Here is a 144,179-nt window from a genome sequence, read left to right on the forward strand (position 1 = left end):
TTACCGCTGTCTCCTTCCCCCACCTAAGTCCTTCCTGAGTGCTCCAGTCTCTGCACGTCCTCCATCTCCTTCTCTGTCCTGCACAAAGGTCCCCAGTGCCAAGGTTCCTTGGTCTCACCTGTCCCCTATGCTCAAGCTCTGCATACTCCCCTCAGCAGACAAGTGGCACTGGGGAGGAGAGCAGGAGCAAAACAAAGTTAACTATTACGATGCCAGAGTAGGAACTGGCACAAGCCAACTCCTTCCTTCGCAGGCAAGTGTATGTCGACTTATACGTTAGGGGGCCTGAATCCTGAGGAGACTGTAAAACAACAAAGTGAAGGAAGGTGTAAGAGAGCCTTTCAGTTTGGATGGTTTTGCCGCAAGCACTGAGATAACATAGTTGGCCAAACTTTTAAATCATGAGGTAAAAGTGGAGTCTTACAAAAATTACTGCTACTTCTCTGGTGGGAAACTTGCTTATTCTAGTTTTTACCATATCACTTTAATACGTTTTCCTGCTAATTATATATATTTCATTCAGTTTTGGCTTTCCTGAAAAGAGGAATCAGAGACTTGGCATCTTTAACAATATGGAGTCATCACCCTGTATGTGCTGTACTGTACAAACCCCAGTGTTTACTTCCTGCTTTTAATTTTACTGTATAGTCTACATATGACTAAACCACGGTAACAAGATGAACCTTGGTCCTTTTCTGCTATCAGGTGCTTTGCTGCTTATATTAACATTCTTTACTTCAAAAAGCTACCACTGATGTAGTTCCAGTGGAAAAGCTAGTGTAGATACCAGGGTGGCATTTAGAAATTAGAGCAGATCCAGATGATTCTGATTAAAATATGAGTGACTGGTGGTAAGTTATCTCTGCTAGCCTTGTCCCTGAAAACACTTTAGAACAACATACACAAGGCTTTCTCATTTTCCCCAAAGGAATAGGAAGTATGCGTTCACTTAAGAGATACTTAGTTAAAAGCTTTGTGTTACCTTTAACTGGCAACTCGTCACTTGTTTGACAGATTTTGCATCTGGTTTTGTACTACTTGCAAAGTCCTTGCAGGCTCTGGAGGCACTGTGCCAGAGGAGTTTTCCTGTTGATGGGTGAACAACTACTCTCAGGCTTGAGGCTGAAGGAGAGTGGTTTGCTGCTGTTACATCTATGAAAAGGAGGTTTGTCTTGCAGGAAGTCTACCTTCAAGACAGAGCTGCAATTCAGCAGGAGTGTATCCTCTCTCTGTCTCATTTCATGAAATGAATGCCCAGTGATGGCCCGGGGCTAAAGCAACATTAGAGCCTTGTTTGGGCTACCCATAGTTTTTATTAAACTTTTAAAAAAATATTAGTGCTAGTCAATACTGGTTAAGTATTAAGGTAAAAATCTCATTTTTATAATGTCTTGTACAAGGAGCTTCAGAAGAGTGTTTTGTAACATTTTGGAGTACGGCTAATGTCTAACCCATGTCTAGTTTGTCACATCTGCAAAATCTATCAAAAGGTAATGATGGATTTCATAACTGGCTGTATATATTTATACAGTTGGACTGATGAGAAGGGGCTTGTTCTTGAGCAATACTGTGCTACTAAACACTGGCATACTGTTCATGTATTGAGCAGTGATTTAGAAACATCCAGCCTGAAATTCACCAGTGTGCTTAGGAAAGGAAAAAGAAGACTCACTCTGACAGGTGACAGAGCTTTTTATCTTCTTGCTTTTAACAACAGACGTGAGGCTTGCAGTTCAAGGGAATTCAGAGATAAGGTCTTAATGTCCCTCAAATCACCTTTCATAATAAGATTTTTCTCCTAAGATGTCTGTTTTGCTCCCAGTTACACAGTTGGTGTCTTACCTGGATTTTAAAAAAAGCAGAGTTTGGATTGCAGACTTGCAGGTGTTTGCTGGTGTTATGGGGTTTTTCCTCTTAAAATTTTATGTTAGCCATTCACAACCCAACTTCCCTGTTTATTGAGAAAACAAAAAGGAATGTTGAATAAATGAAAGGTAGACTGGATATATAGTGAAGATATGTTTTGTTTTGCACAAGAATTTCACTCTTCTAACTGTAAGGATGTAGCCCTTTCTGTTTGTTTCTCTCCTGTTACAAGCAGGTAGATGCACAAAAGCACCAGCTTTCTGCTCCATACAAATTCACTCTCTTCCTGCTGGTGCTCTCTCTCTGATCGCAGTCGCAGCCCTCAGTTTGACACCTCAGTTGCTGCAAAGATGATTGGGATGTCATTGGGAAGGTTAAGAACATGAAGCAAAAAAACTAGCAGCAGGAGCTGATACAATCTTTGGTAATAAGAAATCCTATTCTAAGACACAGAGACATCTTGCCAAAAAGCCCTGTGCTGAGCAGCGGGGAGAGACATGGGTTTATCTCCAGGCAGGTATTGCAAAGAATGCAAGAGCTGAATTGTATGAATTCTTGCTATGCTGCAGTAGTTGACAAATTTAGTTTAAACTAGCTTTTAATAATATAAAAAATGAAAATATAAAGGCCATGCAAAAAAATAAATAGCTGGATTCAGACAGTATAAAATCTTTGCCAGGCTCCTCCCACAGCAATAGTTAACCTTCCTGAGAGAAAGGAGCTATTGTTCCACCTCCCTTGTGCCCAGTGATGCTGGGCTTAGTGAAGGAGGGTTTGTGTTCCTGAAAGCTGGTCTGCTTTTTTTCAACCGTATCAGTTGGTCCAATGAAAACATACCAGCTCTCCCAACAGAGCTCGTCTCGCTGAAGTTACTGTTTCTGCTTTCGTCTAACTGACTTGGATCGTGCTCCTAGCTTCCTCCAGTAGCTGAAAGGTCTAATGAACCTCGGGGAGCAGAACATACTCCATCACCTTGTGTAACTGCAGTGTCCAGTCAGCCCTGCTGTAGGGGATCCAACCCAGCCCAAAGGGTCATAGTTACAATCTGCAGTAAAACAAGAACTAAAGAAAGGGGAAATGTGATCCCTTTTCATTGTTTTAGTTGCAAGGCAGTTGCTAATCCTTTCAAATTTTAGTCTTTGTCATTTCCCTTTAGTAGGTGCATAAGAAAGCTCCCTTTCCTGTTTCCGTCTGCCCTTTCTGTATAAAGTACAATTATGCCATATTTTAGGGAATTCTGGAATTGAGACAGAAATTGTATTCACTGCTCACATAAATATATTGACCTCACCCAGTGTTGCTTTTTTTTACCTAGGGACCCTTCACTGCCTGCCAATCCAGAAAAAAAAATAATTGCTTAAAATACAGGAGGTGTCAGGTTAACCTGAATTAAGAGGTAATTTGCCAGCTCAGGAGCTGCACATGCCTTCCCAGCTGCGCTAGCTCAGTACCTAATAGGCACAATATGCTGCCTTTACAATGGAGAGGCAGGAACAGACATGGACAGATTAAACATAATGTAATGAAAGTAAATTATGTATTTAGAAGCAAGTAGTGGGGATGATCCAAAGGTTGCCTGAGGATTAGCGTTGCAAAGATATATTCTGATTTGTTAGTGGCTTCACTGGAATATGAACACAGCCTTTCATCTGAAGGCACATGTTTATATTTAAGGAGCTCCAAGAAGTCCAGCACGGCTGTGTGGGTAACTTGCACATGCAGGATGCACATTCAGGCTAGCAGTGTGTCAGAAAACAGCAGCATTATTTTTAGAGCCATAGACGGCTGTGCCACATCCAGGAAGTGCAGGGAGGAGATCTCTGGTTGAAGCACGCTTAAGAATGTAATTTTTAACGACCTTGGCACAGAAAACAGTTGTATTTTTACTGTCTTACAATGCAGAGGCTGAGAAGCAAACTTGTTTAAAGGAGCTGCGTTCTAATTGGGCAAAGCACATGGAGTGATCATGGCTACCGGGACCACAGAACAGAGGTGGCTGTGATTAAAAAAAAAGAAAAAGTGAGACAGTGGATTAGGAGACAACTGAAAGGAGTATACAGCACATATACAGTTTTTAAATATAAGGTCTAAGTTTAGATGCTTAACTCCACGATTAGGCATCTGAATAGCAGGGCCAGATTTGTCAGCATGAACTTATTCCCCTTCCATTGTACTTAACGGAGAATGGCATGTGCTCAACATTTCCAGAAATGAAGCTGCATAGTTGACAAGTTTGACATTTTTTTTGGTCTCCAACTAAATTATGTACGCTGTTTAACAAACTGAGTCCCTGTTCTGCTTCCTTACTCTGCCTGTAATGTTTTTAATCCTACTTACTCTTTGGGGAAAAAGAAACCATTTGCTCACTTTTATTTTCTATTGCGTAACTAACTAGAGTGACTGGATAGGTTTTGTTTTACCACACACTGGCGTTGCATATTAAAAACTTTGATTAAGATCTTGTAATTTAGCTACATGTGCGAATGTTGATTCCACTCAGGTTTCTGTCTGTGAGCTGAATGGAAAAAGCCACTAGTATTATACAGCATCAGCTGTTGGGAAATAAAGCGCTTCTCTCCAAGGAGTGGAAAGGCAATGTTAAGGTCTTCTGGGACCCAAAGTGGTTTACTTGTTAAATGCATTTCTTGTGGTTAGTCAAAAACTGGTTTCCTATTTGTTGATCCAGTTGAGAGGAGAAACCAACAATGGTGGTCATACGTCCTCAGGCAATTATGATTTCTGAAAACACTTGATCTCACTTTTCTGAGTGGTAAGATGATTCTTCTGATGAGGATTAACAATGTACCAATTTTTTTTTGCTAGTATCTTTCCCCAGAGACCCACTTCTTCAGCTTTTCTTCAGGTGCAGTTTGCATAAGACTTTGGTCTACAGGTAGAAAAAAGAGAGAGAGATGTAGTAGATTTGTTTCCCAAACAAAGCCCAAGCAAAACTTTCCCATAAAGGCTATTTTGATGCATGGATAGCTTTGCCTTTTTCAGGGGTGGACGTGTAAACCTTAATTCTGTACTCCTAAACTTACAGTCTCAATGAGGTCCAGCCAACAGCAGAGTGGATGGACACATGGGAAGTTGGCACTGAGCTGGGGTTGCTCAGTAAGTTATTTTTATAGAACTAGATGCAAGATTACAGAACCAGCAGTACTTGGTCATCATTCGAACCTCATCTTGGGTGCCGAAGAGAGAAATTTAAATACAAGTAGTGTGAAAATCAGAAACTCTGGGAACCTAGCAGATTTAGTGAAAGACATGCTCTTAGCACACATTATATGAGATGGCAGTCAGTGGAATGGCATGTTACTGCTTAAAGGCACATGTCCTGCTCCTCCCCATGAACACAGCTTGGGCACTTGCTTCTGCCCCTTGATCTGTCTGAACTGGGAGATTCATCTGATCCTCTGCTAGGCAGAATAGCCGTGACTGGTTCAGACAGCAAGGTGATGCCTTACTGTGCAGGCAGGCAAGTTTCAGTGCTGGGACAAGGGAGGAGAGTGATACCACATGGCTAGAAACAGGATTGAGGTGGTGGGGTGAGAGGCACCTCTTTTGGTCGTCCAGATGTAATGTCCACATGCCCAGCCTCAGAAGGCAGGTTTTGAAGGAGAAGGTTTTGCATGTAAATGAAACGGCATGAAAGCCCTATTTTCACGTACAGCTACCAACCTCTCAGCCAGAAGCCCTCGAAGAGTTTCTCAAGCACTCCTCAACGTATTTATGTGCCTACAAGTGGTCTTGAAGTCTTTGGGAGTCTATCTGGCTCTAAGCCTCAGTGGCTCATTGCCTGCCTCTGCAGCCTCCCTTGGACTGGCAACTCTCTGTTCTCCTTGTCCCCTGCATAAAGGGAAAATCTTTGGAAGGTTTGTATGTTGGTCCTGTTTTTCAGTGTGCTCTATTTAGCTGAAGCAGTCTGTGCTACATCAGCTGTTTCTACTTCCTTTAAGACAGATTTACTCCTTTGAGAGCCTATAATCGTTCACAGGGTGTCACACAAATCAGAAATCATAGGGATATTATTTTTAAAGGCTGATTAACTTTCTAATCAGTTACTTGTCCCTAAGCAAGCCAGGATTTAAATATCTTGTAGTTAAGTATTCTCAGTGTTTTCATTGAGTGTAACAATAAGATAAGCAGTCCCCTGACCTCCAGAGTTTCCTTTTAAAAATGGATGTAAATCAGTGCATACAAAGATATCTAAAGAAATTGTTTTAGGATGTGACATCCTTATTGACTAACAAGATTTAACATTTTGGGGCTAGGAATGACTGAAATGAAACAAACTTCTGGAAAGACTTTTCTGCAAAAGTGACTTGACAAGATTGGGTTGTAGCAGAAGAAAAAGCCAGAGACATTGGGCTCTAAAGAGGTATTGCTTGCATTGAAAACTGGAACCAAAACCTAGTAAAAAAGGAGAACTGATATCCATATATAAAGCCTAGAAAACACCATGAAGTTTCCTTAGTTTTACTGCAGTCATCTTTTTGGTCTTGCATATAATAATTGTATGGCTGCATGGACCAAAAGGACTCTTATCTCTTATTCCATGTGCACACGCTGACAGTGATGTGAGAGGCAGTACTGTTCCCCAGCTACTTGTGGCTTCTCTTCTAGAGACAATTGTCCTTTCCCGCCTGTGTCAGCAAAGAGGAATGTGTGCCCATGCCGTGGTCTCCCTTGGATGCAATCATTTGAGTAACAGTTTAACGTGCCAGACTGTGAACTGAACCCACTCAGATGTGGGTAGTGATCCCTCCAACTTACTGTGTTGCAAGGGCAGTAACTTTTGCTAAGAAAGTACCGTCAACAGCAGAGGGAAGCGATGTCTTGAGCTGGAGCAACTTTATTTGCTAGAGCTGCTTGATCAAAGCTGTAATAACAACAGCAAATCATGCCTACTAGTAGGCAAAGAAATATCAAGATCATGATGGAAAGATTACCAGCAAGATGAAAGAGGGTCTCACTTCTAGGACTTTTATCAAAAAGCTGCCACGGTAAAATGGGTGTATTTGCTATCTCAAAGGAAATTCCCTTAATACCTGCACAAGTGGAATGCAAAATACACAGCTGACATATGCTCTCTACAGATGTCAAGATGTAGATTTCCAAAGAAGCTTTCACAGAACAGGTTCAGCTTGAAATACAGAGCAAATGAGCTATAAAACAGAACTGCCTGCAAATTACCATCAGAAGTGCCTTCACCAGTACAATCAACTCAACTCATCTTGCAAAGAAAGTTTTCAGTTCCTTTGCAACACAGGAGAAGCTGGCTAGGGCTAGCTAAAGTAATTATCAGTGCTAACGTACTCTTTACTTCTCTCTAAGTAACACCCGAGGGAGACTTCTGGGAATTTGGACCCAGTTCTATCACAGGAGACACCGCAGCGGGTTATCAACCCAGGTGACTGCTACCACAGGTAAAGGCAGGACATTCAAGGTGTGGTTAGATGATAAGGGAAAGACCTACTGGCTCCCTGCCTTCAGAAGGGGTTATTTCCCCATTTCCATCTCCAATTCTCTGCTTCCAGCTGTGTGTTCCTGCTGCTTTCCTTGTGATGTCTTATGTGCTCATGGGACTGCATGGTAAAGCAAGCTGACATACTAGCAGCAAATAAAGGTAAATATCCTGCTGTTGAATCAGCTAAATCTGTGGTCAAATGAGCCAAAGCCAGCTCAAAGAAATACTCGGCTGGGAATGCACAGCTCCTGGCAAGGCCATTGTTTCAACAGAGCATTCTATGGGCTCAGGACATTCTTTTCATGAGACATTTGACGGGCTCAGCTGCATCACCTAACCGTGCAAGGTGGCTGAGTCAATCCAACACCACATTGCTTCCAAAAAAGGTCTCACCATCAGAGCTTGCAGCCAGCAGTGAGGAGACACGGGACACCTCTTTTGCAGCGTGTACTCTGAAATCAGCCAAGCTTTCTGTAAGCTTCACCTTCAGTAGTGCTGCTGCATAAGCCAGCTGAAGCAGATCCTGCCTTTCCCCCTGCCTACCTATCTCCTACCATTGCAGTGATGTCCTGGCCCAGCTGCTGTGTAGCTACTCAGGACTACCTCAGGGAACTGAGCTGCAGAAAAAAATGCGTTATTTCTCAGGTGTGCCAGATCACTTTACCCACTTTATGCCATAGATGCACAAATATCTGTGCCAGTATAACGGAAGGGGCAGCAAGAGGATGAAAGAGGCGGATGGGAACAGACCTCTGTGAAGTAGCGTGCCAACCAAAGCAATGCATGCTGAATATTCACTATCTCACCATTAAACACAACCATCTTAGTGTGGCTGTGCAGCTGAGTTAGCCCCACAACTGATACGTTCCTTTGAGCAGAGCAGGTATAGTAGATCCTGATTAGGGATCAGGAAGGGGGTCAGACAGGCCCAATTCAATGATTCTCTGCAGCTTTACCTACATCACCTCCAGTAAGAAAGAAGAAATTAGGTATTGTGGCATCTCCTGCATTGAATGAGTTAATGATCAGGGTAGGCAATTATCTGCCAAAAGGAATGGTCTGTATTCTATCAGACCTTCTTTCAGCTGATATTGGGGAAAACAAGTGTTCCCATGAATCTTCTTGAAACTCTGTATTTTAGTACTGAAAGCCAGAAGACCTGTGCTCTCAAATATCTCACTACAGTGCATTTCTGGATATGTGTGAGGCTTGTTTTACTTATATGAGGAAACTGCAGCCTGTCTCCTGACAGTCAAGTCACTATGCAGCAATATCTTACAGGCCCACAACAGTGGATTTGGGATTTTTCCCTTGTGAGTAACACGACCGTGGTGTCTTTCTCTCAGTGTTCAACCATGCTGTGTCCTTTCTGGCCTTGGCTCATATCTGAACAATATGGTGTTAAGATAAGTAAGGTGGGTCAGAAGTCAAAGCCCAGGGCCTGCATATCCCTCCAGGTACACAAAGAAAGGCAGAAGAAACTGCCAAGAAAAATGCACAGACTTAAAGCTACCACAGCTAAAAAGATTATTTTTAAATGACAGGGGTGATCTAAACGAAGATGCTAAGATGGACTCTGTGAAACCAGCTGAATGAAGGAATGCCAAAAAGTCCATCCATTTGCTTTCTCTGGAGGCAAGAGATAACTGAAGGTATTAATGCTTCAATAGGACCAAACAAAGCACAGAACAGTATTTTGCATGGCTCCTTCATCTGCACTCAGAGTTTAGTTTTCGTCCTGCTTTTTCAGTGGCGTCAATGGGTTTGTGCAAGTTTTCTCCGTTTATTCCCAAGAGCCTCGTTGCCTGCTGTAGGTGGAAAAAAAAAAAACTTTTTCCACCAGATGGCACAAACGGCCACTGACAAACCTCCTCCCCAAGCCAGCACGGGCTGAGGCTGAAGGCTTGTACACAGAGTTAATGGCTGTCAGACCAGCTGATGGAGCTAGGGGAGGTGGCAGGAAAACAAGCTTAATGGCACACACATCCTTCAAAAATTCATGTACAATTTGGATTAATACTTCCTCCCTCTCTCTCCAAACCTTGCCTTCCTGATAGACTGTGGATGTTGTCCTGGTCTGTATTGCCCCCCCGGTACTTAGAAAGAGGTTTCAATTTGTAGGGCAGCTGGGGTGGGGGATTCCCCTTGCTTTTCCTGTTTCATATTTAGTAAAAAAAAAAAATTATTCTGGTAACAAAAACAAGGCACAGACAAGAACTACCTATCTTGTTCCAGTTTCTCTAGTGTAGCTGAACCCATCAGAGTCCTTCTCAAGCTAAAACATGCCACATACTGGAAACCAGTACCAGGTGGCTTTCAGGTAGAAGCTATGAAGAACTAAAACTCTACAATAAAAGAAGAAAGGCAGGGTATGAAATATATAGATATTAAAACACTTTAAAAAAGGAGCAAACCCTCTTGCTATATGCTTCTTTATTGATCCAATTCTACAAACATTTTCACATGTAATTACCAAAAAAATATGTACACATGAGAGTATTTGCAGAATAGTTTGCTGCTCTTTGTATGAAACTATTTTTTACATGTCTAAAGAGTATATTTATTAAATATATTGTGGAAATATTAAGAAAATCTGAAAATCAGCAATGACATGGAGGGGAGAAGGAGACAAAGAATATGCAAATACTGGGAGAAAAACACCATAGGGGGCAAAGAGGAGAAATTCAGAGCTGAATGTAAAAAAAGAAGCTCAAGACAGTGCTGGTCATCCCAACCACTGCATGGCACCTGAACTCCAGAATGCCAAAACCCCACCTCCTTAGTGTAGTTTTCACTCTACTGCAGCTGTGAGAGTGGAAAACACGTATGAGAGCTGTCCCCTTGATTTCTGTGACTGTCATGTTCCAGGGCCTCAGCAGCCAGCTTCGCACAAGCATATTAATCACCAAGGCTGTTGCAGAAGAACTGCCCGCTGCATCTCTGTGGGTCACAGAACTCCTCCCAGGAACACCCAGATATCTTCTTAGCCAGATCAGTTCCCTGAAGTTGCCCAGGCCTTTGGAAGAGTCTGGGTGCCTATGCCTAACCCCTTCCACCTGGTCTTATAATCTTCCACAGAAGGAGGGTTTTCTCTATGGTAGATTGCCATTGAAGGGCAAATCATTTTTGCAGAGATCTTTAGATCTCCAAGATCCTTAGGGACATTTGCCTGTTCTGTTACATCACAGAAATATTTCCTGCTTTGGTCTCCCTTGACAGTAGTAGTCCATTAATTGTGGGAGATGAGGTTTAGTCCCTGCTTTCCCAGCTCTGTCTTACCGGACATTTGAATAGGAAAAAGGAGCTGTAAGACGAACTGTGAGTAGCTGCGGATGGGAAATTGATACTATTGATGCACAGATGGAGCCTGAATGCTGAGGCTAAACATCTGCTTTCCGTGTTTTAGGTAGCCTTTGTAAGAGCAAGGGACAAACCTTGCTCAATGGAAGGAACAGGTCAAACAGGGCCATCAAGAACATCAGTGAATAAACTGCTTTTATCACATCCTTAACATTCATTAATATGATTGTGTCATACTGATAAGGTACTTTGACAATCCTGTCAGGTTATTGCCAATGGAGAGCAAGATGACTAGTTGTGTTCTTTGTGGAGACGCAAGTACCGAAGAGCTATACATGTGGACTGGAGGAAATAAATCACACGATCAGCCATAAATAAAAATGAAGGATGCGAGTTCTGAGATATTTCAGAAATCTAAACCCTCCAATTCCACCTACTGCTAGAAGAAGAAATCTGGGAAAAGATCACTCAAGATGAAGGTATAATGTGTGGCCCACTACAACTATATCATAATTAGGCTGTCTTGATGTTAGGGCAGTTAAAGAAGAACCTCTGTATGTGTTATGTGTAGGTCTCCTTCCCTTTGGATCTTTTTTAAATCAAAACACTAATATACCACTGGAAACATAATAAATAATTTAAAAAAAACAACTTTACTGCAAAGTTAAAAGATCACAAGACCACACGCTTCAAGATTACTGCCTCTCCAGTGTAGGCTGTTTTCTGTGTAAAGCTCAATATGCTTGAGATGTAAAGCACTGTCTCGCAGACTATTTTGCCAGATAGGTAAGAGGAAAACCTGGTACAATTTTGTAGCTGTCTGGGATTCATCAGGGAATTTATTTTCTACTCTGCCAGCTTGTCATTCTTGTACTGGTTCTTAATCTAGAAAACCTGCCTTTTCTTTTTCTTTCCCATACGAGAGTCTTCCGGTCAGACCAAATACAGCCATGATTTTGAAGTGGAAAGGGCAAGCGGATTGAATAACCACTGTCTGGACATAAAGTTACGCAGTAATTTGGGTTTGCTTGTTTCCAAAGAAAGCAATGCAGTGCATACAAACTCACTGTTAGGAGCCCATGGATTCAGTCCTCTTCTTGGCTTGGGTCTCAAGTGGAGTTTGGGTTGATTTGCTGACTGTGACCCCAGGCTCTCTGGGAACATCAGAATTTACGTGTTTCACCAGATGGACAAGACGTCAGTTTTGTGTACCGGTCAGAAAAGTCCGTATCACTATAGTCACTGAAAGATGACAGAACTAGCACAGATACAGCTCCCCTCCTAGTAAAACTGCACCAGTTCCCTCCCATATGTTGTGCTGATGTTACTATTCCCTCAGTCCACAGAAAGAACCTCTCTGTTTCGGTGGCATGAATGTGTTCCTTACTTAGATGCTGTTGTTTCATGTTTGTGTTTAAACAAGTACTAATTCACGGGCAGGCAATTGGACACTATAAAAAACTTCTCTTCTTGCTTGGCAACAAGTATTTGCACGCCAGCAATTAGGTGGCGAGGTGAAATTTCATCAGGATCCACCTGAATCAAGAGGGCACAGAGATACAGAAAAATGCAGACTGGGTAGCCAGAAAAGCAACACGGCTCTTCAAAAGGATGACTTAGCAAAGTACAATAATTTCAGGAGGTATATGCATCCATGCCCAATTTGGGGGAGATTTAATCTCAAGGAAACTCTGAAGAAACTCCTCTCCTCAGCAAATCCACTTCCAAAGTAGGCTTTGGAATACACATCCAAATTGATAACATAGCCCTGCCTATGATGGCAAGGGACTCTTGGAGGGAAATAACTCAAATTAATCTTCAAAGTTTCAAGTTGAGGCTACTGTAGGCACTAGTAATACCTCTAGTAAACACTCCAACCTAGTTGTCTAGCTACTAGCATTGCTGTTTAACTGTATGTCCTGGTTTGGCCTAAACCAGGCCGATTTTCCTTTCAGTGATTTTTACTTGCAGCTAAGTCTCCTCTAAGTAACTGCACTTTCTGAAACTAACTGCATGTTTTTGCGGACAGTGTCTGCTTCCAGGACTGATAACGCTCGAAGTTTGTAGTTATCACTGAGGCACCGGTAGGGATGTTGTGCAGAAAGGGTCTTGCTGTACTTGTTCTTGAGAGAAACCAAGGTCACTGCTGAATTCCTCACTGCTTATAAGTGAAGAGCCAAAGGGGGGTCGCAGCTGCAGGGGGGAGCGGACAGGACAGGTGACCCAAAATTGACCAACGAGGGTATTCCATCCCATACACGTCATTCTCAGTATAAAGTGGGGGGATCACGAGGGTCTCACTCTCTTTCTGCTATGGCCGGTGTCCAAGGAGGACTCTGTCTGTTTTCCTGCTGCCCCCGATCCCGATCCGTGCATCCCTGAATCCAGCTCTCGACCGTCACTGGGCCCAGCCTGGGCCTTCCCGGAGCCTGCCCTGCAGTGCCGGTGGTGACGCGGCTGACTTCAAGGGAGCTCAATCTTGGTTTTGTATATATATTTGTATATATTTGATTATTTCTATTATTGTTATTATACTCTTTTTCATTATTATAGTTTATTAAAACTGTTTTAACTTTCCAACACAGAAGTCTCTCTCCCTTTTCCCTTTCCCTCTGGGGGGAGGGGGGGGGATAACAGAGAGCATCTGCCGCAGGTTTAATAGCCGGCCCAGCTTTAAACCGTGACACTGTACATGCTGCAAGCTGTACGTTAAGAGCTGTATTGACAAAGCTATGCTCTCAAAAGTAGAGAGACATTTGATACCAGCGGAAAGGTGACTTTGTAATTCACAAGCAAGAGCAATCGTATTAGGAAAACCAGAGTACTGAGGCTTTTCTCAGGAATGGATAGCTCTTTCTGCATCAAGTAAAATCATACACCAGCCAGTAAGGCTGCATCAACCAAACACTGAATTGTGGAGCAGACCGCAAGAAGGTCTGCAAAGGAGGACGGTACAGCAACTCTGTGGTCCAAAAATAAAGATATATTCCTTGTATAACAGGCAGCTAGAAAGCAAGCATGGAAGCATGCAGGGGAGATGTGGACAAATGGGTTAGAAAGGCTGGGACAATTCTAGGAGATAAGTGATCAGATGCATAGAATGGGTCTGAGTTAAGAAGCTGCTTGTGTAATATTAACACCCTGCTGGGTTTTGTTGTTAGTAACAAACAGTTCCAGTAACAGCCAGACAGATAAAATCAATTGCCTTCCCCTCCTCTAACCCAAACTGCAGCCTGACTTTAATAGTACTTCAGGCCTGACCTCCCCATCAGCGGTAGTTCTATCCATACATGGCATCCCAAACAGGCTGGATTTGGATTGCATGCTACATGTGCTCTCAGCCTCTCCTAGATCTAGGTTGTCTCTGAATACATTTCAGAGTGTTTCCTCAAGAGCCTCTGAAAGACATCTGAGTCTTCCAGCCAGTCCTATTAGCCTGTGCACACCCCACACACCCTTCTGGGCCACTCCCTTGAACAGAACTGTGTTTTGTGCTAGACTGAATCATACATTTGAATGACAAATGAACACTGAATTAATAGAACAGTTCTAAACTGTACTGGGGGTCATCCTAGTTTGCTTAAACAAGGCAGATGACCATTGTTAAACTGAGGCTTTCTCTGATCTAATTACACGCAATAAAGTACTCCTACAGAAGGAGAGACCACTGGATTATTTAATTTTCACAGCTACAGATTAGTAAAGCAGGAAATTGTCACAATCTAGCCACATACTTCACCCTTGCTCAACAAGAGTAGAAGAAAAACATTTTGTCACTCAATGATGTTCCTAAACAAAATTACTGAGAGTAAGAGCCTTTTTGTGAGATTTTTCCCTTTCAGTTCTTTAGAATTGCTCCATGATCTCCAAAAGCAAGGACTAAACAGAAAACTAGAAGGGAAAAAACCACCCAAACTTTTCATTCTGTGTTACATACTGAGCACTTCTCAGCAGAAGTTCGAGATAATTGGTTTATATTTTTGCCAGTTGGCCTCCCTTCAGAAGGCATATGCTATTGTTTTGTTTCATTTTGCTTGTGGCTGATTGAGCTGCTACCAAATAGGAATCACATTTTGGCAGACAGACTACCAATGTCTCCCAGATGCACAAAGGAATGTGTACACCAACTAAACAAAAGCAGAACTGCTGTCTTCTGATGTGGGATTGTTCCAGCTCCAGGTGTTTTTTGAAGCAGTTTGTAGTTAAGGCTTGCAAGAGCAGGGCGCAACTGAACTGAGTGCCTGTGGGAGGGAGGTAAGAGCTCGTGAACAGCTGCTAGAAAAACATTTTGTTTGAGACCATCTTTGCCAGTCCACCTGAAGTAATTTTACATTTTCCGAAAGGAACAAGGTTGAATCTGGAGTTATGGAAATGTAGGAAACTGCCGATCTCTTATCCAAATCACCCATAAAGTCCTGCAGGTAGTTGAGCCCAGGGTGCACACACAGGTGAAACTGCAGAACGCCTGCTGTGCCACCCAGTCCGCAGAGCAGCTGGGGTTGTTGGGAAGGGCAGTGCAACCCTGGGCACCTCCTCAAAAACACAGCTCCTGCACACCATAAAAGCACAAGTTTAACAGCCAAGTACAGCTTAGTGTTCCCTGTTAAATATCTGCACCAGCATCGTGTGTGGTCTTTGGGTTCCCACTGCTGCTACAAGTCTTGCTCTTGATTCCTGCTTGTCATTACCGTCTGTTCAAAATTGCTGCCAGGAAGGCTGTGTCCCCTTTTCATTTAGTAGAATATGGGTGTCATTTATAGTACGAAGTTTCTGGTGGTGGTACTGACAGACCCCTCTCCATTGGGATAGGCCTTAGCGTATGAAGCGTAAGTTCTCTGAACCAAATATGCTATTACTGCCATCAGGATTTCTTATCAGTGTGCTTTTTCTTACACAACAGAACAGGAATGTCAAGAAAACACCAAAATTCTTTCTCTTCTATTTGTACAGAAGTGTACTGACCCACTGTCTGGCATGCGGAGTCACGGCTGCAGCAGACAAGCCTGGCAGAAAGCCCCCTTAAGCCACCCATGCCCCAGCTACATTTCAGGATCCTTTTTCCTCTGTCCTTTCTTCTTGCCCTGCCTGACAATCTGCAGCACATGACTGGCCACAGTTTTGTGTCACACTGATGGAGATGCAGTCTAAGTCTTTGGAAAGGACACACGAACATGACGTAAGGCCCAAGAGGCTTTTTTTGATTTTTTTTTTTTTTTTTTTGTCTGTGAGCAGTTGATAGACAGCACGTGAGGTTAACCCATCTGATAGCCAAGAAGCAGCAAACGGATTGGAGATGAGACCTGACAAACCCTGGCCACCCATGCCTCTGATCAGCATCTGGGCACGTCGGACACTTTCATCTATATGTGCTGGATGCTGACTAGGCAGCAGCCAGTAATGGGTAAGTAGGACATGTCGTGAAAAAATCAAAGAATTATGGTGAGGAACAAAAATCAGAAATTGAAGTCTTTAACAGTCCATCTGTTCACTCAAGTTAGGCACCTCTGCAGCACAGCAACCCATCTTTCCTCTGGCTTATGCGCCTATAGGTAGGCCACATCCGTCTCAGAAAAGAATTTAGCTTGCAAGCATTAAACAATGAAATGTCTACAGTTAGAATCTGAATTTGTATTAAAAAGGGGCTCATACCATGTTAGTTAACCACAATGTAAAGTGAGTGTATCTCCAGTTAAGGCAGTTGGGCTACATCTGCTCCAGATAGTTTCTGTAGCGTTCTAAATAAAATACACACGTGGGGTCTTGCCGTAGCGATGTCTCCTTTTCTTTTTACGACCTTGAAATAGTGGGGCAGTCAGCTCTCATAACTATACAAGGTTATTACCCTTCGAGTAAAACTTTTTAATTATACTTGTCCAGATTATCAAGCATAAGAAAATAATTATGCATGTTGATGACATAGCATGTGCTGTATTAGTGACAAACTAGTGACAAACAGGACAGAAGTGGTGCAGCACCGCATGTCAGAAGATATCCCCCTATCTCCCTGAGCAAGCACAGACAGCATGTTTTACCTACTCGCAGCCTCGCCTTGCCTGAGATTAATCTGTCTGAGAAAAGATTGTCCTTGAAGAATGATAAAAAGTCTAGACAGAAACTGTTTGGGATTTTTTATGCTTAGCAGTTAATGAGTCGGTAAAGGGAGTTATTATTTAAAGAATGCCCATTTAATCTCAAAGTCATTGGTCACAAGATGTTTATTGGTTGAGAAGTGGAAAAAGAAAGTCATAGTTACCAGTTTGGTAAGTCTTGAACTGTAGAAAATTTATTGCTAATTTAAAAAGCACCTTAATTTCCACACAGCCTTAACAATATTATACTGTGCTTAAGACAAGGTTCAATAATGTGATATATTTTTGAGAGAACTACATAAACACTCTATTCTTTTTTTGCTTCAGTTCAGTAAAATGCATTTTCTATAGGAATTAAATAGTTTTCATGCCATATCAGGATGAGATTGAGCATCGGTAATACCACTGTTCAGTGTCACATCAACTGAACGTAGCCATTCGGTTCTATCCTCTTGCATTTTTGTGTAGATGTAATTTTCTCCTAGTGATGAAGCTTGCTAGCTAAGGATCTCAGGAATTGGGGTGCTGGGTGGAAATGAGCAGATATCTGACTCTGCCGGTGGCAGGACATCCCACTTAAACCAGATTTCTGTTTGCCTTAAAACTCCAGTGCTAACAGGAGGTGAGCACGCTTTGCAAAATTCTGGCAGCTTCTCAGCTGTCCCTCAATAGACCTTGAGCTTTATGCTCTAGAGGGATAACAAGCTCGTCTTGAAAATCCGTCATCACACAAATACCTAGATTTAAACCATTGCTGGAATTTTTACAAGGTGCTATGGTTGCTGAGAATCTATATTTGGCCAACGGACAAGTCCAGGCAGTTACCCACTGCTTGTTTGGACAAGTTAGCTGTCATGGAAAATTAGCATAATGCTCACTCTGCTCTAGCGTATCTTTGAACGCTGTCTATCTGCAGCGCTCATGTTCTCTAACAAATCTTTTCACTATTCAAATATAATTTTAAAATGTCACCATGGGAAAAAAAAAAACCCTGAGAATTAGATAAGAGAGTCAGACTGAAAACTAACCAGTTCACGTTGAACTGTAGCAATTAATAAGTACTTATCAAAATAACATACTTCCAAATACCCTACACTTAATGGATACTCAAAATTATAGAATGGGAGATGACAGGAATATAGGACAATATGATGGCATCCTAGTGTCTTTGGATGTAAAGTTTTCTCTTAGTTTCCTGTCCTAAATATCAGTGAAGAAACAACTTAAAAGGCACAAATGATCATTGCAAATCAAACTAGTATCCAAAGGTGCCATTACCTATTAGCCAGGCAAGCAACACTTTTGTTATTATGTCCCTGAATTTATGTGGACTATAAGCAAGAGTCTCTCCCTTTGTTAACCTCAAAATCATATAGAATCATAGAATGGTTTGGGTTGGAAGGGACCTTAAAGATCATCTAGTTCCAACCTTCCTGCCACGGGCAGGGACACCTTCCACTAGACCAGGTTGCTCAGAGCCCCATCCAATCTGGCCTTAAACACTGCCAGGGAGGGGGCAGCCACAACTTCTCTGGGCAACCTGTTCCAGTGTCTCACCACCCTCACAGTAAAGAATTTCGTCCTAATATCTAATCTAAATCTATCCTCTTTCAGTTTAAAACCATTCCCCCTCGTCCTGTCACTACTCGCCCTTGTAAAAAGCCCCTCTCCCGCTTTCTTCTGGCCCCCTTCAGGTACAGGAAGGCTGCTATAAGGTCTCCCCAAAGCCTTCATAATGAAGTTTTCTATCATTAACATATACTGCAGCTGGATTTACGGAAGTACGAGGCTGCCATCAGAAGTCTTAAGGCTGTTTATCCCCAAACAAGGTCTGACTTTTCAAAACGGTGTTCACGAAGCAAGGGGGACCACGGGGCTGCCACGGGCAGGGGCTATGCGGCCTCGGCCGACACGGGCAGGACTGCGCCTCAGAAGTGCCAGATGTGTCTGAGGGGAAGTCAGAGATGTTCAATGTCTGCCTGCAAACGAGATTTTAAAAAATTTTTAGTAGAAGTGAGGCTCTGATGGGAACATTCATACTCCTTCAGGCTCGCTGTTAGCAACAAGCCCTGCTCTCCCAGCTCTGTCTCAATGCTTCACGTCTACAAACCACAACACATTTTGTTTACCACAACCAGGCGGTTTTCGTGGAGTGGCCGTAAACACAGTCCAGAGGGGATAAAAGGGACGATGGACAAGAAGAGCACGGATGCAGACGACAAAAGAAAAACCCTCCGGCAAAGTACAGGCCGAGCCTCCCGCCGCCTCTCGGCGCGGGTCTCACAGCGCCAGCTGCTGCCAGGCCTCAGCCCTGTTTGTCCCTCAGCCCGGGCACCGCTCTGCTGCTCCGCCCGACGCCGCGGGCCCGGGCTCTGTCCCTGCACTCCGTGACGCCCCGGGGACGGGCGGGCACCCAGCACGGCCCGCTGCCGCTCCTGCCACATCCGCCGCCCCAGCCCCGCGCCCGCCGCCACCCCTGCCCCGAGCCCGTTAGGGGGCGCTGGGGAGACCATGGGCCCGCGCGGCGCGGCGGCCAAAATGGCGGCGTTGGGCGCGGACGGCGCTGCGGCGTGGTAGGCCCCCACCACGGGTCGTCCGCCCGCCGCGGGCCGGGCAGCGGAGCGGGCGCGGCTGGTGGTGCGTGGGGATGCCGGCTGGCTCGGGCTCGGGGGCTCGGGGGTGGCTCGGGGCCCGCTTTTCGCGCGCGGCGGCCTCGGTGCTGGGGGAGGGGCGGCCGAAGCGCGGCGGGGGCGCTCGCTCGGCGCGGCGCTGAGGCGAGCGCAGCGGCTTCACCCCCGCGGGGGGAGCGACGCCGGGGGATGCGGGGAGGGGGTACGGAGACAGGGCTGTTTCGCCACGCCGCCGCCTCCCCCCCCCGCTTCTGGCGGGCGCGGTGAGTCAGCGTCAGCGTCGGCCCCCTCCCGCCCCCCGCGGTGGCTCGGCAGCGCCGCCGCTCCCGGTCATGCTCAGGCATGTCGGGCCGCGGCCGGCGGAGGAGCTAAGCCCCGACTTGCCTCCTCTTGGCAGCGCTATATAAGGCCCAGCCCAGCCCGGTCCGACTCGGCCCACATACCCGCCGTCGGAGCCCGGCGTGTGGGTCGGACGAGGGCACCGAGGTGAGTGGGCACCGCCGGGGTGGCGGCTGCACCCCCGGGGTGTCTCTGTGCGGGGGGAACCCGGGCTGTGTGGCTGCGTTACGCGTTTTGAGGTTGTGCTCCCCTTAATTGCAGGCAAATGTGCAATACCAAGATGTCCTCTCTTACGGATGCCTCTCCTGTCACCGCTTCGGAGCAAGAGGCGCTGGTCAGTAGCTCTGTTGGACGCGCGAGTTGTTCGTGCTTTTTGCAGAGTTTTTATCTGCTAATTCAGAAGGGCCGCTTTGCTCAGCGAGCGATGCTTAAAGCCAGGAAATCCGGTGAAGGTGGTCTCTCTTTGTTCCTGTAATTGTGAAGCAAATCTTTCTCATTCATGGTTGAGAGTTGAGGGTGATGGTTTAGGTCTAGACTGTTGCCTGGAGACTTTTGATGGTCAGGTTGCTTTCTTTTAATAAAAAGGATCTTATGGTCCGATTTGATCATGGTTTTGAGTATTTTGTGATGGAAATTGTTAACAGTTCATAACTGAAGAGTGGTGGAAGATCTCTGTTGTGCAAAACGTAGACTGTGAAATAATCTTGTCATCACAACTTAAGGTTTTCGAATTTGTCATTCACACTTTCTATATTGGAATTCATAAACAAGTTGTAATAGGAGTCTTTGTGTTTATGGCTTTGCCTGTCCAGGCTTTCCATGATACAGTGACAGTTCTGCTGTCCTGGCTTTCTACGTAAGTTTTCCTGAGGATGGAAGGCTGTGTGATACCTGAGATGTGAGTTAAAAGCGCCATGTGTACAATGACAGGGGAACTGGATTGCTTTTTGTAGAAGGGTAAAGCTTAAAAGTGTAGACTGATAGCAGAACTTCAAAAAGGTGAAGTAACAGAACAGCAGACTGTTCAAAGTTGATTTTTTTTTTCATTTGTTTCTTCTTTTTTTTAAGTCGTCATAATGTGATGCTACCATCTGCTGTCAGATCTGCGTGGCAGAACGTCACTCTTGGAGGAGTCAGGGAGAGAGGACTGGGGAGTAAAAGGATCTGAACCCATGAGTCTAGTTGTGGATTCAGAGATCTGAAGCTGTGCTTTGCCTTCCTATGCTCAGCTGTCAGTAGTAGTTTAATAAGTTATTGTTTGCTTCCTTTATGAAACTGTAATATATGCCGCATGCTCTAAATAATTAAGCACTTAGGAAGGGGTGAATAAACATCCAACGTTGTCCACAAGCTTGTTTATTGTTTTCATTATGTGTGATTCTTGCAACTAATCTCTTGTTAATGCACTAAAACTTAACTTTGGTTTTAGCAGATATTGAAATGGACTGTAGGGAATTCCCCCCCCGCCCCTTCCCTTAAGCATCTATTCCTTGTCTCATGATCTTTTATTCACACTTTCCTATAAAATGTTTATTTTCTCTGATATTTTTTCTTATTTTAGGGAATATATTAGCATAGCTAAATATTAGCCTGTTCTTAGAATGGTTATGGTATTGTCAAAGTGGCAATACTAGAATATACTGCACTGGGAACTGTCAGTGGCTCCACAGGCATTTTCTTTGCAGTTGTGGCAGCCCCTGCAGCTTGTTCTCATCTCCTGCACTGGTACAGGCACAGCTGTTTGTGGAACAGTGTAGTGAACAGGATCAGGACACTGCTCTGGCCAGAAGGAGAAAAAAAAAAAAAAGAGGGGGGGAAGTGATTTTTTTTTAAAAAACTTTTCCCTCCTTTACCTCAGAAATTGTCATAGGCTGGCTGCAGATGTAACTCTGCTTGCACAGGGGCGGGATGGGAGGCCATTGCGGGGGTAGGAGTGATTGCAATACGATGGAAAGGACAGGGTGTGCTTATCCCAGCTAAGAAAAGTCTTCAGAGGCAAAGCAGCCCAGCTGGCAAATACAAAACCGCAGCCCCAGAAACTGTCACAGGAAGAGACTAGGGAAGAGGTGGACCAGTGTTTTGCTTGTGACTTGCACTCTGGACCTGATAAACAGTCATAAAGGTCCGTTTGCCTTCCTCCCTCCCTTGTGGGAGTCACTGTAATGACTAAAGGAGCGAAGCTGAATTCCCCAGGACGCAGCCCTGTGCTTGGAACTACCACATGAATCCTGTAGCTCAAATCCAGGAATCTGTATGTACCAATGAAAGATTGGGGTACGAGATAAGATGTACAGTGTATGAGAAGTTTAGTATGATTGGGTTTGTGTTATTTTCTTTTCAGTTTAACTTTTCAAAGTAAAAAATTTGGATGTGGATAGGGTTTAATGTAGTTGTGTATTTGTATATCAGATTAATACAGAAGGAGGAAGCCAACCTGTATAAATAGTGTTTTGTTCAGTGAATAATTGATGCATACTGTTTTTCTTCTTCCCCACACAGGTTAAACCAAAGCCACTATTGTTGAAGTTGTTGAAGTTAGCTGGTGCAGAAAAGGACACTTTTACTATGAAGGAGGTGAGAACTTTTAATCTCTAAGGGAAGATTACAGTGAATACAGATAGGTTGTTCTTTTGTTGGGGGACAGTGTAGTTCACAGCTTATCTACAAGTTACTGAGACAAGGTATTGTTTTTATTCTCCTGCTGACTTGTTAGGTGGTGTTTAGCAGGTTTCGAAAAATCTGAATAAAAGTATTTGGGGAATGATAGATGAAAATTGTGGCTCAAAGGGAGTTTCAGGCAATCAAAGTGAGAAGAGCAAATCCCAATGAATTTAATGTGGGTTTGCTTACTTAAACTCTTAATTCGTCTTACTTAAACATTTAAGGTGTTTTCTCTTACTTACTTAAACTTGAAACAACAGAACCTGGGTATTTAATGTCTGTGTATGTCATTTATTTTACAGGTAATATTCTATCTTGGACAATACATTATGTCTAAACAATTATATGATGAAAAACAGCAACATATTGTACACTGTGCAAATGATCTCCTGGGGGATTTGTTTGGAGTAACAAGCTTTTCAGTAAAAGAACACAGGTAAAATGGGATTCTTTTCTGAGAGTCTGGTTGTGAGATAATGGAGAACGTAATGCGTATGGCCTTTTTTAACTCTTTGCGTCTTCAGAGATGGTAAGCTCTCTTTTATAATTACATGTAGCTAACTTGCAACATCTCTTTCTTTATCCCCATCTAAGGAGGCTATATTCAATGATTTCCAGAAATCTGATAGCAGTCAACCAACAAGGTAAGCTAGTTTGGGAGGACCTTTTCTTTTGGGAAATAGTAGTAGGAAAATATAACTTACATTAGTGCATCTTGCATGTAGTCATCAGATAACATCAGTCTCTCCATAATTAGCTGTTTGGCTTTACACACTACTGTCCAGAGCGATCACAAATAGTGGATCAAAGCAAACACTGTTTTTTCTGGGGGAGGAGAAAAAAAAGAAAATCTGAACAGCATTTGGGTAATTTTGTCGGACTAAAACCAGAACAAGCACAATCAGAGCTGAACACAAAGAGGACTAAATTGAAAAATTAGTCGTTTGCTTGTATTTCTTAGAGATAAAGCCCTCAACAACATGAAAAGTTTTAATATAAAAAATTAGCTTCTTGAAGTTATGCAAGCAATGAATTCAGGGCAAATGCTTTTTTATTCTTTCTATTAGTGTTCCTTTTTAATTTTCAAAACTGAATGTGGAGTACATTTAGAACTGATCACCCTCATCTACACTGAGTCCTGTTTTAAAAGGTCTGTGTACTTAAAAAAGTACATCTGTGGTGACTTTGTGAATAGCCACTCCATAAATGGAGAATTGTTACATACAGTCATCTTCCCTGCAGTATAAAAATGCTCAATATAGCTGTAATTTTTGGCTAATACAAGGTGTGAACCTGAAGTTAAACAATGGAAGCCATTTTGTAAATTGCCTTCTAGATCCATATTAAGACACCCTTTGTTTCTGATTCTTACTAAAGGCAATTGTTCAACTGCTGAAGATGGGAAACATGGTCTCTTTGTTATCCCTTATTGTTGATACCAGACGGTTCAGTTCAGCAACGGTTTAGCAAGAGTAGGCCTGCTCTGTGTTACCTTTACACAGAACTAGCTTTCCTGTCAGTAATTTTCCTTTTAGCTAGAATAATAGAGAATAACAATAGGTTCTGAAGCAAACTACATGTTTTGTAGATAGAGACTGCTTATGGGATTGATAACAAGGTTCTAGTATACAATGATTCATGCTGTTTACGCTTAGTCTTAGAAAAACAAAGGTCTCTGCTAATTATAAAAGGGCCAAAAGACAAAACAAAACTGTGAAGAACAACTTTGTGATGTCTAAATTAACTTGATTCATAAACTCTTGTGTCAGAGGAGAGATAAGTTCAAAATGATATCTTCTTCTTGAGAACACATGTACTTGTAAAGAAGGCAGCCTCGACCACGCTTGCGCAGAAGCGCAATTAAGGGGGATTGCGACCACCAGAGACCCCCAGAGACCACCCAAGACCCCGTCCTCCAGTTTAGTACGCATGTGTAAAGACATTACGTAACGCATTACATAATGTATTAGCATATGCATAAGTTTCTTGGAATAGGTGGGCTTTTCTTGGAATTATATGAATATTCATATTTGTGATGTATATAATGAGCAAGCTTCTGTTCCTAGGTGTGCATGCTAGGAGGAGAGATTCCCCCATGCACCCAGCGCTACAATAAACCAGTGTCGGCTTTCTAAACTATCATTTGGTTTAGAGAGTTTTCTTGGTTACTATTTTCCGGTAACATTGTTATGCTTGCAACTTAAATTACCTTTCAATTTCTTTTCTTGAAAGATAATGTATTAATTTAGGGTCTGTCTGCTAATAAGTGTATGTAATTAACAACAGTTAATTTTTGTTCTATTTAATGTCTTTTAAATTCAGTGTTGCCATAAGATGGTAGTAAAATATGCTTTGGAGAGGAAGAAGTGTAAAATATTTCCTGCCTATATTCTTTCCTATCTGCAGAATCCTAGCTAATGCCTTCATTTGAAGGCATTTGTAATAAAATTCTGAGCTACTTTGCACTCGAGATTTCTTCTTTGTCCCCACCTTCCTGCTTCAGTAATCTTACAGGGAAAGTGCTGCACACACCTGAAAAGCAATGGAACGGGGTGGTTTTTCCATTGTTGCAAAATGTCTGGATTGTAAGTTCTCTTTAGAATTTACTTTGTAAACGCTATAGGCAGTTAACTTCTCTCCCTTGCCTTTACTCTAATGTTTTTGAGCCTGAAATTGACTTTTTCTGCTGTGCTGTATTACACTTTTTTTTGTTTTGGTTTCAGATTCTACGCTTGCTGACACACCTGAGAATGATGCCAGATTTCAGCTTGAAGAAGAAAATGTTCTAAAGGTGGTGTTTTGTTTTTTAAATAAATGTTCTGGCATGTAAATTGTGTTCGGTTTTGCATGATAGTGTCAATGGTTTAGAAGCAATTAGTTGATTCTAGCGTTTTACTTCATATTCATGCTTAGGCTTACTGAGTATTTCTGTTAACTAGGAATCTGTGCAAGAATTAGAGGAGAAGCAGACTTCATCAAACGTGAGTTCCCGACCAACTGTATCTTCTAGGAGGAGAACACACAGTGAATCTGGTATGTGCAGATTTATGATGCAGGGCTTTCGGTAGCATGGCCACTTAGGAAAAAAAAAAGTACATTCTGTTGCCTTACTGACTTTGAAAGATGCTGACAAATACTGTTCATGTTTGTCTGCTTATTTAAAACAAAATGTTCAGTCTGGAAGAAATACACGGATTCGTTGCATTACTCCAGTGTCATGTTACAGTTTGGATCTCTAGAACTGATGATGGAATAACTTGTTCCACAGACCTGTTAAACTTGTTCCCATCGGCAGGACTTAATCAGCTGTGTTACAACATATGATGCTGTGTGATAACATGATGAGAACACTTCTGTTTGTAATAGACTGATGTAGTCAAATTGATTTCAGTTCCCTCTGTAGACAGCCACAAAATTTTACATTTTGTTTGCTCTCTAAAAACAGTTTTTGTTGGATTTCAGTTGGTGGCAAAGACGCCAAAGGTCTGGTAGTAACATGGGATGATTTTGAATATATTTAGGTACTTGACCATTCCTTAAGCACTTCTTAAAAAGTCTGGTGACTTAAGCATCGCATTTATCTCCTCTTTCTCTTTACTGTGGTTATTCAATAATCACTGGCAAATAAATTTTCAAAATGTGGAATGTTTCTTCCGATAATTAGCAAATAACAAGCTGGTCAGCATAAACTGGAGTAACTTTAAATTTCTCAGTTGAAGTGTTCTCTGCAGTTCTACTTAAATACTATTCTGTGGAATTTCTCGCAGTAGTTTGTTCCATCACTTACTTCTGTTACCTCATGACTTGGTGGTTGTAACTACCTGGGCAGTGATAACCTTCTGTCGCTGCATAGAACTTCCTTTTCTTCAGTTGCTGAGGAACATTTTTCAGTTCCTCAGCTTTTGTGTAGTATTTTTTTGTGCTCATCATAGGCCACTGTTATGTTAGTCAGCCCAAAAACTGTGCTGCATTGCTGAGCGGTTTGCACTAAATTAAAAGAACGCTTTAATGTTGTAACAGAAACTGGTGAAAGGATGGAAAGTCTCAGTTAAACATCACAACCTGTAATATTTAGGCATGACCCAGAGCACATAAGGTCCTGTGTTGTGCTTACTTATTGTAGGTTTGATTATTAACTCTTGTCTTTGCATCCATTTATTAGTTTGTTACAACCTTAAAAGTTCTTTTAATATAGTGTTTTTATATACACTTTTTTTCTAATTTATAGGAAATCTTCCTTTTAAACCACTATTCTTGTTAAATTGGGATGGTAGCGGCTCCTTTGGAGCCGTTTATATAGTGTATAGAAACCTTGTGGTGATACAGTATCAGTACAGCATGGAGCCATGACAACTAAATGAGGACAACGATGGACAGGAGCAACCCTTGGGCCTGGGGGCACCAAATTTGGTGGGGCTCTCAGGGCGGAAAAAGAAAAGAGAGGGGCTGAGCCAAGAAGCACCAAGGGAAAGTAAGAGAAGTCTCAAAGTATGTACAAGTGTTTTGTTCTCTTTTCTTTTACAATGCAAGATTCAAGACTTGAAGACTCGTGGATTGTCAGGGTGTGTTTTGCAAGGCAAGGGAGGAGCTGGGCAATAGAGGGTGGGTGCAGAAGGCACCTGTAGGGGGGCAGCAGGCTCTCACCAAGGTCTGTTGAACCAATTTGTCAGGCCTCTTGGGGGTTTTCACTCCACTGCACTTACATACTGACTTTGCAACACCTTTTTAAATAAAATTGTTTCTTACTAAACACTAAAAGTCAGCGGAGCTGAATTTTGACTTACCTGCCCCTAAAATGCTGTTCCCCCTACTCCTTATGCTGCTGTAGGTGGTTGTTTCAAAACATGATGTATTTAAAAAGCATTGTCTTTTTGCCTTCAAACCAAGCATATTTAATAAGCACAGCTTAAAGCAATGCTTTTAGAGTTCATACGTAGTATGCCTTGAAGATTTTCTTCCTAGTGTGTGATGAAAGTCAAAATGGTTTTTGTAACAAACGTGTTGAGTAAATACAATTACATATAGTGCAACTATTAACTGATAAATTTATTGAGGTGTCTGAAACTTGAACCTGAACTTACCTTGCTTAGCATGAGGTCCTTCATATGCGTGTGACCTGGGAGCTACTTGCTTCGTCTCCCTGCAAATTCTGGGATGGACTCAGAAGCCCTCTGAAAGTGCCTTTCTGTCTACTGACTGTAGAGGGAGCCAGGACAATTAAGATCCTAACTGTATTTCTTAAAATTAGGAGGGGTTTAGCGTGTCATGTGTGAAGTGGAGTAAAAATGCTTCCAAATTTGCAATTATTATTTCCTGCATGTGGAGACTGCCATTTGCAAGCTGTACCAATGGGACAAGTGGGGAAAGCCAGCCCCTGCAATACTGGTTTCAGGAATATTTCATATTTTTCATGTTTCTCAGTGTTACTGTGTCTTTTTTAAATAAGTTTTTGGTGCCTTTACTTTTTTCCCTATAAAATAATCCTGAGTGACTTTATTTTTCTTAAATTCCTATATAAGTAAATTACATTTTAAGCTTCTGTTAAGAATATTCAAAACTGTACATTGCATAGATGTTTTTTGAGTAATAAAAATTCTTGAATGTGCCCAGAAGAAAATTCTTCAGATGATCTCCATAGTGACAGAAGAAAACGACACAAGTCAGACAGCATTTCGTTGACATTTGATGAAAGTCTCTCATGGTGTGTAGTCAGTGGTCTGTGCCGTGAAAGAAGCAATAGCAGTGATTCAACAGATTCTCTTTCCATTCCTGTAAGTCAAAATACCTATTTTTGTGCTAGAAATTTTGCAGATGCCACAAGTGCAAATATATGTCTTAAAACATCATGTTCTTAATTAAAAGCAGCAGTGCCTTCAGTGGTGTCTGGGGAAAGAAAAGCGTCTGAAAGAAAAGTCAGTGTGTGGGTGGAGTGGGGTCTTTCATAGATCTGCTGACAAAGCTGAAGTGAAATTTTTTTAAATATTAACTTTGAATATCCTTTTAAAAACAGATTCTTACTGCTTGGCACAGTATTGAAAAAATGCCAGATATATTTTTGTATTTTAAAATAAGTGTTTCTAAGAATGCTAAGAGAAGAAAAGTAGTCACAGACATTCCATAATTCAGAATAGTTCTGGTACAACTTCGGTAACTGTACATAGTAGTGCCCTGGTGATACGCTGTATTCATTTTCCAAGGTGTTACTGGTTTTTATTGTTGTTTTCAGCAAAGACTGAAGTAAATTATCTGTGGTTAGGTTGAGTCATGAAGAGCTAAACTAACAGTATTCCTATTCATATACTGTATTCTGAATTGACAGAACTAATACTGTATCTTCACTCTTGCTATTTTATTGTTGTTCAGCCACTGTCTCAAATTAAGGTTGACAAAGTTGATGAGAATAGAGAATTTAATGATACGCAGCCAAAAGGCAGCATCTTCTTGCATCTGTTCTTTCACTTTTTAGGAGAGCCTTTGTGAAATAGTAGCTGCAGTCTTCAAGCTGGCTGTAGGTTGACTGCAGCCTCTTATTACAGATCTGTCAAAAGGCTTTCAGATCTAGCTTTATTTCTACCTACCTATAATTTGTTTGTCTGATGAAAGATGTTCTAACAGCAGCTGGTCTCATTTCTTCAATAGCTAATGAAACTGAGTAGTTCGCTTTTATCTTACAAGCTATCTTAACAGTAAAGGTTATGGATATGGACTGGTGAGGTTGAATGTGTACTTTCTTTCTCTTGTTTTCAGGATCTTGATGCCAGTTCATTAAGCGAAAACTCCGATTGGTTTGACCACAGTTCTGTTTCAGACCAGTTCAGTGTAGAGTTTGAAGTTGAGTCTATTTATTCAGAAGATTATAGCCATAATGAAGAAGGACAGGAGCTCACAGATGAAGATGATGAGGTACATATTTGTTTTGTTTGGGTTTTTTTTGACTGGGTGGGGTGAGAGGGAGGTGGAAACTTACAGGAATACTTCATGTTGAGATGCCAACAAGAAGTAGTAACTGTTCAGGTTTATTTCAGGACTGCATGTGCTATGTCAAACTGCACCCAGTCATTCATTAAATCAAATTACATGCCTGTGCAGTTGGATCACCGTTATACACCCACCAGGCAGTAACTGGAACGGTGCTAAGGCTTTCCGCAGGCTCTGAAACAGACTCTTGACAGTGTAGAAAAGTCTATCTGCTTAACTTCACTTACTAGCTGTTGGGAGTCGATGGCAGCACGTGTACTTGAGTGGATCTCTACATTTTTAATTATAAAGTATGCGTTGAGCTTTGACAACACTTTTGATACTGAATGAAAACTTTCCTAGTAACTCTTTGCAAAGGGCTGTTTTTGAATCACTTGCCTCCATGCATATAAATGTTTCATAGAGATTCTGAAACAATTTTAGACATTTTCATTAGGAGGCAAGAAGACAGTAAGATTGTAATTACCATAACTTTCAAGCGATGTAGGTATCTGGAACGTCAGGAATGAAGTGGGAAATTATTTTTTTTTTCTGGGTTAGTTTTCTGTTACTTCAAAGAGGTGAATCAGCTCATGGCAAGATTGGGTAAGTACAAGAGGCAGAATTCACCAGGGACATACGTGATTGTGATACTTGAGAGGCTGAATGAGACTGACTGTACTGATGCACACTGGGTTATAGTGCTGCAGAGCTGCACCTGGAGGTAAGATGGTGATTTGGATGAAGAAAGGACTGAGGTGTGCCCCTGCTCCCAACATCAGTGTTGAGAATTGCAGAACGGTTGAGGTTGGAAGGGGCCTCTGGAGGTTACCTACTCATTACATTTGATGAAAAGTCTATCAGAAAAAGTATCAGATTAAAAATCTGTCAGATTTTTAATTGAATGCCAAAAGCCAGTTACATCAATACTTATTTTTATTGAAACCAGGTATATCAGCTGACTATTTACCAGGATGAAGATAGTGATGCTGATTCATTTGATGAAGATCCAGAAATTTCTCTAGCTGTGAGTAAAACTTGGCAAAGCATCGTAAATTGGGTGAACTGACAGAGTAGATCAAGGAGTATAGATGAGTTCTATTGCTACCAGTGATTTTTTTAAGAATTAAATTGACTTTTTCTTGTATGCTTAAAGATGCCAAGACTATTTTTTATTATTAAGGATTATATTAATTTTTTATTTTATTTATTAAGGATTGTTCAGGAGCCTTGTTTTTTTGTTTGTTTGTTTTTTTAACATTTGTTGGCTTCCTAATCCATTAAAAAAACCCAGACAATCACTAACTTAGGGTTTTGCTGACTTAATGGAAGGAAATTATTTGGAGCCTATATCTAACTTTTTGCACAAAATGCAAAAAAAACCCTTTTAAGGCATGTATATTTAAAAAGCTTTTCCTATAAATCATAATATCTAGTTTTATTATCCATCCTGAATGCTGGAATCTGTGGCATACAGATGTGAAGGCAAACCTGTTTTCAGAACAGTACTGTAAAATTAAAAGATTTTGAGGCTTTTTCTAAATTCTGTGAAACCATTCTTGAAGTGTGGGAAGAAATTCAGGGGTTTGAGGCAAAGTATGTGGACATACGTGAAAAAAAGTACACACTTGAATGAAAAAGCAGTGTATCTTTTTATTTATATTTGCTTTTCACAGTTGAAGCTTGAATAAACCTGTAGTCCAAAACTGTCTGAAGTGTTCCAGTCCCTTGGTGGTCTGTAGGACTGAGGGACTTTACTATGTGTAAAACACAGGGCTAGCCACCATCTAAAAACATAGCACTGCTTATGTGTGGAAAAATATGTCTGTACGTTATTTTTAGGAATTAAAATTGGTCTTTTAAGCTTTTGATGTCACCGATGTTATTCAGGACTCAAACAAAAAGTGCTTTGAATCTTCTAAATAAGTTCTGGTTTGTTTTTTGTTTTGTTCCCCCTATGGCATATATTATTTCCAAGAAAAGTATTTCTCCTTAAAAATGAAGAGTATTTTTAATGAGATAGCAGCTCATTTTCAGCATAGCTACGGAGTAACCTCTGAGACAGTGGTGCAGCCCCCCTTTTTTTTTTTTTTTTTAAATGGCCGATGTTCTCTACTCTGTAATACTCCTGTGTCAGAGTGCCCTCAGCCGGCCGTTTTGCACACCAACAGCTTGGCATCCCACAGGTTAAATGTCCCTTCAGTCTTGAATCGTTTCCATTTCAGAAGTCTGTTGTGGAAAATAATGGGAACTGTGACCATTTTATCAGAAAGAAGGTTTTCATGAGGTTCTGTGAAGATTTTTGTGGTCTGGTTTCTTCAGTTCTGCATAAGAAATAATAAATCATTCTGCCTCTATTTCACAAATCTACTGCAAAAAGAAAGAAAATCAGAGAGTTGTTTTAGAATCAATACTATTTTAATCTAGAACCATAAAATGTGGCCAAACACTGAACGGAATTTTTAAATTATAAACAAGTAGATAGCTCAAGAGAACTGTTATTTTGGCAGTAATAAATAATTTATAATCTTGGATACTTTGGTTGTAAGGATTCCAAGTAGCTTAAGCTGTTCAAACCTTTAATTCACTAAAGGATTATTGGAAGTGTCCCGAATGTAGCGAAATGAATCCTCCGCTTCCACGACATTGCCACAGATGCTGGGCCCTTCGTGAGGACTGGCTTCCAGATGAAAAGAGTGATAAATTGGAAAAGAGCAAAGTAGAAAGTTCCTTCCCTGTAGAGTCTGAAGAAGGTTTTGATGTTCCCGACTGCAAGAAAGTGAAAATGACTGAAGATAAAGAACCAGCTGCAGAGGAGAATGAGGATAAAGCAGTACAAATTTCAGAGTCCCAGGAAAGTGAAGATTATTCCCAGCCATCAACATCGAGCAGCGTGTTTTGTAGCAGTCAGGAGGACTATAAGGAACCTGAGAAGAGAGAAATGCAAGAGAAAGAGGAAAGCGTGGAATCCAGTCTGCCTGTTACCAGCATAGAGCCCTGTGTCATATGTCAGAGCAGACCTAAAAATGGCTGCATAGTACATGGCAAAACGGGACACCTCATGTCATGTTTTACGTGCGCAAGAAAACTTAAGAAGAGGAACAAGCCCTGTCCGGTGTGCAGACAGCCCATACAAATGATTGTACTAACTTACTTTAGTTAGATGGATATTGGCTGGAAAGCAGCAGAAGGAACTTCATAAACTGCTTAAGAGAGTAAGAAATTATTTTTGTATGCGTCTGGGAAAATGAATATTTTGGGTCTCTTTACATTTGGTATGAAAAGTAATTGCTAAAATAAATGCCCTGGAGTTAAGAGGTTAGCCTAATACTCGTAAGTCAACTTGAAGATTTTAAATCCCTCTCAATAGAAATAAGCAATTCCTGTAAACTACCTGCCTCTCCAAGTGCTTTTTGTTCCATACAAGTTAGTGACATTTGTTTTACTGGATTAAATACACAGATTAAAAACCCAAATTCAGTGATGATGAGAGGAGAGGCAGGTTGAAGAGTTTGTTCGTGTGAGTTCCTCCTCTTAAAGAAGCTAGAAGATTCTCCAGATTCCAGTATCTGTTGCCCGGTGAAGATACCAGGCTCAATCAGAACCCTCTGAAAAGTCAATAAAATAAATAAATAGAATCTTGTCTCCCTCATTCCCAAAGCTTAAATTCCTCCAAGTAATCAAATTATGGGGGAGATCTTACCTGGAAGTGGGGGAAGATGAAACAAACTCATTTAAGGTTTTGGAAATAGAAAAAGGTATTTTGTGTCTTTTATTTTTATAGTGTGCGTTGTAACCTTCAGGGCTGTATGTGTCCTGAGAAGTCAGTAGTCCAAGTTCAGTCTTACAGGTATCTCTTAAAGGTCCTGAGAAACTGGCTTTGAAAATGCTTTGTGGGTTGGGAGGTCTGTACTACACTGATCATTGTTTTAGCAGCGTGAGAAAAGACGTGAACAAGCAAGATAAATGAAGGAGATGCTGTGTAGTGTCAGGTCAGGCAATATCAGGGGACAATTGTATTCTTTTTCTGCACTTGTTTTTGACTTCAGCAGTATAGCATGCAGCTTGATCACTGCATTCGCTTGAATAAAAATAGTAAGAAAAAAAAGTCCACCTCCATCTGCAGAAACAAACAAGCTTTGTAGTTCTAGTTTGCGTAGACATTCTTTAAGTTCAGTAGTCTTTCCACCTTACCCTGTTTGTATCACAAGAATTCTGAAAATCTGTTGCAGTGTGTTTGGCCAACTGAAAATTGGTCTTGTTGAACCTGTCTTTTACTGCTTGTAGCTCTTGTCTCCTCGCTGTACTTTGTCAAAAACTTTGTGAAACTTACCAGTTCCTTTATTCAAGAGTCTACTAACTGACCAGCTCTGTGGTGTGTTCAGAGTAGGTAGCGTGAGTATATTTTTGCAAGCTCAGATATCTTCAGGGTATAGTTAGGTTACTCATCTGAGCTGTTTTTCAGATGGAGAGTTTCTGTACCAGTGAGTTGTATTTATTCCTTTGGAAAAATAGGTTACAAGAGGAAATGTATGTTTTTAGCACCTTTTAATTTTACAGGTAGTTGCTGATCATCTGCCCAATAGAGAATGGCAAATAAGTAGTTTCAGCATCAGGGGAGCGCCAAGAATGGAGATGAACCCTAAATGCAGGAATTGTGCTGTGTTACCATCCCAAGGCTGAACAGCTTCCTTAACACCACCAGTACAAAACTGGTGATGCCTGTGTGCTAGTGCAGAGACTGTTACTGCTATAATTACCTTCATGTCGGAGCTGAAATAGTTACTCTAATATAAAGTGTCTTGTAAACCAGGGCTGCAAATGCCTGGAAGGCAAGGAAGTACCCAGGAAAAGGACACAAAGCTGTCCAGGAGAGACTTGGTAAAGCCTTGGTTGTTACTTGCCTGCAAAGAAATATCTTTATGGGTAACGACTGAGTTACTGGGATCAGTCATGTTTTGTTCATACATTTGAGCTGATTTTTGACAAAAAGCTATGAAAAGATACTGGTCTATCTGAAGTTTTATCATAATTTATTTTAACTCAACAAAGTGCAACCCCCAGTTGTATATGTTCCTTCAAATTCTTACTTGAAAATTTCTTCCCTCTTGCAGTTTGTAAAGCAACAGCAGGTAGCTCGAAGTTCTTGAAGTTCTTTGGTCCGCAGAAACCTTTAATGGGTTTCATGGGATTTAATAGTCCTTCAGCCCAAGATAGAGAAGTCCTTTGGGCAGATATTTAAATTTTCCAAGTAGGGATGCTTGTAATCGATGGCTGCCTGCCTTAACTCACACTGCTTCCTATTTAGTTTTCTTTAATTTCATAACCTTGAGTGCAGTGAAGCTTGCAGAAGCTCTTCCATTGCACCTGCAGGTCAGAACCAAACCATGGTCGTATCGCGGTCGGGAATCTGCAGCTTAGAGAGGGCTGTAGACGTGTATATTCAGGAGAAGCATTGATAACATGGGGACTGTACTTAAGAAGCTTCCCCCATTACGTTGTGCCCTGTGCCTTACACATTCTCAGTGTGATCCCTTCCCTGCAGTCACTGTGATGGCTGGGTAACTGCAGTTCTTGGGGAGCAGCTGTTCTTACCTAATTCCTGCTGGGACAGATTGCACCATCCCGCTCTTGGCGTTCCCTTCCAATCTGTCCCCTTAAGTGATCTCCATATTTAAAAAAAAAAATACTTCAGCTCTCAAAAAGGCAGATATGGTCAGAGTGATGATCCTCGCTCTCCACACTCACTCAGCTTTAGGATTTTCCTTCAAAAACAATTTCAGCTCCCACTAATGCTTTCTGCTTTGGCAAAAGATAAACTGCAAGCGTAGAGCATAATGAATTTTCCTTTTTGTGATCTAAGATTATACTTCCCTGGCATGTCTTCTGCTGTGGAGGACAGCCCTGGAAATACCCTCTGCTCCGTACAGTGTGAGGAAATGAGTAATTTTGATTTCTCAATCTATGGCCAAACTACTGTGTCAGAGTGAATCTTTGTTTTGAATTGTATTTTCTGGCTTCATAGTGTTCTTAATAACTTCTAGTAAAGCTTTAAGGTTTGGTTGGTTTGGGGCTTTTTCCCCCCTAAAGCATGCCTTACACATAAGGGAGCGGTGAGTATTGGTGTCTATTCCAGTCCCTCTAGGATTCGCCGGCAGGCAAGTGGTGCCTGGGGCTTGGGGGGGGCTGTGCTGATGCTGTGACCACAGCGCTGCAGCCCAGCCCTGGGCCGGGCCGGGTCTTCAGTGCAAAAGGCTTAAATCTTCAGCTCTGCCTTGGCACCGTGACCCTGACCCACGCTCAGTGCGTGTGGGGTGAGCGGTGACCAGCCTGGTGTGTATCACCCTCTGCGTTCCGGCCTGTAAACATGTTTCTGGCCTCGGGTAGAGGCACAAAAGTCAGCAAAATTTTGGCACAAAAGTTGACAATTGTTCTTACTTGGGGAGGTCTTTGAGATCCTTATTTAATATCGTACACATTTTTATTTATTGCAGTTTGTAAATATTATTGTGCTTACAGTTAGTGTTTTGAGCTTTAATTTATTGAATTAGTATGTTGGTACGTGTGTAGATACATAAATATGCATACTTAGTAAATCACAGTCACAAGAAAAATATTTAAGAAATTGTAGCATTAAAATAAAGAGAAACATGAGATTATATTCAGATTAAGAGGGGCATCGGAAGAATTACAGCTTTGTTCTCTTTTTTTCCTTCCCTTCAAACAACTTCTGCGTTGAACCTGAACAACACTTATTAGGTAGAGATGGAGGCTGGTGCAACATTAGCAGAGTGAAAATGTTTTGGTGGTGTTTGTTTTCCTTTGGAATACTGTTGCATCTCCGAGTACAGCCCAGAAGCTGCCTGCCTGCTTAGTTGTGCTGGTAACATCGGAGGTGGTGGGCTGGACGATGCGGTGAGGTGGTGCGAGTGAATTTGCAACGGGTGGTAATTGCCTTTGCCTTTGAACATGTGACAGAAAAGTTGAAGGGATGGCCAGATGCTGACAGAATGTGACAGTTCACCGTTTTCAGTAATTGTCTTTAGTCTGTTCCTTTGTGCACTTCAGGTAGACAATAGTTATGTACAAATGATACAAGAACTCACTTTTATTATTTTTTTTATAAAGTACAATAAACCCACTTTTTGATTAAATACGACTTCTTCACTCTGTAACTGTTTATTACTATTGAAATTCAACTCTTGACCCAAGGAGGCGAAGTGCAAAGTGAAGTACTTAAGGCAGATGGCAGAATTGCTTTGTTGGAGTGTCTGACCCGTCTCAAAAAGGCTAGAAATGTTGTATGAAGTTTGCTGCTTTTGTCCTTCAAAAAACTTGCACAGCTGAAACAGAAGGAGCTGGATTGCTGATTATATTGAGCATCCACGCTGCGAAGATGATGCTTTTTGTTGAGCAGCACCCCTTGAATGCTGTTTTAGTGTTACTAATGAGCACACTGGAAGAAATGCGTGCTGTGCCGCACTGTGCAGGGAGCTCTGGCTGCCACTTCAGTTCCCAGGTTGATTGGGAAAGGGTAAAAGTGCTACAGAATTTTAATTGATGGGAAGCGTTACATTTATTCTAACAGTGTGGTACAGTTTTATCACTGATTTCTGTTAGCTCTAAATTTCTTTAAATGTCGCTGTCTCGGGAGTGTCTGTCTGTGTGGATATGAAGACAAGGGCAAGGCTTAATGACCAACACGAGGGAAAAACAATTCCTCATTCTTAGACAAACTGTCAACAAGAATAATGGTTTCAGAAAATTGTGTTCTTACAAAAGAGAGATTAGAAAATTATTATAAGTGTAATGAAACTGAATAATCTGAAATGAATAAATAGGATTAATATAGGGGTGAAGAACTTTTCTTCCCCATCTTAATCTAAAGCTGCTGATGTGTTAGGGTGTAACTTCAGAAGTAAGAGCTTCTCATTTTGAAGCAGTTGAATTTTTTCAGCCTCTTGACTTGCCACATGTACGGTGGGGCAGCAGTTATCCCAGGAAGATGTGACATGTTCTTGTGCAACACTCAGCCTGAAAAGGGACTTTTGCTGTTGTGGTGCTTCCCTGTGGGACAGAGCGTTGAACGTGTGCACACGTAGGGGACTCGGGGCAGGGCAGGGAGGGCAGCGCTCATACCCGGTCACAGTGCCAGTGGGTGGGTGCAGGCTCCGCGTGTCCGTAGGGTCACCCATGTACTTACTGAAATGTATTATGTAGCATGTTTGTACTCTCAGTGCGCCCCCCTGCATTATTGTACGTCCAGGTCCCGTAGGCCAGCACTTGGTTAGAGCATCACCTCTCCTGGCTGGCAGGCGAGTGTCAGTTCTGGGGCATCCACCTGCCCGACTGACTGACCTTTTCCAGCTTATCCATACCTGAGCCTTGGGTTACTTGTCATTTGAAGGTTGCACAAGTGATGTAAAGCAAAAACCAAAAAATCCCCCCAAACCTGGGCTTAAGGTGTCTTTTAACAATGGATTGTGCTCACTGAACGTGAAAAATTGTTGCTTTTAACTAATGGGTGCTTTTTTTTATTTAGCACAGCTGTGCTGAAAGCTTGAAGTGATGCCTCTATTCTGTGTGTGTGTGTGTGTATATATACGTATATATTCTACATGTAAATCTTGTTGGTGATACTTAAAAAGGTGTTGTCTCCCCTTTTGAGTAGATGTTGCTTTACCTTAACTGCCTGACTTTTGAAGGACAGTTCTTTTTGCCCTAAATGAATGGCCATCAACATGATGACTACATTAACACCTGAAGTCCCAAATCGCTTTTCCCAAAGCAGAGCCTGTCTTTGATGTCTGACTAGGCGTAGCTGAACGACTATTACACGGACTGGTTTGTAGTGAATTTAAATGACTATGCAATTTTGCCACTACGTCTAGAGGATCACGCGTTCAAGAACTTGCCGTGGCGCGTACCTTCTAGATACTCGCTGCACGTACTACCACAGTCAGTAACCATTAAAATACAACTATCCACTCAAATTGCACAGAGCATAGATCCATTTATGAGAATAATTTTCACGTGTATTGCGTTTGCCTTTTGGTTTTTCAGTTTTTCCTTTTCTGAGGAAGCTTAAGTAGTATGTTCCATTTAAAAGCTTTAAATAAAGATTTGTTTATTTACTCCCTTGCTGCTCCTTTTTCGTCAATGACTTGATTGTTAGAAGTTCTGCTACTTCATACAGATTTTTTTAATTCTGCGAAGGGGTGTGCAGGCTGTTTCTGCCCTCACTCAGCTGCTGGGCCACTGGCTTCTCACAGATTTCATGCTTGGAGGGAATTTAAAACTCAAGGGGTCTCTAGTTCTCATTGCTGTAAGTGACAGAATCAGAACCAAGTATCACTGCAGGGATTAGCAGATAATTATTTACTCCTGATGGGTAAACAATCCACAGCTGTTCAGAGGGGGAGAAAAGGTAGAAGATTCAAATGGATACAATGAAAACACTGAAAAAAACAGTATCTTGCACACCCAGCCCTCATTCCACATCAGCACTGCTGTTTCTGAAGTTGTTTACAACTTCGTACACTGCACAGAATCTAACTGCCTGGCACACCAGCACCTGATGCCCAAGCTCCACAGCCCAGCTGGGAGGGCTTGGTGTGACAGGCAGGAGCACCCTTTCAGTAAAGGTGATATGTTTAAAAAGGCATCAAAAGATTAACTGCATTCCTGCATTTTTTATTTACTTTATACAGGAAAAGATGGATGTTTCCAAAGATAAAATGGTTACTTTTGAAATTGCTTAAGAAAATTACTGGCAGCTGAAGTTTTAAAATAAACACAGGAGATGGCACTACCTGGCTTTTTCTTAATAAATTTTGTGTTTATTGGACAGCTTCAAAGGGCCTGGCCACTGACTTGCAACTGGCCAGGCAAAAGGCCAACAAATGCGATGCAACCCAGCTGGGGAGCAGGTAGTTCAGCTGTCACTGAAACCAGCCTCGGTGACAGGATGTGGTTTGTGCCTTGCAGAAGGCACCTGCCAGCTTCCAGCACGCCTGGTTAGATCATCATCAGGCTTCCACCAACCCGGCCCCATGGCCCATACCTACGCTTCATTTCCATCTTGTCTTACAAGGTGTCTGTGTTACTTGTCTTTACCTTATTTCAGCCCTGAGCACTCTCATCCCTCCAGGTAAGAAAGAGCATACGTACAAATGCCATCCTCAGTTGTAGCAGGGGCTTTATTATGACAAATTAGGACTGAGCTAATTGCTTACAGTTGTGTGGCATGTTAGCTCTTGGTTTAACGAGGAACCTTGAGTTTGTGTGAAACTTTTGCAGTACTATCCTAGGTTTTTTTCAACTCAGGCAAATTCTTCAGAATTTTGGTGCAGAAAAGTACAAACAAACACATTCTGTAGTTCTCTCTGTAGCTGTACAGATTTTCTTTAGAGTAAAATACTTATGTAGAAAAATATGATAGTCTGTTACAATTAAAGTAAAACATTTGATTGTCGAGCCAGTATTTTACAAAATACAATAAACATGATTGTAAATTTGAGAATTTGGTTTATAAAACATTAATTCTTTTGCATATACAACTCCTTGTCTGAAAAGCCGCATTTGTGCAGGAAGACAAACCTTGCCCTCTCATGTCATTCCTGACTTCATTTTAAAATGAGAAGCATAAAGGTCATTAAAACCAAGCTATGTAGAGTTGGTTTTACTGCAGCTGAAGCCTGTTCGAGCTCCAGGTAGAGGGGAGTTTTGGGACATGAAGCAGCTCTTGATCTGATGACAGAGACTTCTGAGAAAGAGAAGTCATGTTTCAAAGCACTGAAGTTACCGGTATTGTTGGGTATTTCCACTGTCTTCAGTATGGATTTAAATCCCGGTACAGTAGCCTAGGAGCAAACATGAAAGATTTCTTACTTGGTTTGAAACATTGAGTTCAGCTGTGAAACAATCATTATCTAATGTGCTTATTTACACTTTCAGTGTATAGGAAAAGTGTTCTAAACATAAGTTTGAGAACACTGAATGAGAAAAGAGTAAAGTTTTTCACATTATTGCAGTAAGACTAAAGCCCAAAAAACCCCAAGATGAAAACAGGATATTTATAAGGGGGGACACTGCACGCTGTACAAGAGAGGGAATCCTGCCATTATGTTTAAGCATAAGCCCTTGGCTGGCAGCAGGCAGAGCCTACGCTGCACAGATGTTCTGTAATACAAACTTCTGACAGCCTCTGCAGAGAAGCCATTTCGACCCAAGGAAATAACTGTCACTGATGGCAGAGGCAGCCTGCGCTGCCTGGGGCTACATGGATGCCAGCCTCCACCTCCTCACCCTTCAAGAGCTCTGCAGTTTGTTTCAAACACCTCAGGCTGGTGTCACCATGGTCCAGATGCTCATCCCAGCTGGCTCCACCATCCAAGTCAGATGAGTGCTTATCTCTAGACTTTCTGGGGACTCAAGATCTTACTGTATCAAAAAATTACACTTCAGCTGACTCATGTTTTAAAATACTGTTTTCTTTTAAATCTGCTCAAGAGTCTTTACAGCTGCTGTATATGACTTGAGCAAGTTCAGCTCATTGGTCTGTAAGGATGCAGTCTCACTGTGCTCAGGAACTTCATGCAATTAGAAACACTAATTAATTAATAAGGCTGCACACTTACATTGATCACATACGTCCCAGGCAAAAGGAGAAGGAAGTACTCCCCTTGTTCATTTGTCGTGTAGGGGCAGATGTGAGGCCTTCCTTTGGCTTCCACGATGGCATTGGGAATAGGATTCCCATTCGTATCGGTAACTTGACCCTTGATACCTATGGAAAAGGGAGAGAAAGATCACAACCCATAACTGCAGTGAGCCTCCTTCTCCCAGAAAGTCAGACTATTTGCTGCTGGATGCACTCGAAGGATATTTCAGTGATTTCGAGCACATCTAATAATACCACTAGTCACTTCTGTCTTGCTGAAGGGAATTAAAATAGAAAATCCTTTGTTGTTGTTGTTAGTAGTTTACCCTCACATTAAGTTAGATGATAGCAGCATTGTAAGCTCTGCTTCTGAATCTCATTTGTTGCAAGCATCACAGAATCATAAAATCGTTTTGGTTGGAAAGGACCTTTAAGATCATTGAGTCCAACCAATCATATATACTTACTGTATGCGTCTTTTACTGAAGAGCTTCAATCTTCAGTACTCGTTGGGGCAGGTTTTTTTTCCTTTTTTTTTTTTTTTTTTTTTTTTTTTTTTAAATGTAAAATAATTCAGCCTCTTATCTAGTATTCCCAATGGCAGAACTCCAACAGTGTCTGCTTAGGAAGTAAGTTTCCCTGAATTCTCACACACCACCTTCAAGGCAGCACTGGCACTCAGCAAAGATAAAGCAGCAGTCAGACATTCTGGGCAACAAAATGCAAGATAAGCAACAGATTTATGCAAACCCTTCAGCTCATTGTAAAGTACCACTGCTTCGCTAAGCAGCAGCTCTTTCAACTTTGAAGTCAAGATCACACCTAGAAAGGCCTTAAAAAAAAAAATAAATCCAAGCAGCAAAGACCCATGAAACATTGCACATGTGCACAGGCACACACACATTTAGAGACCACTGAAATCAGACTCCCTGAGCAGGGTGTATGAAAGGACAGCCCCAGGGGCCTGTCCCTTGCTCCTGCCATAGCACATTGTAAGCCCCTTGCACCACTGTAGTGCCCATCGCCCCACGCTTGACATTCCTGTAAGCTCTCCTCCCTTACCCACCCCGGCCTTGGAGCACTTGCTGTTCAGAAGCGATAGCTCCCAAGTTCATGCCAGAGCTCCTCACCTGTGAGGTCTGAGGCTGCCCCAGGCTGCTGAAGAGTTCCCACTTTGCCCACCGGTGTGCCCTCAGCTTTAGCTCCCTTCCCTGTTCGCATACCCACCTAGATGTACTTGCTTTATATACTCGATCAGAGCAACTTTGTTGTCTCTCCAGAACTCTTCCAGCTGGTCTGCTGGAGGATATTTACAGCATGACAGCTCCAATGTAATTTCAAAACATTGTCCCCAGACATAGTTGTAATCTTGCATTCCACCTTAAAAGTGAAATAAGACAAACAGTGTTCAGCTGCAAAGAAGCACCAAGTTCAAGCTAGAAGAAAAATAGGAGAGTTAAAATGTTGGTACTTACATCCCACCTGTAAGAAAAGTAAATCAGATAAATTATTCCTTAATGCCACACTTGTATTTACTGCCTCCTGTGGAAAACTAAATTACTCCAGTTACATGTAGAGTGCTGTTTTCTAAAGCACAATGGCATTTTGGGAATGATGATGATGATGGCTGAGGAAGGGTGGGTCTTTGACTTAAACTCATTCAAGCACTCCCAACTAAACAGAGGCAGATAAATTCAGAGGCTGGCATAGAGTTTGCCACTGCCAAAATCATCCTAAGAGCCTTTTAAGGCTTTGAATTGAGACTGGGAAAGCAACACACAGTGCCACAGTACACAGGACCCATATTCTATTTGGCTACGCATAAACAGTAATGAAAACATTTATTTCAGTAATCCTACATTAAAAAAAAAAATGACCTATGAACAGAAGATTGTTTTTTTTTCTGAAAGGACAAGACCTTGGTGCCACACCAGTGCGTGCACGTGCGTGTAGTTTATACAGCTATGCAGGCCTTAAGAAAGGGCATAGAAGCAAGCCAGGCAGCAGAGACGGCCTCATTCACTTGTGTAACTGCTGACTGGGAGAGTGCAAGCACCCAGGTCCTGCTCAGAGAATCCGCGTGAATGCATTGTTTTACTCCCTTCATCAACCCTCTAGTCCAGGCAAAATCACAGCCCTTTCATCACGAAAGATGGCAGGAGAAAGTGAGAACATCCTACCTGAAGCAGCTGGAAAAAATATCACTGACATTCTTACCTTCCAGCTGGTACCAAGAATACCCGTTGGTAATGCCTTCTGGAAAGGTTTGTCTGTTGTCACACCCAGTCCCTTTGTGCATGCTGGCGTGGTTGAAAGAATAGGTTTTTGCCAGATGAATAAAGACGTCATCATCTGGAGACCTGCTATAGCCTTTCAAAGAGCCGGTAACTGCAGAATAAAGACAGCCATCATGTAACTCTCATTACTGGTAAAACATGCAGTGCTGGCTTACATATAGGATAAACATCTCCCAAATAGCCACATCAGGCAGTGAATTTTGATGGGGTTTATCAAAGTCTGCCCCTCCCAGCTCAAAAGCTGGAAAAGCCTTGCAGAAATCCTTACAAATTTTGCTTTGGTACAGCTAATGTTCCTAAACCAAATCAACTGTGGAGAAGAGAGTTTGTTACTGGCTTACCTGAGTTACCATTATCAAAGGTGTAACTGGCAACCAGGGCACCCCCATGCAAGTTTGCTGAAAGAACAAACGTTTCATTTTTTATCCAGTTCATTACTGCTCGAGTCTCTGGCTGAATGTCCGCAGTGTTATTTTCAAAGGCATCAGGAAAATTTCTGTTCAGATCTTCTCCGTTCTTATTGTACCTTAGAAAGAGAGAAGACACACCCATTACTGTTTTGCCTATAGACACCTCCACATCGCCAGCCTCCTGGTACTTGAGATCTTGGCATGCTAGTGGCTGCAGGAAACAGGCAAGATAACCATTGCAAATCTTCTCAAGCATTCAGAAGATGAACTTTAGTTTGCTTTCTGGCAGCACTGGAATTTTCATAGGACATAATAAAACAATTCTTCTATGGTATTTCAGGTGGCAACAGTGAATAATATTTAATATGCATATAGCATGCACACACCTACACATACATGAATTAGAAAAACTGAAGCCAGATAAGGAGAATGTTGTCCTTCTGTGTGTGTTTTTCCCACTTGTATAGAAGACCAAGGTGACTACTGGATGGCTGTGTCCCTTGTACTGCTGGACACAGAACAAAAAATTTCACTGAAACACAGGATATATTCTCTTCTCCCTGTACCTGAAGGTCCAGCCTGTACAAATGCTTTCTTCCTTTTTCACTCAGACAGGTCAGCACAAGAGTAAAGAGGGTATTTAGCATCAGCTGTCTTGATTTTTAAACTCAGTTAAACTCTATTTGACAGTGAGGGGATAAAAAAGTCCTATCTACTTGCTGAGGAATAAATTTCTTCCCTAATAAAAAGGAGGGCCTACACCGGTCACCTAGAGAACTAAACTACCTAAACTACCTTTTCACTTGCTTCCGATGTTGCCATGGCCAGTGATCCAAGAGAACTTCTAGCTCATGAGTTTGTTTTTTCTGCACATTCCAACTTTGTCCCTTTGGCATTTCTTCCCATTCTCTCACTCTCTCCTTTTCTTCCTTCTTCTAGCTTGTTAAACTTTTCCTCCCCTTTTTGGTCTCTGCAATAGTTACATTAAAGAATGCAAAAGGAGCACAAGATGCAATGCTTGGCTACATTTTCTTCTGTGTAAGTTTTTTTTCCGAGCACTACTATTAGCACAGCACCTATTACAGCTAGCTCTGCTTGCATAACTCCTCCCTCTTACCAGATCTGCATTCAACATCATCTTTAAACACATTTCTAGAAGTCCATTCAACAAGCTTAGACACTTTTTCTCATTAAGAAGGGTTACAGAGTTCTCCAATTGAAATAGATCCCCGTGGGTGGAGTTTTCCTTCTTTTTTTTGTAGCACCCTGCAGGTCTAAATAGGTAATTGTGCTTCTATTCACAATCTGGGTCTCCTGCCTAAAAGGTTAGGTCATTACACCATTCTGACTAATTTTCTCTAGCCGCACCACATTTAAACACCAGTCTGACTCAGTCTTCCAAAAACTCCATGCCGTAACAGCATGCCTTCAGAACAGCACAGCCCAAAATTAGCCCTAACACATCCTCTAGGCTATCCTCTCCACCAAGTATGATTCAGTCTCTTGGCTATCTCTGATTATTACTCCCCACCCATTTCCTTTACCTGCTCCCACCCTCCTAAGCCACCCTTACCTTCCTCGGGTGTAATAACAATCAGGCACTTTTGTAGCTTCAAATCCATCAGGATTCATTGTTGGCATGATATGAATCCGGGTATTATTGAGTAACCGGGTAATAACTGGGTCACGTCTATAGCTGGTCACCAGGAAGTCTATCAAATGGAGCAGCATTTCTCTCCCAACAGTCTGTATAAAGAAGCATAGATTTTAAGTCTGCTACAGAAGAAGACAAAAAAAGACCCACCACTTTGCACTTACAGGTTTTTCTTACTGGATTGCACAGACATACAAGAGCATTCTGGTCAACACTGTTTTGTTTTATGCTCTCCCCTAAATATACTTAAAGCAATTTAATGGATGAAAGGAGTCACTAGAGGGTTTTCACAAGGTTTATAAACCCAGATCAACCAAAGCTTTTTCTGTAATGGGAAACTGACTGTGTCTGCTGCACTGCTTGAATCCTGCATTGATAAGGGCATAGCCTTATCAAAAACTAAAGCTGCACAGGCTGCCTGTTAAAGATCACGTGGGCTTGGAAACACACCCCTGCATTATCTCTGTTGCACTGCAGAGTCAGCTCTGTGCTGATGCCCGAGGGACCCTGGGCCCTGCACATAAGTGTCAGTGCTGTGCATCACCACTTGGCAGGGGTGGTTCAGAAGAAAGGAAGGAGACAACTTCCATGTTTTCCAGGGTGCCACAGAGTAGGATTTTTTCTTGTTGATTGCCTTTTATGGGAAGTCAACTTTAGTACAGGATCAAGAGAGGCCTCATAGACACTTCTATAATAGTCTCTGTTACATTGCTTTATTTTAATGCCATGAACACAGGCATCAGAGAAACCAAACAGGTATATATAAACCCTTAGAGAAAGATGGAAGTACATTTAGGTGCAGACTTTGGATCAAGGAAAGGCAGTGGCAGAGAAAAAGCTAAATACATATTTTTGTTTGTGTAAGTTTGTATAGGTTGTGAAAGCTGGCAGGACTTTAGTCCGTTAGTCTACTCTGTCAGATTGCAGGCAAAATAATGCCAAGTTCCAGCTCCAGTAAGTTAAGAACAATCCTATTCTACCCTAGAAACCCCTAGTACAGTGTTCACTGGATCATACTTTCCAGGAGAACTTTCTATAGCAATGTGACCCACGCCTCAAGGGCACTGTAGGGTTCCTAAGCCCTGGCGTGGATGGGAACAAATCAAGCCTTGCAACTGCACGTGCTCTGGAGATAGTTTATCTCTACTTTGTCTCCAAGAACAAAGCCTGGTAAATCACTGCAGGCTCTAACCCAGCGCTACACCATCTCACTATCTTTTAGAATGAGTCTTGCACCACTAAAGTGCAAACATTGCAAAGATTTTTTTTCTTTTTCCTGAAGTGAGGAACATGGAGTGGCATTACTGGATGAACCTGGTGTTGCAGGCAAACATCTTGCTTTCAGATCAGTACAGGCTAAGGTAAAAGGTAGGTGAAATCAGGCAGGGGAAAAGGAATATTTCTCTACAGCTGTTTGCTGCAGTAATATCTTGTTGAATTTTCACATTGGTGCATTTTCGGTGGCAAATCCTGCTCTGAGTGTTAAGGTAAACAGGAACACAGACGTCATCCAGCAGGAGCTCTGCCTGCAGGAGCTGGGTTGGTACATGCTGTTTATTGCATGAGAAACAAACAAACAATGTAGTGCCAAACATGACTCCGCTCAGTTGCAGATCACACCATTGTAAGTGTCATACTTAAAGGCAGCCACGGTCTCTGTGTTGGTACTCAAGCAATTCCGCCATGCTGTTTGTACAGGGAAAAAGAAGGATCTCTTCCCACCCTGCCCCCCAGCAGATTTGTTCCTAAGTTTTCTAACCCTGCCTGTCAGCTCCTGCTGGCCTCCTGCAAGCCACCATCCAGTAATCTGCTAGGGGAAGCTGCGTTGCACAGATGCATATACTGTGCCAGTAACCAAGTGGTTCTTTTCCTAGACACTACAGCAAATGGGCTTTGACAAGAAGGGAAAAGTTACCTCATCTCCTCCATTGCCAGTAGCTTTCAAAACAGCACCCAGGTACATGAAAGCAGACTGCTCTGCAGGTTTGATAAATTTACTCCGTGAAATTTAAGGAGGGATGCAACAGAACCTGTCTTGTACAGAGAGCTCAGTTCCAGCTCTGGGTGATAGACATCTTGGGAAGCACATGGAGCAGGGGGAAAGAAAGGAGGGGAGAGAAGTCAGCCAAATCATGGCCCTGGGCATGAGAGATAAAGCTAGCAGACTCAGAAGCAGCAAGAATGGCCCTACCACAGAGATACCTAAACTACAGACAAGACTGGACTGCTCTCTGGAGGAACTGGTAAAGTGCCTCTGCTCCTACCATACTTCTCTTCAGTGCCCGACAAAGAGACATCCCAAAAAGAAATGGCAGAGAAGCAGGAACAGGAAGGGGAAAAAAGATAAAGAAAAGCAACACAAGAAGGTGGTGGAAAAGGACAATGTTTATGAAGAATGGAAGATGACTGGTTTTTCATAGATTACATTCTTTGCACTTAAACCCAGACTTACTTACATATACAGTATTTTAAAAACTGACCCTATTTTATAGGATTCCTTGTATAGCTATTGTTGTACTGAGTACTTGGTACATTAAACAATTCAGCTAATCTCTGTCACAGATAGTTGGTACTTTGATCATTCCCCAGTGGGGGAAGAGTGTATTTATTACCGCTCTGTTTTGGTGGGGTGACAGAGGGGTGGTTTTGTTTTGGTCCAGAGTACCCTGCATTTCTTGAGAAAGCACATCTGGAGGTGAGGGGGGGGGAAAGTTTTTGTTTCTGGGGAAGTATAGCTCAAGTTTTGATCTAGCCCTTGGAAGGCATCTGCTGCCCAGCCAAGCTTTACCCTGTTACTAGAGAGGTCAGCTGTACCTGTGGAGAAAAGTTATGAGACATTTACTTTTACTTTAGCGCTTCAAATAAAGGATCTAGACACAGTGGAGATAGGTTGCTGACAGTAAAAGTCAAGGACGGACACCTTAACCTGCCTCTAGTCTAATATGAAGATTTAGAGAGCAGGGGACAGCCTGTATGTGCTCTGAGGCCTTGAGAAGACATCATGAACATTTGGTTTTAATTGCAGTACCCCAAGGGCAATGCCCAAGTGTATTGTTTTGTGCGACGCCCAGGTGCATTGTTTTGGTGTAGCTCAGATGAGGGGTGACACAAAAGCAAAGGAAAACCCTTTCTCCCACCTCTAGGGATACAGTTAGACATTAGGTTTCTCTGTGCACTTTCAGCTGTCAGTTTCCTTGTGTGCCCCAAAGGGAGAGAGTCAGCAGGAAAGGCTTTCAGTGATCCTCAGGGGAAGTTCTGAACGAAGAAGCATGCATGTGTCAGGGCATGGATCAACACTGTAGAAAAGGGTGTGACTGCTGTTTCTGTAGCCATACCCCTTAAACTTGCTGACTATCGCTTCTAGCATGCCTGGGTCAGCACCCTGCTCACCTACTGAAGGGCTTACTCAAGAAGCCCTAGCAGCAGCCAGTTAAAAGATTAAGGTTAGCTCCAATTGCACCTGCACTGTAACACTTTACTGCAGCACCCCAGTTTTTAAAACATTTTTGTTACCCTGTGATAGAAACCTAATACCAGGGGACTATGGGTGGATAGACTCTGCCCATTTTTATGACTAAAATTATTTCCTTAAATGTGTCCTGGTTTTTAAGCTGAACTATGTTGAAAGAAAGATCCAAACCATCAGGTAGGACCTGTTTCAGATCAACACAGTCTTGCCAGTCTCCTTCCTCTAGCCCTGACTGCTCTACAGACCTAGGGCAGCATACCAGGCACAACCCCGCCCAAGGAAGCAGAGTTACAGCAGAGAAACCAACAGCCCATCCAGGTTTACCACGTAAATGCCACACATAAAAGATGCTCTTTCTTAACACTTGCACAGCACTAATTATTATGGACAGCTGCAACACACCCCTGTGTTGGTCGTTCTTTACTAAAATACACCAGTGTTAAAGCGACTGTTTGTGCAAATACAGTTTGGCACATAGCCATTTATTTCTATAGCAGCAATCACTATGGGAATATGAGAACTACCACATGTATGACAGGGAATTGCAGTTCCTTGGTTTATCACTGAAGGAAATGGCAACATAATGCCTGCTGTTGAACTAGTAACTGGCATAAGATGTTACCACCTGGACAAATTCCACAGGGTTCAGGCTTCTCAGCACAGGCTTCACCTGGCTGAGAAATGGATCACTTTTTCTTTTCCCACTCTGAAGACTGGGAGTAAAGATAAGCAAAAAGGTAACTGGGGTGAGGCAGCAGCTCTACCTGTGTTGAAAGATATCTCAGCAGCATCCAGCTTTTTTTAAAAGTGTGTTGTTAGCAATAGATTTGGTTGCTTTGAATTTTGAAATCTCTGGCGCTTCTAACCTTCTTTACATCACATCAGCTGATACTGAAGCCAGGTGGAAAATAGGTCACTATACAATAAATATTTCTTCTTTTTATTTTCTTTTCTAGAGCATATATTTGTTTCCCTGCCACACCACTTCCATACTATATTGCACAGTACAAAGGACATAGGAATATGTGCTGAAAATTCCTTACAGCAGATTGTGTAGTATGTGGACATAACTCTTTTTGCTCAACCTGGTGATAAAAAAGCACCTTTTTCTATAGTGGCATTTGGAAAGTGCAAATGCAGCTTCCATTCATTTTTTGGAAATGAGAGTGAGAAATTCTACACAAGACTCATTAGTTTGTTGTTTGCTTTTTTTTTTAAGTTGCAATTATACTGATCACAAATAAACCTACCCCAGTCCTCAGTCACCCAAGCCCTAATAAGTCACCGGAAACCATTCTGTGGATATGACTATGTCTATGATGACATGGAAAATAGGGTCTAGTTGCTTTAACTTAAATCACAAGGTAAGCTAAACACATCCTTCCATGTAGGCTAGCTCAGGCCTATCAGTACAGGCTCAGCTTCACATAATGAAAGAGGCAAAATACTATTACACTAAGAAAGTAAAGTGATCAGAACTGGATGATTTAGGAGAAAAGGATCAGTATCATCATTTACCATTCTGGGAAAGAGTTTATCTTGTGACGTCCCAGTTACATTATACCTGCAGAAAGTTAAGGAAGCCATATACTCAATACATTAAACGGAACAAGCAGATACATACAGGTAGTTTACACTTTGTTCAGACATGCTTTTCCTTAAAGCGTTTCCCTGCCAAGATACGCATGGTTTAGGAACAGCCTTCTAATTAGATCCTACAGTTCAGTTGTGTAGATCAGACTTAAGTCACTGGTACAGCTGGTCGAAAGGTGATAGTTCTGCTCCGTTTATGACTTAGGAGTGTTTGGTGGTTTGGTTGTGGTCGATGTTAAGTGGAATGAGTTCTCCCCAGAGAGGAATGTATGAGTGTACACACTGAGGAAGAAAAGATCTTTTAAGTAAGAGTACAAGCCTGGGATAAGAAAGGCTGCTGCCTAATTCAGAATGAGAGCTGCCCCAGAACATCAGGCAACCTCTCACTCATCTTCCTCAGTGCAGACTTTATTAACATTTCATAGGCTTATATATTTTGTGCAGCCTATTAGTGCCATTTTGATTAAAGTCTCACATAGCTGCAAGTGACTGAACTACCCCTAATTATCAGTTTTAATCTGGCTTGGGTTAAACAAAAAGTACTGCTAAAAATGGTGCCCAAGTTCATACAGGCACACAAATAATGTAAAAAGTCTTTTGTTGCATCTCTGGGAATCTGGGGCAAAAGTTCACTCTATTTGGCAACAGTGATCACAAAATAATTTAAACCTTGGCTGGTCATGTCTTACAGTATTAAGAAAAATTAACCTAGTTAAAAAAAGAAATCTTTCCAGTTCTGAAAAAAAAATACTCTCTTCCTAGTATTGTGTACTCACATTATTTTATTAGAACTTCCCTGTTCGGCAGCTCTCCAAATAACCTATGTTTTCTTCCAGCAGCATGTGTGAACAGCCTGCACACATGCAATTCAGGCTCCTCCCCAACTTTTAGGTTTTAGGAGCAGCTGGCCAGCTGAGTCAAAAAGAAAAATAGCATTTGTGTGATCATGACAGGTTAGAAGGGCAGCATCACCAAACAACACTTAAGAACAGAACTTTTCTCACTTTGTACCATTTATGGAAAGCATCACTGAAGCACAAAAGACCTAACTAGATCAATGAAGCCATAATCCTGCAATTTTAAGTTATGAAAGACTGTGGAACACAAGTTGAAGCTTGTCATACAGTTAGTGCAAAACTTATCTGCTTAATATATTATAGGGATAGTTGTATCTTTCCCCAGTGACTAGTCCAGCAGAATCTTAGATTATGGGAAAAAATATTCAAGTTCTCTAATGCTTCTTTATATGAGGAATTCATTTCCTGCCATCTGAAATACATTTATGGTCAGATAGGAGAAAACAAACACGAAGTGTGTGTTATACACATACACAAACAAACCATAAGGCAAAGATCATCATGAGGGCCTGAAAAGGAGGAATAGCTCTATTTACAGAATCTTCCCTAGGTGCAAGCTTGGTCTAATGAACAAGCTAGAATGTAGTATGGCACATAGTGCTATCTGGTACCTAGGCAGCTCAAGGATCAACCCTGCTCAAACTCAGACACAGAGCTAGATACTTAAAAATAAAAAAAGTCTTGCCTCCTTTCCTCACAAAGTCAATATAAAAATTTAGATCCTAGGCAGTGATCCAGGTTGCCTGCTCTCCAGCAATGCCTGCCCCTGTGGATATGCAAACAGTGTGTGTCTCCATGGTCAAAGCTCCTTGTGCATATCCAGCTGGGCAGTGATAGTGGCAGGAGTGCTTCACTGTGGAGGTTTCAGTAGGAGGAGTGGCCTTCTGCAGTCCAGCAATATTGGATTTGACAGCCAGGCCATTCTGGATGAGATCATATCCCGCCCTCCATCTCTTTCCCACCAAAGCTGGGTCATCTGTAGCCATAGGTTTGCAATTCCCTTCAGCAGTCTGCAGGGATTGTCACATGAAGTCTCAGTTCCTAGACACCCTGGCCTACCCTGATGACACACACCAGGTTTTAGGAGTTGCAAACCCTATCTTGGGCATCCAGTAACACATGTACCCATTTGAAACCATGAATCAGCTTCCTCCCGCACAGAGTTAAACTCCAAAGCAGTCAGACTCCCAGAAGCACTTTGAGCATAGCCACTGTCAAACAAGGTGAAACTAGTCTAAAACTTGGGGAAAATTCTTGGCACGTAATGTCACAGGTGCCTGTAGGTGTGCAAGTGCTCACACACACTATTGGTAATAGCAATAGCTTGTGATATGTTATGCTTTACATAGGATATGCTTCCTACTACGTCTATTTTACTTAGTTTTGGGAATTCACAGTCTAGCATATCTATAAATATATATAAATTTTTCCATTTCTGTTGAATTATTTATCCTTCACATTAAAGACTGCACAGAAATATATTGTGTAGTTTAAACTTATACTGAACATGACTAATATAAGCAGGTAAATCTAAAGAATAAGGGAAATAAATAGAAAGCAAGAAAAGATTATAGATTGAAGCTTTGAGTCTTTCTGTTCCAGATTCGCATACTACACCAGGAAGGCTCATAATAACCATTTTCTCCTTTATTGTTAATACAGGGGCATTCTTTCCAGAGCAAGTTAACCCTGAAATTGCTTTTTGTTTTGTACTCACTGTGTTATCTCAGGTGAATCTAGGTATTCCTAGCTCAAGTTTCCCAAGAGAAATTTTCTTTCTAAATAAGTCATTTGGCACTTCACAGCAATTATTATGCAATCTTAGGATGTATTTGAAGAGTTCTATCAGTCATACTTCATGCCTAGGCAATAATAATATACCAAACTATTGCATCTGACTCATTGCCAGAAAAGTTAAAGCCTCTGGGTTTATTCATATGGAGAAGACAAAGCACTCTACTTAAGAGAGGTCTTAGGTATAGGATACTTCATCGTGATGTAAGGTCTCCTAAAGCCCTTCCACCAAAACAAGGGAACTTTATTCTTGAAATTCCTCAAGAAATACACACATATTAGGTCCTCTTTGAGGTATGACATACCTCAATAATAAGTAGCACACACCTGAGACAAATTCACTCTGAATTTCTGGTAAGCGTATACAGTATAAATGACATTGCAAAAGTTGAAACATACCTCATCCCCATGCATATTAGCAACATACTTGAACTCTGGAATGCCAATCTTATGATGGGTTGGAAACCTTCCCAGAACAAGAACCCACAGGTCTCTACCTTTAAGAGGGGAAGGGGAAAAGACATTTTTTTTAAACAAGTGTAAAATCATAACAACTTTAGAGAAAAAAAAAGAAAAGTTGGTCATTAAGACTACCATACAAATTCTCATATTTCATTGCTGCCCAGTCAGTCCTATATATATCGTATCAAAGTAGACTGTGGGTTTTATATCCCATGAGTACTTGCTAGATTAGTTATAAGAATAAATATATTCTGCCTTCTGACCAAAAGTGTGTAGTGAATCCTGCAATTTCAAAAGCATTTAACCAGTGCTAGAAAATAGTTTGGTTTTTTTTTTTTTGTAATAAACATTCTTCAAGTTTAGCAAGCAAGATCTTGTCAAGCAAAGTCACCAAGCAACTAAACAGTATTTAAAGACACTCTTCCCCCCAAAATACTAAATCATAAGGGTTTTCTGAAGTACATAAAGAAGTTTTCATTATCACAAAGAAAGAACATCTTTTTAGTGTTAAAGACAACACAGAAAAGCTAAAAACATTCATGAGTTACTGCTTAGAAAACAGGAGATACAGCTCTGCCCAGTATCAGAGACATATTCCAAAAAAAAAAAAAAAAAAAAAAAAAATCAGCAGGGAAAGAATTAATAGCTACAGAAAGAATATTAGTTAGGACCACTAAAGCTGCATAGGAAGCTGAACTTTAAATAACAAAATAAACAAACAAACATACATTTTGGAAGTCCTCATTTAAGGGGGGGGGGGGCATTTTTAATTATTATTTTTAGTGACATTGTGGCATTTCAGATCTCATTTGCAAAACTATGCTTCCCACTAGTTTGCTCAATGAGGTGGAAAGCTCTACTTTCAGTAGATGGCAGCAACGAAACTGGACCAGTTCCTTGATAATAGCAGTCAGCCTATAGGTTGCTAATGCCCAGACCTTGCATGCATGCTGCCTGTCCCCAGCTCTCACACAGGGCTTGTTGGGACCTGTGAGCTGTCTCAGAGGAGTCCAGCCATCATTGTTACTTACAGGAAAGAAGAATGTATAGTACTGCATATAGCAGCACCTAAAAAGCATTATTTCCTAAATCTTTGTGGATCATCAAATCTGCAGTAAAACTCTGGACCACAACAGTTTCCAAGAGGTGGAAGCCATGACCCTCATGGTATAGCTGCAGTGAGCCAGTCACATAGCTAGAAACAAAAACAAAAATGCTGTGGCAACTTCAGTACCTTCAGGAATGGGAGAAAAAGGTTGAAGAGGACAGAAGGAACACTACAAGATGCACTGAAACAACTGCAAGACAGGTAAAACTGAAGACAGTGGTTGGAAGTAAATTCTCACTTAACAAGTTGAATCAGTCTCAGGCTTAGGATCAAGAAGCAACCAGACAGCACTGAGAGCAGACAGATTCAAGACGGAGCAGTCTCAGGATTCCCTAGTTTTACATAGTCACTCTAGAAGACATCGGTGTTCGCCCTTCTATCCATATGCTACACACAAAGCTGTGAGATGCTGCTACTGACTCTTTCATTCAATGACATCTGAGCAAGCAATCCATACTTTTAAGTTAGTTCACGGTAAGTGCTTTGGTGAGGAAGCTAGTTGTTTGGCTTTGTTGTATGCAGCGCCACTGTTTCATTAAAAACAGAAACTAGTTTGACTTCTGTAAGTCTAGACAAGTTACAGAGTGGAGAGACCAGAGATGCTAGATTTTAAGCATATCCTTCTTCAAAAAGAAAAGGAAAAGAACCACCAGTCCCCACCACCCTAGCCCTTCTCCCCTCTAAAGCCTCCAGAGGTCCCTTCCAACCTCAACCACCCTGAAATTCTGTGAAAATAGATGACAAGTCTTGCTGCAGTAGTGTATATTTGGAACCGAAAAAAATCCTAGTCATAAAAAAACATGCTACTTTTATTCATAATCAAGCGTGGACAACAATCTCAACTTAATTTCCATCTCTCCAATGTGTTATCCTCTCTATGGTTGTATCCAGGGGCAACCTGCAATGAAGTACCAAGGAAGTCTTTCCAGAGTGCTCCTATGATTCTTCTGCCCAAAGCCATTCTGCCTAGCTCTCCTTCCCTCTACTGGAAGGAAATTTCAGACATCCCTCCTTGGTGCCCAACTTGTCACTTGCCAGATGGACTGCTGCACCAAGAGGAAGAGACCTGCTTACAATTATGATTGCAGCCTTTCCACCACAGCCCAAACTTAAGATGACTACTGTGAACCTACAATGTGCAGCTTCCCTAGCTAGGGATTCATCAGACCAAGTTGCAGCACCAAAGAGCATATCCAACATCTAAAAGACAGTGGTGAAGTTATAAGATTAAGGTAGCAAAGGACCTATACTGGTGACTTGATGGTGTCCCAGCTCTCTCCTAGATGGAGGTAGATATAGCTAAACTGTAAAACACATTGTTTCCTACAGAGGAGATGTATGCCTTCTATAAGGTTATAAATTCATTCACCCTTGGACTAACCGTTATCAGCGTGAGTACAAAGCAAACAGACAGGGCTTCAAAATATCTTAGAGCCAAGAGGTTCAGTGAATTACATGTAAAAAGCACTCTTGGAGCAGGTGAAATTAAGTGTCAGTTAAAAACATTAGTTTCCTCAAATCCTTGATGATTTCCTATACAGGCACAAAGCAGTGACCTAGAAGGTGAAATAGCTGAGAGCAGGATCAGGACATTAAACAATCAATATATATACTACATTTATATTATCCTTCTGTACATTATTATTATCTAATATGTAAAATATCCAACCAATCACAGCAGCCAAACAATACTGTAGTCCCTAGAACACAAAGCATCTTATCTCACAGATAACCAGACATCAAGATTAGCCCCTGGTTTTATCTGAATGGAGGCAGATCACACGGGCTATTTCAAATCCAACACTAGCAATGACAACATCCACATCCATTGCACAGAGACTTTTTGGAGCATCTCGTGAGCCGATGTAGAGCAGTGCCAGATTCTTTCACCACTTCCCCATAGCAGCACTAGCACTAATTCAGTACTATAAAGTACTATATATACTAAAACAACAAGAGTCCAAGTACAGCTAAAATGCTATAGTTATTCCTGTCATTTAAGACTTTCTACAAATAATATTGTATTCTGATTTCAAATTTTAAAAAGAGTTTTCCAGTGCCTTGCCATCAGCAGTGCTCATTCCTGCTGCTATCACTGTGAAATTGCACTCATGGGAAACACAAGGAAGAGCTAAGTATAGACTAGCATTAAGTACCGATTTAAATTGGTCTTTCCAGCATTAGTGTTTAGACTGTTTATAGTTTGTGCGAGGGCCATCTCAATGATAAACACTCCCATGAACTGAGACACCAATTATTTCCTGGCATTTCCAGCTTGTGAGAAGTATTAAACCTACCATTAACAATTAAAATAAATTCCTGGGTCTGCTCAGCCTGCAGTACTGGGTAGCGTACCTATGAGGGATGATGCAAGATTTCTTTCCATACAGCAGTAAGTTACTGCATATAAAAAGATTCAGCATATAGATAAAGTTTCCTTTAATCAGTAAAGCCTAGATAACCCTATTTTTGCACCTGAAGTGAACAGCTAAGTTACCTCCCATGATTTGAATCAACTGAATGTATATCAAAAAGCCATTTCTCACTGCCAAAACAGAACTGAATTCAACTAATTAGTGAACTATATTTCAAGTAATCAAAACAAATGTGTGTTTCTAACCATGTGTCTCAGGACAAGTAACAAGACTTGTATTGGAACAGAGCCAGACCACACAGCTCCTAGTAGAATAAGCAGTCTTTTTTTAAATTTTCTAGCATTGCCACAGTTCACAGCATAGTATCAGTATTCTAAACTGATCTATGAAAACTGGGAATTAAGATGGAGAATTGAATTTGATCTCCAGATCTAGTGGGAAAGAAACCCCATCACTTGTTGCATCTGGATTGCACTCCCTGGTTTGTTTTGTTCTGAAATTTATTTCTGCTTTTCTTCACTTTGTTCTTTACAGCTTCATTTCTGAAAAAGAACTGTTGTAACTTCAAAGAAGTTGTGGCTAGGAAATGAAGTGAAGTGACTGGGCAATGCACCAGACCCACTGTCAGTACCACTCAGGCTAGGCTACTGATTCAAAAGTTTGCATGGAGGTCCACTTCAACCCAGAAAAAGCAATATGCTGACTACAGTCCTCCTGGGCTGGCCATGTGTTGCACACTAACTTCATGGGGAGGAACTGCAGTTATGTTGATCCAGTGTTGAGGCAGTCCCTACCTAGAAAGGCACAGGACAAAGAGAAGAGGAAGAAAGATTGTCTCTCATTAAGTTGTTCTTGGACCTTGCATTCTAATCACAGAAACAATCACAGAATCATAGAACAGCTCAGGTTGGAAGGGACCTCAAAAGATCATCTGGTCCAGCCTTCCATGGGAAAGCGAGCCTAGATGAGATTATCGAGCACCGTGTCCAATTGGATCTTGAAAATCTCCAGTGACAGGGACTCTACCACATCTCTGGAGAAGTTGTTCCAGTGAATGATTGTTCTCACTGTAAAAAGTTTTTCTTACATTGAGATGAAACCTTCCCCGGTGCAACTTGTATCCATTGCCTCTTGTCTTTTTCCACCTGACTCCTTGTGAAGAGAGCACCTCTGTTCTCTTTGTAGCCACCCTTTAAGTACTAGAATCCTATGATGAAGTTCCCCCCTGAGCATTCTCTTCTCCAGGGAGAAGAGCCTGAAATCCTTCAGTCTTTCCTCACAGGGCAGGTTCTCCAGCCCTGTTTCTGCCCCCAACCCTCCAACCTCTCTCCCCCCTGCACCCCCCCCGCCACACACACACACACTTGGACCCTCTCCAGTCTGTCTGCATCATTCTTGAATTGTGGGTACCAGAACTGGACACAGTACTTCAGATGCAGCCTGAGTGCACTGAGTGGGATGATCACATCTTTATTTCAGCTAGTAACGTCCCTGTGTATGCAGCCCAGGATCCAATTTGCCTTCGTTGCTGCAGCATCACACGGCTGACTCATGTTTAGCTTTGTATTTCCACCAGGACCCCCAGGTCCCTTTCCGCAAGGCTGCTTCTCAACCACTCAGATCCTAGCCTGCACTGGGCTGTTTGGTTATTCCATCCCAGGTGCAGGACTTTGCATTTGTCTTTGTTAAACTTCATACTGTTCTTGCTAGCCCACTCTTCCAGCCTGTTCAGGTCTCTCTAAGATGGCTCACCCTTCTGACTTGTCCACCTCACCACCCGGGTTTGGTGTCATCAGCAAACATGGTGACAGTGCTTTCAATCCCATCACCTAGATCATTTATGAATATGTTGAACCATGTAGGGTCCAGTATCGATCCCTGGGGGACCACACTTGTGATAGGCTGCCAGCCTGAGTAAAAGACACTGATCACCACCCTCTGAGTGTGGCCTGATAGCCAGTTTCCTACTTATCTCACAGGCCACCTATCCAATCTGTATCTTGCCAGTTTGTCCAGGAGAAGGCTGTGGAAGACAGTGTCGAAAATAGTTTACTCTAGCTCCAGATCTCACTGAATACCTATTTGAACAGTACAGCACTGAACATAGCTCATACAAAACTTGCTCTGACACTGGCTAGAAAAATTCAGTTTTTAGATGTCTAAATCCAAGCCTCAGATACGAATCTACCTGGATCCATCTATGTTACCTATGAAACTCATAAAGTTAGATGATAAAAAAAAAAAAAAACAAAATGACATTACACCAAATCAAAGTAATGACCTCAAAAAAAAACCAACTTTTGAGCTTTGATACCAGCCGCAACAATTTACTTTGTATTTCATTTCCTCTTCCTTAAAACTTACTAATTTCTACTCTTACTTATCCCATGTTTGGCAACACAGTCTACAGGCCAAGTAGCATATTATCAGGGTGGTTTGCTTATTACTCAGAAAGATGTGGCCCTAAACTCTAGGGAAGGCCACCTTACTAGTAAGAAAAGACGACAGAGAAGTTAAGTTAAACAGAAAGCACAAACAACTTAAAAGCTTTATCAGTATTCTTCAGATTGTTATTGACTACTGATATTTCAGCAGTCTTGAGAACTCGCCCTATCAGGGCTTCATTCTGTTGTGCTCCACACAAACTTTTAAAATATGTTCCTGACCCCCAAAGCATACAATCAAAGCAATGCAAAATAAGAAGGGGGACCAGACATACAAGGTTTTGTTCAATAAGAACATAAGAGGGTGGTGGCTATGCCTTAGGTGTAGCTTGTATCAATCCTGCTCAATTCCAATATAAACAGAAGAGCTTCAGCCTAGATTCTATGATGAGAACACCAAGTAACAGTAGTGAAATAAACATACCAGCTGATTTTTAGAACAGCTTCCACTGCAAGAGCAACCACTACATAATTATGGTTTGACAGAAGAAAGAGAAACGATGCAAATAACTAGCATCTGCATTACTTGTACAAAATACGGGGAGACAGGATGGCATGAGAGTCACTCCTTGATAAATTCTTCTGTAGATATACCACAATTCCCACATAATCTCTCATACGCTCTTTAATCCACTTTAACTATGCATACTAGTATTGGAAACATTTCCCTAATTGCATTTGGCAACATACTCTGCAATGTCTCTGGATTCTCCATCCTTACTGGCTACCTGTAATAGTAGTGTAAATCTAGGTTAATTGTTACCATGCAAGATGCTAAGGCATCTTTACAGTTTTCTTTTCATTGCAGAACTATCAGGGTATCTTCCCAGCTGCATATGACACCTATTTTCTGAGACTATGTCAAACTATGCTTATTACTACATAAAGTTCCTTATCTTGCAGGAAGAGAGAGATCAAGAGATCAATCCTGGCTTTACCACTTCTAACTTTTAAATCACATTCACGGTAAATCTGTTTCCGTGCTAACATAAAACATTCTTGGCTTTTAAGTCTTCTGATCTGTACTTGTATTCCCTGCAAAGCTCAGTACTGTTGGTGTGTAACACATAAGTACAATTGCTGCCTATGTGCACACACATAGGCAAGAAGATGGAAATACAAAGACATTAAATGCCTGTGTAACTTAGTGTACTTCCAAGCTTCACTACAAAGACAAAGGGTTAGTTTCTCCGTGATTACAGTGGGCAACGCTGTCTTCCAGCAAAACACTACCACAGCTAATGAAGGACTTCAGGAGCAATTCCCTTTTGCTAAGCAAGCACCAGCAGCATCCTTGCCCTGTGGTACTCTGATTTGCCATCACCAATTCAAGCTGGAAAATCTAAAGCTACTATGAAACTTGTCTTCTGCAAGGGGACTGCCCAACAGCACACATGGCTTGATTCAGATTCTAACAGAATTTCAGTTACCAACACATTATTTATATAACCAGAAATGTTTAATCTGAATGACTGATGTAGTAGCATTGCAGAAGTAACCTTACAAACATGAACAAATGTGAATTTAATCTAGCCAGACTGTTGAGTAAAGCACCCTCCAGGTTACGGTAAGTAGTATAAACCTGGCATTTGGGGATATAAGTTTTGTAAGTTATCAGCCAAAGAAGGCAGTTGTCTCTTTTCAAAAAACAGACACTCTAAATGTCTAGTTTATTCTCAGAATAACCTACATACCTGAAGCTGGGATAAGATAGACATCTGTATGAACAACTGCAGTACGTCAGATTCTTTTGTGAGAGTTTATCCTCGCTTTCAACATGCCATGTTCTCATGGTCCACTGAGGCAGAAAGGATTATCTAAAGACTTGGCCTGGATTAGCATTAATAATGAACAAAGTCGGTATCCCAAGAAGAGCTAGGACACTTTAAATATAAGAAAGTCTTCAAGATATTTTGAAGGATTAACAGATACAGATCAATGCCTATGTTAACCAGGCATGTCTGGCAATATTCAGCATGGTGCATAGGTAAGCAGAACAAATCCAAAATAGCCCAAGGCAACATTAGACTGCAGGTCTACCATGGCCACCCTTCTTCCCCCCACCCTAAACTGATGGCATTTCTTATTTGAGGAGAGGGCATAGGTTTTACTACTTGTTTTGTTTCCCCAAGTACCCTGCTTAATGGAGAGTCTGTAAAAGAGACCACACTTAGCAAGAACTACTCTAACCACACTGGTCTTAAGTCATTGGAAGGAGTGAAAAATCACTGATAAGGAAGCAAATCCTTGTTTGAGGATATCAACAATAGAGACCAATTGGTACAGTACCTGTGCAGCATTTTTTAATTTTATTTCAAAGTGTTAGGATATCTTGTGCTCTGTATTTCCACTTGTCAACTTTCTGAGTGCTCATACAAGACAGTTCCACCTCAGTCAGTTCGTGGTATTTCTTGAGATATGAAGGACCAGAATGTTTCAGCAACAGATGCACTATCACTGACATAGTTACTATGCTGGGGCAGCTGCTTAACTTCATACTTCTGGTCTCTTCCCATGTATCCCTTCTTACAGGCATAAGGCCACCTCTTTCTCTCTAAAGGCAAAAAAATAAATAAAAGTAATAATTTACCACTATTTAATAAGCACCTATCTATTTCCAAAGACTACACCAGCCAACCCCTTGTAGATGCCCCATCCCTGGAAATATTCTATGGTTCAATCCAATTTAGAGTCAGTACCTGATAAGCAGAACTGTAGGAATGACCAATGACTAAAAGAAAAAAAAAACAAAACCCAAAAAACCCACAAACAAATAAACAGCATCTAGTTTTATTAACGAAAGCATTTGGGAAAGGGAGTCAAAACAGTTCATGGTTCATGTCCTTGCTTATCTTCACAAAGGTTTTCAAATCTTTGGCTCATTGGGACATCCATAGCTGCTTTAGAGACTTTCACAGGACTTGTATCCGAGGAACGGCTGGGGAAGCTGGGGTTGTTTAGCCTGAAGAAGAGGAGGCTCAGAGGTGACCTTATTGCAGTCTACAACTACCTGAAGGGAGGTTGTAGTGAAGTGGGAGTTGGCCTCTTCTCCCGGGCAACTAGCGATAGAACAAGAGGACACAGCCTCAAGCTTCGCCAGGGGAGGTTCAGGTTGGACATTAGGAAGAATTTCTTTACAGAAGGGGTTATTAGACATTGGAATGGGCTGCCCAGGGAGGTGGTGGAGTCACCATCTCTGGACGTGTTTAAGAAAAGACTGGACATGGCACTTAGTGCCATGGTCTAGTTGACAGGGTGGTGGTCAGGGCAACGGTTGGACTCGATGATCCCTGAGGTCTCTTCCAACCTGATTGATTCTGTGATTCTGTATCTTATGAGAATGACAACCTTTTCTTTCCTATGTATACGTAACTCATCATACAGTACCATTTCCAGTTCTCATAATCAAGCTGAGCACACACTTTATACACAAAACCATGAAAAATTGCCAATCCAGAGCAGTCTTTACAACAGCACCTTATAGTTTATTTGAACACAAATCAAGAAATAAAAATAAACTTAAAAAAATCCGAAACAAAAAACACAGAGGGGAATAACATTTTAAAATTAATACACACTATCCTTATTCAATATTGGCCACTGAGAGGAAGAGAACACCACAGACACATAGAATTAGCCTGAACAGGCTTTCCCCACTATTCACACCAACTGGTTTCATATTCGCTCCCAGAAACCAAACAGACTATTTTTCCCTTTTACCAACTTTTGCTTTTTCACTAACCTCGCTTTCAGTATACCACATGGTTTTTAAACCTAGTTCTAAAAAATCTGTGCTTTATTTTCTGAGAAAGGTATGAAACTGATATGCATCTAGTAATTTTCAGAAAAGCTATCGTATACATAAAAGAAAGAAATATTACCCATTCACAGTAGTGCCATTGGATCATCATGAGCAGAGTGATTGCTTATAATGCAAGCCAGGCACAAGGAGGGAGATGATTTGGTTTAAAGTGCAATTTATCCAGATTCAACAGTTTTATTTGGCCTACTCTTTTACCACAAGAGGCAGAGGAGGCCAAAACTATTCCTGCCACTTGAAGGCAAGAGAAGGAGTAGAAAACCAAGAGGACACTACAAGTTGTTGCTCCTACATGGCTGAGAAGTTACTGGTGCACTTTGAGGGTTTCAGTGCCTTGAAGTGCCTAATCAAGAGACGTGCTATGTGTATCTTATAAACAGCCGTGGCAGATCCCAGAGATTATGTTTGCTCCAAGAATAGGAAGCTCCAAACAATACACATCTCAACACTGGCAAGCAGAGTCCTACAACATCAGACAGTGAACAGCCTTTTTTTTTTTTTTTTTTTTAACTGGCTAAATGGGAAAAAATACAAGATGAATTAACTTTTTTAAAAAAGAATCCAATCCTTATCATTATTTGTTTCTGGTTTAATTAATAACCTACATTAGTTTGACCAGTTGCTTCCCGATTCTCTCTCAAAATGGGTTACGATGTCTCCTTGGAAACATTACTGACTGCCCTTTAAGAAAGGAAACATTTTAGGAAAGGCAACAAATACTACAAGGAACTAAAATTCAGGCAGTGTTACTACCTACAAACAGAGTAACTAGTCCTTTGTCTCTTTGCAAAACATGTTCTGGTGGCCTTTGTTTCCTCTTGGATTTTGAGATCAGCCTAATGCAACTGTGTATCAAAGCAACCTTTGTACTTTAACCTACTTTAGGTCCACCACGATTAGAAAATACAGTTTGTCAGACACAGGCAGGTTGCACATTGCTAGGAGTGCATACAGGGGAAGTGTAATTCTGTGCCTGCCCTATTCCTTGACTTTTCTCTAGCTATTCTTGGAAAAAAGAATATTGGACCAGACTGGACTTTTGAACTGACACGGTAGGACTATATTTCTTACTGAGAGCACAGTTTGCTTTTATTTTAGCTTTAGGATAAATGTTACTTTTGCAGATCTACTCAAGCTCTGCTTAAATGCTCCAGGTAACTGCAAGACCCACGGATGTAGAACACATTGGCTAGGAACAAGCAGGAAATGTAACTCAACTGTCCTGAATCCACTCTGAGCTCAGCATGTTACACAGCAGCTACAGTCATTTAATTAAATAACTCCAACTGCCATGGACTGACCTTTCCCATAACAAGTAAGCCCTAGATATCAAACCGCAGAATCATCTGCTTAGAAGCATCCTCTAACCTCTTCCTCACATCTGAACCACTGCGTAGATTATAAAAGTTACTGTGCCAGAAGTGGAGCAGTTTACAGGGAGGGTAGTCTCTCAGCTGGGAGGGGAAGAGAGCCACAGCCAGCCCTATGCATTACTGGTTTCCATCTCCAGTAGCCACCTAATTCATAAAAAGTTCAGAAAGCAGAACTAGCAACTATGTGCACATCCAGCCTTCATGCAAAGAAAAAACTCAGCCTTAAAAAAAAAATAAAAATCTAGATCTCTTTTCTATGCAAAATTATGCATAGAACTGCCTAAGGAACAAATGCTTCAGGGTAAGAAGTCACATCTTGCCTATCAACTAATTAATGCATTATGAGTAGGTCTCCATTTGTACTTACTGAACTAGCTGAACACAATATGCCATACCATAGCTACATACAATAAAGCTTTAATTAGGCAGCCCTGAGAATCAGCAACACCGGTAGCTCCAAGGATCTACAGCGAGAGGTCCTAGGCAGAAAGGCCATCCAGAAGGGATGCAAGGTGCACCGCTCTTCCCCTTTTGTGGGAAGTGAGTTAAAAAGCTGCTAGAAACACTTTTCTACTTGAAAAGCCCCATCCCCTGAAGTGAGATAGGAGGAATATGTTACTGTGCTCTCCTCAAGTAAGAGGAGAATGCAGACAGATTGACCATCTGGGTAAAACACAGGCATAGGATAACGTTTTATTTCTTTTTAAGTAAGTCTGCTACTAGAATTTGTTTAAAAATCAAAAACATGGTACTGAAAGAGCAATTCAACCCACATCACTGATCAGTAACACCAATATTCACCCAATTTTCCCTAATCCCAGGGAAATATAGGCCCTGTAGCATGACCCAAAGACTAGCAAATGTAGGCTGTCACAAGCTCAATAAAGAAACCTAATCTGGTGATAGAAGACCCTTAATTGAAGGCCATGTCTTGAGTAATGGTTATGTTCTCTCTTTTTTCTTTATTGAAGAATCTCTCTCTCTTCCTGTGCTACTCTACAGCATCTGAAAAACAGCAGTCTCAGGAACTGAATACTTAAGACCAGTGTAAGTCAACACTGAGTTGCAACTTGAAGTGAGAGTACAGGTTTAATTTGCCCCTTGCAATCAGCAGACCATAAATTAGAGTTAAATTGTCAATATAGTTATGAGCTATACAAAGGATCACAAGCCATGTTTCAAGATCACACCTCTTATTTACCTGGCTAAAGGTTTATGTACAATGCTCTAAAAAGCAGAATCCTAAATGAATTGAGGGGGAAAAAATACCAGAGTAATTTATCTGTCCATTGTGCACCATTCTTAGTGTTCCGAGCTCTGTGTTTTCGTGTATGTTTGTTTTTCAAAAACATCTTCTACATATTTACTTTCTCAACACCAGCTAAAGGATATGGAGATAGATAAGAATCAAACTGCATCCACCAGCTGCAATTGCTGATTCTATGTTACAAGCTCCCCAGCATTGCTAACTTCACTGGTGTGAATTACGATATCCAGTCATCAATTCTATCTACTTCTAAACAACCACGACAAACTGCAAAGTCTTGCTGAGGGAAAACAGGATGGCTGCAGGCTTAAGATCTTTACTGCTCTGAAGAAAAGCTTTACAAATATATGCTGCAACTGGACAACTACAAAGCAAGGAATAGAGAGGAGGCAGGAGAGCAGAGATCTTTTCCCACAACACTAGTTTTGAATAAATGCTGCTCACAGGAACAGTGGACTATTTCTAAATAGATCAGATCTTTCCATTCCAAAGTTACAACATAAAGATTCCAGTACTAGATAACAGTTTTTATGAGAAATGTTTGATCTACATTGCTAGGATAGGGTCCCTTCAAACAGTTGTTTTAAAATCTTTTTTTTTTTTTTTTTTAGGCTGAAACAGAAATCTCTGATATGGCAGGTTTCACAGAAAAGAAACCTTCCAACAAGTTTTTCTGCAAGATCTGTATTTAAGTTTCATGCGTGTGTGCATGTATGTAAAAGGAAACGGCACAACACGCACAAATAGACACACACATTTTCATTATTATTTTTAGGTGTAGGAGATAGCGCAGAAAGCAAGAAAAAGATGATCGACCAATTAACAGCAAGCATAAAGAAGACAAGATTTAAGCAAATTATTTTACTTTCACTGCAAGAGAATAGGAACATGCTCAGAGCCAGTGACTGCATCTCTAAGAGTAATGTCTTAACTTACCAATTTTTTAAACATCTGATGCTGACCAAGCTACCTGCTTTTTATAAAATATTTGCGTAAAAAGCATACTGACAGGAAAGCAATGCTAAGTCATGTTATCATCAGACAAAATCTTAGTACTTGCCAATCTTAGTACTTGCAAGACTGACTGTACACAAACTACCTGTGTCACATTACAGTAGTCAAACTGCTACTAAAGGTAGAAGTGCTATGACTTTTCTCCTGTAAGTAGACACACACAGTACTCACATTTAAACTAATTCTGGTAACTAAATTGCTACAGGATGCAGTTAGATGAAATGTGAAACTATGTTTTGACATTTAAAGACTTTTTAGCTTCAGTTAGGACAAATGGACTTAGAAGTTAAAGCTCATGCAGTAACGGAGAGTTCTATTCAAGCACACAGTTTAGAGGAAAGCTCAGTTGGAAGCTGATTTTTAAAAATCCAGGCTAATACTTCTTGTTTTTAAAGTCATAGTTTAGCCTTGACTAGATAAACCATGAAGGAGCCAGTCCTTCTCCTCCTGGTTTTTTCCCCTTCTCATCACAGTGACTCATATAATATGCTGCAAATAGAATTTACAAGGCTGTTAAGATCAAGCCCATCCATGAACCCAAACACCCTTTCAATAATAAAATGAACATATAAACCTACCTAGAATCTTGTTAACGTACACTTATACGCCACAAGTACTGACAGACTTGTTCTAATCTTAGATGGTTATGAAGAAAGAGACCAAAAAGAACAAGTGGCACATAAGGGGAAAAAATTTCAGAAGAGAAGCAGGCAAGAATGGGAAGAAGTTTAACTATCACGATAAATTTTAGAATGCCCATTTCTAAATGAAACTCTGGACTTGAGACAAGTGACTTCAGTATGCTTTACATGAGGCCCACAGAGTGGGAAATGTCTCATTCATTCTTGTTTCTAAAAATGAACATTGAAACTCTCAATGCTTACATTATCTATACAGACCATGCTTGCATGATGAGCCTGTAATTCACAGTACTAAGGAAATTTGTGGGGTGGGAGATGAGGAGAGGAGGGAAGGGAAGGGGAGACATTATCAAGGACTGGAGACAGGAGGAAAGCTATCTGCAGCAGTCATTCAAATGGAACAAACAGAAGGTAACACTCTTCCACACAAGCATACCTTACATCCATGTAACCACAGAAAAAATAATTGCTATATTCTCTTTAAAGACATCACATTCCCTGTGGATTTTCCTCTACACATTTTTTTTTTTATTTTCAAGACAAAAAGAGTCCTCTTTATCACCTTTTTTTTCTTCCTTGTTTTTAAATACACTGGTACTCGCATTTAGTTCGTACAAACATTTAATAATGAGTAACACTGAGAAACTTACCTCAGAGTACACTGGGCTATGTATAACCTTCTCATTCTATTTTTGTACAGTGGCAGGACCCCTGAAATTAACCTGATAAGAAAAATTCCAGTACAGTACAAACACTTTATGGATACATATTTCAGTTTTGTTTCCTCCAACAGTAAAACTTGTTTTCTAGTACTTTAAACAAAGTAAAAACATTCAGAACATAAGTGTTTCTAAAGTAAATCCAATAAAGTTTACAGTGCATTTTACTATTGATGGTAGTAACCAAGGCTCCTTCCATACTGTATCACAAGAAATGTCTGAAAATACGTTCCTATTTTTCCCCAGGTAGACATAATTTTTCAGCTACATACACAGACTATCAATATATAGACTAGACAAGTACAATACCTGGTCTTTTATTATTAAATATTGTCACTGGAATGCAATGAACCTGAAATTAGCACTCCCCTGGTCAATAGCCTCCTGTAAACACCTAAAAGTATCAATCACACTGTATCAGAAAAGTCAGGGGATTTAAATTGAATTGATCCCTGGCATATCTCTAGCACCCGTTCCAATGATGTTTGTGCAGAATGATGTCAGGGACAGGTTAATTGTCTAGGTTCTCTATCAACCCTATTACCAGGCACGCACATACTTCCCACTGCACTATTGGACTCCTAATCCCTAGTGCGTCCTTTTGCTGAAGTCACAGCTGCTTATCAGATGGAAACCTAGGCATGTGCCATTCCCTTCTGTTTTCTGAGGAGGAAAACCCATGAATGCAGGCAGGAAGGAGACATAACGAGCTCCAACAGGCACCTGGCCTGCTGGGAGCCCTGCTGAGTACACCTTCCCTGTAGGACATAGTATCCTCTATGCACACAGCCATGAGGAAGTCCTGCGTGAACTTTAAAAACCAAATCAACCACACACACACACACACACACACACACACCCCTGCATGCTTCAGACTCTCTGTTTACAGAGCAGGGACAGGAGAATGCTAATAAGTGAGACTTTTTTTTTATGGACTAGTGAAAGTTAGCAAAGTGCTTAAGATCAATGCATGGAACGTGCCTGTTCAAGGGCAACAAGAGAGAGCAATTGAATAGTAGGCAGCAGAATAGGATGATTAAATCACATAGTTCTCACCTAAAAAAGCTTTCAGGACAGCTCTTTTGCGAGAAGCTGTTTCTGAAAATTTCTAATGAAATCACAGTAAAATCTGGTCAGTTTCTTTTGTTTTGCTTTTTGGCTCTGCAATGATAGAATCTGCCAAAGAGACATTAATCTATTAAGTCAACTTTGAAGCTCTTCACTAGGTAAAGGCAGAGGTACTTTAACCACACACAACTTTTTGCTCAGTGAGCAGGATCTGGCTTAAGGATGATGTTTACAACTGTTCCAATTTGATTGGAATTCTAAAAATGCAGACTGGCCTCCAAAAAAGCCAGATCTAAAACAAGCTGTAATTGGCATGCTATCACTTCATCTGAATCCAGAGTGTATCTGAAAAGAGTTTTTTAAAGAGTGTGGATCTACTACAAAAGCCACTCAGCTCTTTCAACTTTGCTTGCCTTTGTTCTCCATAAGGTCATCAGGTCTACCTACTAGAAACTTTTAAGTCTGCTTCCCACCACCCCATCACCCTCATTTTCTTTTCAAAGAACAACAACAGTGCAGTATCTTGAACAATGAAAAGCCACAGATCATACACATATATAAAATGTTTTCTTTTTGATAATGCACACTGTAAGATTTGCTTGCTGAAGAGTCAGTCTGTTTTTCACTGGGGTGGCATTAGGCAGGACAGGTTAATATGATTACACCAGGTCCCATTCTCCAGCCTGATGCTGCTCTGCAGCCTCCTCTATTATTACAGAGTGCACATATTGTACTGAGGTTGGATATTGTGCGTATTAGACAACGGAGCTCATGCCAAAGTTCTTTTACAAGATTATTCAACAACACATCTGAAACTATATAAAAGAACCAAGGTATTTTCTGGGCTATCACGCATCTCTGCCTACCTGCTTGTAAGACCATATCAGGTCTCTCACAAACATACAAATCATCTACAAATCTTGAGGGATTTGAGGCTACCTACCAAATCAGACCAAACAGATAACACTCAGTTTTGTCAGTCAATGGGCCACATCTTTTTAAGCTACCTTCTCCCCTCGCTTAAGGATAATAGCTTAGCAGATGAGATGCATAATTAAATATCATAGCTTCCAAATGCACAGACCTGGAGACTGAACAGGCCATTGCCAGTCTAGAACACATTCTTCCCAGTAATCTGGCAGAGGGGTGGTGTATTTCCATATGGTGATGTAAGTCACCACAAAACAAATCGGACATCTTTTAGCTTGTTTTCCATTGAGGCTCTTGGTACTGGTTCTGTTCTGTACATTGCCGTTGTTATAGTCTACATATATCAAATAAACACACTTTGTAAATCTCGCCTCAAATTTATCCATGACAAATCATGCCTGACTGCTTACCTTTTACGCAGAAATGACTAGCTCAGTGGGAGAGGAAAGCACTCTGTTTCTTTAGTCTTGACCTTAGCCAGGCTTTCAACAGAATCACAGAATTAGTTGGAAGGGACCTCTGGAGGTTACCTGGTCCAACTTCCCCCTGCTCAAGCAGGGCCACCTACAGCCAGTTGCCCAGGACTGTGTCCAGATGGCTTTTGAATATCTCTAAGGATGGAGAATCCACAACCTTTCCAAGCAGCCTGTTCCAGTTCTCAGTCACCCTCCCAGTATCTTTGTAAGCAAGCTGGGAACATATGGATTAGAGGAGTAGTCTACAGTAAGGTCAGAAGCTGGCTGGACTGAGCAATTGGTGGTTCAAGTGACAGCAAATTATCAGCAGCATTCCTCAAGGGTCAATACTGAAGCTGATACTGTTTTAACGTCTCCATCAGGGCCAGGGCTGCCATTCAGAGGATCCTTGACAAGCTGAAGGAATTTCTCAACAGAAAACTGATGAAGTTTGACAAAGGCAAATGCAACGTCCTGCATCTGGAATGGAAGAACCCCATATTGGGATTATCAACCCAAGAAGATAATCTCATGCTTGTGCAGGCTGTAGACTGGCCAGGTTGCAGCTCTGCAACCTAGGGATTGCAGGGTATGGGAGCAATGGATAAGCGGACAAGATAAATGTGAGTCAGTAGTGTGCTCTCACAGCAGAAAAGGCACCTGTATGCTGGGCTGCATCAGCAAGAACATAAAACAGCAGCTTGAGGGAAATTATTGCTCCCCTCCACTCGGCACTGGTAAAGCTACACCTGGAGTACTGTGTCCAGCTATGGGTTCCCTAGCACAAGAGAGATACCACCACACTGGAGGAGGTCCAGCAGAGAGCCACTGAGATGATCACACTACATCTGAGGAGAGGCTAGGGCAGGTCAGTTTGTTTAGCCTGGAAGATGATAGAGCTACTACCTTCCACTACCTAAAGGGACATTACAGAAAAGACAGAGCCAGACCCTTCTTAGAGGTGCACAGCAAGAGGGCAGGTAACAACTCACAGCAAGGGAAATTCTAATCGGGTGCAAGAAAACACATTTCCACAACAAAGGTAGTTGAGCACTGGATCAGGTACCCAGAGACCCTGTAGAATCCCTGTCTTTGCAGATACTCAAAACTTGGGTGGAAAGGCCCCTGAGCATCATAATCTAACTTTCAAGTTAGCTCTGCTTTGAACAGGAGCTCAAACTAGATGGCCTCCAGACCTAAATTACTTTATGATCTGCTTGGAGCATGTGAGGCTTCTGACATGAAGAGTGTTTAGATATTTTTGTTACAGAACTACATACAATTACTGTCTGAAGTGGTAATACACAGGTCCCTATCACCCTCCACATCTGGGCTTCTAAGAGTGGCTTCTATACCCTCGCAGAGCTCCAGATCTACACATGCCAACCAGAAGTCAAGACTTTACTTCACATACTTCATAATTTAAGTCTAGATGGCAGCATACCATACTAGATTATTAGATAAAATTAGAGTAAAACCTAGATTAAAGAATAACATGGGAACAACAGCCATTCATGATAACAGTAAAATCATGTCTGGTGGCTTTATAGCCACCACTCTGATTCACAGGATTTTGTATTCATTAACAATTTCCATATTAGGAATGTCAACAGCTTAATAGAAAACTTACTACATCACATTGATCTCAATGTTATAATATTCAAATTCATTTCTGTTTCTCATCAGCAATAAACACATTTTGCTATCACAGTTTAGCTAACTGGTAGTGGGACAACACTAGTAAACTCATACAAGTTAGCGCACATGCATATACCTATTCTTGTTTTTGTCAGTTTATCTAAGAAAAGAGGAATAGAACTTCAGTCCGTTGACCAAAATGTAAACTCCATTTCCAGAAAAAAATTACATAACTGCTGTTGTCACAAAACTTTCTTTTAGTATGAGAAAAAAATATTTCAGGAAACTCTAAAGGCATGTTTCTTAACAGAGGTAGAAATCTCTCAACATTTAGAAAAAAGAAGAGAGGAGCACTAAACATTTTTCATTGCTGTTCTGCTCTATACGGCACTGCCCACCTATTCCATTCAGAGGAATACTGCAGGCACGCAGAACATGCAAAAAGCATAACTGATCACCTTTTTGTGAATCATGACATGTAGCTGGCAGAACAAGGGAAAGCCCATGTAATTCTCTTTTCACATGCAGTTTGGCAAAGCAGAAGGCAATATACCAAATTCTGAATAAAGTTTCAGTGCATTGCTCAATCACAATCAAGAGATGATGCATTTCCAGTTTTCATGCTAATGGAACTCAGACAAGTTGAACACTTCATGTTATCAACTTTCAGATGTCTAGATATGTAAAACAAAAATTTCAATCTCTCAGATTGGATGAAAAGTCTTGTCCTACCTGCATGAAGATAAGCCTCAGAGTTTCTGCCAGAAAAGTCAGAATCTAGCCCTATCATTAAAATGTTAGCTAAGTACCCTCAAGGTAGAAAATGAGGATGTGGATAATTGGAATTTGTACTGGAGAGAACTGTACTTAAAGGGACTAGACTTCTCTTGTGTGGATGAATAACATACTCCAATACGATTCTGTGCTTGATGAAACAAAGAAGAATGCAACTTAAATAACTTTTAAGATTCCTTGCCTAGTTTGAGTCTTCCCACAATGAGACTTTCTAAAAAATGTGTGCAGACATGCACTGAGACAAGATGACATACCCATAGCAACATGATAGCTGTTTGATACCTCACTGAAACAGAACACTCTTTTCAACTATCTCATGTCATGTCCCAGACAAATACAAGTATATCTAAAAAATTTGAAGACGCACACGGTAACACAAGGAAGAAGGTATGAAAAGAAACTACTATCATTCTTTTTATCTACCCAGAAGGCTGTAGATTTTTTTTTGAACATGAGTATAGATTTGACAATAGATGCTACAACTCTCTCCTTCCTGTGATATGAAATGGGATTAGAGGAACAGACAATGTTTCTGAAGAATGAACTTCTCTATCTAGTTTTATACCTTTTATTGAAGTGATTTAATTTTTTGAATTGAAATCTACTTAAGTTGTTTTTGCTTAGAACTAGGGAGATGTACATTAAAGTATTTCTATGCTAATAAACACTAAACTTTATAATTTCTTTAAACAAATGAAAAAGTTCTTTTTTTTGATAAATTTATTGTAGGAAAGTACCAATCATTGAGAGATAAATTCAAATATCTATATAAGGCCAGAAAGGTGATGATTGATTTCAGCATATTTTCCTGTAGGGTTTGAGACTGAAACTCCATTTTTAAGACCTTGTATCAGCACGGAACTTGAAATCCTTTTTCTAGTCAGTCCAGATTTATAGATTTATTTACTGGATTTATTTACTGGAATAATAGGTAAAGCCGAAAGAGAAGATATTTTTAACATACCCACAAGCTGGAAAACACACACTCCTACTACAGCCCCACCTAGAACGGGCACTTGGCAAAGGGGGTACCACACATTTTTAAGCTCTTTAAAGACAGCCCTGTTTCTGAAATTGCCACTCAGGAGGTTTCCAATTCTGAAAAAAATAGTTGTCGGGAGAACTTCTACCTTAGCTGAAGCGTCACACGTGTCATCAGAGCTTGTTATTCACGCGTAAGCAAGAGGAAAAGGAAACTTCACAGATTTAAGCAGAGGCACCCGGCGTTTGCGATTAAAGCAGCCCCGCCGCCAGCAAGCGCGCTCGAAACGCCACCGCAGCCACCTTTACCCACGCTTGTCCCGGGTTAAGTAAAACCAAAAACCTTCGCTCTCCCCCACCCACCATTAACCCCTACCTTCTACCGAGCGCCCGATGCTGTGCAAGTGGGTCAGGGAGGGGTTCGCGGCGTGAACCCTCTTCAGGTACGCCTCCAGCTCCTCGGTGTGGTGGTACTTGAAATCCAGCGCTGCTGCCGCCACAGACACCAGGCAGAGGATGCCCACCACGTCCTGGAAAGAAGCAGATGAACCAAAGAGCCGAGGGGACCGGCGGGCTTGTCGCGGCGGCGGCAGAGCCGGGGCAGCGACAAGCCCGCTGAGGGAGCCCTCCCGCCTCAGCCCGCCGCCCCTCACAGGGAGCAGGTGGCTTTCCCCCCTCCACCCACAGCCGCCGCTCCTACCCCGGCGGCCGCCCGCATGGTGCCGCCGCTCTCCCGCAACTGAAGTCCCAACGCCGGGCGGAGACCGCCATCCCCCGCCGCCGGCCTCCCCCTGCCCCTGACTGACGCGGGCTTCATCCACTCAGGTCCCCCCGGCCCGCCCAAGGGGCAGAGGGACACACCCCCCCACACCCCTCCCCTTGTCCCCTCCCTCCTTCCCGCCTGGCCAACGGCTCTCACCTGCGCGCGACACGGCTCCTGTCAGCGCGGTGGCGGCGGGCGGCGCAGCCCTCCCGGTGTCCTCGGCAGCCCCTCGGGGTGAAACCAACCCTCCTTCCCTCCGAGCCCCTTCTTGTAGGTTGAGGGGAGGGAAAGGGCTCGAGCATACGGCTGGCGGCTGACTTCGTGTCGTCGCGGACCCGCTGGCTGGCCCTGCTGCTGGGCGGTGTCCCGAGGAAACAGCGCGGCCCCGTTTTGGCGAGTCCTTGCTGGTTTTACCTCATTTTTCTTTCCGGAGGGGGTGAGGGGTGACTGAAGGGTGAAAAAAAAGCGGGGGGGGGCCCGCAAAAGTTCACCTTTTGACTTCTGGTGATTGTTTTGGTTCACAAGAACGGTTGTCAAAAACAAAACTAATTTTTTCTTTCTTTTTCTCCCTTTTTTTTTTTTTTAAATGGGAGGCGTGACAGCTGCCCGGCTCCGGCTGACATGCACCGCTCATACTACTGCTCGTCCTCAGCGCCTGTGTCATCTTCGGGTGTCATCAGGGCGTCAGCACCTGGGGCCCAGGGACAAAACCTTCCGCATGCAGAGGGACTCTTGAGAGAATTTATCTGGCCAAATCTAACAAAATCTCTGCCTAGCATTTTTTTAAGATGAGTTTTTAATAGGCTTGTATAGCCACTCACTGAAAGGACTGGATTCTATCTACAGAATTAAATGCTTTTCTTGGTTTTGCACTAACCACATTGCCTTCGGGGTATCCTACTCTTGGGATTCACCACAAAGACTTTTTCATCACCTTTTGTTGTCTTTAAGATTGAAAAGGACTAAGAAAAAAGTGAAGCTGGCCTCCAGCAACAAAAATTAGGATAGCATCTAAATTTATTTTAAAATAGGATGTGGATATAGCTGAGTGTTAGAATACAACTATTTGTTAATTATGCATAAATTTTTGGAGAAAGAAAAATGGCAGTTTTCATTATAACCAGCAGCAGGATTTCATCCGCCTTCTTCTAAAGTTTGCTATGCTGGTCAATGTCAGAAAAAGGATCTTGAAGGAAATGAACATATGAGCCAATCCCAAATAACAGGTCCTGCATTCCAAATAAAAGACACTGTATTTAATAAAAAGTTCTTGTTAAATAAAAAGTTACCATTAAATTAAAAGGTACCTTTTTTTTTTTTACCCCAAAGCTTTAAGAAAAAAAATCAAACTATACTTTAACGCAAGTATCTGTAGTATCCCAATGTACCAGAAGCACATACATCTAAAAATGGTGGTAAGATATCTATGTTCAGACCCCTCAAATATTCTTAGTTCATGGGAGGGACTTCCATATCACATATGGCAAGGGATGTATGCAATGTACAAGGCTACTTGGTTAAGAGAAATATATTCATTTTCTGTTGAATAGTGGTCCTTCAAGCATGGCATTTTGGTGGAGGGGACAGCCCCAGAGACTTTCTCCCATACTCTGACTCCACCATATTTTAACTCTTATAACTTGGTAAGACCTTCTCTCACCTACCACAAAAGAAAATTCTTGCAAGACCTAAATATTATTGTCTTTTACTTTATATTAAAAGTTACTAGTTGGTTAGAGTTACTTGCTTTTGCTACATGGAATGGGAGAGAAACTGTGGGGTTAGGCTGCAAATGTATCTGCAGAGAAGCAAGAGGAAGGAGTCAAGTGTGTGAGCTTCACATGTGAATTTGTGAGGCTTCAATATATGTGTGTATATGTATAGGCTCCTTGAAAGATGATCTGGAGACACCACTTGAGTAAGCAGGGAAGAAAATGTACTCAGATGGTAATCCAGCATATACATACTTGGAAACTGTTCCAAGGTAATCACATGAAATCAGAGAACTCTGACTCCAAGACAGAGTAGGGTGTTGGCAACATGGGAGAAATCACGAGGCTGTAAAAACTTAATCTCGGTGAAATTACTAAAATCACCTTTGATGCTAGGTAATCATACAGCATTATCTCCTTTGGAAATTACACCACTCTTTAATGTAGGCAACACAGTCATGGTTAAATGAGAGCATTACTGTATTTAGGAATGTTCAAAATGATAGATTGTTTCTATGCCAGGTGCTTGCAGGTTAAGACAAGTCAGCCTGTTTGGCAATATTTGAGTTACATGTGACAGAACCAAACTTTTTTTTCAGCCTGCACAAAACTCAGAGATACCTGTTGCTCTTGAATCACTTTTCAGAAGGTCAGTTTAATCCAACATGGGCAAATAATATTCTAGTATACGCAGCTGCAGGTAAAAGTCAGTACCAAAGACCAAATCCTGTATGAAATTAAGTCACCAATAAATCTCCCATTGGCATCAGTAATTCAAAATCAGGGACTACGTGTCTGAAACTGATTGTAGTTCTTGTTCACAGCACTGCAGTGGACAATGACCCCTATGAGGAAGCCAGATAAACAGAGCAGTCCTATTGCTGTAAACAGCATTAATTGTTCTCCTTTCAGTGTCGTTTCAGATCGTCCATTCAAAAGTATTTAACAAGTAACTTCAAGCTAGCACCTGCGCATAGGTTTTGTACGGAAAAAAATGCAAATTTTGACGTGATATTCGCACCTGTGGATCTCAGCAGGGAGTTGCTTGGTAGTGTATCGGGGTGGTGTAATGATGCGAGTAGCTGTGTTGCCCTCTAGTGACAGGTAAAGAAAATCCTGTCACAAGCAACAGGTACGACAAATTCTCCGTCACGCAATAGTTAGGTAGCACCGTAAGACTGACACTTCGCAGACACACAGTTAAGATAGGTATCAGCAGTAAAAAGATCTTCTGGAAGCTTTTGTGATTTTGGAGAGCCATTCACAGAGGCGATCTTGGAATTTGCAATCTTACTCAGTGTTTTGTCATCTTTTGTGCAGGATTTCAGCACTTTCCAAAGGTTAGTAAGAAAAAAAATGAGTGTCCCACATTATAACTGAAGCTTCAAAATATTTTTGGTGAGAAATACGAAGAGGTCACTGAGAAGAATTAAATTTTTGAAGGATCACCGCTGGTATTAGAACTTTCTCATTTGAAATCACGTCCCAGGCACACAGACTACAGCTTCATGTTCTTTCCATGGATGTAACACCAAGGACCTGACAGATTTCTGGTGTGGGAAAGACACGAGATAAAGGCTTTCTCCAGTGAGACAGACCAGAAAAGTGAGTTCAGTACAAGTGATGACAGACACGCACGAATTTGATAGGACAGCACAGTCCTGGATTAGCATAAACCCAGGTACCAATCACATGAATGAAGCCATTGTGGTGTATTCATCACTGATGAATTAACAGGCTGTTATTAGTATGGCGAAAGATAGTTTCCCTGCATGAAAGAGCCCAAAAGCACCAGAAATTGCTCAAGCATTCACCAACTTATTAGTTGTCTCTACCACACAGGCAATTCTGAGCTGAGGCTTGCGTACTTGCTTCATAAATCTCCTCGCCTCCATCCCAGCACAAGGATTAGCCCCAGAGAAGAAAGGGATGCCCTGCTGTGTCTGGTAATCTGCAATTAGAAAATGATCCCGAGGGGGACTATTAGCAGCTGGTATAGTTCAGAGCTGTCCAGACAAGCACTGAATTAGCTGGAGAATCTGGAACCACAACTAGCTGCCTGACAAGCTTCTCACTCATCCCATCTTGCAAACAGCAAAATCTGCATATAGCAGTGATTCTGAGCTACCATATGACAACAGATTGTCATGTGCTATGGTAGAACAGGTCAGTTCTGCTCCACAAGGGGTTGAAGCATGGGAATGTGATCTCATTCAAGACAAATGTCTTGAGTGTTGTGTGTTGGGTATTGTAATATAATTGTAAAATGCTTGGGTTTTATCCTTCTCCTCTTAAATTGGCTTATACTTGCCCTTTCAGCAGTTCACACAGAATTAGATGTAACTTGAAAATAAATTATCCTTGGAATGGCAGAACTTAATTTTGCACCTGTGGCGTAATGGGTCCCTGGATAGGTAAGAGCACAGGACTAAGAATGGGGAAAGCCAGGAAGGTTTGGTGGGAAGTTCAGTGCACTGGGGACTGATGGATTTCAGGGAAATAAATAGGAAGAAGGAAGGTGAGGAATGTCCACAGAGGTCTTCAGGAGGTGGGAGGACTGGAGTCTGGGGAAAAGGGGCTGGAAGATGGAAGGGTTATAGACACTGCTGTTGGGAAAAAGCAATTGAGAGGATTCAGGGTGGGGGGGTCATGTGGAAAAGGACTGAGAGCAGTCTTTCTGCTCACTAACATCTTGCTAATCTGACCCTAGGAAAACAAAATTTGAAAGATTTCAGATGTCGACATAGCATCTTGTCAGGTCTGCTAATTTGTATATGAAATGCATTGCAGCTAATACCATGGAAATTACAGAGATTCTTCATAGCTGATTTCTTGTTGATATTAAGCAATGCTTTTGAATAATCTGAAATTTGTCACAAGAACTGGATTCATTTCAGCTTTCAACATTGGGAAAATTTGTCAAGCTTTGGAATAGCATTTTGCCATTTTTGCTAATTACCTTCAGATCAAAATATCTTCCTAATTGCAATTGACATGAACAATGCAACACTCTTACTCACAATGATGTTCCCTTAAACAAAATCCCACCAGACCACTTAACAGATCTGTTTCAAGTAAACAATGGTGCCATTTTCTGAAAAAGAAATTAAGACATTTTTGGAAAACTTCATTGTGTAATGAAACAATCCTCTATTTCTCTGCACTGATTTATGTGTGATGGGCCTCTACACAGACAACCAAGTAAACAGTATGTGCTGAAATCTCCTATCAGTGAAAAGTACACATTGTGATGTTTTGAACTAACCTTTTTCTTTTGGGAGAGAAATGAACAGGGAGCTTTTGAGATATACAATATCTATGAATTTGCTGATCAGCAGTTTAAAAATGCATGTTTAGTGGTGCAGTAAACAAATATGCCACTTGCTTGACCTCACTGAAAGCAGCTGGCAAGTCTTTTCTTGGATTAATTACTGGTTGTGTACTGGTTAGACAGTCTAACCAGTACACATGGCTCTGTACACTCTATTTCTCCAAAGATATGGGTTTTGTGACCATCTTAAATCAACCTAAAACTGAGCTGTCCCCGAGAGAGGCATCCCTGCACCCAACCTTGCTGCCTCCCTTTTGCCAATGTGAGTGCTCAAGCAGCCATGTGGTCAGTTGGATCAGGGAATTTGTGCATCTGGAAGCTAACCCAAACATGCACACACACAAAATCCAAAAAATCTCTTAGTTTTCACCTGGCTCAGCTCTCTGATCCAGCCCATACAAGCACTGGTCTTGGCTGAAGGTGTAGAAGGGCTAGATGGTTCATGAAGGGTGAGAATGAACTGAGAGTGAACTGCTGGCTAGAGGTAGTATGGGGTACTACAGATCAGCAGAGAGTTTCTTCGGAAGAATGAGCTGTGCTTAGAACAGAGAGACTCTTGTGCTGTGCTTCAGTTCTGGCAATGGTTCGTTCCTTAGAGATAGGCTGGACATGATATCCTGTTACTCTCCTACCCCACTAACGATATGGGAATAGTAATGCTGAATTTAACTGTAGATAATTAGTGCTTGTCAAGCAGTTTTGTAATGCCAATTAAATAAAAAATACAGAAAGAAAATGGTATTTCAAATATGGAAACTCTATTAGGCTTAGTCTGATACTATTGCTAATTCTGTATAGAAAGTGATAATATTTGGATAGTTCCTTAAGCTAAATGATCCTTCCAAGGCAACCTGTCATGACAGAAAGCTTATTAAGGTTATCTTGATACAATCAGTATTTACAAACACAATAGCCTGCACAAAAGAGCACTGGAAATAATAACTTTTATTCACAAATGTTTGTAAGTCCACAGAGAAAAGCTGCTCCCATGGTGGTTATAGAGGCTAGCTAAAGAGCAGCCCTTAACAAGACACAACCTGGAAAGAAAGAATCTTCCAATCCTCAGGCTTTGAAGGTAGTTTATTGGAGGTCATGCATAACCTCATCAGAAAATCAAAGATCAGGATGAAAAAAGTTGTCACTGACATCAGAGAACTTTCTTTTTTCCTAGTTCATGTTTTACAGAATGGTAAGAAAACTATAAAAGTAGTGAAGTTTTGATATGGAGCAGTAAAGACTGGGTAAGCTTTAATTTTGTCTTGGATCATTGAATTTTTACATGATTAAGCTTCTTCTAATGTTACTTATTTACAAAGACTTTTAAGTGATTTCTTGCTTTATTATGCTTTGTACTTAAACTAAATCATGTAAGAAGAATCATTTTCCTACCACAATGCTAAGAGTAATCACTCACCAATTTTTCCTGCACAGTCAAATCCATGCTTAGACAAGATGTGTAGGATAAGGGACACTCTTGCATTCTTGGCACATTCTTGGAATGGATGTTTCAAACCAACATACGTTACATCAGCCTTAAGCATGGTCATCAGGTACCAAAGTGACATCTGAGCAAGCCCCAGATTGGAATAATTTCCTGTACCAGCTTCAGTAGGAGACAAATCTTGGGAGTCAAAGGTCTTCTTTTTTATTTTGTTAATATATGACTGTGTAAATATAATATAAAATTCTCCATTGGGAATGATTTCAAGTGTTTAAGAATTAGTAACTTCATCTCCTTTGCATTAGTAATCCTTCTTGGCAATCTCCCACACGGGAAGCCTGAAAATACACAAGAAGAAAAACATGAATTCCCCAGAGAGCCTGTGGTAAGGAGATCACTAAATTAAGATAACTTGAAGGATACCCTCATTTCAAGACATGTATTCGAATCTCCATAACAGACAAACTGAAACACAAGAAGTTCCATCTGAATATGAGGAAAAACTTCTTTACTTTGAGGGTGACAGAGCACTGGAACAGGCTGCCCAGGGAGGTTGTGGAGTCTCCTTCTCTGGAGATACTCAAAACCCGCCTGGACAAGACCCTGTGCAGCCTGCTCTCTGGGAACCTGCTTTAGCAGGGGGTTGGACTAGATGATCTCCAGAGGTCCCTTCCAACACTTAACCATTCTGTGATTCTGTGATTCTGTGATACCAAGGCTGAATGTTGCATGGACTGTAAAGCTTGACATACAGCATATCAAAAGGGTTTCCGTAGTCTGTTGTTTTTCATATAGTTTTAATTATTGTCCATTCTATAAGATTTTCAATGGATGATTATGGAGCCCCAATCTGCCCTTTTCATTACACACAGAGTAACATTTTTGAGCCTTTCGTTTACCATGACTGCTCCTATGCAAGCCTAGCTACATGAAGGATTCTGTCTTTGATCAAAGATTGGACTGTTCAGAGAATTTTTTGGCCATTAAAACTATCTTATTTTTGGGCTAATAAGTGGGCTAGTACTTTAAATTGCACTATGTATTACAAAAATTGCCACAGATTGCCATGGATATACATATTTGATCATTCAAAAATTTCCACTTCCCATATCTGCCTTCTTTGAATATAAATTATTTCATCTTCTCTTAATATTTGTAGATCTATTGTGCTCTGGCATTTAGTATTATTTCGAAGTGGCTGTCACAATTATAAACGTATTACAATATAAGCCTAATGTGATTGCTGGCTTACAGACTCATGGTACAGATCTTAGCTTCATGGTGGCAGATAGATGCTTCACAGGACTGGAATGTTAGTGTGTTCTTATGTGAACTGAAGAAAGTTCTTATTTTTATTTTACCTATAATAATTTTAAATAATGGCCTAAACTTAAAGGAAAACCTGAGTTGGCAGAACTTGCATCTACTCCTGATCCTATGATGTAAGCTATATTAATGTAAACTCAGATTTTGTACTTGTCTTGGTTCCCTTAGATTCACATTTCATGACTTTGGACCTCTGAATTTGGCCTTTTAGTCTAAATGTAACCAAAATGGGTGGTCACTCTACTAGGTCATTTTATCAGTCTTCTTTCTTTGTCTTTAAACAAAGGATTATTTCTTTTCACTGTATGTGAGAAAAAAACACAAAAGATATCATTCCTGCATAAGTTTATATCTAGGACATTATTCCTTATAAAAGGACCAAAATTTACTTCTTTCTCTCCAGCCAGTGCTGTCCTCATTACTCTCAGTATTTTTGGTACTTTTGTCTAGATCTAGAATTATGAAGATGATCTTTATCTCTATGTGTTGTCCAGGCTTACCCAGCTGCAAATAGAGAATCTGAGCCAGTAAATCACACAACAATATGTTCAAAAACTTTAAATTTATGCCAAAGTTCTCTTGACTTCAATCACAGTTAAGCATATTATTAAGATGACATGTGTGCTATCTTACAGGAGAGGCAATAGGCTTGGGAGCTTTCATAGTTCAAGCTTCTACTGTTCTAGAAATATCTGTTATCATTAGTCACTCTAGAGTTTACATTGCTTCATATAAAACCAAAGTTGATCCATGGACATACATATCTGTAATTTCTGTTGTGTCTTCTTTTAATGATTTGGGCTCAGAATTCTTGTCATCATTAAATTCCCCCATCCCATTTTGAAACAAAATTTTAGTGACTTGCTAGTGATTTCATTAACTTTCCCTGTCCCATATGGGTGTTTGATCTGTTTAAAATATGATATTGTTGTTTACTCTTGTTTGAAGATCTTTTCCTTTGTGTGTTTATGTTCTATTCAGAACTGATTAATGTGGAGAAAATTCTTACTCTAATCTCTTTGAAGAATTAAAGAAGTGGGAGTGATTTATCTTTCTACTCCATTCAAGATTCTAGACCCTCTAGACTCAGTTCTGCATTGTCATTTATGTACATAGAGTAATTGAAGAGTGTGCAAAAGTGACAAATTAGCATTTTCCTTGCATTTGGCACTGACGTATAGATTGGGCCATGGAGAACAGGTCTACTATCATTTGACATTCTGCAAAGACCATGGGCAAGTAAAATGAAAACAGAGCTGCTTGCAAAAGCTTTGTATTTGTATTTATTTAATTGCTGAATTATGTCAATAGGGTGAATTAGAAAGACATGGTGCTTGTAGTTCTGCTGGTGTTAACTGAACTTGTAGGTAGCAATAACTCATTCAAAAGGTTTATTAAAAGTCAAAAATTCTCTAAAAACAAGGCAACAATGCACTTATCATAAACAAGTAAGAATATAAGTTCATGCGTACGGAGTAACTGACCTAGCAACTACATGACCTTCCACAGAATACGGAGGCTAAGGTAAACGGTCTTTGCTCCCGGCTGCTGGAAAGCCAAGCACCATGATATTATTGTCTATGTATTCTGTGACCAACAATTACTACTGGTTCTACTACTTGTCAAAATGCCAAGGGTTTGTTCCAGTATCTGAATGAGCTTGAGGCCAGAGGGGACTGGAGTCCCTGGTCAGTGGGAAGGGCAGGCCTTAGAGATGAGGGAGCTGTCTGGGGATTAAAAGAGCCCTCAGGTTTTCAGTTAGGGTTGGTCTGTCAGCATCTCTCACTCACTTCCTTTCTCTCTCTGGTCCACAGGATGTCCACAGGAAAATGTTATGAAAATAGATAGATTTCTACTAAATATTTTTTCTTTAATGCGAGAGAATTCATGGCTAAAATGCTTTGATCTACTCCAAATTAAACTAATTTTAATGGAAGATTTTAGTTTGTATTCTCTACCCTGTTCTGCAAATCTCAGCCATGATTCTAGTTTCAATAGGGTTAGAAGTACAAAGGAATAGTTTTTAATACAGTATTTCAGTTTCTTCCTCTGAAGTATCTTCTATTTATGAGTTCATAAAGGTTTACATAAAATCTCTTACTATGTATGGGATTGAGTTCTCTGAGGAGAAATGATAATGTGTTGATCTCAGTTTATGTAGCAATCCTCTACCTGATGTATACACAGAATTGAAAAAGTATTAGTAGAGCTGTAAAATCTAGCATAGAATAAAGATTTCTGGCACAACAGTTACTGATACTTTGTGCTTGTGTTATGATATTTATTATATTAACTCATTTTTTTTCTGTACCCAGGACCCCTATTTTGGTCCAAGTTCCATTTGATGAACAACTATTTCATATTTTGTTTTATATTCATTTTTCAGAGGGTGGCTTGTTTTCATCTGAGAGATCAGTCAACATTTAAGATCTTGTGGATGTTCCCTTTTAAAGGGGAGACTAGTGATGGAATCAAGCATTTTGTAAATTCAATTCCCTTCATTTAGAAAGAATGGACAGTCATGAAGAGATATTTCACTGGACTCCGTAGAAGTCAAACAAGAAGCATTTTCTTTTCTTACATTTTCAAGCAACACTAGCATTAATTCTGCTGCTGTTAGTTTCTGTCCTGCTTCTGCTGGCATCTCCATCAATCAATATCTAGTCCCTCCAACTAAAGTTCACCTAGACAGGAAGCTCAGCTTCTGACCAACTTTGTATATAGCCTATATTTGCAATTGACTTACTTTCAAGAGAAGTGAAATTCTCCTTTTTTGTATTCAGGGTGAACTTTAAAAACAATTCCATTTACATGATACTAGTACATTTCCCATGTATGAGTATAAGTTGGGGACAGACCTGTTGGAGAGCAGCGTAGGGGAAAGGGACCTGGGGGTCCTAGTGGACAGCAGGATGACCATGAGCCAGCAGTGTGCCCTTGTGGCCAAGAAGGCCAATGGCATCCTGGGGTGTATTAGAAGGGGTGTGGTTAGCAGGTCAAGAGAGGTTCTCCTCCCCCTCTACTCTGCCCTGGTGAGGCCGCATCTGGAATATTGTGTCCAGTTCTGGGCCCCTCGGTTCAAGAAGGACAGGGAACTGCTAGAGAGAGTCCAGCGCAGAGCCACGAAGATGATGAAGGGAGTGGAACATCTCCCTTATGAGGAGAGGCTGAGGGAGCTGGGTCTCTTTAGCTTGGAGGAGAGGAGACTGAGGGGTGACCTCATTAATGTTTATAAATATGTAAAAGGCAAGTGTCATGAGGATGGAGACAGGCTCTTCTCAGTGACATCCCTTGACAGGACAAGGGGCAATGGGTGTAAGCTGGAACACAGGAGGTTCCACATAAATATGAGAAAAAACTTCTTTACAGTGAGGGTGACCGAACACTGGAACAGGCTGCCCAGAGAGGTTGTGGAGTCTCCTTCTCTGGAGTCATTCAAAATCCGCCTGGACGCGTTCCTGTGTGATATGGTCTAGGTAATCCTGCTCCAGCAGGGGGATTGGACTAGATGATCTTTCGAGGTCCCTTCCAATCCCTAACATTCTGTGATTCTGTGATTCTGTGATTTCAATAAGCCACTATTTTAACCACAAAAAGACATCCCAAACCCTGTTAGGAGGACCAAATTGTTAATTTCCTCAGGTTTTTTTGTCCTCATAAAAATAGAATGTGAATAATTCACAAGCATTAACATATATTCATAAGCCTCTCTGAAGATTGATGTTATCCTCATTTTAGAGATGAGGTACTGGAGCATAGAAAAAATAGGATCAAAAGTTTTCGTCAGTCTTAGGAGCCAACCTGAAACACCAGCAAACTGATTTTTGAGGGTAGTTAGCATTATATTACTTTATTTATGCTTAAAAGACAACTATCACTGACCAGCTGCAGCTGTAAACACTAGACACTTCTACAAATTTGACCCCTGTGTATCAGTGTAGGTGCCCAAAAATAAGAAACACACCACATCTGGTAAGTCTAGTTTTACAAAGTTGTATCCATAGGAGAGGCAGAGACATAATCCCATTCAACCGGACAGCATTTGCAACCTTAAACATGTAACTATATATTTTCTTCCTGCACTCCATGATCTCAGATAATCCTTTCCAGTTTCAGCAGCAAATGAGAGTAGATTCAGCTATGACCCTTATTTACAGCCTAAATTCAAGTGTCATTTAGTAAGTCTGTTACAGGGCCTACAGATGAAGGAGCCAGAAAAGGGTGCATGGATGCTCTAGTTTGCAATGATACTCTTTCAGTGAAGAGACTTTTTATCACAGAATCACAGAATGGTTAAGGGTTGGAAGGGACCTCTGGAGATCATCTAGTCCAACCCCCTGCCAAAGCAGGTTCACCTAGAGCAGGTTGCACAGGGTTGTGTCCAGGAGGGTTTTGAATATCTCCAGAGAAGGAGACTCCATAGCCTCCCTGACAGCCTATTCCAGTGCTCTGCCACCCTCAAAGTAAAGAAGTTTTTCCTCATATTCAGATGGAACTTCCCATGTTTCAGCTTGTGCCCATTGCCCCTTGTCCTCTCACTAGGCACCACTGAGAAGAGTCTGGTCCCCTCCTCTTGACACCCACCCCGAAGGTATTTGTAAGTGTTGATAAGATCCCCTCTCAGTCTTCTCCAAGCTGAACAGACCCAGCTCTCAGCCTCTCCTCATAAGAAAGGTGCTCCAGTCCTTTGATCATCTTTGTAGCCCTTCGCTGTACTCTCTCCAGTAATTCCTTATCTTTCTTGAACTGGGGAGCCCAGAACTGGACACAGTACTCCAGATGTGGCCTCACCAGGGCCGTGTAGAGGGGCAGGATAATCTCTCTTGACCTGTTGGCCACACTCTTCCTAATGCACCCCAGGATACCATTGGCCTTCCTGGCCACAAGGGCACACTGCTGGCTCATGGCGAACTTGTTGTCCACCAGAACACCCAGGTCCTTCTCTGCAGAGCTGCTCTCCAGTAGATCAGCCCCCAACCTGTACGGGTGCATGGGGTTATTCCTCCCAAGGTGCGGGACTCTACACTTGCTTTTGTTGAACTTCATGAGGTTCCTCTCCGCCCAACTCTCCAGCCTGTCCAGGTCTCGCTGAATGGCAGCACAGCCTTCTGATGTATCGGCCAGCCCTCCTAGTTTTGTGTCATCAGCAAATTTGCTGAGTGTACACTCTGTTCCTTCATCCAGGTCATTGATGAATAAGTTAAACAGGACTGGACCCAGTACTGACCCCTGGGGAACACCACTAGCCACAGGCCTCCAACTAGACTGAGCACCGCTGATCACAACCCTCCGGGCTCTGTTGTTCAGCCAGTTCTCGATCCACCTCACTAAGCCACTCATCTAAGCCACACTTCTTGAGCTTTCCTATGAGGATGTTATGGGAGACAGTGTCAAAAGCCTTGCTGAAGTCAAGGTAGACAACATCCACTGCTCTCCCCTCATCAACCCAGCCAGTCATGTCATCATAGAAGGCTATCAGATTGGTCAAGCATGATTTCCCCTTGGTGAATCCATGTTGACTACTTCTGATGACCTTCTCCACATGCTTAGAGATGGCATCCAGAATAAGCTGCTCCATCACCTTTCCAGGGATGGAGGTGAGGCTGACCGGCCTGTAGTTGCCTGGGTCCTTCTTCTTGCCCTTTTTAAAGACTGGAGTGACATTGGCCTTCCTCCAGTCCTCAGGAACCTCTCCTGTTCTCCATGACCTTTCAAAGATGAAAGAGAGTGGCTGGGCAATAACGTCTGCCCGTTCCCTCAACACTTGTGGGTGCATCCCATCGGGGCCCATAGATTTGTGGGTGAACAGTTTGTCTAAGTGATCTCTAACTTGATCTTCCTCAACCAAGGGAAAGTCTTCCTTTCTCCAGACTTTCTCATGAACCTCCAGGGTCTGGGATTCTCGAGGGCTGGCCTTAGTAGTAAAGACTGTGTTATCTAACCTTCCACATGAAAAATCCAGAACAACTAAAAAGAACCAGTATTCAGTCCTGTGAAATGTCATCCTCTATACGGTTCATGAACAAGGTTATATTTGCTTTCTGCTGATTGAGTTAATGAGACCAGCAATGGTTTATTATCTTTTGTGTCAAGAGGTACATCTGGGACAGTGCCAGCACCTTCAAACATATTTGGTGCCAGCCAAGGTTTGGGAACCTCAGGGATCTGTTCTTGGCCTTGAGGAGGGCACAGAAGCTGTTCTTACCCAGTTGGACTTCTCATACCCTCTGCACACCAACCTTCTTCTTTTCCAGTCTTGTTCATCCTGGTGCTTGGCTTCTTTTTCCAGTTCCATTTTCTTTACTGAACAAGACCCGCAAGATGTACCAAAGACATTCCTAGGCCCAGTTTGACTCCATTTACCTAAAATTGGTTGTTATATTACTTCTGTATTGTTTCACCCACTGTATTTAATGACTGATTTTTAGCTGTTTTCTGGATACAGAGGATAAACTGCACACCTCCAACTGAAGCTGATGTTCAGAAACTTGAATGCTAAAAGTGCTCTTTTGCCTCAAAGCTATCTCTGTGACTTCTTTTCTGTATGGACAACAGCATCAAAAACCATCCTCTAACCTTGAAGAGCATCAGGCCTAACAAAGTTCTGTGCTTACATTTCTATTCACAGCATTGTATTCAATTGAATACTTGAGGAATTCAAATAAACTGAACTCCTGTACACCTGAAATGAGTATAACTCTCGCCTGTCATGTTAGGCAAATCCGGACAATGCTTAAATGCTTACATGCTGTCTTTTTCCATGGTCAGGGTCCACAACATTAGTAATTTCATTTGCTTGTTTCCTACCACTTCTGTCTACCTTATTTTTACTAGCTCAAGTGAATTATTGCACAAGTATTTGGTAATTGCTATTCTCTTTGTAACATGGACTAGCATCTTATCGTATTCACTAAAAGCCTAAAAATCTGCAAAGACAGCACTGTGAAGACTGAAAAATAAAGTGAACTAAACCATTTGCTGTAGAATCTTCAACAGACTTTTTCCCCTTCAGCCTGACAAGGTACCCAGCAGGTCATAAGGGCACTCTTCAGATTGTTCTTAAAGGCTACAAACATTTTTTTCTTTCTCTCTGTTAACACTGTGGAAAAACTGATGGCCCTCAGAAATATTTAGGAAGCAGTCTAGGTCACAGCAAGCCAAGCCATTCTAACCATTCATTCATCAGCTGCTTCTGTTCTCTTAGATAACAGCGTGCCTTCACGTCATCAGTGGCCACAATCTCCCAAGCCTTTCGTGACTTTTGGCTTTGTCATGTCTACTTCACCTGCTATTGCCCCACCAATAAGACTCTGACGGTGTTATGAGGCATGAGAAATCCTTTGTGGTTCTTATTATTTTGGATAATACTTAGGAAATTAGGAAAATACAAGAAGAGAATTTCCACTCTATATCAGGTTTTCAGGGTGAATCAAAAATTATACTGGGACTTTTCAGAACTCTGACTTGCTGACCTAATAGATGACACTCACTTTCCATGTCATGCCAGCTACTAATTTAAACTTTAATACCTAGTTTGAAAGGAGTTGCATGTTTTTATGTACTGCAGAGTTTGAGTTCTCACAAATCTGATGTCTTCTTCTCTTTGCTCACATAATTGTCCCCTTTTGTTGAACCTTTTTCTTGCTACCATCTATAAAAAAGTGTGTTCATGAAATATAAAACAATTACACAACTATACAGATAAGTAAACAAGTGGATAAGTGAGCATTACATATAAGAATAAATATTCTTAAGATTGCAAAAAAGCTTATAAAATCTGTTTAAACTGTTTATTCAGTAATAATCACAGCATCATATGTTAATGTCCAGTCACAACCCCAAGTAGGATGTTTAAACAGAAAAATGACCTTTGTTATCTGAGGCTGAGCATTACACAGAATATATAGTTTTCCGAAGTTTATTAGCTGTGGTGCTTTCAGGATTTAAAAATAGTGGGCTTTTTTCTAGCCAAAAAGACTCAAGTGTCTTTTTTTCAGAGTTCACTAGGTGCCCTCCTCGGGTAGAAAATCGGGTAGAAATCTTTCTTTCAGTATTTTTTAAAAGTTACTTCAACTAATATAAGAAGTATCAGTCAACTGCTTAGGTTGGATAGTTTGGATTTTAAAGAAGGGTAACATTAAAAGCCATTGATATTTTAATTAATCGATTTCCTTAACTTGGTGGGAATGGCCAGTGTGTACTGGGAGCTTCAGCCAATTCTGATTACTTCTATGAAAGAGATAAAAGTGGGAGGAAACAGTCAGGAGAAGCTATTAAGAAGGAGTGTGCTAACAAGCTTTGGGAAAGGACAAAAAATATCTAAATGAACAAGGAGAGAGCAGATACATTCATTTAAAAGGACAAATTATCAGCAAAAATGAGGGAAGAAGAAAATTTGACTTGGCAGTGCCTGCTGATAATACACAGAGCATTTTCTGAGCATAGTGTGAACATATCTCTCCCCACCCTTAAAAATTCAACTATTTTCACCTTTTTTATGCTCCCATCCATACCTGGAGTTTGAATACACAGTTCTGATTTGTGGGAGACCCATAAAACTGGAGACAGCAATGAGTCTGGTAATCTAAGGATCTAAGGTTCTGATTCAAAACCATTCATCTTGCAAAAAATCTGAAGACTCTGGAGTCTTATCAAGAAAACACAAAAAGCATGAGTTGCTAAGCAATTCATGGATATGAAGGCTTTGATGTATTTATGTAATATCAGAAAATAAATAGGTCCAATTAATTTTGTATAACTAACTACACGGTTCATGACTAACAACCTAAGCTCATTGTTGTTCGTTATTCCTTATTCACAAAGCAAGCAGTGGGTCAAATTCACGTTTGCATAAATAGATACAAGTGCCTTCAAGTTCCTGGGAGATATATCCAGTTATCTAAGGGTTGAATTGTCTAAATATATATATAGTTAAAGTTTAAGCGTAAGTTTCATAAAGAATAAGATATTGGGTGTAGAAAGTAAGTCTTCATATTAAATACTAGAATATAAAGAATGACAAGACATACACAGAGAAATTACATTATCAAGACATTAAAATAAAAATACTCAAATATTAATGAAAGTGAAATATTAGAGTGATAAAACCCAAGGCAAAAACACTAAATTTTTTTTTCAAGTCATAGAATCCAGAGCTTAAGACTAAATCCAGTCTGGGAGCTGGCTATCTTGACTCATCCTTTTCTCTGTAAAAAGTACAAACCCAACACTTCATACTTTGAAAAGACTCAAAAATCAGAACCTTAGTTTCACCTCCAGTTAAAACACTCTGGCTATGCACGAAGTAAATTGACAGAAGGCTCATAAACACATTTGAGACAAAGCGATTTTTAAAATAGTAAAGGCAGAACAAAAAAGCCTTTCACAAAAATTTCCTATAACAAACTCTCTTATTACAGAAGGATACTGTCACTTCATTACAATCAGAAAGGGCTTTAAATGGAATCATCAAATAAACCACTTATCCTGCTAGTGTAAGATTGCTCCAGGGCACAGAACAGAGTTTGCAGCAGCCCTCTTGCACCTTTGGCTCTTTCAACTTGTACATGTAAGCAAAGACTGAAATCCACCTTGGTGTCCTGTTTGCTTAAAAAGTACATTTTATGGACATTTCAAAATTATCTGCTCAATGCTTTGGGAAAATTAGACATCAAATTAAAAACCACAAGAAGTGTATAGTGAATTTGTGGCTACACCCTACAAACAAACACAGAAAAAGAGGCTAAGTTTACTATAGCCCTGTACGGAGTGTGGAAAATTATGCTATTTTGCCTCAACTGCAGTATATTCTATTTGGTCTTATTTTACAGGTGTTCTGCACTTTATCCTATAATGAATGCTGTAGCTCCACTGATACTGCTGTAGCTCTGCAAATGGTAAGTTAAGATAAAGAAAGAAAAATGCAGACAGGAGATTTAAAATGTATAAACATATTATTCAGGAGGATTTATCCATTTAAAATGTTGTTGCAATTCCCCAAAAATGTTGTTACAATTGAGAAGACTATTTGTTCTGTAGTACAGGATCAGGCCCTGACACAGGAGGCTAAGGTGACCCTTCAATTTTACTGGGAAATAGATTGTTACATGACGCTGAGACTGCTGAGGCTAATTTGGGAACAGCAGGCTCTTGCAAACTATGGCGTGAATAATTCTGTGTAATAAATTCACTGAGTGAAGAGTCACACAACAGTTGTCCTGCATCAATAAATGACCATTTCTGTTTGTGGTGTCTTGTGTGGCTGCCACAAACTGATACTAGGTATTGCATGCCTTTGTAATGACAAGGACCCTCTCCATAGTTTTTTGAACAAGTTTCTTGAGCAGACTCACACGTCAGGCCCCCTTAACCTTCACTAGCAGTCTTTTCAAAGTGCTTTGCAGGGGTGTTTTTCTATGCTCTGAAAGATTTAATATTGTCCGTAAGCCACTAACGCCTTCTGGTACGGGCTGTTACTGTGTTAGTCCTCTGTATTCACAGAAATAAGCTACAGTAGGGCTGTTGTCCTGCCTTTCTGGGATGCACATCACTCTGAGCCAATCTTCTCCTTTCACTGATGGTATCTGGACTGTTCTGGGGTCTGGGACACTGCAGTTTTGTTTCCATTTCTCTGACTATATGCTTTGTGATGCTATTTCTTACCAGCATGCCCTTTCCATTCTGGTACACAGGAATTTGGCCCCAGAATCTCTTTCTTCAGTTGAAGGCAAATTTCTACAAAATCTGTCCTCTTGCATCACAAACTTACTACTCTGAAAAGCAAGGAAACTCAGAGAAGTGCTCTGTGACTCCAGGAGAAACTACTGCAGGGCCAGCCCACGAAACCTGGTTCACTGTCACCCGTCCTATAGCAGGTATTACTTCTAATGTTACCTACACAGTGTTACTATGGGCAACCAAAACTTCCCCCTCTGATAGTCTGCAAACTGCAAACTATATCACTTACAAGAACAGAAAGGATATTGCAAACACCCTTTTAGCTAAAGGCTCCTGACCAGGACTGAGCAAAGGCTCTTCTAGGAGTCATCTGCTATTTCCTGCCTGGTCCTGCCTCATAATGATGGTTACAGGCTTGTGGATGGCCTGTAATTCACAGCTTTGATGTATTGCCGTTACTCATTTTGCTAAGCATTTCATTTTTATAGCCAAAACAATTTGCATAGTTAATAAAATCATTATAACAAATAAAATGACGGCTGTAAAAGGGAAAGCCCCATTTGAAAATGCCTGTAGCTGTGGGAAGCCACCATGGCTGCAATATGAGTAATCTCCTTGTTATTCTAAAAGCCTGTAATTTCTGGAAAGCTGCCTAGCTGATGAATCCAGCAAAGGCAGGGTGTTTTAGCACGTACTTCAGTAGTTTAGCAGGTACCTAAAGGCACTATTTTAAAGTTATCAAACAACTGCCTTCATGTGATGGAGTTTGATGGTAATTTCTATGCGGATCATGTAATTGTAATCACAACCCTTCATGGAAATTACACTACAAATGAGCATATGTCACTTTACGCACTGAAAAGACTTATAGGCGCAACTGACCTGTTTCTAAACAATCTATAAGGCCACATATGCTTAAGATAAAATATAAGCAATCATCTGATGGCTGTAGGTGCAGGTCTTCATAGATGTTTTGCACAGGCTGATTTTCAACTTAAGATAGCAATATCTGGACAGTAAAACCATCCAGAAAGTTTTCTCTTGCTCTAATCTATCTTGACTGATAAATACCAAGGTTAAAACAGAACATGTTTTGGGTTACCACACCCTGAGTGAGCAGGTGGATTTGTGATTATATGACCCCAGCAGCAACATGTTTTTCTTTTAACACTGTTGTACATTTCTAACATTCCTTGGTTGGCTCTTTTAGCAAAAAAAACCCTCTTTTTCATCAAATTGGAATGCTTGCATATTGTACACATACAGAAAGTTTTGATTATCAGTCTCCACAAGTGACAAACCTCTGGTTTTGACCTTTCCATCAGTTTCCTCCCATAAGCATTTTAAAATATCCCCAATATAGCCCTGCACAAAGTGACTTTTTTTTCTAACTTCAGTGCTGTAAAACTATACATGATGCTACATAATCTTTCAAAGTAATTTTTACCATAGTAAGCATTTCTATACTTAAACAATTCACCTTTTCTTTTTTATAGCTCTCAACATTTTACAGACATGAAGTCACATCTACCTGTATGTACTTTGTTACATACACAGACATTGTTCATTTATGTATTAGTGATCTGTTCATTGTGACTCCTATTAATAATGGAGGTACATTTATCCTCACTGAGAGAAACAGTTTAATGTGTTTCAAGATGGAGGCATGGTTAAACTGGGATCTATTTCTCCATGTTACCTCAATTTGTTAATATTTTTATCTTGTTTTTAGGTTCAGCTATAGCAATCAATCTGAAAATAATATTATATCTTTTCCCTTTTACTTGCACATATATGATAATAAAACCAGAAGAAAAAACAGTTAAAACAAAGGTAAGCAACCTTTCTCTCCACCGGTTAGTTTCTGGTGATCTGTTTATTAGTGTTTACTTTGTGTATGTTATCTATTGCTTCCATCTATATAACAAAAGATGAACTTTATGGCTTAACTTAAATCAACAGTCCCTCTTTACATAATCAGAAAAGTTGGCTTTAACACATCAGTTAGAAACACATTTACAGAGCTGACTTCTGGCTTTCAAAGCCAACTGTATCCCACTTCAGTAAGAATATAATACTCTCTCCACCTCAAATCTTCAAATACACATGCTAAACCCACAATTCTCTCAGCTTTTAACCACTTCAGTACCAACAGCACTTATTCAGGTTCTCATTTTAAACTTCTCCTTTTTCTTTCCACCGCTGACTGTGTAGCCAATGTACACACTCCTCCAAGATCTCGTTCATGCACGTACTAACATATTTACTTGAAAACACATTACTGATTTTCATAATACTACTGTCATTAATCCTGAACTATTAATTTTTATCTTGATACCTCTTAGATTTGCTTATCTATCTTGAATCCCTCATTTTAGTTACCTTAAATTTGCTAACAGTCGAGAACATTTTTGTGTATAGCTGTCTTTTTCTTCCAAAACTTTTTGGAAGCCATGTTGGAGATTCCATGAATGTAAAAAAACATCAGCAAATGAAAAGATGAAAAAAAAACCCAAACAACCAAGAAAGCCAAGTATTCTCTTTTTTTCTTCTACCTCAACTTTTTTTTTTGTGAGAGTAGATATCTTTTATCTAGGCTTCTTCATTATGCTGCTGGATATCATAGAATGTCAATATCTGGCAATATCAAGCAATATCCCGACATCCAGCAGCCTCCAAGGACTCCTTGTTCCCTTTTCACCCCTTAATTCCACCAGAATGGTGAGCCTTTCACAGTGGTCAAATTGTAATTTTACTATGAAGTCCCAGGAAGACCCTTTGTATAAACTCTAAATGATTCCTTTCTCTGGAGGTTTTCTTTTATTTGGTCATCTTTCTCCAGGCTGGTATGGCTTTTCTTATTCCTGTTGATAGTTTCTCTCATGGTTTCTCTCTTGTGCCTTTTACTCTGGGCATAGGGAGTAAAAAATTTATTTCCTTCTCTTGGAAAGTCTGTGTGTTTAGTGGGAGACAGCAACCTGGTCAGCACAGAAACAAACCTGATCTTTCATATGAACTGCTTTTACCAGTCACTAGCTGATTGCTACTTAGCTGTTATCCTGGAAGTCAGAGTTTGTAGTTTATTCCAGCAGCAGCAGCAAGGAGGACAAACAGGGGAAACAGCTTTCTAAAACTCACAATCTCCATAAAAGACTCACATTTTTAATAGATAATAGGAACGCTCAAGATTTTTTTTATATATATAATGAGATGTGCTTTAATTTGGACATCTGCAAAGAAACAAAGCTAACTCTATCCCCATTCACTTAGGATATTTTATCATCCATTGTCTCCCTCTCAAACCTTCGAATACACATGTAGCATTTGTTACAGAGCCAGTGACTTTATTGGCTTTGTAAGGAACAAGCACTCAGCCTACTTCAGAGCTAAAGACCTCCTCTACTCTCTGGACAGCATCTGGCAATCTTCTCCTGATAAATCTTCCTCTTCTATCTTGTTGTCATAAAGCACACAATTCACAACAATGAGGAACATATGATATCATTTTTGTTGATATATCTCCGGTTTGAAAAGTTCTGGCAGCAGGCATAGACGAAACTATTCCTTGTGTCACATTGGAAATAAAGTACAACTCATAAATTAATTAAGATTTCCAGTCTCACTGGAATGCTGTACAGCATTTCATTGAAAAAAGGATATGGGATTTGCAATCAGGTTTAAATACCAAAACCAAAGTGAGGGCCTATTTTTGTTCAGTGAAGAGTTCCAGGTCTGGATTACAGCGGTTCCACATGTTGATGTTGGAGTTATGGGAAGACTGGCCCATGCAACATTATCCAGTCATGACTATAGGTTATTTACTCTTTTTAATGAGATACAGATAAAATGCAATCTCAGACAAACCAACTTGATGAAGAAGACATAAACAATTTAAAACCTCTAACATGATTATTCTTCTGCTTTTATGCGGAAATATGTCACGAACTGTGCTTCTATGATTGCGCGTCTTTTTGGTTTCCAGAGCTCTTCATTCCAAAGTCACAGAGGTAAATCTAACATCCAAAGACTGCAAAGGCTGTTTCTGCTGTGTCTTACCAGCAGTACCTGGGTGGTTTTATATTGTTTTTGTTTGTACAGGAGCTTTGCCATGCACGTTCTGGGTGTGCTCAAAAACAAGGAACCAATATTCCTTGCCTTTATTTACAGATCTTTTATTCCTTCTTCAGATCTTGGCTGCTAGATGACCTCCCTATAGTGTACAGTGTACATAGCTCCTTCTAACATACAGCAGTGTTTTGGATACAGTCAAGGCGATCTAGTTGATGGTGTTTTTCCTCTGTAACGCCTGACGTGACAATGGTGGTTCATCAGCAAAACTGTGGCCAAAAGAACCTCCTCTAATTTATAATATATAGGAAATTATGCACTCAGATAGTAAAAGCTGCCCTTAGGCTGCTGCTACACTTAGCAGCAGAAGCAAAATAAAGACACCTTCTGTCCAACTTGTCGTCCACCCTGGGGAGCACAGCTGGGGGGACTCCAGGTGGGCCACGTGTCCCCAAGGGAGGTACTCTGCCAGTGCCAGATGTCTCTGGATACCCACTTCCCTCCAGAGCTTCCATCCAAACCCTACGGAATAAAAGAGCGGGTGCCTCAAAACTTCTAAAAATAACATCAAGAAAGTATCTGGTGACAGAAGACTCTGCTGAAAGATGAGAAGAATGGAGAGTCATCCTCTCAAACAAGATGGCTGCCAAAAAGGGCACTGAGGCCCAGCTGAAAAAAATTACTGTAGTCACTTTGGAAATTGAAATCACAGTGTCCAACAATACTGTTAGATGTTACTTCAATTAGTTCTTCTTGGCAACACTACTGGGACAGACGAATGAACCTCAAGGGGGATATTTGTGGTGGAAGATGAAGTGGAGATCCCTGCTGAGATCCAGAAAAGTCTTCAAGACAGATATATCCTCTGTACAACTGGACTAGCCAAATCCTGCAGCCCACAAGGAAACACAAACCCTTAAAGCTTGTCTTCCTGTTCCTTACAAAAATGCTCAGATGTCTGGTAGATGGTGAGTTTAATTCAGAGAAAAGTCTGCAACTGACTTCACTTACAAATATCATATACCGATATTTACACATCTCAAATCAATTATGAGAGGGGAAAAATACAACTCAGCAAAAAGAATTCTTTTTGAGATGCCACATTAAACATGAATCATTTCCCATAATTTAGCAAAACATATTATTGGACTGTAATCACTCCTTTAAAAGGCAGGAAACCTGCCAGGTGGCAAGGACTTAAACTTTTTAATGAATTTTCCAGTCTAGCTCTATTTCCAAATTTGTGAGGAGCTGCATCTCTTCCAAAAGCTACTGGTTTCTAGTCTTTAACTTTAAACAGCTCACCTTCTGCTCACTGGAAACGTGAGAGTTACTTCTATTCTCAGTAAGACATCATGAAAAAATGTCAAGTGATAGCTCCAGCAGGCAACAGAGTGGAAGAGGACATCAGCACAGGATGATTCACATCATCTGTATGATCACCCACTAACCCATTCCCATTCTTCAACTGCCTGTACCCTTCCTATCTCCCCTCCCTTCCTCCCTTCTTTCTTCCCACTTCTTCCCGTTCTTCCCTCCCACGGTTTCCATCACCCCACCCTCCCTTTAATTTAATCCCTCGTTCTCTATCCCCCTTTGCTCAACTTCAGGCACTGCATGAATCCAGACCTCCCATGCATGAACCTGGAGTGAAAAGCCTATAACAAAGAACCAGTCACTGGACTTAATTGTCTGTGCTTTTTGCTGCAGAAGTTTACAATTTGTCCCAGCAGTTAGATTTTTCGCCTGTTTGTTGAACGTTTGCTTTTCATGGGGGAAGGAAAGACACTTGCCTGCTTATGAAGAATGGGGTAGGAGGACTCTGCTGAACCCTCCCACTCTGCCAGCACGTAACATCTCACTGAGAACACAAGGCTGTTGATGAGGGTTTTCAGCCTGGCAAATGATAAATCACAGAGCCAGCATAACAGGCAGACAAGTCCTCCGTTAAGGAGCACGCCTGCAGAGTGTGAATCTGCTTGCACAGTGTGCTCGCCACTCAAGCGCTTAGCTCCTAACAGTGCAGGTAATGTCCAAGGGCAGCAAAAATGCCAGCAAAAATGCCAGTAAAAGGGTAAGTGCTGCCCAGGTGGCAGGGCAGTCACCTCAGCTCCAGCATCTGCTCGCAGAATAGATGTTTTTGTTTTATTCAGTGCCATAATAAGTGGCTTTCATTGATTCTGAGTTTCTTGAAATGCAAGTCTCTAACGTCCTTCCGCCCTAGCCAGCATCTCTGGCCACGCTGCTGCCTGTGCCAAGGAGGCTGCAAAGAGCAGGGGGATGGGGAGGAAGGTGAGCACACTAATTCCTCACATATGCCTTCTATCTCCTTATAGCCACTTCCAGTTGCTGGTGGTGGCCCCCTCCCCACTGTCCTCCTTCCCAGCTTCCTCCAGCTGTCCTGCTGCTGCCAGTGGCAAGTCTCAGCCACTGTCTCGAGAAACTGCAGCTGGTGAGAACTGGTCTCTCTCCAGTATCACAGGAGCTGCCTCTAGGGCAGGTTCCCTTCCCATACTGTCCTTATTATGGTTCCTGTGTTGCTCATTTACAGCCAAAAGACCAGTAGCATCCTGCTGACCACCAAGAGGGCTGCAGTCACAAAGCCAGGCTCTGTCTGGGTATTCCCTCAGACCTCAGAAATTGTTAATTCTTTTCTTCACAGGGGCACAGATTCAACTGGAAAGTGGAGTAACTCACAGATTAGTGGTTAGGCCAGTCTCTGCAAGGGACAGGAGATGTGAAATAGGAGTTGCTAATGGTCCCAGGCAAAGGAGAGAACTGCAGCTCTAGGGCAGCTCTGTGAAAAAGGAGTGATGGTGCCACAGCAACCACACCATGATTTAAGTGGAATCAGTAGCCTCCAAGACTGTCCCTGCTGGTGCATGAGAGAGAGAGGCTTTGAGACCTCCTGGAGCAGACCATCAAAGACACTTCGACAGAGAAACTCCTTTCTGAATCCTGGTGAGGTACACGCAGTACATGCATGGGACACAAAATAATTTGCTGACCCCTGTCAACATTGAAGCACTTCTGCACAGGTACAGAGGCTGAACCTTCAGAACATTTGAAAAGACAAGGATTTTAGATGCCTCCCAGCTGAGGTCGTATCTGAGCACTCGTCTGAAGGGTAGCAATTTTGGGTGCTGGTGTTCATGGTCCACTACAGGTACCAAAGTCCTTCACATGATCTGGTCTTTCAGTCTTAGGAACAGATGTGATCATCAATATATGAAGTTTCAGATTTGAAAAATCCAGGCCAAAGTACAATAGCACATTTGAGCCCATTTCAATTACCATTGAAAGAATATGTTCCTGCCACAGAAATTAGGTACAATTTTGGAAATATTTTGGCTTTGCTGCTGGGTCCTATCTTGCAACTCTGCTTCTGTGAAGAATTGTGGAATTGCTTAACAGTGTTGGACACTCTGTGAAGTGTGTGGCATTTAGCAACATACATCAGCTGCAAACTTTGGTTTTGTTTCTTAAATGGGTATTTAAAAAATAGCAATATTAATAATAGCAATTACATGGCTAGGGTATATGTAGTATATGCTTATTGGCATTTAGGGTTGTACATGCCAGTGAGAAATTTGGCACAATGACTGAAATGCCTAATTACTTAATATATTAAAATGTAGCTTGTTCCACAATACAAGGCCAAGCCTTTACCTAGCTTCAGTTTCACATTTGTAGCTCACCTGAACAAAGATGAGGTTAGTCCTGACAAAAAGTCCACGCACTCTCCACTGTCATGACATTTTCTGGCTTCACCTAATTGCAAAATCATGGCTGTATCATCACTGTGTGATCCTCATCAAAGTCCTGAAATTCATTATAGCTTCTGCCTGTTTAAAAATCACCTTTTCTAGGGGAAAAATTGCTAATATATTATTTCAATGACTTCATATCTGTATTATCTATTGAATGTTCAAGAAATTTGTTTAAAGACACATTCAGCATTCCCAGAATTCACTTGGTTTTATAAGGACTGCCAGCAGCAATCACTTGATTTGCATGTTAGCCATAATTCCTCTCTCTTCTTTGTCTATTGTTGTTGCAGCCTGAAAAGAGCCGTTTAGGATGATGTCCCTTCCCTTGGGACCAACAACCAGGTTCGTGATACCCTGGGACTGAATTAAGGTGAAACAACACCAGCCAACCAGTTTAGCGATTTATTAGTACAAAATACAAGGAATGTGGTTAGATACAATAACTCAATGGCAACTACTTAACTGGATAAACAAGTCCCATGCTACATGTTTTTACTTAGATCTTGTCATAATTTGATAAAAAGAAAGAGAGGAGGAGAGAGAGAAAGAGAGAGACAGAGACAGATAAAGAAGATATCACCACCTGTGGATCCAGCAGTGTCCCGTTGGTCCTCTTGATTCTGGGTGTCTTGGTGGTGGGGGTCCCCCCCTAGCTTCTGGTGGTACCATTTTTATACAGTCCAAGTCCCAAAGTCGCCACCTGGTTCCAAGAAACTTCATGCATATGCATGGCGGGTGTGATGCCATGCGAGGGCAGGTGTGGTCTGGTTCGGTGCAGGCTCTGTGTATCCCGGGTGGTCGTAGAGAGGCTATTCCGGGGGTCACGTCAGATGAGACCCTCCCCAAGGTCACATGCATAGTCAGCTGTTGATAGGCATCAAAACCACGGGAGATATTGCTCAGCCCTGCCTCTGCAGGGCCAGAAACAGACGTTCAGCTGTTGCAAAACCACAGGAGCTTGTGGTTATAATGCCTGCTATGCGCATGAGTCTCTTGCAAAGTCTCGTGGTTATCTTGCAAAGTCTTGCATCTTATTGCACCAAGAAATATTTAAGGCAAATGTCCACACATTTGTCTGCCACAATTGTAAACACTAATCCATAAGACTGAATTTGTATTTTTGTGGATTTGGGAAGCCAACGAAGTATGTAAAGATTTGTGTTTTAGCCCGTCATCCATACATATTGGTGTTGCAATTCCATCTTTCTGTCATAAAATATCAACTTTGGAGGGAATGCAGGAAGAAGACAAGGACTGATAGGAATAATTGAATGAAACCAATAAACCACTAGTTTAGCATTGGCCATTTAATTGCCTGACCTAGTCTTAATTTCACAGAAGATTTTGTTGGTTTAATCACTGAAAATTGTGATGTCCAAAGATTACTGGATCAGATAACAGACATATCACTAGTGAAGGCTTACCTACCCCAGCGCCCCAGCAAGTTCAGTACAGGACAAGGTATGCACTTGAACAAATGTGGCACATGGATATAACTACTTTCCTTTAAAAATGACTGTGTATGTGTTCGAGTTATACTAAAGTTAGCTTAAATACATCTGATTGTCTATTCAGGTGCTATTATAACAGCATGATCAGTAACATTTTTACACTTTAACAAGGTGTAGTATTGTCCAAAGGTTTAGTAAATTAAGAGGAAAACTTGAGCTAGAGCTTCCTGGGCTCTATATTTAGGATTAATATATTTTCAAGTAAATGTGACTTTTTGATTTCTCACATATAGTCATTACAAGCACAATGAATTTATATGTGTAAGTGAAAAAACCCACGTATTTCTAGTAAAATTAATGGTTAAAAATTGGAGTGTTTGACTGTATTGAGACTCAGTGATGACAATTTCCCACATCTATGCGTTTTTGGAGTTTACAAAAACAAAGAGCTGTGTTAAATTTTTGGAGTTCCATTTTCATCACAGGCTGCCAAAGTTGCCACAGTTTCCAAGGCTTAAATGCAGTATACATACTCTTAAGACCTTTTTAAGCATCTTTCAAAAATCACCAGTCACCAAGTCACTTCGTTCAGTTCTGAAAACAGTCAGAAAATAAAAAGCTATAAGGGTTTGTTATTGCATGGAGGTTTGGTGAGAGAATGCAAGTTAAGGGGTGTGGAAATGACGGGTGAACGGCGCTCTTTAGGGAATAATGCAGTGCACCTGGAAATTGATCGGATTTTTCCAACAACTCTCCTTTGCCCTTAGCTGCCCTTAGGAAAGAGTTTAGGCAGGATGGTGCCTCCTGAACCACTGAGACTGGCACCAGCAGAATCTCACTTCTAAGCGTGAGGTTCTTGCCTCTGTTTTACTTCCCTTTCACAGGCATAGTCTTATCAGTAAGAGCAAGACGCAATCTAAGTTTTGATGTCAGTTGCTTTCTCTAAACAAAAGACTCTAAGAAATATAGCTGAAAACTGTGCTGAACTTTGGCTCCACTCAGAAAAAATAGATGCATGGATGGGTGCACGGATGGATGGATGGATGGATGGATTGAAGGGTAGACAGATGCACTAAACATTTCATCCCATACTTGAAAGCTAATGGAAAACACATTTTGTGGCTTTGATAAATTAACAGAGCAGAGCAACCTAGTTTTATATATCACAATCTTATTTCCTGTTTTTCTAGTGAGTTTTGGCTTGGAAAGCAAACAGACTTGTGCACAGATGAGTAATGTGTTTAGCTTTAGATTTGGCCAGAAAAGAAAATCCTTGAAGATCTTTTTACTTGGATGGAAATAATGTATGTTGTTCTGATGATACTCTCTGGGATTCAGTTCTGTTGCTGCTTTTATAGCTGATTGCAATGTGCTAACGTGATAGGGCCAAATCTCAAAAGACATAGTGAAGTCAGTGGGAGTTTTGACTGAGTAAAATTTAAATGATATCTGAGGAAGAATATTAGGACTTGGTTTGTCACAAGATTTTGACCAGCACCCTAAAAACTTTAAGCCCCGAAAAAAAAAGAAAAGTATTTTGGAAGAGTCTTAAACACTCTGTAACTGAGATGGTTTCTGGAGTGCAGCAGGCACTAAGGAAAACAGCTGTGGGACTGTCTTCCAGTAACCCCACCGAGTCACAGTGCAAAGGGCATCGCAGGGACAGAGCAGAGGACGGTATGTCAGAAATAGAGTTGTAGCACATAGCACTGATGTCAGGCAAGCTCTTAGGGTGAGCAGGGTAGCACGCAGAGGACAGTCGATGTCAGACCCATCCGTCTTCTCATGCTGGCCCCTCTACATTGCTTAGGAAAGAGGGATGATCTATAGAGCAGGATCAGGAGTTCAGCGTTTCAGAAGAAAGCATCTTCTCCTCTCCTCGAAATTTCCATTAATTTCCATATAGATTAGTGTATACTGCTACGACAGCTTTGTAATCAGAACTTCCTTTCATGAGAAGCTGGCTGGAGACACAGATGTTTCTTGTATTACATATCATAACTCACCTGAATGTACAAATTCTAGCCTTTTTTAGATGTTAATCTGGTTTGAGTGTTAGCCAGCTGGACATTTTTGAGGGTCTCTGTTTAATCAGCAGTCCTCTGCATTCTTTTCAGCCTTCCACAAATATATATACTTACATACATACAGCATGGTTAAAAAACATAATTCAGGAATCCTGGTATGAATATTTTGAAGTATTGACATGAAGCCCTTGTATGCTTCTGACCTATACATCTTCCTGAAGAACAACATTGGCTCACTGGCATACACCAGTATATACACATACATTTTTCACACTGAGGAGAGTTAAACACTGGAATAGGTTTTCCAGAGATGCTGTGCAGTCCCCATCTTTAGAGGTTTTCAAGACTCAACCGGACAAAGTCCTGAGTAACCTGGTCTGATCCCATGGCTGACATTGCCTGGAGCAGGAGGCTGGACTGCAGACTTCCTGATATAGAATCATAGAATGTTTTGGATCAGAAGGGACCTTAAAGATCACCTAGTTCCAACCCCCTGCCACAGGCAGGGACACCTTTCCTCTATACCAGGTTGCTCAAAGCCTTATCCAGCCTGGCCTTAAACACTGCCAGGGAGGGGGCAGCCACAACTTCTCTGGCCAACCTGGGCCAGTGTCTCACCACCCTCACAGTAAAGAATTTCTTCCTAATATTTAATCTAAATCTACCCTCTTTCAGTTTAAAACCATTACCCCTCGTCCTATCACTACATGCCCTTGTAAAAAGCCCCTCTCCCGCTTTCCTGTAGGCCCCCTTCAGATACTGGAAGGCTGCTATGAGGTCTCCCCGGAGCCTTCTCTTCCCCAGGCTGAAGAGCCCCAACTCTCTCAGCCTGTCTTCATAGGAGAGGTGCTCCAGCCCTCTGATCACCTTCATGGCCCTCCTCTGGACTCGTTCCAACAGCTCCATGTCCTTCTTATGTTGGGGGCCCCAGAGCTGAACGCAGTACTCCAGGTGGGGTCTCAGGAGAGCGGAGTAGAGGGGCAGAATCACCTCGTTCGACCTGCTGGCCATGCTGCTTTTGATGCAGCCTAGGATACAGTTGGCCCCTTCTAGTTTCAGTTACCATGTAATCCTGGGACTCTAGGATGATGCAGGGGATAGACAGATAGATAGACAGACATAAAATCTTTTTTTCCAGTGAGTTTGGGAACTTTTTCTGTCAAATATTAGATAATCTTCACACTGCTACATTGTAAGTCCTGGTTGTGTAAGCCAATGAAATCAATGCAATATCCTGTTTTTCCTTGACATTACAGTGTTTGTGATAATTTTAGCTATTCAAACTAACAATGCATAGAGTGTAAATATTGTTACAAAATATGTTTTAAAATATACATTAAGGTTATCTTTCCCCCTGCCCTGAAATGCATAGGGAAAATATTTCAGTCTTTCCAGTTACCATAACTGCAAGTTCACACTGTATATGACTAAGGATGCTTTTAGAGTAGAGATGTACCTGTTCACACACAAAAGGGTAAAAGTAGAGGATATAAACCAGAGATAAATCAGAACAGACAAAAGAATGATGAATGCAAGAGAGAAGAAACATCTGGTGATATCTTTCCCTCAGTTAAAAAGTGTTCATTGCTGTCCTGAGAGTCTCTGTTGCCAGCTTTAGACGCTGATCGCATACAACTCCCTCTGATTCCCTTACAGAAGACATTTCATGTCTCCTGTAACATTTTTGCTGTATTCCTCTCTGTTCTTGAGTTCCTCTTCCTTCCTTCTTTTGTTCCTTTCCACGGCCCTACAAGGACAGGACTTTTTCTCCCCTCTCAGTTTACAAGTTCTCAGAGTTCACACCCTTTTCATCCTCTCTCTCAAGAGCTCTCACAGCGACCTTTCCAGAAAAAATAAACTTTCCGATTGCACAGTGATTAGAGAGATTATCCACATGAAGCATTCCCCTTGTGAGCATGAACATAACAAAAGCTCATTTATGAAACTCAAGCACTGTGCTGTAACTGGGAGAGATATTGCCTACCTCCAGCAAAAGTGGCGCTTTTATTCCTCTGTTAGATTTAATCAACCATTTGTATCTGTCATCTCAGCAGGAAGCCCTTTTGCTTCTTGGGGTTTGTATGAGTTACAAATGCAGCTGCTAAATCACCAGAGCAATTATAATAGTTTCCAGTTATTCTTTAGACTTCCTATCTGCTTACCCCATGCTTTAGCCTATTCTGAGATCCAACTAATAACTAAAAGGTCACACCTGTTCTTCTAAGGTGGAAGAGCATTAACTAAAATGTCTGAAAGCAAACAGAAATGTCTGCTGTTTCTTCAGAATGTTTCTTCCTGATGTTCTTCCCACTTCCATCACTGTAGGCATTAAAATCACACAGCATAAGACAGAACCAGAAGAAAAGTTCATTTACGAGGAGATTTGACTCCAGTGCAGAGAACTGTCTAAGTCATAAATCTTTTTTTACATAATCACCTCCTTTTTCCAATCAAGTATCCTGTTGTCCCAACAAATTATCTACAGGGCACAATTTGTCCAATAATTTGTTTCTAAGATAAATATTTTGACATTTTTTTCTCCTTTCAGAAAACACAGGCAATGAGGTGTTTTCAATTAAGGCTAAAGAGTTTGCTAAGGATTTGGGAGATGCTTTCGAAGTCGGGAAAAAATCTGTTGACAGCTCTGATCACTTTGGCATGGCACCAAGAATTACAAATGCAAGAAACCATGTGATTGCCCGTTACTGCCTTCTCCAAATGCAAACGTCACACTGAAGTCTTCCCTCTGTTCCTGTTCGTTTCCTAAGCTTTTAGGTTAAGTGAATGTGCTTCATCTGGCTTATGGTTGTTCAATTCATATAATAGAATCATAGGATGGTTTGGGTTGGAAGGGACCTTAAAGATCATTTAGTTCCAACCCCCTTGCTATGGGAACAGACACCTTCCACTAGATCAGGTTGCTCAAAGCCTTACCTGACCTGGCCTTGAACACTGCCAGGGAGGGGGCAGCCACAACTTCTCTGGCCAACCTGTTCCTGTGTCTCACCACCCTCACAGTAAAGAATTTCTTCCTAATATCTAATCTAAATCTACCCTCTTTCAGTTTAAAACCATTACCCCTCGTCCTATCACTACACTCCCTGATAAAGAGGCCCTCCCCATCTTTCCTGTAGGCCCCCTTCAGGTACTGGAAGGATGCTAGAAGGTCTCCCTGGAGCCTTCTCTTCTCCAGGCTGAAGAGCCCCAACTCTCTCAGCCTGTCTTCATAGGAGAGGTGCTCCAGCCCTCTGATCACCTTCGTGGCCCTCCTCTGGACTCGTTCCAACAGCTCCATGTCCTTCTTATGTTGGGGGCCCCAGAGCTGAACGTAGTATTCCAGGTGGGGTCTCAGGAGAGCGGAGTAGAGGGGCAGAATCACCTCATTCGACCTGCTGGCCATGCTGCTTTTGATGCAGCCCAGGATATGGTTGGCCTTCCGGGCTGCAAGCGCACATCACTGGCTCATGTTGAGCTTCTCGTCAACCACCACCCCAAGTCCCTCTCCTCAGGGCTGCTCTCAATCCATTCTCCAACAGAATTCATCATAACAGGTGCAATATTAACATGCCTGCAAGAAAACAATAAACTATTGAGGACTTAAATGTTGAATTTCCCTTAAAAATTAAAGAAAAATGAACAAAAAACACCAGTAACTCCCATGTCAGTTATGGTCAATACAGTCACATATCAGGTAATATGTGAAATCAAAGAATTATTATAAACTTACTGTTTCTGTTAAGTGCACTAAACCCAATATAAAACATTTATAATGTCTTTTACTTTTAAAAAAAGTAATTCTAGGTAAAGAAACATCTTTCTATGAGGAACGGCTGAGGGAGCTGGGGCTGTTTAGCCTGGAGAAGAGGAGGCTCAGAGGTGACCTTATTGCAGTCTACAGCTGCCTGAAGGGAGGTTGTAGTGGAGTGGGAGTCGGCCTCTTCTCCCAGGCAACTAGCAATAGGACAAGAGGACATAGCCTCAAGCTTCGCCAGGGGAGGTTCAGGTTGGACATTAGGAAGCATTTCTTCACAGAAAGGGTCATTAGACATTGGAACGGGCTGCCCAGGGAGGTGGTGGAGTCACCATCTCTGGATGTGTTTAAGAAAAGACTGGACATGGCACTTAGTGCCATGGTCTAGTTGACATGGTGGTGTCAGGACAATGGTTGGACTTGATGATCCCAGAGGTCTCTTCCAACCTGATTGATTCTGTGATTCTGTGATCTTTGACCATAAGAGAAAATGTGTTTGCTCTCCATAATAGGAAGTGCAACCATTTTCATTTTGGTCCATGGGCTACATTTCCCTGATCATATAGGTGGAAAATTTCACCTATTGTTAGATTAGAGCACAAGTCTTATGAGGAGTGGCTGAGGGAACTGCGGTTGTTTAGTCTAGAGAAAAGGAGGCTGAGGGGAGACCTTATCGCTCTCTACAACTACCTGAAAGGAGGTTGTAGCGAGGAGGGTATTGGTCTCTTCTCCCAAGTAACAAGTGACAGGACAAGAGGGAACAGCCTCAAGTTGTGCCAGGGCAGGTTTAGATTGGATATCAGGAAAAATTTCTTCACTGAAAGGGTTATCAGACATTGGAACAGGCTGCCCAGGGAAGCGGTGGAGTCACCATCCCTGGAGGTATTTAAAAGACATGTAGATGTGGTGCTTAGGGACATGGTTTAGTGGTAGACTTGGCAGTGTTAGGTTAACGGTTGGACTTGATGATCTAAAGGTCCTTTCCAACCAAAATGATTCTATGATTAAAACTGAGTCAAAGTGTATAGCAGCTCAGTACACAAATTCAACTTTCTAGCCAACAATTTAGATCATAAGGCCTTAATTCAATACCGGTTTTGCATAGGTGTTACATTCCTGCAAAAGAAGTACAAAACGACTAAATTTTTCCAGCCCAAGTTGATGAGAGGGCTGATGAACTGGAAAAGAAACAAGTGAAGATCAGGGATAGACACTGTTTACATGAGTTTATTTTTTAGGAAACAAACTGCAATGTGAGTCTGGAGGGGTTAGAAAAGATACGTACAAATAATGTGTTTAAAAAAATGATACAAGCTTTTTAAAATGAACCTTCCCATAAGTAAAGTTGTTAGTCTGTGTCATCCCAGATTGTCCCAGGGGTCAAAGGTAGGGCACTTACACCACCTACTGATATGGAGTTGGTATTGACTATTTTCAAGTATTTTCATAACTTCACAGTACCTGTGGAAGAAATAAAGGACTTCAGATAATTCTGGCAAAGTAGAATCAAACAGTAGGTTGAGTACATCCACGGCGAGCTTGTTTTAATTTGTAAATCTGTTATGGGCAGATGAAAAGAATCATTCTGCCTATAAAATTAATATTATCACTATTATAAGAACATATTTTCAAGATTATTCTTTCACTTTTATATATAAATGGTTTATATTCAACCATAAACTTTCCACAGACACATTCCTTAAAGCAGTACCCCAGATCAAAGGATTCCGATCCTTTTATTTCATATTTGTAGTTTAATGATGTAATTGTAACAGCCAATGAGCAAGTTACATATTACATACGTAAAGTTTCAGTGAAACATATTAAAAAATTATTGCAGCTCAAGAAGGACATTCACACAGTTTGAATTAAGGCATCTAGTTCAGGAGTCCCTTGTTAATAGCGTGAGTGAGGCTCCCATGCAGGTTAGCTCAGTGAATCTCTCTTTGAAGCTTATTTCCAATAATTACACAAATACCTTAAAGTATATGAATACCCTCACTAGGTTAATTTTTAAGATGGTTCCATAGAAAGAAGACGCCTGTGAAACTAAAGATGAGCTTTTTCTACTGTATTTCACGGTGGATATAATTTCTTCAAAATGTGCATTGTAAATTTTTATTTTAAAATAGTCTTTGGTAACTGCTCTTTTTGGAATAAAAAACATGCCTGCAGTTTGCACTTATTTATTTAGATTCATTATTTTACTATTTCAATTATTTGTCTTACCCAGGCCCAGCTGTTTACTGTTTCAAATTATGTCTTGTATAGTTGCTCATTTGAGGTTTCCTACATGATTGTTTATGTGTCAAGGTAAGCAAAAATATCAGTCTTATGAAAAATGTACATTAGGAATAACAGTTCTAAGGATTTTCCTTGTTCACATAAAAGTCTGCTCTCTGCTTTTATTCTGGCAACGTAGTGTACCCTAGTGCAAACTTGAATCACAGAAGATTTAGCTTTTGATTTAGGCTTTGTGAGCTCTTTACCAAACTAGCAATATTCCTAAGGCAGCAATATCTTGTTTTCCCTGACTTTCAGATTCAGCTCTTGTTGTCTTTAAATTCTTTTTTTTTTTTATACTAGAAAGATATGTCCTTGCATTATGGGAAGTACTACCAGCAGCATAATTGGTCTGACGAACACATTCATATAGATGCGAACGAAATACAATAAAAAATACCAGAGTTCTTTCTGCACTTCTTGAACACTAACAAAAAACTTTACACCTCAAGATCTGGTTTTATTTTGGCTGTTATTTTGGCTGTGTATTACTGAAGAAACAAAGGTCCATACATATCCAAAATTATCTTGAAGAAAGTGATGACCCTGATGGAATGCAGTAGTTGCCACAGCTGTATTTCAATATACACTGGACAATAAAATGATACACCATGGGAAGGTTTATATCTCATGCTTTCTTGTGGAATTGCTTCTTTCTGTGCTTCTTGGAGAGATTCAATTTTTCTTTTAAATACATTATCAAGCCAGATAATTAATTTATTTACAGCTCTGTGATTTTTTCAATACACTGGAAAGAAGTTTAGTAACAGGAAAGAGGTTTAGTAACAGCTACAAATGCCTTAGGTTTGTCTAAAGCAACCATCTTTATTTCAGATATCCAGTATTTAGGGCCTTTTCCAAAGTCTATCGGGCTTAACAGCAAGACTCACTTCAGACCAAGCCTTCATTCTGCAAAACACCAGAACAACCTAAATACCAGTGTAGAGGAATGTGAAGTATTTTCTTCAAATGGGATACACAGAACAAAAATGTGCCCTATGTATATCTATATGAGATATAGATATATTCCATATATAACGCAAGTCTCTGTTCTAACACAGTCCCTATGTGAATGAGGTGAAGCTATTTGGTCTATCCATTCTTTGATTTTCTATTTGGAAATATGAATAACATTGCTACCCTGCCTCCTGGGATATTACGAAAGCACAAGCAGTAAATCATTTTGGGGTGCTCCAATATTATGGGTATAGGGTCAGATATATATTCTAGCTCAGACAGATCAAATTAATGTGCAAACACCAAGTATGTGCAGTATCATTCCAGGATGGGATCTTCCCAATTCATAGCAAGACATGATTGTTTCAGTGAGTAATAACAAGATAGCAAGATTAGATCATTATGTTCTATGTTGCTGACAGTAATCCAGAATTTAATAAAGAAAACAAGATGTATGTGTTTTCAGGTGAAATATTAAAAGGAACAAAAATAAGTCTCTGAGTGGAGAAATGTAAGCAGATGGAAAAACTATTATGCAAATATATGATTCATAGTTTTCCTAAGGAAATAATTTGACCTGAAAAATCTAAAACTGGAATCTGGCCACAACACAGATGCATGCCAAAGGCCTGATCCTTATTTACTTTGTTGGAATGTTCTTTAAAATTGCACAAAGAATCCCATTATTTAGAGGTTTGTAAGATCCAAGTTCAGCTGACTTGCTCACTTGACTTAAGTTACAGTGCCATCTACTGTAGTAGATAGTCCAGATATATTATAAAATTTCCCTGTCCTGACCTTATTTTTCAATTATTTTCCACTGTAGCTGTAATCAAATCAAGCTATGAATTTAGAAGCACTCAAAGTAGTATCAGATATGAATATAAATAGACGGGACATCCAGAGTTACAACAACATAGTTAGAACACGCTATTAGGAAACCAGGCAGGCGTACAAACTACAATGAAGACTTTCTGAGGGTGTATAACTTGCTTTGCAGTTCAGGATGGCCAAAAAAGCCAGTCTTTAAATACTAAAATTAGAAGGAAATTTTCCTGCTGTTGGGTTTTCCTATACCTGCCAGGTCTGGAATTTGCACAGCTTCTTTTGAAACTTCTGAGAGTGAAGCTGCTGAAGACGACACCCCAAAAGATGAACCATTCTGCTGCAAGAGGGATTTTTTCTGTGCTCTGCTCTATTAAATGCACTCTCTGCTAATCTTAATACCCTCCCTCCCCCAAAAAGATGCCATAGAGTTGAATTTTGTGCTCATCTGCTACAGCAGGGATGCAAAGTTGTACATTTCCATATGTATCCGCCTGCAATGCTCCAGCGTGATGAGCATACGTAAAATATCACAGGACATTGACGTTGAGACCTCAAAGACGGAACTGCGGCTGAAAACTGTGCCTTTTTGTAGACAACTACAACATGCTGCAGGGACAGATGCTAGTTAGAGACGGTTCCCCTGATTCAAGCAATGTGGAGACAGATATACAGTAGCCTCCAGAGAGCCTTCTGGCACATTAGTGCCATCAATGGGACATAACCAGCTCTTAGGACAAGGACAGTCGACACACAGCCCACAGTTTTGCAGCCCATGTGTTCACTGTGCAGCTGTAGTCTGGACATCACTGTAGAGCAGTCAGTGACACGCAACCATCTCATTTTTCTACACACTTGTTAGACCAGAAGTAATTATGTGCCAGAGACCCTCTACATCGATGCAAATGAAGAAAAAGGTGCTAGCACTACTTCTGTATCAGGCTTTAGTTTTCTAAATGCAAGGAAAGAAATCTTCACCCTGAACAGCAAGTGAGCATTTGTAGTCTATGATTTCTGTTCATACTCCAGACAACATCCACTAATTTACTGAACCTGTAGCCAAATAACATTTCATACCTTCCTCAAAACCTTTGCATCAGCTTCCAAGCAAAGCCAGGAGGATTCACATCTAAAATGCACCTCGCTGTGTTACCAAACATCATATTCAATACAAAACTATCCTGCTTTGTTTCTTAGACTGATGGGGCTCTGTTCTTTTAGCTATGTACTTCTTGAAACCAGCCTGCCCTTTCTGCTGATTCCTCTGACCGTTTTGCAGCTGACGGCTGCACTGCAAAGGCAGCGGAGATTTACAGCTGGTTAATTCCCTCTTTCCAGTGAACTGCATTGTATGCCCTTCTCCTTTTTGCTTGTATTGTGAATGACTCCCCCATTGGAATTTTTATTGAGCAATGGAAAACAAACCTTAAAGAAACACATGATATTGTAGCTCACTGAGAGGTCATCTCACATAAAGATGGGTGCGAGTCGGTTGTATCCCAGATGGGGCTTCCTAAGGATTTAATTCTGTATCAGCAGGTTTAGTTTGACACTGGGCATTTTAGTAAGCCGGTGTGAAAACACTTTACTTCTTGAAGGCACTCGTCTCTGAAAGTCCTTTCTTCAACACATTTATAGCACATATAGCTGAAAAAAATGGCTATTTTTCACTGGGTATGGCACCAGAACTTCTGGAAAAAAAACCAAGCAAATCTTTAACGAACTAAAAGGCAGGCTAAGGTGCTAAGCAAGGCCATAGTTTCATAGTTGTTTGGAACTGGCATAAACCAGAATTGCCACTGAAAGAGATCACCCTGCCCTTCCCTGACCCCTGCGTGCACGGCCCCTGCCCCTCCCATCTGCTCACACGAAGTCTCATACGGCCTCATGTCAGCTTTATTCTTTTTACCATGGTAATTTTGAGCCAGACCACTGCTCTGACCCAGTTCACTATGGTCTACTCAAGTTATGACTTTATTGCTAATTAAGAGAGCGCCAAGCAGTGCAAAGGAACTTGCAACTGCTCTCTTTATGTCAGGTCATCTCTGGAAAATGGCTTCCTCCTCTCCACAAAACACCTGTCCCTTGGTCTTCTACAGATCACAACATAGCGCTGTTGTGGTCCCAAGATGTAATTACTCTTTTGTCTGCTTTTTTTCCGTTCAAAGAGTCTGAAAGAATAGGATGGCCATGTTGCTGCTCACCAGGAGAGGTTTTTTATTGCATGAAGCAGTGAGTATGTGTTGCACATTCTGTGATAACATGGGCAGGGCTGGGGTTGATGAGGACAGAGTAAATTTGGGGGACTGTGTAGGACAGAGGGATACAGAATTAGCAAAGTCTCATCCATCTGCCCAGTTGGGGGGATCCTGGAGTGAACTATATCATGAACCTGCTCAGGCACAAAGAGGGGAGGTGCAGGCAGAAGAAGGAAGGGTTTCTGAAGGGCAGCTCCCTCTCCTCCGGTGGCAGTGTCCACTTCTAGTGCCTGGAGGACTTCAACTGGTTTTGGAAAGACATCGTGACTCTCATGGCAATGATGTGTAATAAACTTATCTTAATGAAAGGGAATGTAATTCCAAGGAGTTAAAAGCTGCTGAGTTGGCTTTGGCATACGTAAAAGATGAGTGGGCACTGGTGGGCGTTAGTTCAGACAAGAAATGGATCAGGGGCTTGGTTTACTGCCCAGGGCAGAGTGGCTGAGATTCTACTGGGGACCAGTCTTTGTCCATAACAGTTGTTACAGGTCACCTGTGTGAAATTATATGATAGTAATACTGAATCTTTACATGACAAGTTTGGGGCAGAGAACATCATTTGGAGTGTATGCCAGTAGACAGCAACGTAATGTCCTTGCTGAAAAAAAAGCCAACAAGTTTATATTCAGAGCCATTCATTTTTAGTTGCCATAGAAACAGCCATTAGAGCCATTTTATATCTGGCTGACAAAACCCACGTTTTCTGATCCTGCTTTTCTGATTTCTCTTGCTTTTAATTCTTTTTTTTTTCCTTTCATGCCTGATTTTTATTTCAATGCAAAATGTCTGACAGATACATAACTTCTACCTGAAACAGAAATACAAGTTTATTATTTTTATCCATGAAATTCTCCATTGCTCCTCATATATATGTGCACAGTTCATAATAAAAACATCCAATTCTAGTTAAAAACCAACCAAGCAAAAAGAATAAAGACACACACGAGAAACAAAATTACAGTTATAGATCCTTTTCCTTTCCTCTTCTGTTGTGATAAAGTAATTATCACATTAATATTAGGATGATATCTCCTGTCTAATGAATATAACATAGATTCTTGTTTATTCTCCTAGTTTGCTCACTTTCAGTCATCCCAGATGGGTTACAAACACAAATCAGGAGTTTGTACTTACTTACTTGCATTTTAAATTAGTCAAATTATATGATTTTTGTGATTGTTTTCATTCATTGTGATGTTCTTCCAATATTTCTGACATTTTCTTCTTTTTTTCTGCTTTAGTGGTATCTTATGACCTCACACCTGCAGAAAGAGAAAATCAATGTTTTTTAAAATGTCCACTCATTCTGAGTAGCTCAAATACATAAAGGTGCTAAATTCCATCAGCATTTACTGACTTCAGCTAATACTGCTGTGGCTGGCACTCTAGATGTCAGATTCTCACAAATTCAGTAGGTGGAAATTGGAGGCCAAATGTCTCCTTTGATTAAAATAAATATCATGGTATACCTACCTAACTTACAGAGAGAGAGTTAATGAATATTTATAACATTTGCACACTATATAATAAACTCAGACTTATAATAAACTCACTATTGGGAAAATGCAAAATAATAATGAGTACTTCGTGTATTTTCTGTAACACAAAATGGAGTTGGGCTAAAACCGATTCAGAATGAGACCTCATGCACCAGAAGTTAATTATTACATATGGATATTATTTATACCTAAAATACGCTTAAAATTCCTAAATAAATAACCTTGTTGAGAATAAGGAATACTTCTCTGCCACTAAGCTCTTAAAAGCAAAACCATGTTCTATTTAGACACATGAAAACAACGCTGAGGCAATCCTTTAGAATGGCCTTGAAAACCACAACTTTGCTGCCTTACAAGTATTCTGACAGAAAGTCTGGTGGTGTCAGCTCACCAGTGCACACAGCTTTCATCAATCCATATTCTGCTTATTTGCTTCCCTTTTCTGTCTTTCAATCTGAACCTTTGCCCTGTAAAAACTGTGATCACTGCACACATAGTTGTGATTTATGGTATGGGCAGCAGTTGACAGTTCCTCCTGTGGGGTGAGTCCCCTCCACCCTGAATTGTAGGGCAGAAGAAGCTGCCATGGGAGTTAGAGTGGTGATTTATTTTGCAGCACCCTCAAGACCAAATCCCCGGGCTATCTGCACAGCCTCATCCCCCGGGCACTCTCAGGGGATATTGTAAGGAAAACGTCTGAACCACCGTTCCTCTCCACTGTCTCTGCAGGCAGGACGGCCCCCGAGAGAGCCGCAGATGAGAGCGATCCCTGTTCCCCATTGCACTTCTGCAAAGGTGCCTGGTGCAGGCACCCGTCCCGCTGCACCTGCCTGCTGTACCCCAGCACAGCCACTCCTCAAAATCTCGGTGGTACAAATGGGACACCCAGCCCCTGTGCTGCAATCCCAGCAGTGGGATAGGGGTTGGGACTTGCCATGCCACAGAAAACACCATCCTGGCAGCAGGAGCGATGAGCTCCCGGAGGGCACAGGCATGGGCACGTCCCCCCTCACCATCGCTAACCGCTCACACAGACATCGCTCAGCAGAGCTGTGTAGATGTGGATGAGGAACAGCTCATAAAAATCTCATGCTTCCTTGAGGTTAGTAATGTGATTTCTACTAAGTCAACCATTGCTTGTTGATGGATGGTGCCTGCATCTGAGCTGCTTAATACTTCCACGTTGGGGTATAAATGATGGAGCACTCATCATCCAATCTCTGTTCCTTCACCAGTGGCAGAAGGACCTAGTGTTGTCCATCCTGCTGTCCTGCTACTGTAAGTCAAGCCTTTTCCAGATGTTAGGACTCTTCAGAGACAGTGTGAGACAGGTTGGCATGCTATTTGAATAAGATACATTGCTTTCCAGTTCCAGACTAATTCTGCTTATTTATAACACAGTAATGATAGATATTGCCACTCCTGAAACCTGGAAGTGTACAAGTTTCAAAAAACCAAACCTGAATGTTATGGAGGAGGCTTCTCTTGTCTGAAACTGTATCTCTAAATAGCTGAGCTTGAAAGAGAGGAAACCTGGAGAACAGTGTTGTACCAGCCTGTGCTCAAAGTGCTAAGGCAGCTGCAATACATGAGTGACCAGCGCAGATTTTTATCAAATTCAGAGTGACTCCTGACATCAGAAGTAAACAGAAATTAAAAAGGAAAAGAAAATGAACAGTAACCTATGCAACTAAGTTATCCTAGAGCTTGAATTCTCTGAAAAATCAAAACCATCTGAAATGACCTTGATGCTGCTGTTCCTTTGTGAACGCATATAGCCCATTCAGAGAAAGAAAGATATGTTTAATGCACTTAACACATATAGGAGGTTTCAGTCAATTTAGAAGAGGAGATTAACTGCAGAAAGGTATTGAAAAAAAATAGGTAAGTGCTGATCCTAAGGGTAAAAATGAAACTTTGGAAAGACATTTTTAAACAATGGGAAAGTGAAGCTATCAAAAAATAGTATGTGATTTAAAGCCGAAAATTCAATTTTATACTTTTTCTGGAGGTAATTGAGCCTTCTGATTGACAGCTCATATGGAAGTGGATTCAAACAGGACAACCGAATTTATTATCACCTCTTGCACTATACTTACCTTCTATAATACACCTTCCTGCCCTGAGGGTTGGGATATCCAGGCCATTTGCAAATCAGCTCCTGATTACCCATAATTTTCAACCTGGCTCTGAACCAGAGAGTGAATAGCTGAACCAAGAGAATGAGCAGACTGATGGGCAGTTATAGGGGGAAAAAAAAAGATGGAACACTATGCTCACATGTATGAGCCCAGAACAACTGAATACCTACAAAAAGACAACTCTGGGCAAGAGATGAATAATACCAGCTATTTTCCTACAAGAGCTGTGTCAGTAAGAGGTCTTGCAGATGCCCTTTGGATGCAGTTTCATCTTACACTTAACCCAATCTAACTGTGAGCAACAACCAAAAGATGAGGTAATATTCCCCCCTTTCCCAGCACAGGCTGTTGCTGCCTTTGTTTGGGAATGGGAACATGTCTGTCCCTTTCCTTGTCAGCCTGCAGTCACATTAAAGTTAATACAACCTGAAATTTGGGCCTTTGAAAGCGTGTACGCCATCAAGGAATTGTACCTATTTGCCACCTCATTTGGAGCACAACATTTTTTCTCAGTTGTCATCTGGGCAGTTTTATAAACTGAGGCATTTCAGTGGAAAAGACGATTTCTTACAGTTTAGAGTGTACAGACTTTTACCGTTTGGATTATTTTACTGGGAGAAAAATAATAAAAGAATGTGCACAGTGGCTTCAGGCAGCTTTGGAAAGATCAAAAGCTTCAGGACTACAACTAAACAAACAAAACATATTCAACGCAGTTGGACTAACATATGCAGGATTTAAGTTTCTACAACAAAACAAACATTGCAGATCTCAACTAAGATGAGGCTTCTTCTAATTTTGAGTACTATCCTGATCAACACAGCATGTTTCTTATCTTTTATCTTGTCACTTTGTTGTCTATAACATTACTGCATGATATTAAAAGTCCGTTTGAAAATTCCTGTACCATTGTCAGTCTCTATTCCTCAAGGAAATTTCTAACATAAATTATTTTTTTTGATATAAAGATATATTTTTGCTGTGTTCTTAGCAAAAATAGATTATTTTAAAAAAATGTAATTATACTGAAACTGGTTCTGCCACTCTTACCTAAAGTAATGCATTTAAATGTATTTTGAAGTAATCACATACAATACAAATGGGTAGGAGAAGTGTACTCCTCCCCTTTGTCTTGCAGCAGTAACATCCTAGCAGAAAAGGCTCCGAAAGGCCTTGGAGAGGAAAGTGTGAAGAGGTCTTGTGGGCTAACACGACGTGCGTCATAAGGTTCTCAGAGCACCAGCTGCTGCTTTTATGCTCAAAATGAGGATTACACTTGAATTTGCATCATTACCACACAAGAGACCAAAGGAACAATATACAAAGAAAAAGGCTCTTGTGGATCCATGAGAAATAGGGATTTAATGTATAGGCCACTTTCTTATGTAGAGCTGCCAGTGTTCCTTTTTCCTTCTGCTTTGGTATCAAGGGAGCTCCAGCTGTTGCTGTCAGATGAAAAGAGTATCCCAAGGTGTGAAAGAGGAACTGATGGAAGACACCAGTTCATCTGCCGCCACTTGTTCTCATGGTGGGCTATGGGTTTGGAAGGTGTGCAATTACTTCAAAACCTGTGGCCTTTGCTGTCCCCAACAAACCTTAACAGGACTCTTCTCCCAGACCAAGCTGTACCACTGATAACTCCTTCTCTCATGACCACATTTCTATTTCAGCCCATGTTCCACTTCAGCCTTCTGAATTTTTCTGGGTGAAGGCAACATACAGTCTAAATAACTTTGATGTGTAAAAAACACAAAACATTAACATTTTCATTAGACTGGATCAACTCTGAAGTTGCTCCATGGAGAGAGAATAATTCCCAAAGAAGCTATTGCTGACCACAGGGAAGATGAAGACATATTTAGTAAGTCTACTCATGAAAAGAATGAAAACACTGCAAAAAATAAATAGAACAGCTTGCATAATTTTTAGTCTCCTACACTGTTTACAGAATTTGCTTAATGATATATCTACAAGAATAAAAATGATCACAGCCTATTCTGTAAATGCCTGTGGAGAGTAAATCTAGCAAGTCAAACTATTCAGAAAGGCTCCAAAGTGGAAAAGCCTCCTGATCACAAAACACAGCAGCACAGGGCAGGGTCCAAGGGCTTCATTGATCACCCTTCATTATCTCAAAGAGCAAAGAAGAGGGATGTCTTTTCCTCTTCAAAGACCCCCGGCGGGGTCCTTCAAATACTAGCAGCAATCCCTGAGGTGGTTTCTGAGGTGACTGTAATAACTTTCTCATTCATATTTAATTTCCTTGCCCTTTTAAACATCATTACAATCTATGCATAACTTTCTGAGATATTCAGACGCATATAAAACATTCAACTGCACACAACCTGTGAATTCTCCTGTGAATTTTTGTCAGATCACTAGGATAGCAAGGGCTGAGTTTTCTTGACTTCAGTAACTTTGTTCAGTGCAGCCAGAAATATTGTCACAGTGCTTCATTTTGTTCTATAAAAGACTAGTCACTAAATCAGTTCATCATTAAGCAAATATGTGAACCCAATTAGATCTCAATACTTGAACATCACCTGTAGGCAGTGTGGCAAACCCAAAAGTGAATCTTCCTTGCAAAACCAATGGATCATTTAATTCACATGTGACTCATGCATTCATAGATGTGAACTTGTACTTTTAACCTGTGATTAAACACCGTATTATCAATCATAATTGTAACCAACATGAAAAGTTCAATTAAGGCTTTTTCTTTGTTTGTTCCTAACTATAATCTCTAAATTTTTTTTTTTCAGGTGATACTCTAAACTTTTCCAAAGGGTAAGGGATCTGCTAGTTCCTCTAACCAGGAAACTCCAATAGAGTTGAAAACAAACTCAATTACAGGGTTCCTGGCTTCCAGAATTATTAACACCAGGAATAACACGAGGTCTGCAGCTGATAAATTTTAATGCGCTACAAGCTGGATAAGAACTCCAGGAATAATATCGAAGCATCTCCATGCCTGAGGTATACCGAACTGTTGGCAGGTATGCTCCACAGCGTATCCCTTGTTGTGGTTCTTTGATTTTTCAGCTCTTTTCTGGTCTGTACATCTTCCTTTCCAATGGAGACTACAACATGGGGGCAGCAAGGCAGACAGGGGTGGTCGGTACCTAAGCCCTGTACCCAAGGTGAAGTCAGGACAGTTTGGGCCATGGATGCTGATCCAGGAACTGGGAAGTACTCCCAGTCATGGAAAAAGAAAATTTAAGTCAAGCCAAAAATAACACCTAGCATTTTTATTCCTTGCAGTGATATTTTTACATTATTTTAATTCAGTCTGAGAAACACAAGGTTCTTATTGTCAGCTCATGATAAGGTAAAAAAAGCAGCTTTATTTTTGGACATGCAACATAATGTACAACATAGAACATAATTCACGATGTAGAAAATTATGCACATTGTGTATTATGCTCCAGATGCTCACTGGTTTTGAAAGCACCTGGAGTTTAAACACAGATCTGGGTAATAGACATATACGTTCCAAAATAATCTGAAGCTGTTTTTGCAATCCTAACAGTTCGAAATAAATGCATGAAAAAAAAACCCCTCTTGATTTGACACTAGTTTTCTTCACTTTGTGATGCTAAAATCGAGCTCTGTAACAGCAGAGTATTTCAGAGTCCGGCTAAACGCAAAGCAGCGTGTGCCTCTTCATGTCTTTCTGCGCATACTCTGCCCCTGAGCCCAGCATGTGCATCCCTGGTTTGAAGACGCAGCGCTCCGCTTCACTTTACACGTTAATTAAATTGGCTGTTTAGCAATCAACGCGCTTTTCCTCCGCAGGGCAGCACTTTCCTCGGAGCTGAGGCTGAGTGAGAACCACGAGGCAGCACCCAGCAGAGCTTGCATGAGCCCCATCCCCCGAGACAGAAGAGCCCCGACAACCGCTTCGCAGCACACCCCGCGCGGGGGGCGGGGCACCACCGCCGGCACCGGGCGCCCCCGCCCCTCACACGCTCAGGCGCCGCGAGCCCGCGGCCTAACATGGCCGCGCAGGGAAAGGCAGAAGCGCCAGGAGGCCCCGCGGGCGGGATGCTGCCCGCGCAGGCGGGGAGCTGCAGGCGCCGGGGAGCGAGGCGGGCCGAGGCGGGCCGAGGCGGAGCGAGGCGGAGCGAGGCGGGCCGAGGCGGAGCGAGGCGGAGCGAGGCGGGCCGGTCTAGGCCCACCGCCTCGGGGCGGCCCCGGCGGGGCGGAGCTGGACAGGGTCCCCCCGGGCAGCCGCCACTTGTGCGGCAGCCGGAAGCTCCCCCTCCTCGCGCGGAAGTGACGCCTCGCGCTCCGCCCCTTCGCTCGCTCCCTCCCTCTCTCCGTCCCTCCCCCCTCCCGGCGGCGGTGGCGGTGGCTCGGGAGCCGGGCGCGGCTGGCGGCGGCCGGAGGCATCATGGCGGATGGCGTGGACCATATCGACATTTACGCCGATGTGGGCGAGGAATTCAACCAGGTACGCGCGGCCGGGGGCACGGCACGGCGTGGCGCGGCCCCTCCCCTCCTTTCCCTTCCCTCGCCCGCCTTCGCCGCCGCGCCGCCTGCAGGGCCCTCAGCGCGACGGCCGGGCTGCGCCGCCGCCATTGTTCGGCTGGCTCCGCCGCCGGGCTTTCCCGCCGCCGCCGAGTGCGCAGATCTGCGCGGGGACGGGGCGGGGGCAGGGGCAGGCCGCGCCTCAGGCCCGTCCGGCGGGGGCTATCGGGGCCAGGCTTGTCGGGGAGCGCCGCGCCGGCCGCCGTCTCTGAGGGGAGGCTGGTGGCGGGCAGGGCGCGAGAGAGGCCGCCGGGAGCCAGCGCCTTCTCTCCCTCCCTCTTCAAGTGCCCGCGCAGGAGCGGCTCCAGATCCCTCTCCCTCCCCGGGTCGGAGGAGGCCATAGAGGACGGGACCCTCCCGGATGCGGTGGGGAGAGCAGCAGCTCCTTCCCGCCGGCGGCGGAGGGGAAATACTGCCATTGTTCGCAGACGAATAAAAAAGCCGCCGAGCGGTAGCAGTTTCTCGGCCGCTCTTTGCGGGGGAGGCAGAACTAGTGCAGCTTTATTCTGCAGCACTGGAGAAACTATCTTCCTCTTTTCATCTTTTTTTTTTTTTTTTTTAAATCGTTATTCTCTCCTAGTCGTTAAAAAAGTCACGCAGCTCTTCTTTAGAGGAGGAGCTCTATTTTGGTGAGGAGGTGTGGATGAAATAAATAGAACTTCCCTGGATTACAAATAGTCCACTTCTCTAGCATATTTTTTACCCTTCAATCTTTCCCCAAAAGCCGTATGCCTACTTTCCTACCAAAACCTGATGTTCGTATCAGTTTTGTGTGCCGTCTGGCCTGTTTGTGACTCTTGCGCTTCTCCAGGTTGTGTTGCCCCAGCTTGCATTGTTCCTGCCCCAGAACATAAATAACCGAGAACAACTGCACTTGCACACATTTACTGGGCTTACTGAGTGATAGGCAATTGTATGCCTGCCTGCCCTACAGAGAACTGGGAAATAGGTAATAGGTTATTGAAGTCACAGTTAATTTGGATAGCAATTTATAACTATGTAAGGAATCTTTAGATATTTATTGATAAAGTAATTAAGAAGACTAGTAATCTCATAAAGGTATACTATAAAAGAATGTCATACTGGAGAGCAGATGGTGGAGAGGACTAATTTGCTCTTAGTTGAATGTTTCTCCCTTACAGTTGAAGACCCATTATATGAATTTAAATGGGGGTGAACCCAAGCACAGATACCATTTAGCATAAGAGTACATCTCTCCACTTTCTTTAATAACTTGGTTTTGTTTTAATCAGTTCCAGAGAAAACACTGATAACAAATCAGGTTTCTCAGAAAAAATAATTTGAATCAGTAGTGTTTGTGTAAATGCACGCCTGCAGAAGCCCTGAGTAGAATAGTTTTGTGCTATGAGTACAGTGCGGACATATACTGCCGGAACAAAAGTGACTGGGATTCTCTGTTTCACTCACACGGTCCTGGTCTACTCAGGTTATGGTTAATACTGATATTCCCTGTAGCCATGGTGCAAGGAAGGATGATGATACAGATGAAGGGAGCCTTGTGATAATCAGGAAATCCGTTTGCTCTTTTCACTGTATTAACCCCAATTGCTTTCCTGCAGGCTGCTTCCTCAGTTCGTGAAACTTGCAAAATACAGGGCCAAAAAGTGAGAGGAGACTAGTGCCCCTTTTCCCTCAGCTTGGCTTTGGTTGTCGTTTTTTCCCCCTCAAAAAATTTTGCTGTTTATTCTTTTCCAAGTTTCATTTTTGTGACTTTCATTTTGTCTCAGGACCTGCTCAGCTGAACTGTATTACTTTAAAATAGAAAGTTTTACTGGGAGGGATTGACACCTCTGCACTTTCCTGTTTCCTTCTGTCAAGTACAAAAGAAGGCTAGTTGTTACTGTCTGTGGTATTACTTACTAACTCTGATTCTGACATAATTGTGATGGGTCCACTAGAAGCTTCTATGAATGAATTACTGTTTCTGATTTGAAGCTGACAGCTTAAATTGATAAGATGGGACATGGTTCTGCATATCTGTGGATGGTTGAAGATGACAGTTGAGAAAGTGCTGTAGGGAGAAAGTGATTTGCATTATTTGTTTATGTAGCGGACGTTTTACGGAACATCATATTTGTAAGGAAAAATTGCTTTATGTGTAAAGCAATAAGCTACTGTTTTTTGATTGTGTTGTGCTACATTAATTTGACTTACCAGTATTCATTCGAATTGGACTATAGGAACCCTTTCCACTAGTTTTGCCACTAGCAGGGTCTGAAAAATATACTGTGTAGTTTTGTTTTTCTGGGTACAGTGTAACTGTATTTATATCCAATCTGGGACAAAACTTTGTTTGCATCTGTAGTAAGTGGATCATTTAGGACTTGTGGCTGGCTGAGCTTCCCTTGGTTGTTTTGTCTTTTTCTGGGCCTCAAGGTACTCATCCTTGAGGCTCTTCTGGGATTTTTTTAATGCTTTTTTCCGAGAGAAGAGGGGGAGGGATGTTCCGCTTGATTAGTGCTAAATGAACCACAGGTTATAAGGGTGAAATAAAGACCACAGAGCCATGGGTTTACAAGCAGGCTAAGATGGATGACAACTGAGAACTGTCTTGGCTTGTATTTAGTGTTGGTTGCAATGAGCTGGCTAACTTGCGTTTTCACTAAAAAGATCTGACTTCAAGTCATCTTTCCCATTCCATCTGGAGCTCATCAAAACTATGTCCTTCTGTGCTGCTTCATACCCTTTCATTAACTTATTGTTCATCATAATCGTATTCTTTGTCCTTGGGCTTACAGCTTTACTCAATTTAGCACCCACGAGTTGTATTTATTTTTTTTTAAATTGTGCTTTCCTTTTTTTCTTTTTTTTTTTTGAGAACTTTGGTGAGTCATTTTCCATTTTGTTCTTCTATGCTGGCTTCCTCATCTAGCGGTCTTTCGTATTTATTTAAAGTCTCATTTTGAGACGAGAGCCTCATAAATGTCATACTTCCTGCATATGTTGCTTGTGGCCTGTAAGAAATAGGTATTGCATGTCATGTTTTACTTTGACTATCTCCCTACACATCATACATCTTGCTCTTCAAGAAAGAGAGATCTGTGCTGCACAAGAAAACTGCATTATCTGCATACAAATGGCTGAGGCTGGCATTCTCTTGGTGGCAGAAGACCGCAGCAAGATTAGGGGTGCTTTAGCAAATATTAGGGTGTGGGTTTGTACACAAAAAACCTAGAGTATCAGTGCACAATACTGAAATGAGGAGCCTGTGCATGAGGCCAGCTTGGGTCTGACTCAAGGTAGCCTGCAACTTTGGCCAGCAAACTGGGTTACTTTCCTGCAGTCACGAAGATGTGACGGTGCATTGTCAAGTTCTCTCATGCTCTGATCAGCTTTGCATTTCCCAAGTTGGTTTTTTTTTTTACATACACATGTGAACATAATTAAACAGTAAAGAACTGTTTTTATTATACATATTATACATATAAAAATCCTTCTGACCAAGCAAAGGAGAGAAAACGATTTAAGGATCTCTTGTTTTAATGCTGTGGAAAAAGTGCTTGCTTTGTTTATACTCTAATGTATGCTTGCATAGTTGCGTTGCAGATATGTCTAAATGTGTGTAGTGTTCTAGTTTGATATTTAAATGCTAACAAATTAGAAATGAAAGAGGGCTGACTTTGTATTTTGTAACTGGATAATAAAAGTGATTTAGATGGAGTAAGCAGCTAAGAGGCTAATTATCTGGAAACCTCTGTGGCTGCAGATTCTTAGGAACGTGTTAGTTACTATCTTGATTTCTTGTCTGTAACACAGAAAATTTTTTGTGTGTGTAATAAATAATAAAAGCTAGCATTAAATGGCCACATAAAACAGGTTATTAAAAACAGCCTTTCTATCAGGAAGACAGTTGTCCCATTATGGGAGAGGATGGACACATTGTGGCATGAGAAATTACTACGCAGAAGGGCAGAGCTGTCCTGGTCATAAAAAACATAAGCTGGCAGACCTGCATTTATTCTAAAATGTATGTGCAATACCTTACTGGGTATGTATTTCGTCAGTTCTGTTGGTCTGCTGAAAGGGGCCTGGGGAAGAGATAACCTTTGTATATTTGCGAATATCAAACTACAAAGAAAACTTGAGACCATCTCATCTGGCACCTCTTAGCTTTGTTCTAATGCAAACAGCAATACTACCTACGTTTAATTTGTACTTTTGACTACTTGTGAATTTTTAGTTACTCTATTTGACAAGAGATCAGATTGCTTAAATTTTAGTGGTGTGCCAGTTGTAGAGCTGAGCGCGTTGGGGCCTGTAGAGTAAATGTGAATCTTATGGTCTAAAAAACTTGCCCACCATGGTGGGTGTTTCTGCCACAGGCAGTGGCTATTTTAGAAACATCAAAGACCTGCTGTTTTGTTAAGATTCCAGTTTGTGTGTTCACACAGCTAATTGGGACCAGAAAGATTTTTGCTTATCTTTTTAACTTGTTATTCTTCGGGACCTACAAACTTTTTAAAGTGAGGCTGCTAACGTGTATTCAGAGTTTTTGACCACAAATATTGCAACTTGAATGAAAAAAGCTATAAAGGAGAAGCTGAATAATTTGCTTTTTCTAAATTGAATGTTTTTATCAGAAACAATAGTAAACTCTTTTTAATTACATTTTATTTACATCACTGATTTTTTAAATGTCTTTTTGGAGGTGTAATTTAGTGTTTAACTCTGAAATTGAGTGGACTTGTGTGGAAAAAGCAAGTCTCAGAGATGTATGTACAGTTTAAAGAAATGTTATTTTTTTTTAAAAAAAAAAAAAAGCCATTTCCAAAACAGCATTTGTAAAGGGAATGACCAGTTCTCTGCAACTCAGAAGTATGGCTGCTAAGTTCCAAAAAGAAATAAAACTTTTAATTTGTCCCTTCTGGACATGACCGTGATATTCCATGTGTTTGTCTTTCGTATTTGAATGTTGCAAAACACTACAAACAGTAATTAAAACACAAAATATTGAGGAAGGGCTGAGTAACTGGAAGTGTAACAGCTAGTCTGGCATCTTTGAGAGCATATCTCTTTAGTACCCTTTTTATTCACCCAGTCCCACTTAGTAGCACAGAATGTGGAATTTCAGTCCTGATTTTTCAGAGCAAATGATCTAGTATTTCAGACTGTGGTCTAGCTAAAACATGAGCTTTGGAAGTGCATTACTACTCTGATTTGGTTGTAGAGGGGGCCAGAATAATGATGCTAATTTTGTTTCATAGCATGTTTATCTTCAAGATTGTGAATGGCTATAATTGAGCAGAAATAATTTCTCTTCATGCTTGATGGTCTTCTCTTAACTAAGGAAGTTGGAAGAGGTCAAAACCAGTTCCTGGTATGGGCAGAGCATTTGTTGAAATAGCTAAGATTAGAGAAGTAACGCTTCCTGTATTCTTTTTCTTACTCGTCTGCATCTAGGAAAGAAGGGTGTACTTAGGTAAGTTCCCATGGTACAGGTATGAAGGAGGAAGGGTTGTTGGATCTTGTGCAACAGCTGTCAAGACACCTCTCTTCCATCTACCCTTGCAGTTGCTGAGCCAGATCATTCTTAATCATCTAACCACACACCTTGTTGACAGATGGGTAACTGAATGAATTCCATGCTGTCTGCAGAACCAGCACAATGTGAGAAGACATTATGGTGAACAACATCAAGTTTTCTGTTGTGTCGTTATGGATTTAAATTAAGGCACTGATGCTATTAGGCACTTTGAGCCCCCCAAAAATTACAGGCAGACTGTGCTGTCCTAATAATTCTCTCCCTCCTTTGATGGTGACCTGAAAGTCTATGTGATAGAAACTTGACCTGTTTCAGAGGAGTTTCTTGCTACTGGGAAGTGCAGCAGAGCTGTGGACTGCTGCCTGCTCCAGTATTTTGGTAATGCTGGCCTCAACCTTCGCAGAGAGATAGGTTAGTGTATATCTGCTGTAAGAGTGGTGGCTGCCTGTTTGTATCTGTCTACCAAGACTAAATTCTGCTTCCCTGAAGTCATCATCCATACAAACAGATGACTAGAATTACTGGATGTTTAGCAGAGGATTTCCTTAGTTGCCTTGTGACATCATCCTTAATCTTACTGTAAGATGTCATGTTTAGGCCTGTCCCAGGCAGTTCTTTGAACCTACTTTCATTAGCTGTGATGATAGGAGGAATCAAACTGAGGCAGAGAACTGGACAGACTAGGTGAAAATATGAAGCCCTTTATTTAATGATGATAAACTTACCTTGAGAGAGAGAAATTTTCTGTTGAAGTTTAGAGTGTATCGGGACAGTACAGTTTACTGAGGATCAAATCTACTTGATTGACAATGCCAAAACTTAGCTTATCTGTGTGTTGTTTTTTTTTTTTAATTCCAGTGATACTTTCTCTGTATGAGAACCGCTGTTGATAATGTTTTCATGTTTTCATATTTTCAAGACAACTGATCATCTGATGATGGTTGTGGGTATATTGGCTTTTCAACCAAGATTGCTAGCTTTGCAGCCTCTTTTTTGTGGAATCCAACTTGATTGTCTCTAGTTGCCATATCTGGTACCTCAAACTATTCTATCTAGGATGCTTGTGTGGGTTTCTAGATACAAATTCACAAGATAGTGGATGCTGAAATATATCTGATATCAGACCTGGTGAGGCGGTTTCTGTTCTGGATCAGGGTGGAAGAGTCCAGGAACTCTCTGCAGGCTTTTGAAGTCCAGCTTTTGCATGTGGCAAAGCAACCTATGAAAGTCAATATAAAAGCTGAAGGTTAACATTAAACACTGCTAGGCTCTCCTAAGCTTTGTCAGATCACTGTTGTTCACTGAGAAGTTGTTGCCTTCCTGTTAGTAGACATTCAGATGGTGCCTCTCTCACAGAGATTGGGCTTGTCTGTCATAAGTGATTGCTAGGATAGTAAAAAAGGATAGCAGCATCCCATTGGGGAATTGATCACCATTGACTATGATGAGTGACAGTATATAAGATGAAAAATGGCAAGTATCAAAAGAAGTCTTTGTTTTAAAAAATAGTTCCTTAATGCAAATATACAAATCCCAGCTTGATTCATATTTGGAATTAAGCAATCCCACTGATTAAGGTTACATTGTGTAGAATAAACTTGTGGGTTTATTAAATTTAATGAAACAAAACAGAGTTCTGTCCCTGTCTGGTCCCTCTGTGAATTAGGAGATAAAAATCAAGTTAGAGATGCAGTAGAAATCCAGAAGGTAGAATGCTGCGTTTGTCAGTAGAGCTCTTGAAGCTCTGTTCACTTTACCTAATGTTTTGGTGGAAAAAAGATTTGCTTGAGAATGATATTAGTCTCTCATTTTGCACGTTGCTGATGCTTGCTCATGTTGCTCATTCTGGGAGGAGGGCTTGTGGGATTTTTGGATTTCTGTTTATATTACAAGGACAAAAGTATTGGAAAACAGTGGCCAGAGGTATTTTTTGTGGGGTTTTTTTTTTTCCCTGTCAGTTTAGAATATAACAGAAGTCATAAGAATTTTATATGCTTTAATGTGGATGAAACTGGGGGTTAGCTTTTCAGCAGGGATGTTGTGTAGGTCTTGGATTAGACTTACCATGACTGTGGAACATGGCAGCTATCACAGTGTTTTGTTTCAAGTAAGCTTTAAGAGCGTTTGATGTTAAATATAATCAAGATGTCTTTTGTATTTTAGGAAGCTGAATATGGTGGACATGATCAAATTGATTTATATGATGATGTAATTTCTCCATCTGCGAATAATGGAGATGCCCCAGAAGATCGTGATTACATGGATTCTCTCCCACCATCTGTTGGGGATGATGTAGGTAAAGGAGCTGCACCAAATGTGGTCTATACATATACTGGAAAAAGAATTGCCTTGTACATTGGAAATCTTACTTGGGTAAGTATCTTATTACTATGTAGGTGTAGTCAGGAATTCTAAAACTATGAACATAGTTCTTTGTAAATATTTTTGGCTTAAAAATTGTTTTATATGAAATATTAAGCCTCTCTGGAGCTGTCTTGATGTCTGAAAAATTGAGGAAATCTTCAGTAAATATGAACTTAAAGTTTCCGCTTGCGTTTTAAGTGTTAAGAAGGGGTATTTGTGCTGCCATCTTCTTAAGGTTTTCAGAGGACTGAATGAAAGAGGAGAACAGGCTTAAACTATCAGTACTTTATTCCTGCAGATACTTTAAGGCTACTGAATGAACCTATTTTTTTACCAAACCCTTGCTAAAGTTTTTAGTTTAAAAAGGATCTGGAAGGTTCTCTGCGATTTTCTTGAAATTACTTTTCACCTTTTTCCAGGGCCTTTTCCCACTTACTTCTTTCCAGGGCAGTGATTCTTGCAACAAAACTGTTTTCAGGTATTTGCCTTGAGGCTTATTTCTGCTGTCCTAGGAGTAACAGGTTTGGGATAACTCACTGAACTGCAGTTGCCCTTAAGACAATTACTTTTGTTAGCATTAAAGCATTTTAAAATCAATTGCAGTTAAGCAAACAAAGTGCAGGAGCTAGTCAGTAGCTGAATTAACTGGAGTTTATATCTGTTTACCTGAAATCAATTCTTCCAAGTCCCTGCAGGAAAAGTTCTCATTCAAGGTTTTTTCCCATCTGATGAATTTCTTACTAGTGCTAAACTTGGAAAAGAATACTTTATGGGTGCTTAGGTGTTTTTTCATTACTTATTACAGTATTTTAATTTCAGGAGCTAATAGGTAAGTAAAGGAGCAGTTGACTTAACAGTTGTAGCATTCCAAAATATATGAATGGAATCAGTAAAATGCACATGAATTAGCTGAACTCATCCAAGTCAAATGTCACAATTTCTAAAGCAGGTGGCCCAATGTGCAGCAGTTTGTACCTATTACTCATTATTTCGCTTCACAAATGAAGACAAAAAGTCCATTTGTTTACTTTAGCATTACTATTATGTTTATTTCCTTTGTGTTTAGCTGTCAGGAAAGTAATTTGTTGGATTTTTAAAAGAAGTCTTGATTTGAAAGAGATCAGATAAGTAGTTCAGAATCTTGAAAGCCTGCTTTGCACTTCCCATATGAAATTTAAAGAGGTGATGGAGTTATGGAAGTAGGAAGAAAACCATAAGTATTCGTGTTTCTGTGTATCTTTGGATCTGAGTGAAATTGTTAAATGTTGCATGGTAATTGATAGGAAGTTACAGCAAGTAGGTTTGGTTAAGTGGAAGCAGTTGTTTCAAACCGTAGTTTCTGAACTAGTTTCCCTTCTTTTGTCTGTAAATCCTGCTAATTTTGTGCAGATAATATGTAGTTCACTAAACTGTCATTTGTCAAAGTTCTCATAAAGAGCACTTTAAAATTGACTTTTATGTGGAAATAATAGAATCAGTGGGAGAAAAAGTGGATTGGTTGTGGAAAAAGTAACAGTTACTGAAACAGTTCAGTTGAAGCCTTGCACTCAGAAAACAAAAGTTGCTCAAATACGAATTTTTTTTTTGGCATACTGTAGCTGGTATACTGTATGGAGGAGTTGATGCAATGTAGCATGTGAGGAAGTGTGCATATTTTAAAAATTAATTTTCTGAGAATTGTAAAATATAAATGACTGCTCTCCAAAAGTCAAAATATTGACAGCCTGAATAAAGTACTCCTCTTGACCAATTTCACACACACACAAAAAAAAAAGCATGGAAAACTTAGTTGCCCTCTTCATGGTGTTTTAGATAAGTTTTCATAGTTTAATATTAAAAATATTTTTCAGTGGACAACAGATGAAGACTTAACTGAAGCAGTTCATTCACTGGGGGTAAATGATATTTTGGAGATAAAATTTTTTGAAAATCGTGCTAATGGCCAGTCTAAAGGGTAAGAACTTGTAATTTGTTTTTTCTGAAGATGGACTGAAGTTGGGGAGGGTGGAAATGGGGAAAGGGTTCTCAATTTTCATAACTGTCAGTATGTGAACTGATAATATTTGCTTATTGATATCCAACAATGATTAGGTGTATAATGTCATACTAATGACTTAAATTTCAGGCATGAATTGTCTGATTATTTTGTGAGTTAAATCTTGTTGGCAGTCTTCATTAAGACTCTATTCCTACATTTCAGTTAGTGTAGTGGTGGTATTTGTTGTTCCTCATAGTGTAAATACTGTTGCCCCAACCTCCATTATTAAATCTTTCTTTGTATGCTTTCTTTTCCATTAACTGTTGAAAGTGAATGCTCGAGCCCATTTTTCACTGGCAACTTAATCTTCCTTGCATGAATGTGCCTTTCTCTCTCCTTAGTAGTAATGAGAACCCACTGAATGCTTAATAACAACTTGATCATATTAATTCATATATAGTTATAGTGTGTGTGTGTATATACGTAGTATATATACTCTACCAAAAAGCTCCCTTTGTTGTGATGTATTTTGATGCATCTTGTACTTCCACTTGTGATGGTTCTTATATGTCCTAGAATGAGTTATTGTATCTGTTCTGAAAACTGGACTAAGACCTGTGAGACAGTTTCTGTATTTACTTTTCAAGTATTCTTTGGCTTACTGTGTGTAACCTTTTTCATGAGGCATCAGGATATCCAGGAAATGGAAAAACTGTGGTGTAACTTTTTTTTTCTTCTTTCTCTCAGGTTTGCCCTTGTGGGTGTGGGATCAGAAGCATCCTCCAAAAAGCTCATGGATTTATTGCCCAAAAGAGAACTGCATGGGCAGAATCCTGTTGTGACTCCATGTAATAAACAATTTCTGAGTCAGTTTGAAATGCAGTCAAGAAAAAGTAAGCCTTTCTCAACTGTCTTGGAAAAAGTTTATTCCAAAAGTAGTACAGCAGCTTTCCTCTCAGCATCTGATAATTTCTACATGGTTTAAAGTAGCTGTGAAGTACTTCCAGTAAGGTGAATGAAGTTGCATCTTTGTTTAAAGATGGTCCTCTTAAAAATAAAAATTTAAAAAACCCACTTACTATACTGAACACCTGTTGTTTTGTCAAGAGAGAGCACTCACTGAAAGAAGGTTGCAGCTTTGTGACACTCTTGTCTTATGGTTGGAGAAGCTTTCTCATTTTCTTGTGGATTTAATTTGAAAAAAAAAAAAAAAGACAGCATTTAGAAATTTAGCAGTTGTAGACAAATTGGACTAAATTCTGATGTCTGGATAAGTTGTGCTTATGATAAAATGGGGAGGAGAGATTCTGTGTTGTGCTTTTCTCCAGCACCTTGTCTTATGCTTCCCAGTCCAAATGTGTTCCTTTGTGGCCTTGGGCTGCATTAAAGGAAGGACTGACAGTCTCCCCAGATGCTATTCCATTAGTATGGGGATTCTGGAACAGTGACATATTTTAGCAAAGCACTTTTTCCTTCCCTAATAGCTTTAGGTTTGGGTACCGAGGAACAAGGTTGTGCTCATAAGATCATGCTTTAGCACTTCATAAAACTTTCGATCAAGAGTTGAAAAGCTTAAACCTATTTTGATTTATGTAATTACACTTTTGCTTTTCCATTGCAGCCACACAGTCTGGCCAGATGTCTGGGGAAGGTAAAGCTGGTCCCCCAGGAGGAAGCTCACGAGCAGCATTTCCACCTAGTAATAGAGGGCGAGGTCGTTTTCCAGGTGCCATTCCAGGTGGAGACAGATTTCCTGGACCTGCAGGGCCGGGAGGGCCACCACCACCTTTCCCAGGTAAAATAGTTCATATGTAGAGTTTCAGTTTCATTTGTGTTTTGTTATATTAGTACAGCATATTTATTTGGGGAATTGTAAAGATCAAGGCCATTCAGTAATGTGCTATAATCAGTGTTCACAGCTGGATTGTAGGATTTGACAATATTTCTTTGTTGATATTCACACCGGGAGTTATACTTCCTAGATTTCATAGCAATACAACATTTTTAGAGACGTTCTTTATAATGTGTCAGTGTACGTTTTTTTAAAGTATGAAAACGTTAAGATAGCTCAAGTTAGCAAGTAGGCTTGTCTTTAGTGCAGTGTAGTTCAGATTTTCTGATTTGGTATATGGGGTGAGAATGCCTGTGTTGCAGAGCATAAAGTAGCTCTGTTACTTATTGCATTACAAGTTTGCACATCATCAGAAATTCGGCTTTGATTCAGGCCAACTCACAGGTCAGGTAGTTGACACTTAGAACACCACAAATTTGAAGAGGTGTTCATGTTTAGTCAGGCATCTGGTATGGGAGAAACCTCTGTTAAACAATCAGGCTTGCATTGCAGTCAAGTTCTCATTCCAGCTTAAGTATTTTTAATAAATGTCATTCAGTAGTAGATTGTCTACTAACAGTCACATGGACAAATTGAAAACATGGTCAAATTGAAAAACGACTAATGAGGACCTGAAAGTAGGTTTGGATACTGCATTTATCTTACCTTCTCCAATATAGCTTTTCCTGTGTTTTTAATATATATTATATCTTATGCCCTGTATGACTAGCTGCAGGTGTAAGTAGGATGCAATGTTTTCTATTTTTTGTAAGCTTTTGGGGGTTTTGTAACAATAGCAGGTGATGCAGTGATGGGGGGGTGTTTTCAAGTTAATGTTGTTTTCTTTAGGTATTGATAGTCAAGCAACTGTTAACATTTTTCTAAGCTATTGGACCCAAAGTGGGACCATGCATGTCTTGTGTAAGTTGCAAATTGTTCAGTGAGGGTTGTTTTCAGATTTTTGGTTGTTTTTAAGAATTTAAAAAAAGGCAAGAATTTTAATTATTTCACTAAGTCTTTTATTTCTTTATATTTATTAACTCTATTTTATTTATTTATTTATTTATTTATTTATTTTTTATTTTAGCTGGACAAACTCCCCCACGTCCACCTTTAGGTCCTCCTGGCCCACCAGGCCCACCAGGCCCTCCACCTCCTGGTCAGGTCCTCCCACCTCCATTAGCTGGACCTCCTAATCGTGGTGACCGTCCACCACCACCAGTTCTGTTTCCAGGACAGCCTTTTGGTCAGCCTCCACTTGGGCCACTTCCTCCAGGCCCTCCACCACCAGTTCCAGGCTATGGGCCACCACCAGGTCCGCCACCACCTCAGCAGGGTCCACCTCCACCTCCGGGTCCATTTCCCCCTCGTCCGCCTGGCCCTCTTGGGCCGCCCCTGACTCTTGCTCCTCCTCCACATCTCCCTGGGCCACCTCCAGGTGCTCCACCACCTGCACCACATGTGAATCCAGCTTTCTTCCCCCCACCTGCCAATAGTGGCATACCTACTTCAGACAGCCGTGGCCCACCTCCAACAGATCCGTATGGCCGACCTCCACCATATGACAGAGGTGACTATGGCCCACCTGGAAGGTGAGTACTTTTGGTGTACTGTGCTTGGTAGCAGATTTTACTCCTCTTGTAGGAAGCACTTGATTTTCCTTTTTAATGCAAACCTTATAAATAATGAAAAATAGGGCTGGAAGGGATCCAACAGTCTTCTAATTTGTCCCTTTTCACTGCTCTCAGTGAAGTAGCTCTCAGAAACATGTTTGTAGCAGTAAGAAAATCCTGAAATGCAACACCAATAACCTCACTTTCCCTTTTCAGCTCTGAACTGTTTGTATTCACTGTTTGTGTTTGGCAGTGTCATCATTCCATGTGTTCTACATGCAAACTTATATATCACTTCTTAATGCAGCAGCTTCTGGTTGTGCTTCTGTCTTAACTTGAAATTCTGACTTGCACCTTTATCATTGTGCTTTGCAAGCTGTCTTTTAGAATGCTCTGGAGTTCTCCTTTTTGAATATGTGCATGTGTTTAGTATGGTGCCATACCAAGCTCATACCATTTTCATCTTTCAGCAGCTCTGCTTGTCCTGATTTTCTTCAGGATTCAATTCAAAGTTAGTCTTTGTCTCAAAAGCCAGGCATGAATTTACTGCAAGACTTCCTTTCCTGTCAAGAGGCTTCTGCTCATTTGGTGCAATCTTGCTGTATTTGTAGCAGTTGCTTTTCCTGTGGTTAATCCTATCTGGGACACAGTTTTTGAGTCTCTCTGACTTGACTTGTCAAGTTTTTCACATCTTGTTTGAAACATCTTTTTCATCTGTGCTTTCAAGCATCTCTGTCTTGCTGCTGTTTCTTGATTTTTCACCATATTTGTATTCATCACAGAAAATTTTGGGAAAAATTGTAAGACAGACACTTTTTACATAGTTACATTTGGATTTTTCAGTTGTGATTTTACTGCTAGCATGAGAGACACTTCTTGCTTAAAATGTTTTCTGCAAAGACTCTTTGCTTTGATTCTTCTTTTATCACAAATTTTTAAAAGCCCCATGCATCTGTGCGTACTGTGTTCATACATAAACTATAGAAATTCAAGCATTTGGCTTAATTGCCTGAAATATAATAAAATGATAAGGTGTTGGTTGTTTTTTGATGGACAGAATCGAGGTTGTCTGCAGTTTATAGAATGTCTGGGGAGGGAAGGAGTGGGAATAGGACAGTATAACCTACTGTCCAGTATTTTCATTAATAATGTTAAAACTATCATCCATAACTATTTAAATTGTCATTAATTATATATCATAGGCGTTTCACTGGAAATAACATGTCCATAAGAGAAAAATTACATATTCCATTCTATGGGAGGCACACGAAAAATAATACTCAAAACTCAGGGAGGTATGAATTTTTAGACATTTCCTCTTATGCTAAACTGGCTATAGGATCTTGTTCCACTTCTTGCAATTAAGAGGATAGCATTGCTTATTATTCTGCATTTTCTTTCTACCAGAAGAACTAACACTGTTCTAGAAATGGCAAGCAGTGGGCCAGTTGAACAGTCTCAACATTTGTCTCTAACACATTTCTCCAAATTTTCTATATGATACAGAGACTGGCTAATAGGACACTGCAAAACTTTTGGGAAAATTTTTGTATAGGTTAACTTCTGTTACTTTGGAAACCCTGTATAGGTAGCTAATAATTAAACTAAAAAAGTGTAATGAGTACAAGGATTCTGCTTTATTGCTTCCTCCTTACTGTGACCAGTTTGGAGATCAAATTGGAGCACCTTGAACTTGACCAGAAGTTAAAAAAAAATAAAAAAATAAAAAAATTAGCCGTAAAATGTTGAAGTATCATTCAGAAAATTAAGTGTTTTAAAGATGATAGACTATATTTGCTTTTCATAAATTACAGCATTCTGGTCTTAGTTAAGATCTGGGAAACAGGATCATATAGTTCTAATTCCAGTATTGTTATAAAAATGATCTCTAATTTTGCTCAAAGTCGCATTGCCTATGTACATGTATTTCCACATCCATTCAATTGGGATAATACCTACTTACATAGCTTCAAGGATTTTACGAAAATCATAAATATTTGTAAAGCACAATATTAAGTGCTGCTGAATCTTCAAAATAGATGGGATGAACAAGAATAAGTCTGTTTATACAGCAATGTCTTAATTGTTTTTTACCTTTTTTCTTTTTTTTTCTTTTTTTTTTTTAGCTTTCAGGATTTTATACTGTAACATGGTCCTTAACAAAAACCAAAACCAAACCCAGATCCTGCTTTCTTTTCTGTTTGTCACTTTGCTTAAAGTTGCAAACTTGGATTGTTAAAACTGCAATGATATCTTCTGAAGTTTTTCTTAACCTTTTAAATACTAGTTTTATTGCTTGCAGAGAAATGGATGCTGCAAGGACACCTCTAAGTGAAGCAGAATTTGAAGAAATCATGAATAGAAATAGGGCGATCTCAAGCAGTGCCATTTCGAGAGCTGTATCAGATGCCAGTGCTGGTTAGTAAAACTCAATTAATGTATTTGCTGTTCTACCCAACCGAAAAGAGTTTATAGGTTTTCTATTAGGAAACTGGCAGCCCTGAAGCCACATTTTCCTGATAGGAGACTGAATTTAGGTACAACCTATGACTGATTTTGTACTGTGCCTTCTGAGTACTGATCTGGACAGTATTTTAATATTTGATTGTACAGTAAATGATCTGGATGGCTGTTGAAGAGAAGATACTCAAAATGGTAATACTATTACAGATAAAAATCTTTCTTTTAATTTGCATCATTTTCTGATCATGATCTTGTATTGTTTTCAGGGGACTATGGAAGTGCTATAGAGACCTTGGTAACTGCAATTTCCTTAATTAAACAGTCCAAAGTATCTGCAGATGATCGCTGTAAAGTACTTATTAGCTCTCTTCAGGACTGCCTTCATGGAATTGAGTCCAAGTCTTATGGTTCTGGATCCAGGTAAAACTTTCCTCTTCCATCTGCCCTTACTTATAAAAGGGAAAGTGTAGCGCCGGACTAGTTCACAGAGAAGAAACTAAGTCATGTAAGAAGCTTAGTGATTAGCTGAGTTGCTCAAGAAATGTGTGAAAGAACCAAATAGGGGTTTCCCGAACTTAGCTGCCTTTTAATTAACCCTCTTTTCAAAATTGATCTGACTAGCTTAAATTTAACTCAGTTTTATTTAGTATCCCTTCCTACATGGTACTCTTGCAATGTGTAAACTTCAAAATAGAATTATCCTTTATCAATTAAGATGTCCAGTGCATAATTTTTATTAGAATTTGCTATTGAAAATTAAGATTGAAGATGTTTTATGCTGGTTTTCATTTTGCTTAAAAGTAATTTTCTCCGCACTTGCCACAGTAGAAATACACTTGAGTTGGGGAAAAAAAGTTGGACAGAATGCTTTTGCCTGTTGTCCTTTGTCGTACAATCTAAAAATCAAGAGTAGGTAGATTTGAAATTTATGGACTCTTCTACCTAGTACAAATGAGAGATTGGTATTTCTTTCAAAACTTAAATAATCCCCCTGTCAGTGTTAGGACAAACACTGAGCCTCTAGTTCATTTGGATACTGCAACAGTAGTGTAGTAGGCCTCGGATATTAAAAACACAAAGACAGCTGGTTTTGGCACATAGTTTCAGTACTCAGGTTAGCAGCCATGTTGTAGTGATCGTTTGAAGTACGGTGCATTCCCCCAGCTGATTTCAGCCACCTCATCCTCCATTCTGAGCATGTACTTCCTGACTTGTCCTTGATAGATTAGAAGGTGGATGCATCTTACTATCTGTAACAGTTCTTAGCCACCACCTTTTATAAAGCTGTTTTTCATGTTATATACGAAACCATATCTGCATCATATCCTTTTTTGATCAAATTCATACTCATAAACAGAATACAAAATTGGCATGCGGATGGCTTGTATTTTGAAGAAAAATTTAATGAAGTAATTTCTTTTAGAAGACGTGAGCGATCCAGAGAGAGGGACCACAGTAGGTCACGAGAAAAAAGTAGGCGCCACAAATCACGTAGTAGAGATCGTCACGATGACTATTACCGGGAAAGAAGCCGTGAAAGAGAGAGGCATCGTGATCGCGACAGAGATCGCGACAGAGAACGAGACAGAGAGAGAGAATATCGTCATCGTTAAAGAAGGTGAGCATTTGTTTCATGTTCTTGAACTTTACTGTTACTGATTTACTAAAAATAACTGGTTTGGGATTGTTTACACCATTAATGTCTGCATTTAAGTCGTCCTGCAGTATGTACTGAATCACTTTCTTCTTGCAGCATCTGACATGAACGTAGGTAAGTAATGACAGGTAACTGGTCTTGGGAGGGAGGGAGTATTTTTGTGATTATCTTCTGCAGTTTGCATGCTGACTTTTTAATTTTAGGTGGTATTAATGTTTGCAGTTTTTCCTGAAATGTGATTAAACCAATTTAAAAAGCAGTAAGCCAGACGGATAAGTCTGCTCTCTTTGTAATCTTAGAAGATTATATGAAATTTATTGTTGTATTTCTTACTTGTATTTTAGAATACTAATTTTGTATTTTAAAATCTAATTGTGTAAAGACTGCAGCATTTAACCCTTCCTGTGTCATGTGTGGATTACTTCAATTTAGGGAACACATGTACATACAGCTGCTGTCCTTGTACAAGTGTGGTGATGTTTTTTTTGGGGTTTTGGTTTTGTTTTTTTTTTTTTCCCCAGTGAGTTTTACTCAAATTCAGGAAACATAGCCAGACTTTGCTCTTTATTTTATGGAATGTGACCTGTCAGTATCTTCATCCTTCTAGCTAAATTCAGGTGTTATCTTCAATAAGATTTATGATCAGTTGTTCCCCACCACCTTGATTTTTCATTCCCTCCCCCCTCTGATAGTAAAGTCATTTTCTGACGGCTAGTAAACAAATGTATGACACAATGATTGTTTCTTTTCTGGTTGTTCACAAACTAATGTGTTCTTTTATTTCATGTATCTGCAGTCTTGCATGCATTAAATCTCTAGATAGCTATAAAGTAGCATGCTAAATAATGCTTTTTTTTTTTGAGTGTACTGCTGAGAGCTTTAAAATACGTAGAACTGTTCATCGCATTATATAATGTACCATTTTGAGCATTGGGAATTAAAGCTACCCATGATTCCTTATATTTGACAATCGGAAAAAACACTACCTATTAGTTTCTCTGCAGTGGTCTTTTCCCTTTTTAGAAGAACTTCCCACTACATCTGCACTAAAATTGAAGCTTGCAGACTTGCCTGTCTGCCCAACTTCCATTTCTTACATTTACCCTCAGATTTAGTTTCCAGATTTGCATGTGGTATTTATTCATGGAAGTTCATTTACAGAAGTTAAATAGAGCAAAACTTTTTAGAAATCACATAAAATGTAGTATACTCCTAAGTGAAAATATAATTTTGCATTAATTAAATGTCAGTTTTTCAGTCAGACTTTTGTGTCACTGCTTCCTTTGGAAGAGAACAAATTCTGATACTAAATGTTCTAGCCTATTGAATATTAAGTGGGATGTTGTCTTGGGTTCATATACTAACAGGGGGCACACAAAGCAGTAACCAACCTAGAGAAGGGGAGTCAAAGGCTTAAATAGGAAGGTGAAACGTGGCAGCTGGAGTAAAGTTGGCAGTATATATCTGTTAATGCCACTTTTTGCCATAAAAAATGGATTGGTAGAAATATTTCTGGAATTGCATAAAAATAGCAACTGTCGTTCTTAATTGTAAAATATCAGAACATAAAAATACAGATTTAACGAAAGTAAATATAGTTTCTTTTGTTGAACTGGATTTTTACCTTTTATGATAAATGAGTATTTGTGATATTTGCAAATAGTTGATATTAATAGGAGGTAACAATTAAGCTGAGTGATGGATGCATTTCCAGAGTGTTTTCCTTCTGGTGGAGATGAGTAAGCCGTGCTAAAAATTGTTAATAACCTGGAATTTAAGATACATTTTTTTTTTTTTACCCGTGGCATACTTTTTATTAATCTAGGTTTAATTTTTGTGTATTCAGTGTTGTGCATGTAGATACGGAGTTTCTGTGCCAAGTACAGATTCTTTACCTTGTCACCCCAAGAAAACATATAAAATAGTATTAGGTTGCATTTTATAATTTCCAAAGCACAATTTCAAAATGAGACTCTGGTTTCAGTCTCAGTTCAGGTGGGATTTATATATGCAACATCCTTCAACTTTGTTGTGTGCTGGGACTTTCAGAGGGGTTGCATAGGTAAGATTCCCTTGTGCAAAGAAGAAAGTAGGTCCTAAGAACTTGATTTAAAAGGCAAATCTAGTATTCTGCATGTAAATGAAAGCATTTGGTATTTTTTTAAGTTGTTGTAAACATTTTGTCTTGTTGCTGTCTTAATGAAGAAGGGCTTTATTGTAGTTTTGTTTTTATATATTTACAGACACACACACATATATGAAAGAAATACAGTTATCTCCTGGTTTGTATGTTTCATTTTCACTAAGATGTATGTTGCCATACATTTTTTTGTTTCGTTCTTTACATTGATTAATATTCATAAATGGATTTAACAGTCTCAGTCATTTAATAAATCTCAGCAATGCTGAGAAGAGTTACTCCCCATATTACTGTGTTTTGCCAGATAACATGAAGTTGCCTCTGTGCCTGCACCCTATGAATGGCACCTATACTTCTCCTTATTGTGTACCTATAGTCATAACTGTGATACTGTACTGGCAATTTTTTTTAGTGTTACGCATCTAGTTTAGAAGGATTTTAAAGGTCCATTGTGAACATTTTTGTATACAGTGAAATTCAGTTTGTACTGTATTACATTTATAGAGATGGGTTAAATTGGAATAACTTACTAAATGTGTTTATAATAATAAAACTCTATTAAAAAGTTTAGATGTACCATAGCAGGTATTTACACTTCTGTTTGTACACTTCATGATTTAAAATTAAATTCTTAAAAGATTTTTGTGCCTTCACTTCAGTAAGGCTTCATGTACACTGATAATCCATTCTACAGAATTACTATGACCTGAATGTTTCCTTGAAACATCTTGCCTTTGCTTGTAGAAAGCCTATAGATATAAAAGAGAACAATGGATTTAAGACAAATGTCTAACCTGTATTAGCCAAGAAAACTAAGAATCCAGTAGAATGATATTTAGAAGGATTAACAGCAAAATTAATGTGTACAAACAGAATAGTAATGTAACTTAATCAGCACGAGTCCTGACTTTTTTTTAGACAGGTTTTTTTTTTAAGTTTAACTGATACTCAGTGATGTATTTCTAGCTGATACCTTGTCCCAATCTTAATCTGTCTGAATTTCTATAAACTGCTGAATGTTAATTTTTTCATTTTATGTTTTTGTTATTGGTTTGATTGATTATTTCCTATTTAAACTGGATTTGGACTGAATTGCAAAGACAAAACCACAACATTGTAACAGTTGATATGTATGTAGACTTTGTACTCCATATTTCATGTTTTTTCTCTGATTTTTCTGCTCTCAAACCACTGTAAGCAAAATAATTTCAAGTCTGAGGCTCATATGCTTCTTCAAAAACTGCTCTCAGCTGTCTCTGAAATAGTTTCAGCTTTGGAATGATCCAAGAACTAACTTGGTTGGAATTTTTCTGGTGTCAGTAGGAGGGGAAATGGTACTGATAGTTTAAGTAATATTCATTATATTTTTGCTTGTATAAGTAGGAACTGTCCTGTACAGTGTGTTAGCTACCACTTAAACATCAAGCGAAGTATGAAATTAGCCTTTTAAGAAACCTTGTAAATTAATAGGAAAATGCCTATTTTTGTAAGTTAGTTTAATAATAAGCTTCTAGTTAATAATGGAGTTTTAAATTAACGGTGTGGTAGCATTGTTCAAGACCTAGGTATATGTATTTGTCTAGGATTATTTCAGATCTTCTTAGTATGAAGATATTACAAAAGTTATTTATCTAATCTCTCTTTTTTAAAATGTGTATTTTTGAGGAAGCTCGTATGTGGGG

At 40.7% G+C, this 144,179-nt stretch overlaps 3 protein-coding genes across 12 annotated transcripts in view; 2 read left to right on the forward strand and 1 right to left on the reverse strand.

Moving 5' to 3' along the window:
• Positions 1 to 19,256: 19,256 nt before the first annotated feature.
• Positions 19,257 to 38,450, forward strand: MDM2 (MDM2 proto-oncogene). 6 transcript variants are annotated; one of them, XM_068400674.1, is made up of 12 exons: positions 19,257 to 19,362; positions 19,753 to 19,841; positions 19,956 to 20,028; positions 22,194 to 22,268; positions 22,658 to 22,791; positions 22,950 to 22,999; positions 25,079 to 25,146; positions 25,295 to 25,388; positions 27,966 to 28,126; positions 29,103 to 29,258; positions 30,262 to 30,339; positions 31,906 to 38,450. In XM_068400674.1, the coding sequence occupies exons 3-12, from the start codon at positions 19,960 to 19,962 to the stop codon at positions 32,473 to 32,475; spliced, it is 1,455 nt and encodes a 484-aa protein (XP_068256775.1). In that variant the 5' UTR covers positions 19,257 to 19,362; positions 19,753 to 19,841; positions 19,956 to 19,959; the 3' UTR covers positions 32,476 to 38,450. The 6 variants fall into 6 exon arrangements, with proteins under 6 accessions (XP_068256775.1, XP_068256780.1, XP_068256779.1 ...); XM_068400679.1 differs by having other exon boundaries at positions 27,969 to 28,126; XM_068400676.1 differs by having other exon boundaries at positions 19,272 to 19,298.
• A 1,043-nt stretch (positions 38,451 to 39,493) lies between these two features.
• On the reverse strand, positions 39,494 to 74,864 carry CPM (carboxypeptidase M). The gene is made up of 9 exons (XM_068400680.1): positions 74,839 to 74,864; positions 74,515 to 74,668; positions 53,448 to 53,545; positions 45,255 to 45,427; positions 43,613 to 43,797; positions 43,192 to 43,362; positions 42,202 to 42,354; positions 40,952 to 41,100; positions 39,494 to 40,174 (listed from the first exon to the last, which is right to left on the reverse strand). The coding sequence occupies exons 1-9, from the start codon at positions 74,854 to 74,856 to the stop codon at positions 39,938 to 39,940; spliced, it is 1,338 nt and encodes a 445-aa protein (XP_068256781.1). The 5' UTR covers positions 74,857 to 74,864; the 3' UTR covers positions 39,494 to 39,937.
• A 47,872-nt stretch (positions 74,865 to 122,736) lies between these two features.
• CPSF6 (cleavage and polyadenylation specific factor 6) overlaps positions 122,737 to 144,179 on the forward strand; it is a 25,665-nt gene continuing 4,222 nt past the window's right edge. The window contains exons 1-11 of one of the 5 annotated variants that reach the window (XM_068401060.1): positions 122,737 to 122,871; positions 130,615 to 130,824; positions 132,666 to 132,769; positions 133,541 to 133,686; positions 134,415 to 134,588; positions 135,712 to 136,216; positions 137,440 to 137,532; positions 138,540 to 138,655; positions 138,967 to 139,120; positions 140,124 to 140,318; positions 140,454 to 140,472. In XM_068401060.1, the coding sequence (XP_068257161.1) occupies positions 122,812 to 122,871; positions 130,615 to 130,824; positions 132,666 to 132,769; positions 133,541 to 133,686; positions 134,415 to 134,588; positions 135,712 to 136,216; positions 137,440 to 137,532; positions 138,540 to 138,655; positions 138,967 to 139,120; positions 140,124 to 140,313 (1,752 nt within the window). In that variant the 5' untranslated portion in view covers positions 122,737 to 122,811 and the 3' untranslated portion in view covers positions 140,314 to 140,318; positions 140,454 to 140,472. Of the gene's footprint in view, positions 122,872 to 130,614; positions 130,825 to 132,665; positions 132,770 to 133,540; positions 133,687 to 134,414; positions 134,589 to 135,711; positions 136,217 to 137,439; positions 137,533 to 138,539; positions 138,656 to 138,966; positions 139,121 to 140,123; positions 140,319 to 140,453; positions 140,473 to 144,179 lie in introns of those variants that run through there. The other 4 variants (XM_068401059.1, XM_068401061.1, XM_068401062.1 and 1 more) reach the window with 4 other exon arrangements.

The sequence above is a fragment of the Nyctibius grandis genome, chromosome 5 (assembly GCF_013368605.1).
Source record: "Nyctibius grandis isolate bNycGra1 chromosome 5, bNycGra1.pri, whole genome shotgun sequence".
NCBI lineage: Eukaryota > Metazoa > Chordata > Aves > Nyctibiiformes > Nyctibiidae > Nyctibius > Nyctibius grandis.

Excerpts from the sequence above, each read along its gene's own strand:
- MDM2 (XM_068400674.1), top strand. The coding sequence starts at position 19,960 with ATGTGCAATACCAAGATGTCCTCTCTTACGGATGCCTCTCCTGTCACC. Across the intron at positions 20,029-22,193 it reads CTTCGGAGCAAGAGGCGCTG|GTTAAACCAAAGCCACTATT; the intron begins GTCAGTAGCTCT and ends TTCCCCACACAG. Across the intron at positions 22,792-22,949 it reads TTTTCAGTAAAAGAACACAG|GAGGCTATATTCAATGATTT; the intron begins GTAAAATGGGAT and ends TCCCCATCTAAG.
- CPM (XM_068400680.1), bottom strand. Across the intron at positions 43,798-45,254 it reads TGTTATTACACCCGAGGAAG|GTACAATAAGAACGGAGAAG; the intron begins GTAAGGGTGGCT and ends TCTCTTTCTAAG. Across the intron at positions 41,101-42,201 it reads TATAAAGCAAGTACATCTAG|GTATCAAGGGTCAAGTTACC; the intron begins GTGGGTATGCGA and ends CCTTTTCCATAG.